Here is a 144,179-nt window from a genome sequence, read left to right as displayed (position 1 = left end):
TGTTGTGTGTCTAGAGGGTTGCTATGCAGTGTGTATATAAGTAGGTTTTTGTACTTACCAACAAGTAGTCCATTGCCATACCGTCCATCCTGGAAGTGTTCATTGATGGTGCAGTGACGGAAGATGTGTGAGTCATGGACACTCCCAGGATATTTAGCCACGATGTTGGTGATCAATCCCTGGTGATCGACTATGGCCTGCACATTGATGGAATGTGTGTGCTTCCTGTGCGGTAGAGGTGTTCAGTTGCAGCAGGTGGCACAAGGCGTACATGTGTGCAGTCAATTGCACCAAGGACGTGTGGGAAGCCACTGATGAGGTAGAACCCCTGTTTTGTTTCCTGCTGCTTCTGCAGTGTGTTATGGAAGCAGATGTGGCGGGGTGTCAGTCGAATGATGGCATCCAGTACTTGGGCAAAAAGGCAGAGAATGATGGTTGTGATATTCCGCCAACCAGGGCACCAGTTGTTTGGAAAGAGCCACTTGCCAGCATATGAAGTATGGCAAGCAGCTTGGTTTCTGTTGGGATGGTGCGGGGTGTTACCGAAGTGGGGGCCAACTGCTGTTCAATGTTGCGCAGCAGCTGCTGAATGGCCTGCCAGTTCAACCGGTACCTCTGTATGATGTTGTGTTCCCTGAGGCCCCGAAGGGTGGTTCTTGGGTGGAATATCCTCTCCTGCCTTCTGCGCTGCCTTTGGGGTCCCTGCTGGTGTTGTTTAGCTGCTGTTGTTGCTGCTGGGCTCTGCGTCTGCGTGCACGCTGGATTAGTATCACCTCCATGGCTCCCTGTTGCTGCTCTGCTGCTTTGCTGTTTGTTCGGTGTGTTCTGATTAAATACAGGTGTGTTTGCCCCATTTTAACGCCTGCCCTGACCTTAATTTTTGCCGCAAATCAGGCTGTGCGACATTTTTGGCTCCGCCTCCCAGCCGTGCGTCATTTTTGCCCAAAAGCATAAATACGACGCACAGCCCTTTAAGCCATTTTTTGGACGGGAACGCCTACCTTGCATAAAATTAACGCAAGGCGGGTTGCCGCATCCAAAAAATGACGCACACGGCAGAATTTTGTCGTCCGCGGGCTCCGGCGTCAAAGTTTAAATACGGGGCAACGTTTGCACTGATTGTACATCAACATTTTTGACACACAATCGGCGCAGACGGAGTATAAATATGCCCCATAATGTGTACACATGTGTGGAAACCAGGGGGGGACCATGTAACCCTTTTGTCATTAGCAGCTGTGATGTGTACTGTTTGCCATGTCCATCTCATTCAAATTGTCTTGTTGCACGTTAACGTTGACATGCATCATGTATGTTGCTGTGGACACAATGATTCATTTCAGAAATTATTTCCTATCAAATATAGGTGCCAAGAGAGAGGGAGGATGCGACTACCACTGGTCTAACGTCCACTGCCAGACCTTCATACCATGGAAGAAAGACAAATCATCCTCCTGTATCATCTGAATTGGAAAATAATGATGAATTTATGTCATCAGTTGGAGCCAGGACTGCTGCCGGCCAAACAGCCTACCACCCATTATACAAGTCATGCCAGTTTTGCACTTCCTAACCAGAAGGTCCTTCCAACATACAGTGGCCCAAGCTAGTGGTGTGTCCCAACCTATGATCAGTCTGGTGTTGAAGGATGTCCTCTCAGAAATGTTGAAACATGTGGACAGCTCAATCTAGTTTCCCCTATGTGGGGATTTAGCCCATGTGAAGGCTGACTTTTCTGGTTTTGCATGCATCACACATGTGGTGGGAGCTATTGATGGCACACATGTTGGCTTGGTCCTACCGCATGCCAATGAACAAGTATACCGCAACAGAAATAACTTCTATTCCATCAACATCCAAGTTGTATGTTTGGCGGACCTATACATTTCACGTCTGTGCCTGTTTTCTGGGTTCAGTTCATGATGTCTTCCTTATGCAGAACAGCATGATCTAGCAGCTGATGTCACAACTGTACCCAGAGAGGGCCTGGCTGGTTGGTAAGTCACATCTGTCCTGTTTGTGTGTGTGCAATGTCTGGTGAGGATTTTCTTATAAGAGGGATTCATTGTTGCACATATGCCCTATTCATTAACAGGAGACTCAGCATATCCAAACTATCTGTGGTTGTGGACACCGCTGAGGAATTCTACTACGCCAGGGGAAATCCACTTCAATGAGGCCCATGTACGAACAAGGTAGGTACTGAAGTTGGCTTTTGGGCCTCTGAAGGCCAGATTTAAGTGTCTGGACCGGACTGGTGGAACACTCTTCTACTCACCCTGGAAAGTGTGTAGGATCATTGTGGCCTGCTGCATGCTCCACAACATTGCCCTGAAGAGGAACATCCCATATATCTCAGAGGAGTTGCAGCCTGCACTGCCACAGGTGAGAATACTGAAATGCCAAGTGAGGATGAAAGTGGTGAAGAGGAAGGAGCTGACATGTGGGAAGATCTCATCAATAACTACTTTTCTTGAGTGTAAGTATGTGATGTCCGTGTATGAAGGACTATATTTGCTAGAATGTGTGGAGTAGATGGTTTTGGCATAACACTGGTGAGCTAATGCTCGGCAATATCCAATCAAAGGGTGCATGAAGAGTTAGCCTCTGAATATCCCCACCTTGATGTAGTTGTTTTGTTTCTATCAGTCTCATTGCAATGTAACTTCATTTACTGATGCTTGCAATGTGATGTGTGAAATAGATCTGTTTTCAAATCTCTGCTTCTTGTTTTGTCTCTCTACAGGTAACATCACCCTGACATCCTCATGTGGGCATTTCAGAGTTATGACATTGGCAGGTATCTGATGCTGTTTCGACATAAGAAGTGGACATGGATTGTTCCAAGTAATGTGGGTCACAGATTTGGTGTGAATGAGACCTGTTCCATGCCAGCTTTGACAGTGTGTGGGTGGATGGACTGAAGTGCACACTGTACTTATTGAGTGTGCTGGGTGGGCCCATTGCTTCAAGCGTGTGATCATGTGGCCATGTAATATGATGTCATCAAGTGCAAGCAAGGCATTCATCCTTCACATAGGCTAAACACTCTTCTTGTATGACCTGCATTTAACTGTAGCCGAGTGCAGTTACTAAGTGGCCCATCAGCTCGGCCTGTTGAAAGATGCAATGTTGCTGGTGGTATTGTGACCCATGGTATTGGTTATATTCAGCTGGCATTTGTGAAGCGGCCAATTCCATTAAAGTTCAGCAGCTGCTGAATTTAGAAGTTCATGTGCACTTGTGAGGATGGGCAGATATTTCCATCTCGCTAGTAGTGCAGGCAAAACAATGGTTGGGCATAAAGTGGCTTTGACCATTTTGAGGCTTTGTTGAATATTATGCAGGTCGACCTAGGATTTTATTGTATATGTGATTGGAGTCATCATGTGGTCTGCGCATTTGTGAATATGTCTTCAGCCAATACCATTCTGGTGATGCATCTTGAGGCCTTCTTGATCATTTATGTTGCACACTGGGTGAGCTGCCCTTCCTGTCCTCAATGGTTTCATCTTGGCTTAGCAGTTCAATATGGAGCTAAGTGGCCAGCCACGTCTCTGACTTGAGCATGATCTGTATCTTGGTCCCTCCCAGGTGAGTGAACAGGATTTGAGAGTGATCTGGCTAGGATTTTTGGACAAGTGACCAGGAGCGGCTTGCAGCGCTTTGAAGGGGCAGGGCAGCATGTGTGGGGGGGATGGAATTGATAAAAAAAAAACACTTACCTTAACTCGCCGCCTCCACCATGGTGCTGCTCCTCTGCTGCAGCTGCAGGCACTGGCTCCTAGCCTGCCCTGCAGCTAATTCAAATTCTGCTGTCATGCAGATCAGATTGGATGGAGCGCCCAGCCATGGCACTCTGAAGCAGAGTGGAAGTCTCTGACTGCTCTCTCCAAACCGGCAACATAAGGCCGGGCTGGAGAGAGCCCAATGTGCATGTGTGTTTGGCTGTCCCGAGAGGGCCTCCATCCCCGTCATAGCCCGTGGCCCCGCCCCTTTTATTAAAAAATTATAATAATCATAGGGCCTGATTTATAACTTTTTTAGCGCCGCATTTTTGTCAATTTTTGATGCAAAAGTGGTGCAAACTTACAAAATGTAATGTAATTTTGTAAGTTTGTGCCGCTTTTGCTTAAAAAAATGACGCAAATGCGGCACTAAAAAAGTATCAATCAGGCCCATAGTTTATTACTGATTTATCATAAATGGTTTACAGCTGCTGGCAAGGAAGGGGGGGTGATGCTCCTCCACCCTAGCCGAGGAGCCATGCCTGCAATTGACCACTGTTCTGCAATTTGTAGTCACTTGAACATTGCCTCCTAGAGTTGCATTCAGGTCACTCCCCTAACTCCTGACACTAGACAAATGTGATTCTCCCAGGTAAGTAAACGTCCTTTGAGAGTTCACTAACAGATGCATTGGGGCAAATGTACTCGGGGTGGTGATTGTAGCTAGCAAAACAGGTCCATTCAGGTCACTCCAACTAGTTCCCAACCCTAGGGTATCTGGACAGGTGTACACAGGGCTTGTGTTTGGAGTGCTTAGCTGTCATGTCACTCCCTCTACATTCGTACTCTTGAGAAATGTCATCCCCCAAGTGAGTACACTTTTTTGTGATTTCCCAAACAAGAGAAGAGGACCCAGACTGGTGGTTGGAGTGACAGTTTGAGAGGCTTTTGTGAGCTGCTGTCATTTAACTCCCTGTCCTACACACACTGAACAAATGGTATTCTCCAGATCAGTACACTTCATTTGAGAATTAAGACACAAGGGTCCCTGGACAAGAGAACACTGTGTTGGTTTTTAATTTTCTACGAAAAGGGCCTCCTGGCATTGGCAGTCATGTTACTCCCTCTACTACACCCACTGTACAAATACTTTCCTCCCGGGTGAGTACCCTTCAATAGGGAGTTGTGACACAGGTGTCCTTTAAGGGGAGAACACTGGTCTGGTGTTTGTAGTTTGAGGAGCAATGCATGCTGTGAGTATCCCCCCAGATGAGCAAGATTCATTTTATAATTGTCAAACAGTGGTCTTTGGAGAAGAGAGCATTGTGTTGGTGCATGTAGCTACAGATAGAGGGCCTTCAGTGAGTTGCAGTCATGTCACTCACTCTGGTACACACTCTTGACCAATGTTGTCCCCCGAGCTTGCACACTCCACTTGAGAGTTCAGTAACAGATGTATTTGAGTAAGTGAGCACTGTTCTGGTGTTTGGAGTTATAGAAACAATGCATACTGGGAATTGTAGTCATGTCAATTCCTGTACTACACAGACTTAATTATCCCTTGGAACTACATTTCAATTGGGAGTTGACAAACAAGGGTATTTGGAGCAGAGGACACTTTTTTGTTTGGCGGTCCTGCCTGTGTAACTCATAATAGGGCAGTCTTTTCCAGCCCATCAACATGACGGTCCGGTGATCTGACTGCCAGACTCATAATGAGGGTTTTAATGTGCAATTCTCAACAAAGGCTGTGGCCGTATTTAACATGTGTCTCCATTTGGTTTCTTGACATGTTTCATTATGAAATTGTTGACTCCAACAAGTGTGCATAGTGCAAGTGCAGGTTCTTCATGACCTTAGCCAAACTGATCAGTGTTTGGTATCCCCAGACTAGTGCTTGAAATATGGGACATTTTACTGAGTCTTTCTATTGACGGTCCGTTCCTGCAGGTACCCTTTTAAGAGATGGGTCCTCTTGCCATCCTACAAGACTATCGCATTTTAAATACTTCTCCACAAAAATGTCATAGCTACAGTATCAAGTACTACAGTATCTTGAAGGTAAATATATAAAAAGAAATATACACCGGTAAATACAGTTTTGTTATGGTTTCAAAACCATTATGTAAAAATGGCATGGTATATCATTCATGGCCCTTTGACAAGTGTAAGTGTTGGCCAACTTACCAATTCTGAGCTTAAGAAACGTACATGTTAAATACCTACACATTTCCTTCAACCAACTTAGACAGAATTCATATTGGGCCTGAAATAACAGCATAGAATGTCAAGTATATTTATGCATTATTGTTGTGAGCTTTGACAACCTTTTTGCCACAAGTGCAGACTAATTAGAAATACACATTGTTATTTTTACTGGCTTTATTGTAAATCCAATTTTAGTGTAGAATAAATTAAACAAAGTAAGAGCCTGAGCTGTTGCAAATGACATATTACCTAAGCAAATGATCAAATGCATAATGAGGGGGCCCTAATTCATAGAGACAGCAACATTTACACCATCCTTGGAAAGATGGTTAGGTTCTCTATGCAATACATGGATCATGTCACTATGCATATTGACAAATGATCAAGCAAGGCAATAGCCTCATGACTAATTTAATTATGCAGTAGGTTGAAAAAATCCAATACAAATATCAGGTGCAAACCCTGAAAAAAGAAAGGTACACGGGGAACAGTAGCAACTATTGAACAACTCTTGGGTTTAAATTGAGATCTCAGGGTGATGCCTGCAAAATCCAAATCTGAAGTAGAAAATGTTGAAATAACAAGGCAATGGTGAGAAGCATTTCATTGAAAGCATCAAAGAAACTGTAGATGCTTTAGATCTAACAATCAGCATTGGTGTCATAATGTTATGTGTTGTGTGGCACTTGCAACTAAAGATGAACCAGGTGAATAAGGTATCAAATTAGGTCCAGGTGCACATGTCCTTGTTGATCTTGGCATAGAAAAAACAAGAGAAGAAGAACCAGAAACAATTGAATATGATAGAGATATCAAAGAAAAGCCATATGTTGGTGGCAAGTGATGCAGAAGCAAAGGTGCACCATAGGAAACAGATGCGATGATGGACAGTTGCAAAGCTCTGCAGAATGAATGATGAATAACCTGTGGCTGGATCAGCTTCATTCAATCCACATGACTCCCAGCAGTATATTTAGAACAATCATATGAAATTGATGTGGCACTGAAAGAAAGGTTTTGCAAAAGGGGGAAGAAGCTAATGAAAACCCTAAGACAGTGGATGCTCCTTCAAGCTTGAAAGTGGCCATACTCCCAAGTAAAAAGCCACTGCATGACAACAGTGGCACGCTAATGGATACAGCAAATATATTGGGTTGGTAGAGTGATTAAGATTACCATGCCTACAAGGAACAGACATGTTGTAAATCTTAAAAACACTACAAGAATACTGGAACCAAAAATGCAGGTTTAACTTCAATATACTTTAGAAGACAGTCAATAGTTCTGAGTCTATGTTCTTTGAATCAGTAGAAATGAAAGCGGTGTTGGAGGCATGTGAGACAGTACCCAGCATGCCTGAAAAATGGGGCCCTGATTCATGAACTGTATTTTATAGTATGTAAAGTGGTACTACAGTGGTACTACTTACTACAAAATGCAGATCATAAACCTATGAGTGCAAATATCCACTTCCACCTCTCCTGTACGGCAAATACTTAGTATTACATGAGAGGAGTTTAGGTAGGAAGACAGATGGGCTTAGGGAGGTCTAAGGAGGGTGTTAGGGAGATGTAGACACCTACTCACAAAAGAGTAAGGCCATTGCCATTCACAAACTGCAATTCTAAAATTACGACAGAAAAGTAGTAAATGCACTCCAGCTCAGACATGGAGTAAGTCCAGCACCACACTTAACCAACCAGTGGAACTGCAACACCCTCCTAAAAAATGGAGAAAGGGGTCTAAAATTGAAACACACAGGAAATGATGTTGAAATAAATTAATGTATTTAGATTTTTTTCAAAAGATATAAGAATGTAATTTTATGTTTAAAAACATTAGATATAAATAAACAAGAAACACTATTATATGGACAAATATTTTAATGACTTAATTTTGAAAAATAAGTGCTACTTTTTTTTAAATAATAATTACATTGTTTTAAAATAATTCTGTTCACAATGGTTTGTAACTTGTTAATTATATGATAAACACATTTCAATGTGTTATATTTTAGGTGGGAGTTATCAATAAATATTTAAAACAACATAATTTTAATGTAATATTCATTTAAAATTAGGTTACTAGTAGGTTTTTTTCATTCTACATTTATTTACAAGAAATATATACAATTATTTTATATTAACATTTAGGATGAAAAGAATCCTTTAATTTTTTTTAAGGATAATGTGCTTTTTGCATTTTGCCTATACTTTACCATAGAAAACTCATCTATGTTTAAAAAGGTACTTATAGTAACCTTATATACATGAATTTGGCTCCATCTAATTTGGGGGTGAACACATGCAAGCCTACAGTTTATAGTAATTGTGAATATTCAAAATATAAAATAACATCCTATTTTGTTAGTATTGCTAGAAGCACATTCACCTTATCATGGTGCATAGGATTTAACTTAATCCTGAGGCCAAAGAATATTAGAACCTTTTGCTGGAGGAAAATATAATATTACACACAACATTTTACAATACTTTGCACAGTAAGCAAAGTATCCGGTGGCCAGAACAAGACCACAACATTTGACATAGGTTCTGGAAATCATAGCTACCATTGTCAATGGGAGGATAGAAGAAAGAATGAATAAGAAAGGATAACAGATAAAGGTGCAGCAGGACATTTGCTAGCAAGGTTTCTGAAAGTCACAAGGGCTTTGCACTATGATAGTGTCACATAGCAATGAGTATCCTAAATGGGTAGTGCATAGACATGCACTAATAAGGACAGGAGAATCATTCCCTAAGGAATTAAATCAAAATGGAAGTTTCCTGAGAGGTTTGCGTTGAGCGTGAGCCAATACCACCCCACAGAAGTTTGTCATTTACAGCCATAGAAAGAGAAGTAGTGATAGGCAAATAAATTGTCCCAAGTATCAATAACAGTAGGCTAGACTCCCTAACAGAAGTAAATGTTAGCCTTTCAATTTGTTGGACAGGTAAGACATTTTAAAATCCTTCCTTTTTGGCAATCTAGCGCCTACATGAAGTGAGACTGTGAGGCGTAAGGGGTTCAGTTCCAGTAAGAAGAGAACCCTATGTGACACAAATGTAGTATATAGTACACCATCAGTGCCATGCGTTTCTCCCTCACCTATTTCTCCTCATGCATGTTTTGAATAGGTGTGGACACTAAATATCGACCCAGATTTTCGATCGTACACAATATCAAAGACAAAATATTGAAAAGAAATTTCAACAGATATGTCGAGATTTTCTATCCTTAACTCCCCATCTATGTACCTACCCTGTAGATATATCTTCAAGGCATGTTTATGTGAAGTTAGGAATAGAAAATCTACACTTCCATATTGTGAGAAATTGGGTTGTTAGATGAATGGTTGGTGACTCCTGTCCAAGCAGCCGCCACAATCCCTGTTAGGATGAACCCCAAACTTCAATTAAATAGTCTATGCTTAGCCCTCTGGTAGCTTGGCACAAAAGCAGCCGGACTTAACTTAAAGGCAATATGTAAAGGATTTAGGTGGCACACAAACAGTAATAAAGTAAACACACAGCACAAGAAGAATCCCACACCAATTTAGAAAAATAGAGTCAAATTCTTTAAAATATTGGACATAAAAACAACAAAAATCCAATCAGTAGAAATTGAGTATGAACTTTTAAAGTTTAAAGTAAAAATGAGCAACTAAAAGATCAAAGTGCCAACCACAGACATCAAGTTCGTTTTCATAGCAGATTTTAACCAAACCTGTTCTAAGTCACAAGATTTGGATTTTGGCTATCTGGGCACCTTTAACACCACCACCAAGGGTCTGGTACTGAAACTGTTAGAAATTGAGTCTCTAGTGGGCAGTCAGTGTGCACTCTGTCCAAGCAGGGACCCTCACTCTTGTCAGTGCAAGGGAGATACACACTTAGGATAACCCCTGCTCACTCCCTTGGTAGGTTGGCACAAGCAGTAAGGCTTATCACAAAGGCAATGCGTAGAGCATTTGTACCAACACACACAGTAACACAGTGAAAAACAGCACAAAATCACTCAACCTTAGTTTAGAAAAATAACCAATATTTATCTGAGTAAAAAAAGACCAGAAGTACAAGAATCCAACATACTCAGGCAAAGATACAAAATTTCCAAGTTTAAACTTCACTATAGCACTCAGAAACACAATAGCTCCAACTTGGGCTATCACGACGTTGTTGAAGGAGTCATTCTCAACTATCCAACACAATTCAGGAAGAGGGAAACATAGTCACGGAGTTGCACAAAACCCCAGGGACAGTACCTTTAGTAACGAGGAAACAAGCTGGTGCACGGAGTCGGGGAGGTGAGGCGTTGCTGGATCTGGTGCGATTTTGGTTCCTTACTGCAGAGCAGGGGAGTTGATATGACATTGGTGCGAGGCATCAGTTCCTGACAATCCGGCGGGTTTGATGAATCCGGTGGGTCAAGATGCATTGGGTGACCTCTCAGGGTCATGGTCACACCACGGGGCTATAGGCGCCATGGCGGAGTTGGTGTCACAGATGTCAGTGACAAGGCACTCAGAACTCACTGGGTGGGGCAGCAGAGGGCTGCTATGTCAATCGTGGTCATCGCACTTGAGCGGGGACCAATGCTTTGGGCGCAGGTGGTGTTGCAGAGTCAGGCAGCGGCATCAGTCCAGGAGTCGTCTAGAGTCAAAGCACCTGGTTCTACTTGTTTTTAGGTGAGCTTTCACTCCCAAGGCCCCAGAAACTGGAATAGGCACCACCTGGTGAGTTAGGGTCCACAGCGAATAAACCAAGAGGCTGGTAGGTGAAGTCATTTGATGTGCCTGAGACTTCTTAACAGGAGGCAACCTCAGTCCAAGCCCTTGGAGAAACTTCACAAGCAGGATACACAACAAAGTCCAGTCTTTGTCTTCTTTGAGGCAGAAGCAGCAACTGCAGGCCACCCCAGCAAAGCACACACAGCAAAGGGGCAGTACTCCTCCTCCAGCTTTTTTTCTTGGCAGAGATTCCTCCTGAAGTGTTCTTGGGTCCACTACTTATACTCCTTTCTGCAATTGAAGTAAGCAAAGTTCAAAGAAAAATCTCTTTTGTTCACAAGATCGTGCCTTGCCCAGGCCTGGCTTCAGACACACCAGGGGGCTGGATATTGCATTGTGTTTGGTCATATCAGCTCCATTGTCTAGACGAAATTCACAGTCCAACTGTCAGTCTGACCCAGACGTGGATTCCATTACACTTAAAAGATATTTAAAGCAGTCCCTACGTGAATCTATGGGAGAGATAGGCCTTGCAATAGTGAAAATCAAATTAGGCAGTATTTCACTATCAGGACATGTAAAATACGCCAGTGCATGTTCTACCTTTTAAATACACTGCACCCTGCCCATGGGGCTGCCTTAGGCTTACTATAGGGGTGACCTCTATGTTGTAAAAGGGAAGGTTTGGGCCTAGTAAATGGGTACACTTGCTAGGTCGAATTGGCTATTTAAAACTGCACACACAAATACTGCAGTGGCAGATCTGAGACATGTTTACGGGGCTACGCAAGTGGGTGGCACAATCATTGCTGCAGGCCCACTAGTAGCATTTTATTTATAGGCCCCGGGCACCTCTAGTGCACTTTACTAGGGACTTACTAGTAAATCAAATATGCCAATCAGGGATAACCAATCATAATCACAATTTACACAGGGAGCACTTGCACTTTGCCACTGGTCAGCAGTGGCAAAGTACCCAGAGTACAAAAAAACAGCAAAAATGAGGTCCAGCACACAGAAATACAGGAAGCAGAGGCAAAAACACAGGGGAAACCACACCAAGGAGGCCAGGTCTAACACTGTCCTACATGGGGGCGGGGCAAATCAAGACTCATTAGAGCCTTTTTTGTCTTTGAGCCTCTGATCAGAAGGCCAGCCAACTAGCCCTTGGAGTCACTCAGAGAGTCTTGGGTTCAACAAAAGAAAAAGGGCTCATATAGCAGGGCAGGCGTGTGAGGGTCCAGGGTAGGCTCTAGGCAGCAACTCAGTTCTTCCATGTGCAGGAGAGCAGTCTTGTGGAGTACAGAGCAGGCTACATCAGCAGGCAGTTCTTTGAGCATCCTTCTGCAGGTCCAGAAAGAGTGGGTCTGTTGATTCTACTTTTATATCTGGTGCCTTCTTTGAAGTAGGAGAAGTTGCTAGAGAATTCGCTTTAAAGTGCATCCACTGCCCTGGCCCCAAGCTGGCTGCATGAACATTGCAGTGGTGACAGGTCCTTTGTGTGAAGGCGGGGACCGACCTATTTAGTTGAAGTGGGGCTTGCCCAGCTCCGCCCCCCCAGCCTGTGAGTTGTTGGTCCATGCATGCACACCTAATACCTCTATTGTGTAGCTGTCTGGGAGGAATGAAGAATGTCCAACTGCAACTACAACTCAGTCATGTGATCCGGGATTGTTCAGGCACCAAATAGGGCAGGAAAATGCCATCTTTGTAAAAGTGGCATTTTTGAAATTGTAACCTAAATTCCTACTTTACAGTTAAAGAGGATTTTTAATTACAATGTTTCAAACACTAAACATGAAATTTCTAGCTGTTCACAATTAAAAGTTAGCACTTACTAAATGTAATAAGGCACCAATGTTATCCTATGGAAGAGGTAGACCTACCAGTAGTGAATCACTAATATAGGAGTTTTTCTCTACAAAGACTTGTAAAACTTAAAGGTATACGTTCAACCTTTTAATAACAATGCACCCTGCCCTGTGGGATACCTCGGGCCTACCTCGGGGGTAAAGTTTTCAACAAAAGTGGTGTTTATGTCTTTGCAAGGAAGTTATATTGCCAAGACAGATTGGCAGTTTAAAACTGCATTCAGGCTCTAATGGCAGACATAGGACATGTTTTCAGGATACCTAACTCGGTGGCAGAATAAGTGCTGTAGCCCACCAGTAGCATTTAATTTACAGGTGGTGGGTATATGGTATACCACTTTACTAGGGACTTATAAAGAAATGTAATATGCCAAATAGGAGAAACGTCAAGGGAGAGAGCACAACCACTTTATCACTAGTTAGGAGCTTTCAGGTGGTATCATTCAATTTACAGATATTTTGGAGCCTACAGATACTTTTCCTCATTTTCTGTGTTTGTCTACGTTTTCTGTTTTGTGGGCTGGATGTAATCTGTGAGCCACTGTCATTATTTTTACTTACTTTAATTAAATTTTGACAGACTTCCCTTGCTTTCAATGGGACCCATCAGGTTAGTAGGGGCACTAGATGTTAATTCTCATTTACAAAGGTTTTTTTAATTGTCATAACTTTTATTTGTAAATAATGAAATCGATTGTTGCCAGTCAGCCTTCTTCTCTGATATGGGTTTTATGGGTTCGAAAATCACAGATGCTATCTGATATTTCATATATTTTCTTCAACATTTTCTTCCATGGTGATTGGGTTTGGTAGGCATTTTAAAAAAAATATTAATGCTAATGTTTTATCAAACTATCAGACAAGTTATACTCTTTTAAAAAGACATTTGCAGTTTGTGTTACAGATTTTTTTGTATTTGTGCAATATTAGCTTTTCTGTGGATTTTTTTGTATACTTAATGCTCAGTCTACAAATTAATATACACATAGGCCCTGATCCCGCCGGTTTTCCGCTGCCCTTGAGAATCCTCCATGGCGGCGGAGCGCGGGGATTCTGACACCCCCTACCGCCATCCTGTTCCTGGCGGGTCTCCATGGCCAATGGCATGGGCACTGCAGAGGCCCCACTCTGTATTTCAGTGTCTGCTTTGCAGACACTGAAATACGCAATGGGTGCCACTGCACCCGTCGCACCTTCCCACTCCACCGGCTCAATTCTGAGCCGGCGTCCTCGTGGGAAGGTGGATTTGCCTTGGGCTGGTGGGCGGTCGCCCGCCAGCCCAGGGCAAATCCCAGAATACCCTCAGCGGTCTTTCGACCGCGGAGCGGTATTTTGGTGGGGGAAGTCTGGCGGGCGGCGGAGACTTAGAATGACCCCCATAGTATTGTTGTTGTGGTATTGTTATATGTTGTGAGTACCGAGTTCACTAGAAGGGGAAAGTCTGGTATTCTTTCTTCTCTTAATTTTTACTGCCTGATAGTAGACACGATTGAGATTGACACAAGTGTGTAAATGTACATTACAATGTACTAACATTGGAGAAAAAAGACATCTCTGCTAAGTGCTTGCAAAATAGAAGTCAAGGATAATGCATTGAGGAAACTAGTTCTTTGCAATGAAGCAGCCTAAGTGGACTGCCTGTCACCATGGGAAACAGAAATAGCATTAAACCATGTAAAAGTGTCTGCTACATCTTATTTTACTGAGGTTGGAGAAGAACCGTAAATTTTCTTGCTGCACAGCAGAATGTTTCTCTTGATGCACCACAGATATTGTTCCTTCTCTTTCATCATACGCATCAACTTCAGATTCTCCTCCTCCAATAACATGAAAGTCAACTACCCCAAACTTCTCAAAGTTCCTCTTGAGGTGAAGTTGACATGGAGTGGACGGTGGAAACCTGCTGCATGAGACAAGGCAAAATGAAGTTTCCAGTAAGCACAGGTGGCAATGACGAAGATTAACCAGTCATTGTTTATGTTGAGAGTAGCTTTGAGGAAGTGTAAACCACCTCCATTTCCAGGCTAGTGTAACAACACCACACCCGTCCATTTTTTTCTAAATTCCAAAAAACAGCACCAACTACCCCTTCTGTTATCCAAACCCACCCTAAGAAAAGGCAAAACCAGTCTAGCTCCACCAAATATTTGGGTTTGACTCTATAAATAATGTTTTCACCCCCCATTTTAGACTTCCTAGCAAATCAATCCAAACTGCTCAAATTGCTGCAGACCAATATGCCATTAGAAGCCAGACAAACATTTTGGGACACATGATGGGGCCCACAGGTGATATATATAAAACAAACATGGAATCATATTGGACTGAGGAGGATGAAGGAGATTTCATTGTGAGCACTACAAGCCCTGTTATCCATAGTGTGTTTTCAGCACCAGCATAAACGTCTTTGTGACATCTGAAAAAAGGGAATATCATGGTCACTCAAAAGAGTTCAAGCAGCATAGCACCACACAATTCACAAGAAAAGTTGAAGGAAAACCTATATCAAGGCTATGTGCAGCAATGGTCCACCGTATCAGCATCTTCTTTATTTATACAATGGGAAACTGGCCAAATATTGGTATGTAACCTGCTACCTATTCTCTGGTGGAAGGAGAGGGATTACTGGAATTTGTGAGTGTGAAGATCCTTCAGAGTAAGCCACTGAATATGGAGATGAAATGTAAATGGTGGCCTAACAACACAAGCTATGCTATAAAACAAGACTAACCCAGCAGAACAGAACTCTTTTCTTTGCCAAGAGATGTAAGAAAAAAATAGAACAATAGGCCCAGTCTGCATGGCACAGACTGATAATCAAAATACAATCATTTTGGTCTGGTAGCAAGCAAAGACAGTTAATTCGACTTGGAAAAGAGAGGCATCAATACCACTCAGGAATGAAAAGAGTTGATATGGAATAATGAACCAGTCCTGATTAACCCCTTCTGTGCCGCGGACGTAATGGTTACGTCCTGCGGCACAGTGCTGCCATGCCCAGGACGTAACAATTACGTCCTGGGCAAACAGCCCAGAGGGAGCGCTAGCGCTCCCTTTTTGGGGTTCCCCCCACCCTCCCAAGTCAGGGATGGAAAGGGAAGCCCTTCCCCTTCCACCCCTGAACCCCCACCCCCCTGTGACGTCAACGCGCGAGCCTCCCCCATCGTGCTGGAAGATCAGCTTCCAGCGCGATCGGAAGAGAAATGCTTTGCATTTCTCTTCCGATGACGTGGGGGAGGCCGAGAGAGGTTTCAAAGGGAAGGAAATGTATTTCCTTCCCTTTGAAGTCTCTCTCTGCATTTTGGCAGCCGGATTGAAAGCAATCCGGCTGTCAAAACGCCCACTAGACACAAGGGATGTCTTTTGTAAAAAGGAAATTGGCATGAGGGAGCAACGCCTTGGGCAAGGGTCGCTCCCAGAAGAGGCATTTTTTTAAGGCCTTTTCTGCCCCCCCGGGGGCAGATCGGCCTCTTATTAGGCCGATCCACCCCCATGGGGGCAGAAACCTCTAGGCACCAGGGATAATTTTTTAATTTTTTTTGTAGGTGTGGGGAGCGACCCCTTAGGCAAGGGTCACTCCCATGGGGGGCAAATTATATTTAGGCCATTTCTGCCCCCTTTGGGGGCAGATTGGCCTATTTTTATGAGGCCAATCTGCCCCCAAGGGGGGCAGAAACCACTAGACACCAGGGAGTTTTTTTGTTTGTTCAGGAAGTTCACGTAAGGGGAGCGACCCCTTAGGCAAGGGTCATTCCCCTGGGGGGCAAATTTATTTTAGGCCATTTCTGCCCCCCAGGGGGGCAGATCAACCTATTTTAATTAGGCCGATCTGCCCCCAAGGGTGGCAGAAACGACTAGGCACCGTTTTTTTTTTTTTGTTGTTGTTTTACAGATGGGGAGAGACCACTTAGGCAAGGGTTGCTCCCCTGGGGGGGGGGCAAATTGTATTTAGGCCATTTCTGCCCGCTTTGGGGGCAGATCAGCCGATTTTAGGTCAATCTGCCCCCAAGGGGGGCAGAAACCACTAGGCACCAGGGATCTTTTTTTTTGCGTGTCACGCAAGGGGAGCAACCTTGTAGGCAAGGGTCGCTCCTCAGGGGGAGCTGGGGGGGCAAATTTATTTTAGGCAATTTCTGCCCCCCCGGGGGCAAATCGGCCTATTGGTATTAGGCCGATCTGCCCCCGGGGGGACAGAAACCTCTAGGCGCCAGGGCAATTGTTTTGTAATTTTTTTTTAATGTTTGTTTGTTTTTTTAGAGATGGGGAGCGACCCCTTAGGCAAGGGTCGCTCCCCTGGAGGTGCAAATTGTATTTAGGCCATTTCTGCCCGCTTTGGGGGTAGATCGGACGATTTTAGGTCAATCTGCCCCCAAGGGGGGCAGAAACCACTAGGCACTGAGGATCTTTTTTTGCGCCGTCACGCAAGGGGAGCGACCCCGTAGGCAAGGGTCGCTCCCTGGGGGGGCAAATTTATTTTAGGCCATTTCTGCCGCCCCTGGGGCCGGCTGAGCTAGAGGCCAAAATCCACAGGTAGGCACTTTGCAAAAAACACCTCTGTTTTCTGTGAAAAAATGTGATGTGTCCACGTTGTGTTTTGGGCCATTTCTTTTCGTGGGCGCTAGGCCCACCCACACAAGTGAGGTACCATTTTTATTGGGAGACTTGGGGGAACGCTGGGTGGAAGGAAATTTGTGACTCCTCTCACATTCCAGAACTTTCTGTCACCGAAATGAGTGGAAAAAGTGTTTTTTTGGCCAAATTTTGAGGTTTGCAAAGGATTCTGGGTAACAGAACCTGGTCAGAGCCCCACAAGTCACCCCATCTTAGATTCCCCTAGGTCTCTAGTTTTCAAAAATGTGTTGGTTTGGTAGGTTTCCCTAGGTGCCGGCTGAGCTAGGGGCCAAAATCTACAAGTAAGCACTTTGCAAAAAACACCTCTGTTTTCTGTAAAAAAATGGGATGTGTCCACGTTGTGTTTTGGGGCATTTCCTGTCGCGGGCACTAGGCCTACCCACACAAGTGAGGTATAATTTTTATCGGGAGACTTGGGGGAACATAGAATAGAAAAACAAGTGTTATTGCCATTTTACTTTCTCTACATTTTTTCCTTCCAAATATAAGAGAGTGTGTAAAAAAGACGTCTATTTGAGAAATGCCCTGTAATTCACATGCTAGTATGGGCACCCCGGAATTCAGAGATGTGCAAATAACCACTGCTCCACAACACCTTATCTTGTGCCCATTTTGGAAATACAAAGGATTTCTTGATAGCTATTTTTAACTCTTTATATTTAAGCAAATGAATTGCTGTATACCCGGTATAGAATGAAATCCCAAGGCGGGTGCAGGTCATTTATTGGCTCTGTGTACCTAGAGTTCTTGATGAACCTACAAGCCCTATATATCCCCACAACCAGAAGAGTCCAGCAGACGTAACGGTATACTGCTTTCAAAAGTCTGACATTGCAGGAAAAAGTTACAGAGTAAAACGTAGACAAAAATTGCAGATTATTTCACCTCAATTTCAATATTTTTTTTTCAGTTGTTATTTTCTGTAGGAAACCCTTGTAGGATCTACACAAATTACCCCTTGCTGAATTCAGAATTTTGTCTACTTTTCAGAAATGTTTCGGTTTCTGGGACCCAGTATTGGTTTCATGCCCATTTCAGTCACTGACTGGAAGGAGGCTGAAAGCACAAAAAATCATAAAAATGGGGTATGTCCCAGTAAAGTGGCAAATTTGTGTTGAAAAATTGGGTTTTCTGATTCAAGTCTGCCTGTTCCTGAAAGCTGGGAAGGTGGTGATTTCAGCACCGCAAACCCTTTGTTGATGCCATTTTCAGGGAAAAAAACACAAGCCTTCTTCTGCAGCCACTTTTTCCCATTTAAAAAAAAAAAAAAAACTTTTCACTGTATTTTGGCTAATTTCTTGGCCTCCTTCTGGGGAACCCACAAAGTCTGGGTACCTCTAGAATTCTTAGGATGTCGGAAAAAAAGGACGCAAATTTGGCGTGGGTAGCTTATGTGAACAAAAAGTTATGAGGGCCTAAGCGCAAACTGCCCCAAATAGCCAAAAAAAGGCTCGGCACAGGAGGGGGAAAAGGCCTGGCAGTGAAGGGGTTATTAACTGTTGCACACACATAGTGAAGCCACATTTGTTTTTAATAATTGGGTGATCATTCTAGGCACATATTTCTGGATGTCCTTGAGAGTGGTAACTAACTTTACCACTTTTAGTTGAATGCACACCAGTGATTGTTCCTCAATATGCAATCTCTTGTCCCTTCTGGTACGGCTCAGTTTAAAAAAAATTCTTAGTCTTAAACTTTGATCTTCTCTCATTCATACCCATGATAAGGACCCATCTGTACTTCTATAAATAATTAGAGGCATGCTCCTCTATACTGAATATGGGTGATTTTTTTCTACAAAAAGATGATTGGAGGTTTGAGTGGCAAATGCAATGTGAATAATATGGCACACATGCGAGCCTTAGCTAAACTTTCTCTTTTAATGTTTGTATGAGTAAGCATTTGGGGTACATACTGCTACGTGTCTGGGAGTGGGACTAGAGTAGCCTTTAGTTAACAACATTTTTGCAAGTGTATGCTCCTAGGTCTGTCTCTGTGATTCTTCCAAGACTGCACAGATCATGATTACTGTGACTCTCACATGTTGTCCTTTCCTTTTCTTATTCTTATGTCCCCTTAGAAAGAAAATTTCATGGTGCTTATACTCTTTGGTTTAGCCATGCTCTGAAGATGCACAATGCCACAATACTATTACACCATTCCTCATGCACTATTTCTTATCCTTATTTTAGATTGTTTTGAAGTGTAGATGTCTTCCCCAGTTCCCATGCTAGTTAACCTATATTTGAAGCTTTGGTTTGCTAATGAATGTTTGAATTGTGATAACATAACTGTCATGTTTCCTCCTTGAAAGATGTGCTATGCCTATGGGAATTAATTATAGATGTGTCTATCACTAAACTTTTCTAAAATTACTCCTTCTTCTCCACTGATTGGTTCCATAACAATATTCCCCTAAATAATGAAACCTATTGTACTGTAATTTATTTCCTCCATTGACTTAACTCAAGTGCAAACTGTGATGTAAGCAAGACTAAGGACCTGATTTCGAATTTGGCAGCCTTATGACCACCAAACTCGTGGTGGCAGTTGGACCCCTTGATTGCAATCCTGGTGGTTGGACCGTCAGGGGACAGCCACCACTGCCGGGATCATGGGTCCACTTTCCACCAGCCTTTTCATGACAGTTTACTGCCATGGAAAGGCTGGCAGAAAGTCAGTACTGGGGGCTGCAGGGGCACCCATGCCAGCACCCTGAGAATGCTCACTTTCTGCTCTGCAGACAGAGCACATTCTGAGGGTGCTGTTGTGCAATGGTATTGGCCTGGGCTTCCTTAAGGGAGTCGAGGCCCATCTTGTGGCAGTGTTTCCACCAGGCTTACTGGTGGAAACTTGATGTTAAGCCCAATACCTCACATTCAACAAACAGGACATCACAGACATCATCGACATGTGGTAGCATTCCAACATGATTTGCATGGACAAAGCATAATTAGTGGTGTGTTCTCTCCCTGTCTCACACGCTCCCCTTCCAGAATGGTGGAAGTCACAAGTAAGTGAAGTTATGGTGGATCCATGGCACTTCTACATGAACAAAAGGTGGCACCATACAGGTGAATGCATGTCTTTTCCCTGACAGATATACACCCCCCTCTTATAAGACGGACAGCATAATCTGGCATGTTATTCCAATATCCAATAATAGGATTAGTGTTCTATAAGTAGTTGTTCATTCCAGTATCAAAGGGGCAATGACCTTCATGACTTAATATAGTTAATAAAGTTAGTAAATGCTGAGTGCAGGTTCTGTTTCAAGAGCTGCAAACAAGAGCATGTGCTCACCATCCCATGGTAGTAGAAACCATCCTTACTAATTTTAAAGTGGAAACTTCGTAAGGGTCCAATATTCCATGTCTAAATTTTAAACAAGGTAGTCCGGTCCTAATTGGACATGTACCTGGAATGTAACTTACTGTACCTGAGTTTATACTCAACTCTTGTCTTGTCGAACCATGAATCGCCATATATTGTAAACATGATCCAAGTAGAGGGAGAAACCATTATCTTTTTTGAAATCCCACATAAAAATCACTCACTAGTGGGTTAGCTCTAATCCAGCAGATCAGGTGCTAGATAGACAATGCAAAAAGTTAGGACAAAGATGGTAGCTCTGTGTGGTTACTCTACTGAGCTGGGGTGATACCATTGATACCACTGACACACAGTAGTGTAGCATGGTCCGCATACAGAAACACTACTTAGGACCAGATCTCCGAGCCACAACTTATTTTCTGAAGTACTTTGAGGAGAAAGCAAAACTCAGAGGTTCTGTCAACACCAGGACAGTGCGCGCTCTACGGGCAACATAATGCAAAATTACAAACCTTATGCAATGTAATAATTCATGCATTGTGTGCTGATATTGCATATTAACTTTTTGCATTGCAGGTATTTATCTTGAACTGTCATTAATGCTGTTTGTAATGTATTGTTCATTTTCAAGCTTGTTCATTTTCAAGCCTTTCCTGCAACCTGGCTGGGTGTGGCATGTGGGCGGGCATGGGTCAATTTAAGGAACGCAGCCCAGCTCCACGTGCTCACTATTCAGAGGTCCCTGTGCAGAGCAGCAGCATTTTCCTTGGCTCTAGTTCCAGAGGCCTACTTGGACATTTCCTGGCCCTGTCCTCATTATCTTACTGATCTACAAGCAGGGCGGTAAGGTGGAGTTCAGGGAAGTTTCCTTGACTCCGTATTCTAGAAACATTTGAGTTTTGGCTTTGTGATTTACAGTGTGTGCGATTTATTCTTGGCACTTAACCCTTGTAGTTCGGATCAGCAGAGTGCACGATCATTTCAAGGCATTTGAATCTTGATGGTTGAATCAGCGTGTGCGATTCATTCTTGGCAATTAACCCTTGCAGTTCTGATCGGCAAAGTCCCCGATCATTTCAAGGCATTTGAATCTTGATGGTTGAATCGGCAACAGTGTGCGCAATTCATTCTTGGCAATTAACCCTTGCAGTTCAGAACAGCAGAGTGTGCGATCATTTCAAGGCATTTGAATCTTGATGGTTGAATCGGCAACAGTGTGCGTGATTCATTCTTGGCAATTAACCCTTGCAGTTCGGATCGGCAGAGTGCGCAATCATTTCAAGGCATTTGAATCTTGATGGTTAAATCGGCAACAGTGTGCGCAATTCATTCTTGGCAATTAACCTTTGTAATTCAGATCGACAGAGCACCCGATCATTCCAGGTACTTGAATCTTGGTGCGTAGTCTGGCAATAAGGTGCGCAATAACTTCTGGCCAATTGAATCTTGAAATTTAGAACAAACATTGGCCCTGATTCTGACCCCGGCGGTCTGAGACCGCCGGGGCCAGGGTCGGCGGGAGCACCGCCGACAGGCCGGCGGTGCCCCGCAGGGCATTCTGACCGCGGCGGTTTGGCCGCGGTCAGATTCGGAAAACCGGCGGTCTCCTGCCGGTTTTCCGCTGCCCTTGAGAATCCTCCATGGCGGCGGAGCGCGCTACGCCGCCATGGGGATTCTGACACCCCCTACCGCCATCCTGTTCCTGGTGGGTCTCCCGCCAGGAACAGGATGGCGGTAGGGGGTGCCGCGGGGCCCCTGGGGGCCCCTGCAGTGCCCATGCCAATGGCATGGGCACTGCAGGGGCCCCCGTAAGAGGGCCCCACTCTGTATTTCAGTGTCTGCTTTGCAGACACTGAAATACGCGACGGGTGCCACTGCACCCGTCGCACCTTCCCACTCCGCCGGCTCAATTCTGAGCCGGCGTCCTCGTGGGAAGGTTGATTTGCCCTGGGCTGGCGGGGATTCTGACCCCCATACCGCCATCCTGTTCCTGGCGGTTTCGGCCGCCAGGAACAGGATGGCGGTATGGGGTGTCGTGGGGCCCCTGGGGGCCCCTGCAGTGCCCATGCCAATGGCATGGGCACTGGAGGGGCCCCCGTAAGAGAGCCCCACTTTGAATTTCAGTGTCTGCTTAACAGACACTGAAATTCGCGACGGGTGCTACTGCACCCGTCGCACCCCTTCCACTCCGCCGGCTCCATTCGGAGCCGGCTTCCTCGTGGAAGGGTGTTTCCCGCTGGGCTGGCGGGCGGTCTTTTGGCGGTCGCCCGCCAGCCCAGCGGGAAACCCAGAAAAACCGTGGCGGTCTTTTGACCGCGCAGCGGTATCCTGGCGGTCCCAGCCAGGCCGGCGGCGTCCTCCGCCGGCCGGGGTCAGAATGACCCCCATAATATTTTTATTTTACTTCTCCCTTATATTACACTTTTACTAATTATGTCTACCAGTGTAGCTTGACTCCTTTAGTTAAAACTTGCAATCTCACCTGTCAAAGTAGACTCCCTTTAAAATGCTAACATGTAACCCCCCAAGTAGGTCTTATGTAGGGTGCATGGTACTTAAAAGTAAGACTTGTGGGACATTTAGAAATGTAATGTTACAATGCACCTGTAATGACAAGGCTAATAAAAGCAATTTTCACTGTGTCAGTCTCTGGTTGTCCTATAAGGAAAACTAGAGTACTGATTAAAATACGAAGGGGGTCATTCTGACTCCCGCCGGGCGCGGTCACCGCGCGCCCGGCGGGAGCCGCCAAAATACCGTACCGCGGTCGGAAGACCGCGGCGGGTATTTTGAGTTTTCCCCTGGGCTGGCGGGCGGCCTCCAAAAGGCCGCCCGCCAGCCCAGGGGAAAACGACCTTCCCACCATGAAGCCGGCTCGTAATCGAGCCGGCGGAGTGGGAAGGTGCGACGGGTGCTACTGCACCCGTCGCGTATTTCACTGTCTGCTATGCAGACAGTGAAATACAAGCGGGGCCCACTTACGGGTGCCCCTGCAGTGCCCATGCCATTGGCATGGGCACTGCAGGGGCCCCCAGGGGCCCCGCGACACCCCCTACCGCCATCCTGTTCCTGGCGGGCGAACCGCCAGGAACAGGATGGCGGTAGGGGGTGTCAGAATCCCCAAGGCGGCGCAGCATGCTGCGCCGCCTTGGAGGATTCTGACGGGCAGCGGAAAACCGGCGGGAGACCGCCGGTTTTCCTGCACTGACCGCGGCCAAAGCGCCGCGGTCAGAATGCCCTGCGGGGCACCGCCGGTCTGTCGGCGGTGCTCCCGCCGACCCTGGCCCCGGCGGTCTGAGACCGCCGGGGTCAGAATGACCCCCTAATTCTGCTAATTCTGGTTTGGGACCTACTAAAACAAATAGTCCAACAACTATTTATTATTTATTCAATGGTGAAATTGGATTTGTAATATGTTTTTAGAAAAGTAACATTTAGGAAGTTAACTCTTCTCTGTATGAAGGCTAATTTGCATTAGTTCTCCAGCAGCTGTTCAGCCAGTTCTTGACCTTAATGTGGTACAAAACTCATCCAGGAGTAAAAACAATAGTCCGGGAGTTGTGAAGTGTTTTTGTTCCTCTTGCAGGGAGAGCAGTAAGAGTGGACCCAGGAATTTTATTAACTTGTAAAAGGATCTGTCGTTTCACAAGCAAATGTAAGGTAAGGTTTAGAGGAGACAACTCTTTATTCTCCTTGGCAGAATGACACCAAACCCTGTAGGAGGGGAGCTTCACCCACAACCAGTTTTGGGTAACCACAAAGAAGAGGATTGCTCATTTTTCCAGCCACAACTCTGGATGGGCACAAATGCTCTGTGCAATGGATAAAGATTGCCACCATTTTTGAGTTTGGGAATAAGGTGCACTCAGGGATTGTTCACAGTAGGGCAAACAGGAACTTCTACAAAAGTGGGTAAGGTTGCCCCTGGAATCTTTTACCCCTTTGATTAGGGAGGAGCCAGGACCCCCACCTCACCTACTACCTAGTGCCAATCATAAATGTGGCTCCCTAAGCTACCCTCCTCAGAACACTCTCCAGACTTGTGGAAAACAGAAGAATGCCTGCACCTACTGTTTGAGACCTGTGAGGAGACCTGTAGGGCTAGATTGCTCCCAGTTGTTCCTGAGACAAAGAAGTTGACTCGAAGGATCAGTTGGCTGCCCTGCTGTGTGGCTACAAGAGGTATTTTCTTTGAAGTGCCTAGCTGACCGGTAGCAATTGGACCTGGACTGGATGCTGTTGGTAGCCTCTGTTCAAGTGAGTCTTGATCCCAAGTGCTGTTCCCAAAAACCTGGCACCCATGGCTGTATCTAATTGAACTTCTTCTAACAACTCTGAAAAGTTGAACTTCCAGACGAATGGAGGACCGGGACCAAATAACAGAAGCCAATTTACCTAAGGAGGTACTTCACTGGGCTGGTGAATAGGGTTTCAACCACTTGGAGTTTCTCTAAGTAGTATCAGTGGGCCCTTACAAGAAGGTATCAGGCTTCTTCGAACTCATCATCGGAAACAGCCTACATCAGATATGTCCCCCTGGAGGATTTAGAGCTCCAAAATGGAGATTTAGAGCCTGATTACAGGGCTGGCAGTCAACAGACTGCTAGACTCGGGGTGGCTGTCCTGTCCGCTGCCAGTTTGGAGGTCCACCAAATTAAGAGTTTGATGGTCGGATGGCAAAACCACTGCCGTCTTCACCCGGAACAGTGTTCCTGATGGGCTGACGGAGGTCCAGGTTAGAATCAGCCAGGACGGCGGTAAACTCAGTGTCGGAAGTTCGGCAGATGGATCATCCCGTTCGCTGAACTCACAATGAGGCCCTAAGTGTCCAACTTATCTCTTGCCAGTTTGTCCTTCTTTCCTCTGTGACAGAGTTCAAATCATTTATCATACAGGTAGAGGTTTTTCTGCCGGATTTATATATTTGAAGAAAGAACCTCCATTACCCTAATGGAGGTATATCCATCCAACCTGTGGTTATGCTCCATCCGCGACCTAAATTTGTCTGGCATTGGATAATACTCCATTCACGATGAGATGGCAGTTTCGCAGATTTGAAAGTGATCATCATATTGTTGGGCTTGCAGGGGTGTACTGACTCACAAATTATGTTGCATATTTTTTTTTTCCTTGATGTATTCATCCTTTTTAAAGACGGGTACATATGTCAAACACCTGAGATGAATGTGCAATCACACCTGCACACCACATCATAAAACACACCTCTTTCAAAACTACAATCCTTTAACTTTCTCATTTCGGAGCTGTAACACAGAGGTGGATTTTTGGCCTCATTGTTCTCCATTTTTATCTTTTTTTTATTGTTCGTTTGTTCGTCAGCTTTATTTCGGTAAAAGTAAATACCATAAAAGCACACCACAATTCACAGTTTTACTAAGCAGCAAGTTATAAACAGAAGATTTCGAACATAAGAAGTTGAACTACATAAGAAGATGTTAAACATGGGAGTTTTCCTTCTGGAAGTTCGAGCCATATTATAAAATCATATGATGGTGCAAAGATTTGCATGTTGGGCATCAAGATTCAAATACAAGCCTAACCGAACATGTCACAAAAGGAAACATTTCTATTTAAGAATATAAGAATATCCATACATTAAAAATTATTTTAAATATTAAAAGTGTATATATTAACCATAAAAATTCTTCCTTTAAAAATTTCAAACCATATTAAAAGATCATGTAGGAATACAAATATTTTGCATGATAAATATCGAAAATCAGATCCAGGCTTGGCCGGTCATATTAAATATAATAAGACATTTCTGCTTAAAAGAAAAAAAATATATATAAAAAAAGTCTAGGCATAAAAATACTTTAAGCAGTAAAAGGTAATAGGTGCCTGCATTAAAATTCATTGATGAGTTCATCAACAACCGCTCCCCACATCTATGGTCGAGTTTACCTCTATTTGTTTAAGCATGTTCAATCTACAGTGCCAGATGGAATCTAAGTATTTTGCCAGGCAACAAGCCACTAGAACAGATGGATCAGATTTAAAAATTCTCAAGGCCAGTGGACAGTTCTTAAAACCCATTTCCCTACACAAGGGGATAATCCAACGAGCTCTCTGGTTTTGGTATGCAGGACATTGAAAGAGAATGTGGGTAAAAGATTCTTCCCTAGCACAACCCATTGGGCACATCTTCGAAGTGCAGCTAGTGTTGGCCCATTTATGTGTTAAGATGCGCAAAGGGAGAGAACCTACCCTAAATCTAATGTACAATGCACATGCACGTGGAGAGAGAACTATGTCCATATATTGCGCAGATTCATAATGGCATTTTATTTGTAAGAAACTGCCCGTCATGGATGATGGTGAGACAGCAGACAGTTGTGAAAGAACGCATCCTTCAGTGTCTTTGTTGCGTTTTTTGGAATGGATAGCGGATCCTTCCAGTAATACCCCAAGCCAAGTAGTGTGAAAATCCCTTCTACATACACACACCACTTGATTTTTGGACTAGTATTATTGGCCATCAGGTTGACTAGCCCACATCAATAGGGAATAAGAGAGTCTAATGACCATAGACGGATCCAATACAACAAGGGCCTAAGCGCAGCAATCTGGCAAATGGGAGGCAAGTTTAGGTCCATTCGAATGGGGAGCATTGGGGTGCTAGAAGGAACTCTTAGCAGGGACCTTAAAAAAGAGTTTTCCACTTTTATCAGAACATCTAGATTACAGTGGCCCCACAGCTCGGCTCCATAAAGGGCTCCCCCCCTTGCTTGTGATTTGTAAATTTCAATTGCGGGTGTCACAGCAAAGCTGGGAGATCTAGCTGCAAATCTTATGATACCGCTCGTCCGTTGTTTCAAGCGGACATTTGCTTTCTGAAGATGAGAATACCATTTGTGCGAATCTTCTAGTTTCAGGCCTAGATATTCAAAATCGCCAACTCTTTCCAATGCAGCACCCTCTAAATAAATGGGGCGCCACATCCTACCTTTTTTATCCCCAAACACCATACACTTAGTTTTTGATCGGTTGATTTCCAAGCCGTGGTCATTACAAAAGGTCATAAATCTTGAAAGCAGGATTGTGAGACCTGTGGCTGTTTGGGATATCAACAAGGTGTCATCAGCGAATAGGAGGCAGGGGATCTTCTGCCCTCCTATTTTGAGGTCGTCTTTGGAGAACTCCATAAGATACGGAATGCATGCGTTTATGAAAAGGAGGAATAAGGTAGGGGCGAGTACACAACCTTGCCTCACACCACGAACAGTGGGAAATTTTTCAGTTAGTTCGCCATGCTGGCCCCATCTGATTCTACCATAATTTCCAGTATAGAGATCTCTAATGATATTTAAAATAGGGCAAGGGACTCCCATTTTAAACAAGACCTCCCATAGTTTATTGCGAGGTTCCAAATCGAAAGCTGATTTTAAGTCAACAAAAGCTACAAATAGGTGGCCTGAATTCACATTGACAACTTTCCATTTAATAGAGATAAAGCGAAATATCTGGTCTATTGTGCTGATTTTTTCTCTGAAGCCCGCTTGGAGGTGATTTAAAATTTGGTTATCCACTATCCATTTACTCAGCCTGCTCAACAATTGGTAGCAAAATATTTTTTGGAGATTGTCAAGGAGGCTGATGGGTCTGTAGTTTCCCGGGGAATTCCTCTCTCCTTTCTTATAGATAGGCACGATAATAGCCTCTTTCCATGAGTCAGGATAGGATTTGGTAATCTAAATGGCATTAGAAAGCCTATTAATATACGGGCTTCAGGTATTCAAATCCGCTTTAAACATATCAGAAGCAATCCCATCCGACCCAGGGGCCTTCGCTGCTTTTTAGGCTGTGATGGCCAGGGCGGTTTCGTTCAGTCTAAAGAGGGGCAAAGAGGACGCAGGTGAATAAGATGTTGTCAGCTGTCCCAGATTTGGGGCATCGAGGGCCAATGGATAACCGTACAGTTCTTTAAAATGGGTAAGCCAGGCATCAGGAGTAATATGAGACTCCAAATAAGGGGCTCGGTTCTGATCACTACGAGATACCAAAATCCAAAATCGTTTGGAGTCATGAGCTCTAGCTGCCTCAAGTAGGTCACTCCAGAGATCCTCTTCATGCTCATGTTTGCTCTTATTGCATATAAAAGCATAATTACGTCTAGCATTGATGATACCTAGTCTGTCCTTTGTCCTTAAGACGCTAACCAGGGTATTTTTAGCCTCTCTACACCTCTTGTTGAACCATTTGGAGCAGGGTTGGCGGCAGGAGTTAGTCAGCGGCCTTGGGTGTCTAGAAAACAGCTCTTTCAGGGTAGTGAAGAGGTCCAAATGAAGGCACGTAACTTCAATTGGAGAAAAAGTAAGACTATGGTCAAATAACTGGTGGGAAGAAATTAGATCACACAGTTTTTCTCGGAGCTTGTTCGATTTCTCAAGGGAGTCCCATCTTACTGTGCGCCTATTGCTAGACAACTCCATAACAGCAGGTAAAACAGAAGGAAATACAGCTCCTGCTAGAAGAGGTCTCTTGTACGTGATCTGTAGAGGGGCATGATCGCTAGTGTATGGATTGCCCACTTCCACATCTAGTATGTAGTGCCAAACTCTTAAATAAAAAAAAATGTAATCTAGTTTACTACTATAGGAACCCCTGAAAAAAGTTGGTCTTGCGGGGGTGTCAGCTGGGAAACGGCCATTGCCAAGACAGAGACCATGTGATATCATAAGATCTATTACCTGCATTGCCCTAGCGCAAGGTTTGTATGAGTTTTGCTGAGTGGAATAGGGAGGAATGTTCCAAACACTATCTTCAGGCTGCATGACCTCCATAAGATCTAAATTGATTTCAAGCTGGACATTAAAATCCCCTGCTATTATAATATGATATTTAAGACGAAAGTCTGAAATAAGAGTATTTAAAAGCTCAATGATAGTAGAGCAAGTATTGGAGGGTCCTGGTCTGCTATAAATATTTATACAGAGAACGGGGGAGCCTGAGATTGGTTGGATAGCAATAGCCAAAATGTCATGGGAGTCCACGTATATCTCCTTTATTCCTCCCACCTCTGTCGATTTTACCCAAGTGCATAGGCCCCCTACTGCCCTGCCTTCTAAAGACGGCATAGCCGGTTTAAAAAAGGAACTAAACCCCTGTCTATTTGTGCAGTTTTTGGCCCATGTTTCCTGGAACATACATACATTAAAATTTTCAACAAATACCACCCACTCAATGTCTGCAAGTTTGCCATTGATGCCAGCCACATTCCAGGACAAAAGTTTTGCTGGTGTCTGGGCAATAGAGCAGCTTGGTTTCACAAGAGTGTCATCTGGAAGGTTGCTGTCAATAAACTTCTTCATACGCGGACTTGTAAATTGATTGATATTAACGAGTCGTGAACCCAGAGGGGAAGCAACACCTGGGCTAAGTGGATAGGGTGAAGAACCTGTAGCCCGTTCGTCTAAGCTAGGAATGGGGATGCAGGAATTAGTAGAGTATAGTCAATCGATGTCGGAGATGGCCCCCTGGAGATCGAAATCAGGTGCTAATTGGCCACTAGAAGTAGGGCCGGAGCTGGTGTTTGGGACAGGGTCAGATGGTACACCTTTTGGGGCCTGATGGCCTAATGGCCTGAAATCTCGATGGTCTATAGAACGGCTCGAGACCCAGCTGGCTGTTCTAGTGAGGAGGTTCGGCTTCATATAACCATCGGAGAGTCGATTGGTGCTGAGAGAAATAGCAGATGGCTTCCTATTTATATTGCGTGCTTCCATATCTAGAAGACCTTTTACCAGATGGGAGTTTTTGAAATTGAGTTTTATGAAGTCTCGACAACCTGGAAGGCCATTCGCTCGTTCGGCTGATAAAATGTCGTCGTGGATGACTGAGCCACAGCCTCTATCGTGTCTCAGCCAGTGCGTGGCCTTATTGGCTAGTGAGGCTTTGTCTTCTGGTGTATTTGGGGGCAGAGGTGGAACATTACACATATATATATAATTATTCTTCGTTGGGTCAAAGTTTTGACAGGAAGCTTTAGTAGTGTCCCATTTGAGAGGGACATTAAAGGAAAGAGGAGTGTTACGTTCAAAAGAGGACATATTCTGGTTGTAAGAGTGCTGCCCTTCCATAAAGGCTGCTGTGCTTGATGGCGGTGGCAGGGACTCAGTTGAAGAAACAATTTTTACGTGTGAGTGGTTGGATGTTGTAGAGTTTGGTTTGGGCTCACCAATAGGGAGAAGAATTTTACATTTGAGAAGAGTAGTAATTTAAAACAGTAAGGATTTCAGCTCGCCTATTTCGCTCTTAAGACTAACCACCAATGCTGGCAAGTCATTTAGTGAAGGAACACTCTCCGTATATGGCAAGGTCGTAGAGATTGATATAGGATTTTCCAGAACTTGGGGGGCCAGAGAGGAAAAACGGTTAGAACAAGGAATTGAGAAATGTGTAATATTGTCGTTTGGTACTTCAGGATCGAGATGAAATGCAGATGGGGAAGAAGAACTACCAATATTAGTAGGGCCTTGGGGGACTGATGCCTGATGAAGTGACGTAACAGTTTGTGGTTTGGGGGCAATATGCGAACTTGGAGTCAAGAACGGGATGAGAGTACCAGATTTCGACTCCTTTCGCCTGATCCTCTCCTTATTGTTTAAAATCTGTTCAACTTCTTCAATCAAGTCATCTATTTCCTTGGCAACACAGTTAGTATGTGGTAACGTAACTTTATTGGTTTTAAGTATCTTAGATTTTGCAGGGCTACCTTTCGCCTTACGCTTCCCCATTGAGGATTAAAGTTACAGAAGCAGCGCAAAACGGAGTTTTAAAGTTGCTTCCCAGCACTATATGAACTAGTAGCGTACCTTAGGGCCCAGAGGGGGGGCCCAGCCCGGCCTCCTTCGGTCTCTGACGGGCGCGGACAGGCCCGCCCGTGGCCCGGGCTTTGCCCGGGTGCGTCCCGCGCAGCAGTGTTGTGCGGTGCGCTTTATAGCGCCCGCGATCAGCAGCAAGTGGCCTCAGGTGGAGAGGAGCAGGCAGAGGCAAAAAGGAGCCTGGGACTTGGAGTCCCACCAGGCTCTATGTGGCAGCAACCAAGAGGAGTGTTGCGCGGTGCGCTTTATAGCGCCCGCGATCAGCAGCAAGTGGCCCCAGGTGGAGAGGAGCAGGCAGAGGCAAAAAGGAGCCTGGGACTTGGAGTCCCTCCAGGCTCTATGTGGCAGCAACCAAGAGGAGTGTTGCGCGGTGCGCTTTATAGCGCCCGCGATCAGCAGCAAGTGGCCCCAGGTGGAGAGGAGCAGGCAGAGGCAAAAAGGAGCCTGGGACTTGGAGTCCCACCAGGCTCTATGTGGCAGCAACCAAGAGGAGTTTTGCGCGGTGCGCTTTATAGCGCCCGCGATCAGCAGCAAGTGGCCCCAGGTGGAGAGGAGCAGGCAGAGGCAAAAAGGAGCCTGGGACTTGGAGTCCCACCAGGCTCTATGAGGCAGCAAAACCACATTGTTATTGTTACTTTTCATTTATTATCACCATGGCTGGAAAAAGGAACCCAAGATTTTTGGACACAGTATTGACAATCAGGATTGATGAGATTATGAGGGTAGAGGCACAGTTCAGAATACCACTATTACCCAGCAAACGAATATGTGGGATAGAAATGTCAGAAGAATAAATGCAGTATCTAACAACATGCACTTCTAGGAGGACATTAGAAAGTCATGAATGATCTGTGGGAGAGACTGCACTCCTGGGCTCAGAAGCAAACACCTAGTGGCCCAGCAGACAGATGGTGGTTCTCCCAGGTCCACTAAACTCTTTCCCTGGGAGGAGAAGGTATTTGGAATTCTCCATACTGAAGATTCTGCAGGAATCCCCAGTGGAGTGGAGACTGGTAAGTGAATTCACTGTATGTCATCATGAACGTGTGACTTCGTCAGGTTCTACTCTTGTATGTGTAGATGTTTCATTTCATTAATCCTACAAATATTTGTTTAACCTAAAGTATAAATTGTCTTTTTAACTTTGAAATCTAAATTTTGTGACAATGCAGGTGGTAATTTGAGATATCATCTGTCCATGCTCATGAAATAATTTGTACAGCCATGTATCTTTATTCATTTGTATATGTCGTACTCTGCTAAAAAATATTCACATTATTCATTATTATCGTCATTATTGTTAATCTACCTCCTGTTGTCTGTATGTGTTTTGTCCTTAAATGTACTAATATGTATTATATTTTTACACACAGCTCTTTCTCTATTAGTTGTGATGTTAGAAATGGGGTCTTTGGTTGGCAGTCAGGTTACCCCCGTCCAAGCAAGGACCCTCACTCTAGTCAGTGTAAATCACACACAATCCAAAATATCCTTTGCCCACCCTCTGGTAGCTTGGCACTGAGCAGTCAGGCTTAAGTTAGAAGGCAAAGTATTTGTTCAAAAAATCATACAATAACACCATATAGCACCATAAAAATACACCACACAGTGTTTAGAAAAATATATAATATTTATCTGGATAAATGCAGGTCAAATCGATTAAAGATGCAATAAGTAAATGTTTAGATATCACTGAAAAGTGATATAAAGGCCCTCATTACAACCCTGGCGGTTGGCGGAGAAGCGGCGGTCTTACCGCCAACAGGCTGGCGGTAAACATTTTGGAATTATGACCATGGCGGTTACCGCCATGGTCATCCACCACTTCTCCGATCCGACCGCCAGGGCGGAGACGACCGATGGGCTGGAGACCAGGGTCTCCAGCCCGGCGGTCGTCACAATACCGCCGGCTGTATCATGACCCGGCTGACCGCCATGGATTTCATGGGGTTAGGAACCGCCATGAAATCCATGGCGGTGAGCACTATCAGTGCCAGGGAATTCCTTCCCTGGCACTGATAGGGGTCTCCCCCACCCCCACCCCGAGTCCTTCCCGTACACCCCCACCACCCCTGCCACCCCTAAAGGTGGCAGGACCCCCCTCCCCACCCCTGCCCACAACATTACATTACACATTCACACCCGACACGCATGCTGGCACCACCAACACACATACCCGCACACACACCAACATACATGCCAACAGCCACACACACAGTCATACGCACACACCCACATTCAGACATACACGCACACATCCATACAGACATATATACATACAGACACGCACTCATTTCCAAACACACAACACCCCCGCATGCATACACGCACTCACACACCCCCTCTACATACACACACACACACACCCCCATGCACCCACACATCACAAAACACCCCCCACCCCTCCACCCCTAACGGACGATCAACTTACCTGGTCCGTTGATCCTCCGGGAGGGGATGGGATCCATGGGGGCAGCTCCGCCGAAAGCACCCTGTCAACAGAACACTGCCACACCGAATCACAGGACGTGATTCGGTGGGCGGTGTTCTGTTGACGGGGCGGTGGAGGTGGAGCTACCTCCACTTACCCCCCATCCACCAGTATGGCTGCTGGCAGCTCTCCGTCCAGAAAAAAACGGAGGGCTGCCAGCGGTCATAATGCGCGGAGCGGAAAACCACCTGCACTGGCGGTCTTCAGCACGGCGGTCCCTCAGCGGTTTAGTAAAAAGACCGCCAAGGTTATAATGACCACCAACGTGTCTTAAGTCTTTTAAAAGCTAACAAAGGCCATCATTACAACCCTGGCAGTAAATTCCCCTTACCGCCATGGCGACGGCATCCAACATACCGTGACCGCGGCGGTAATCCACCACTATACAGACACCCACACAAGTCCGCCAGACCAAAAGTCAGTGATAAACTGGCGGTAGCAAAACCCACACCGTCACTCCAACAGGAATACACCCTCAGTATCACGACCCACGAATCAACGCAGCGGTCTTTCAACAACGGAAAACCATTGGCGCTTCACACCGCCGCGCTCAAAATACACACACACTTATAAAACACAACCACATTGGACAATTCATAATACACACACCTGACACACATACACACACCACACCCACACACTCACACCACTATAAAACACACACCCACATTACCCACAACCCCTTACAGCGAACACTTTTGAAGAAGCAGAGAGAGAGAAAAGCAAAGAGCACACCATCATCCAGAGGCACAGAACACCATCACACATACACCATCCACGCACCTCATACCACACACCCCAACACATCACTGCATACATCACCTCATACATCACCTCACACATCACTCACACCACATCATGGCACCTCAAAGACACCCCAGGTTTTCTGAGGAGGAGCGAAGGGTCATGGTGGAGGAAATCATCCGGGTAGAGCCACAGCTATTTCGGATCACAGGTGCAGCACATGTCCATTGCAAGGAAGATGGAGCTACGGCGGAGAATCGTCAACAGGGTCAACGCAGTGGGACAGCATCCAAGAACCAGGGATGACATCAGGAAAAGGTGGAATGACCTACGGGGGAAGGTATGTTCCGTGGTATCAAGACACCAGATTGCTGTACAGAGGACTGGTGGTGGATCCACCCCTCCTCCCCCACAACTAACAACATGGGAGGAGCAAGTCTTGGCGATCATGCATCCTGAGGGCCTCGTGGGAGTAGCAGGAGGGCTGGACTCTGGTAAGTTAACTCTTCACTACTACATCCCCCACCCTACCTGCATGCCATCACTAACTCCTACCCCTACACTACCCCATCACTCCACCAAATCACACATACCCCGCTATCTCAACCCACCCAACCCAATACCAAGCCCTGCATGCAACAACAATGTATGGACACTCATCACAGACCTGCATGGACACCCATCACCACAGCATGCCCCATAGAGAGACTCACCCAGGCCACAAATTCACCACTCACTCATGTCCAAGACGACAGTGCAAGCACAATAATAGAGGGAAATACAACAATTGCACAAGATGGCACACACAGATATAATAACAATGCATTTACATCCCAACAGGACCCCTACCCAATGTCACCGGACAGGAGGTGCCAGCCATATCCAGTCCCCCCACAGAAGAGGCCCACAGTGATGACAGCAGCTCTGCACGCCTGGATCACGATGACCATCTTGGCCCACCTGGGACCTCTGAACAGTCAGTTACCCTGCCACAGTCACAAACCACCACGGATCCTCCCCCCTCAGGAAACATCACCACAGCACCCACCCAGTGGGCGCATGCCACTGTCCCCAGGACACGTCAATTAGCAGTGTGTCCACCACAACAGGGACCCCAGGCAAACCCACTAACCCAGGACGATCAGGGACCTGGGGTCAGTGGCAGTGGGCACACGGTTCAGGGGACAGAGGCACAGGACAACAGGGAAGCTGGGAGGACTGCTGTGCAACAGGGGGAGGACAGGCCCAGGGAACCATCCCTCCACGAGGCACTCTCGAACATCATGGGAGCATACAACCATTCCCGGGAGACCATGGGCACAGTATTGGCCAAGTTTCAGGAGACCCAGCGGCTGCAGGAGGGACAGTACATGGGGATCAGGGATGACCTCACAAAAATCTACACCATCCTGGTCACCATAGCAGGGGTGTTGGCTGATATGGGCAAGACCATGAGGGAGGCAGTGGCACAACAAAGGGACCCTGACATTAGCCAAACCGAGCAACAGCCTTCCAACTCCGCCGGCGGTAGTGGACAGGAGGCACAATCACAGGACCAACAGGCCACCAGGATCCCACCCCCTGCAGAAGGAGAACCACCCCGCAAATAGTCCCTGTGATCCAGGCAGAAGACAGAGAACATTGTCATCACCCCCGGCAGGAAATAAGACTCTTGTGATTGTCACCCTTCTGTCCCACTATGTCATCCTGTCCAAATTGAACTGCAAATACTCGCCTTCCTATGCCCCATTGGACAATGCACCTTTGATACCAAGAGACTGGACTCTACTATGGGCCTTCCTCCACCATCACCCCAGCCCCTTGCACATACCCCTATACTCATTAACCCCTAAATAAACACCCTTTAATCACAAACCAATCTGGAGTCAGTCAGATCTTTCACACATGTATAATGACAACATTAGCAACAAATAGCAATGTAAATGTTCATTTACTCATATAAATGTATGACAGTTGTTGGCCAGCAGTACACATAGCAGAAGGCAGAATGTGGTACCCAGATCTGAAAAATGGAAATCCAAAGTGAACTGTCAGTGTCCATAGACAGAGGTTAAGAGGCTTACTTGTACAATGTCCCACAGTATTCTGAAATGCGAGGAGGAGTTACAGTCTCTTACCTGTGTGTCACTGGAAGTACTGCATGATGATGTTCGTTCTGTTGTCAATATCTTCTTCCTCTGCCTCCTCTTCCTCACTGTCTACAGGTTCCACCACTGCCACAAGACCATCAACAGACTCATCCTCCAGCAGAAAAGGTACCTGGCGTCTCAATGCCAGGTTGTGCAACATGCAGCATGCCACGATTATCTGGCACACCTTCTTCAGTGAATAGTATAGGGATCAACCTGTTAGATGGAGACACTGGAATCTGGCCTTCAGGAGGCCGAACGTCCTCTCAATAATACGCCTAGTTCGACCATGTGCCTCATTGTAGCAGTCCTCTGCCCTGATCCTGGCATTCCTCACTGGGGTCAGTAGCCATGAGAGATTGGGGTAACCAAAGTCACCTGCAAATTCAGAGGACTACCTGTTAGACACACACTAACCCTTAGGGACTACCCCATACCCAGACTCCTACTCATAGTGTGTGGGGACCTTGGGGTCACCTATTAGCCACACCCGGTGCCTCTGGAGTTGGCCCATCACATAAGGGATACTGTTATTCCTCAAAATGTAGGCGTCATGCACAGAGCCAGGATACTTGGCATTTACATGGGAGATGTACTGGTCTGACAAACACACCATTTGCACATTCATCGAATGGCATATTTTTCTATTTCTGTACACTTGTTCATTTCTGCGGGGGGACAAAAGCCACATGTGTCCCATCAATGGCACCAATGATGTTGGGGATATGTCCCAGGGCATAAAAGTCATCCTTTACTGTGGGCAAATCCTCCACCTGGGCGAACACGATGTAGCTGTGCATGTGTTTCAGCAGGGCAGACAACACTCTTGTCAACACGTTAGAAAACATTGGCTGAGACATCCCTTATGCCATGGCCACTGTTGTTTGAAATGTGCCACTTGCCAGGGAATGGAGCACTGACAGGACCTGCACTAGAGTGGGGATTCCTGTGGGCTGGTGGATAGATGACATCAGGCACAAAGGTCTTGGATTGAGGCACGATGAAGTCTGTATGTGATTATGATGTGTCTGTCTTCCATTGTCGACAGGTCCACCAGGGGTCTGTACACTGGAGGATGCACCATCTCATCATCTGCCCCAGCGGTTGGAGGAGAACGGTGAACAGAGGGTCATGTACCACATAGGTTGCACAACTGTGTCTGCAGTAATGTTAGTAAATCTGTGTGTGAAGTAGTTTGTCCGTATATGTGCCAGAATGTGCTGTGACGCAGTGAGGTGCCATGCGATGTGCTCCCCTGAAATGGCACCTGCCTGACTTGTGAGGAGGGACAAAGGAAAATGAGGTAACTGCCCTGGCATTGTGCAGTGTCACGGTAGGCGGTCCAAGACCAAGACCGCCGCGCAACTCAGCATTGGTTATCATGGGGTCTTATGGGTTCCAGGAGCCAATGGCCTTGTACGCTGGTGGTGATGGTACCACCGCCGCAGACGTGACCGCCATTTTCTATTTGTTCACTCACTTGATACCTGACCTTCAACAGCAGAGGACCTACACTGCAAGTGCTGCTGTGACCTCAGTCTGCAAGCGACAATGGCTCGAGTGTCTGGGGAAAGGGCTCCTGCCTTCACTGCAGAGGAGTTGGACAAACTGGTGGATGGGGTCCTCCCCAGTACACGCTAGTCTACGGTCCTCCAGACAAACAGGTGAGTACACTGTAAGCATGATGCATGGGCAATGCCTGTTTGGAGTGGTATGGATGGAAGACACATGTTGGGGGGGATGAGGGCGCATGTGAGGCTGGTCAGTATATGTGCATCAAGGCATGGGTGGGAACTGGTTGCCAATGAGTATGACGGTCCATACGGGTGAATCATTTCCTCTGCTCCTGTTCCTTTCCTCTAGGTCAGCGCTCACCATAAAAAAGGCATTTGGGCCCTGATTCTGACCAGGGTCGGCGGGAGCACCGCCGACAGGCCGGCGGTGCCCCGCAGGGCATTCTGACCGTGGCGGTTTGGCCGCGGTCAGATTCGGAAAACCGGCGGTCTCCCGCCGGTTTTCCGCTGCCCTTGAGAATCCTCCATGGCGGCGGAGAGCGCTCCGCCGCCATGGGGATTCTGACACCCCCTACCGCCATCCTGTTCCTGGCGGGTCTCCCGCCAGGAACAGGATGGCGGTAGGGGGTGCCACGGGGCCCCGTAAGAGGGCCCCACTCTGTATTTCAGTGTCTGCTTTGCAGACACTGAAATATGCGACGGGTGCCACTGCACCCGTCGCACCTTCCCACTCCGCCGGCTCAATTCTGAGCCGGCGTCCTCGTGGGAAGGTTGATTTGCCCTGGGCTGGCGGGCGGCCTTTTGGCAGTCACCCGCCAGCCCAGGGCAAATCCCAAAATACCCTCAGCGGTCTTTCGACCGCGGAGCGGTATTTTGGTGGGGGAAGTCTGGCGGGCGGCCTCCGCCGCCCGCCAGACTTAGAATGACCCCCTTGGTGTGCCATTGCCAAGGAAGTGCGGACCCTGGTGGTCTCTCATAGACGGAGCAGCCACTGCCGCAAGAGATGGGAGGACCTGCGCCGCTGGAGCTAGAAGATGGTGGAGGCCCAGCTGGGGCTGGCCTCCCAACGTGGAAGGGGTGCCCGTAGCACCATGTTCCGCATCCTGGCGGTGGCCTATCCGGAGTTGGATGGGCAATTGAGGGCATCACAGTAGCCACAAGGGGGTGAGTACAGTTTCAGAAAGCTGACTCTGTGCAGTTTAGGAACTAGCTGGGTGAGGGGTGTGGGCTGTGGGTGCCCCTAGGCCAGGGCGATCATGCCAGGGTAGCTCCCTTGTTTGCAGGCTCCGAAGCACCCCTACCCCAATGGTACAATTGAACAGCTACTAGTGTGAAGGTTCCTGTGGGTGTCAGGTGTGCATATGTTGGTGTTAGGCATTGTACCTCACGGGGTGGTGACTACCATTTTGACTGGTTGGGCAAGGCCTAGTGCACAGGGCAGCTCTGTGTATGTTGTGTCCGCCAACGGTAGTAGTGTTGCTGGAATTGACCATGTGTGTCCTCTGTCTTTCCATCCTTCTTGTTTTTTTACCCTCTCCTTGTGTGCATTAGCATCATCTGGCGGAGGAGCAGAGGCACTGGCGATGGAGGGAGCTGCATCCCACATGGCCCAGGATGGTGAATCCACAGAGGGTGAAGTCACCAGTGGGATAGGGCGAGGGGAGCTCCACAACGGATACAGGAGGGGATACCAGCAACAGCGACTCCTCCTCTGATGGAAGCTCCCTGGCGGTGGCGGACACCTCTGTGCCCACCCCAACAACAGGTACAGCCACCAACCCCCCTACCAGCACCGCCTTTCCAGCAGCCCCTCAGTGAGTTTCCTGTGCCCGCTCACCCAGGAGGGAGGGCATCTCCTTCGCCCCAGGCACCTCAGGCCCTGCCCCAGTCAGCGCTGCTGCCCTCAGTGAGGAGGCTATTGACCTCCTGAGATCCCTCACTGTTGGGCAGTCAACCATTCTGAATGCCATCCAGGGTGTCGAAAGGCATTTGCAGCAAACAAATGCATACCTGAAGGGCATTCATTCTGGTGTGGCAGCCCAACAGAGAGCATTTCAGGTTCTGGCCTCAGCACTGATGGCAGCCACTGTCCCTGTGTCCAGCCTCCCCCCTCCAACTTCCATAACCCAGACCCAATCCCCTCTGCCTCAGCCTATCCCAAGCACACCATCAGACCAACATGCACACACATCAACACACAAAGTTGGCTCAGGAAAACATAAGCACCAAACATCCCACAGGCACTCACAGAAGCACCATACCCATGCACACATACCAACATCTAGTTCCTCCACTGTGTACCCCTCCTCGACGTCCTCCAACTCCCTCCAGTATCGTCTCCACTCACACCTGCATGCACTACATCATCAGCCACTGCCTCCATAACCAACACGCCAATCACAACACACCGCTCACGTGTAATCACCACCCCCACTACCATTCACACGCCACCTGTGTCCTCTCAAAGTGTGTCTGTGAGGCCTCCTCCCAAAGTACACAAACACAGGCACATACCCACCCAACAGCCATCCACCTCACAACAGCCTCCAGCCCATGCACCTTCACCCAAACTCAGGAGACGTACACCTCCTACAACCACTACCTCTTCCTCCACTCCCACACTCTCTCCATCTACCCATCCCAGTGTGTCTAAAAAACATTTCCTAGCTAACATTAACCTCTTCCCTACACCTCCCCCCCGTCCTTGCCATAGGGCCAGGCTGTCTAGATTCCAGCCCAGCACCTCATCCACCAAATCTGCATCCGCTGTGGTCACTGCAAGTCCAGGAGGCTCGAAGGGGGCACCCATCAGAGCTGCCAGTGTGCCACCTACAGTTATGAAGGACCGCCCTATCCCGCCACCTGCAAAGGTTAAGAAGGGCCCGGCTTCCAGCAGGGGAAAGTCACACCACCCACCCAGCAAGGCCTCACCCAAACACAGAGAGGACCGTGCCAAGGCCCCTGCAGTGACTGTCAAGGTGGGGAAGGGCCACAAGACAAAAGGCAAGTCACCTCAGTGCACAATGCCTCCTGGTGAGGGGCTGGTGACCACCATTTTGTCAGGGATGGCAGCGACCTGCACCACAGTCACCATCGCTGCTTTGACTGCCACCTGCACCACCACCTGCACCGCCGCTGCCACAACGTCAGTCTGTAGTATCCTCCCTAAGGATCAGCCATCCAAGGCTTCCAGAGACGGTATGGTGTCTCCCTCCACCACAGCAGACACTTGCACGACGGCCAGCACCAGCAGCATCTCTGCCGCTGCCACTGCCACCTGCACCACCATCTGCACTGCCAATTGCCCAGCCAGTACCACTCTATCCGACGTCAACAGCATCCCCAGTGGGCAGCCATCAGAGTCTGCAGGTGAGGTCCTGGACCCTAGACACGCCACTTGAGGCACCACCTCCAGCACTGGTACAACCAGCAGTTGGCAGCGTAAGTTGCCACAGGATGGAGTGTGGCTCTGCTTCCATGGAGTATCATGCTACCTGTTCCAGTTACATCGTGTGGCTCAGACACCCAGGTGAGAGGATGTGAACTGTCACACCCCAGGTGCAGCATCACTGGGCAAAACTCCCCCTCCAGAACCAGTGGAGAAATGCATCCACTCACCCAGTCCTTGGCAGGATGAAGCACTTTGGGCACAGAGCCCCCTTCAGAACCAGTGGAGAAATACATCAACTTACCCAGTCCTTGGCAAGATGAAGCACTCTGGGCACAAAGCCCCCTCCAGAACCAGTGGAGAAATGCATCCACTCACTCAGGCCTTGGCAGGATCAAGCACTCTGGGCACAAAGCCCCCTCCAGAACCAGTGGCACATGTCACCCACTAGTGAGACTGTGGCTTTGCACTCCCCAGGACCAAGTAGTGGACAAACCACCCACTAGAGAGACTGTGGCCTTGCACTCCCCAGGACCAAGCAGTGGGCAACCCATCCACTTGAGAGACTGTGGCATTGTACTCCCCAGGACCAGAAAGTGGGCAACCCGCCCACTTGAGAGACTTGAGAGACTGTGGCCTTGCACTCCCCAGGACCAAGCATTGGGAAACCCACCCACTTGAGAAACTTGAGAGACTGTGGCTTTGCACTCCCCAGGACCAAGCAGTGGGCAAACCACCCACTAGAGAGACTGTGGCCTTGCACTCCCCAGGACCAGGCAGTGGGCAACCCACCCACTTGAGAGACTTGAGAGACTGTGGCTTTGCACTCCCCAGGACCAGGCAGTGGGCATGGAGCCCCCTCGAGGAACAGTGGCGTCGTACCACATTCCGGTTGAGGTGCCCCCTCCTCCCCTTCCCCTGAGGTGCCTGTGTTTTTTTTTACCTGATGCCCCTGCAGTGTTCTCTCCGTTTTGAGGCAGGTGTCATGTGTGGGCTTCGCCCATGCTTTTTGGGACCACTGGTCCATGGACATTTACAAGGGACAGTGTACGACTGGGTGTACATAATGTAAGTGTTTGTATATACTGATTATTTGTTTTTCTCTTGATATATCTGATTGTTCCAATATAACACTGGTTAGACTCATTTCCTTTTGTCCTTGCGTTCTTCCAGGGGGTGACAGGGTGTATCTGTAATGTTGTTGGATATGTTTGTGTGTATGGTGTTGTGGGTGGGGGTGAGGGTGTTGTGTGCCACTTATGTATGTCACTCTCTTTTCCCTCCTCCCCTTCCCTGTGTGCTAGGTATAGTACTCACTGTTGTCGCCGCTGCCACTGTCTTCTTTCTACTTTGTGGTGTATTAATAGATACACCAACATGGGTAGGATCTGCAATTCGGGCTCCATGGCATCCTGGTTCTTCGTGGAGTGTCGAAAGGTGAGTGGTTCCCCTTCATTGTTCTGTTTCCACCGTGCTTTTGATGTCATGGGTACCGCCCCGTAAAAGCTGGTGGATTGGGGCCTTGTAATAGTGTGGGCGGTCCATTGTCTTCCACCTGTCTGTTGGCAGTGACAGCCGCAGTGTTTGTTGCTACCGCCGTGGTGGTCGGAATGTTAAAGTGGCTGTCTATGTTGATGGTTTCTGCCGTGGTCATGATCCCATTTTTTTTACCGCTGGCCTGTTGGCGGTATTACCGCCGCTTTAACACCGACCGCCAGGGTTGTAATGAGGGCCAAAGTCTCTTTCAAGCACAAAGTACCTGGTTCACGTGAAAACTCTCTGCAAAGACCTGCTTAAAAGGAGATTCGTGGAAACAAAGGGGTGTGTGTCGATTTCTCGGGCCGCACACGGCAATGCATCATTTAGTTTTCCTGCAGGGGCAGCTGTGTGTCGATTTACGGTGCTCGGTCGTGGATCCCCTTCAGGTTGTGAGGTTTTCAGATGCCCCGGGGATGATGCGAGGATTTCCTGCACTGGCAGGACGAAGTCATAGGAGCTGTGTCAATCCGGTGGGCGTTGCGACTAATTTTCTACCACAAGGCAGGCGCTGTGTTGATTCCTCTCTGGAAGTCGGGCTGCGTCGTTCCGGCTTGGCTCTGCATTGATCCAGAGGATGTGCGTCGAATTGCCTGTCACTACGCTGGCACTGCGTCAATCTTCTCATTGCAAAGTCGGGCTGAGTCCTTCCGCTTTGGCGTGCGGTGAAATTTTCACCATGGTGCAGGCTGTGCGTCGTTTCTAGCAGGCTATGCATCAAATTTCGCCACACAATGAGTCCTTCTTGTAGAGATGAAGTCCTTTTGGTCCTGAGCCTTCAGGGAACAGAAAGCAAGCTCCATCCAAGCCCTTGGAGAGCACTTCCTCACTACAGCCAGAGAGCAGCAAAGCAGCAGGGCAATAGCAAAGCAGCAGTCCTTCACAGAAAGCAGTCAGGTGAGTCCTTTGGGCAGCCAGGCAGTTCTTCTGGGAAGGTTGCAGATTCTGGTTCAGATTCTCTTTTCCAGGAAGTGTCTGAGTTGGTAGTGGCAGAGGCCCTGTTTAAATACCCAAATGTGCCTTTGAAGTAGGGGAGGCTTCAAAGAGTAGCTTAGAAGTGTACAAGGTCTCCTTTCAGTTCAATCATGTCTGCCAGTGTCCCAGTAGGGGGTGTGGCAGTCCTTTATGTGAGGGCAGGCTACTGTCCTTTGACATGCAAGTGTCAGGCCCTCCGCCCTCACAGCCCAGGAAAACCAATTCAAAATGCAGATGTATGCAAGTGAGGCCGAGTATCCTGTGTTTGGGGCATGTCTGAGTGAATGCACAAGGGAGCTGTCAACTGAACCCAGCCAGACATGGATTGTAAGGCACAGAAGGGTTTAAGTGCAGAGAAATGCTCACTTTCTAAAAGTGGCATTTCTAAAATAGTAATATTAAATCCAACTTCACCAGTCAGCTGGATTTTGTATCACCATTCTGGCCATACTACATATGACCTTCCTACTCCTCTCAGATCAGCAGCAATCCTTCAAACAGTATATGAGGGTAGCCCCAATGTTAGCCTATGAAGGGAGCAGGCCTCACAGCAGTGTAAAAACGAATGTAGGAGTTTTACACTACCAGGACATGTAAACTACATAAGTACATGTCCTGCCTTTTGCCTACACAGCACCCTGCCCTATGGGTTACCTAGGGCCTACCTTAGGGGTGACTTACATGTAGAAAAGGGGGAGTTTTAGGCTTGGCAAGCAATTTTGAATGCCAAGTCGAATTGACAGTGAAACTGCACACACAGGCCTGCAAGGTTAAGGAGCCACTAAAGTGGGTGGCACAATCAGTGCTGCTGGCCTACTAGTAGCATTTAATCTACAGGCCCGGGCACATATAGTGCAATTTACTAGGGACTTATAGATATATTAAATAAATAATCCAATTCGGTATCATCCAATGTTATCATGTTTAAAAGGAGAGAGCGAATGCACTTTAGCACTGGTTAGCAGTGGTAAAGTGCACAGAGTCTTAAAACCAGCAAAAACAGTCTCTAAAAAATGGAGGGAGGCAGGCAAAAAGTTAGGGGTGACCACCCTAAGGCTGTCAGGTTTACACTTATTTTCCATAAAAAGGAGCTAAATATGGCATGTTTGTACCGAATTAAAAGTTATAATAAATCCAACAACTTGCCACTGTTGAATTTAATAAAACTTGCACCTAGGAGGACTGTTAGAACTCTTCAAAGAAGTTACCGGTTTCAGCTCTGAAGTTTCCTTTTCTGATTGGCCAGTCTCTGGAAGCCTAGCCAGATTGTCTTGGTGAGGTATGAAGTGGCCTGGGCTGACACAAAGGAAGCAGCATCTGCTGGGAGAAGATCTGCCTCAGCAGATGGTAGAACAGGATGGGAGAAGAACAGCCAAACTGGTCTTCAAAGGAGGGAAGGACATTGGGGACAGCAACTGTACCTCCCCCATTTCATGCAAACCCAGACAGCCAGGTGTCCCCTAATTAGATTAAGACAACTTGGACACACTAGTGGGTGGGCTCAGCCAGACCTAACCTCTGAGATGGAATTTTTGCCTTCTTGGATTTTTGGAGAATTATGCTCTCTGAGATAGATTTTTGCCACACGTCCCAGGGAGTGGTAACTCAAGAGGGTGGTGGCCTGCACTTGACTGGACAGAGGCCCTCCCTGCTTTCCATCCTCGTGAGCAAGGATAGAACTGTCAGAGCGCCTGTAGGAAAGTACCATCTTGCCTCGCATGTTATCCCCATTTTTACTTGTGTGTCAGTTTGTTTTTGCCTGTGCCACTGGGATCCTGCTAGCCAGGACCCCAGTGCTCATAGTTTGTGGCCTATATGTGCTCCCTGTGTGGTGCCTAACTGTATCACTGAGGCTCTGCTAACCAGAACATCAGTGTTTATGCTCTCTCTGCTTTTAACATTGTCACTGCAGGCTAGTGAACATTTTAACCAATTCTGATTGGCACACCGGAACACCCTTATAATTCCCTAGTATATGGTACCTAGGTACCCAGGGCATTGGACCCTGGGTACTGCCAAACCAGCTCTCTGGGGTTTTCTCTGCAGCTACCGCTGCTGCCACCCCACAGACAGGGGTCTGCCCTCCTGGAGTCTGGGAGACCAGTCCCAGGAAGGCAGAACAAAGCTTTTCCTCTGAGAGCAGGGTGTTACACCCTCTCTCTTTGGAAATAGGTCTTAAAGGCTGGGGAGGGGTAGCCTCTCCCAGCCTCTGGAAATGCTTTGAAGGCACAGATGGTGCCCTCCTTGCATACGCCAGTCTACACCTGTTTGGGGAACCCCCAGTCCCACAAGAGCTGGATCCAAGTGATCCCAACAGTTTAATGGTCCTTCTGTACAAATTTGGTAGAGGTAAGTCCTTGCCTCCCCACGCCAGACAGTAATCCTGTGTATTGCGTGATCTGCAGCTGCTAGGGCCTATGTGCACTTTTGCAAGGATTCCTTTGTGCACAGCACAGCCCAGTCCCCAGCACTCCGTCCTGCATTGCTGAACTCGCAGAGCTGACCAGCAGCTTTGTGGGACCCTCTTTTGTTGTGTTGAGACAACCGCTGTGCTCATATTTCTTGAACGCCAGTTCAAGTGCTTATGCGGGTGCTGCTAGCTTCTGCATGGGCTCTCTCTGTTGCTGAGCACCACCCTCTGTCTCCTCCTCCTGGTCCTTCCCGGGCCTGGACAGCACCCATTATCTTCAAACGTGACTCTTGCATCTAGCACGGTTTGTTTGTGGTCTTTCTGCGAGGAAACAGCTCTGCATCCTCCAGCATGCCGTAGGACATCAACTGACCAAAGGACAAGTTCCTGGCACCTTCTGCTGTTGCAGAATCTTTGGCTTCTTCCACCCGGAGGCAGCACTTTTGCACCTTCATCCGGGGTTTAGTGGGCTCCTGCCCCCACTGGACACTTGCGTGACTCTTGGACTTGGTCGCCTTCCTTTGCAGGTCCTCAGGTCCAGGAATCCGTCTTCAGTGCTTTGCAGTCAGTTGTTGCCTTTGCAGAATCCCCTATCTCGACTTTACTGTCTTTCTGGGGTAGTAGGGTAACTTTACTCCTACTTTTCAGGGTCTTGGGGCGCGGTATCTTGGACACCCTTAGTGTTTTCTTACACTACCAGTGACCCTCTACACACTACACTAGGCCTGGGGTCCATTCGTGGCTCGCATTCCAGTTTTGGAGTATATGGTTTGTGTTGCACCTAGGCCTATTGTGTCCTATTGCATTCTATTGTATTCTACAGTGTTTGCACTACTTTTCTAACAGTTTACTTACCTGATTTTGGTTTGTGTGTATATTTTGTGTATTTTACTTACCTCCTAAAGGAGTATATCCTCTGAGATACTTTTGGCATATTGTCAATAAAATAAAGTACCTTTATTTTTAGTAACTCTGAGTATTGTGTTTCTTATGAGATAGTGCTATATGATATAAGTGGTATAGTAGGAGCTTTGCATGTCTCCTAGTTCAGCCTAAGCTGCTCTGCTATAGCTACCTCTATCAGCCTAAGCTGCTAGAACACTACTAATCTACTAATAAGGGATAACTGGACCTGGCACAAAGTGTAAGTACCAACAGTTACCCACTATAAGCCAGGCCAGCCTCCTAAAGCTGCACCCCACCTTAGATCCCTACAAGAAACATGACAATAAGGACTGCCCAGCTGGACCCCTGACCTGCACCTGGACACTGCACTCTGAAGAACTGCACCATCTGCATACTTGGGCTTTACCACTAAAAGGACTTTGCCTGTCTTCAACTGCGTCAAGAAAGAACTCCCTGTTTGCTACAGGTAGAAAATAGCTGACCAGAGTCCCCTGCATAATGCCCTGAAGATATGGACCAGTGACCAGTGGTAATTTTTGGATTTGAGCCAGGTACATTATGGGAATTGGAGTCCTAACGCTCAAGGTGCAAAACAGAGCTTCTGGAACCTTGGGGTGAGTTGTGGACTCCTAACGAACCTTCAAAGACCATCTGGAAGAAGACTTGGAAGTTTGGAGAAAATTGGAGCAACTTTGGAATAAAGGTCGATAAGTGGACCGACCCAACGTTGTGAGTCAAGCTGGCTTATGTCGACTGCGACCTGCCCTGACTTTCAGGTCCATCCCAATGAAAAGTTACAGAGCCCTAGACTTCCAGGACTTCACCGGGGGCTCGTAGAAAGGCAATCCAACAATGTTGACTCGACATCGGCTTGCTGTGGAGGGTAGTCTGACATCGAAGGGAAAAAACTCCAAAAAAGTTTGTAAGTCCGAACATAAAAAGTTGACCAAGGCTTCCAGTGTATTTTATCTGGAAAGAGCTCCAGAGAGGGTGGCTTCAATTTTAAGTTTGTCCCAAATTAAGATTTCCACCACAAAAAATTATCTAAGTCCAAACGTAGAATCCTTCACCGAGGTCTCCTGCAATGAGTATCTGAAGAGGGCTTCAGGGAGTTCTTATCCTCTAACCCCTAGCACCATTTTAGCACAGCTATAGTTTCATTTTTTAAATGCTAAACAGCACTAAATTGGCATTTTCCCACGCCATGTTTACAAAGCAGGCATAATGTATGCAAAGGGCGTGTACCCCCATTAGGAGGGCCGTTATAATGGCACAAATCTAAGATATTTCATTATGTCATTCTTTTTGGCACTTTTAATCCCTGCTCAGAGCAGGCGTTAAAAAAGAGCACGTCAGCAAGAGAGGGTCCAAAAAACAAAATAACTTGCTGTATAAAATGTCAATTCCTATTACAGTTGTGGGAGCTTAAAACCGGAGGACATGGACCCTAGTCCTCCATTTGAAATGAACATTGCTGGGTTGCGGCAAGGTCCCACTTTGAAAATAAATCTTTTCCAGCATCCAATTGCAATTTGTGAGAGTATTCATGAAAGAAGACTGCGGAAAGGAATGTTAAAGTTCTCCATTCAAGATTTATTGTTGAATGCTCAGCAGTTTCAAATAAAAGTCCACAAAACTGGATCACAAAATAAAGCAAAGGCTCAGACAACACGTGTTTCGACCCTCATGGCGTGTATGCCAGGGCTTTCTCAAGACACATTATTTCAAGTATATTTCTTCAGGCAGATTGACATGATTTAGGTAGGAAATCTGGGATTCTAAAGTCAAGAGCTTTGCGCTGCGTTCGTGTCCATCGCTTCTGTTTCGGGGAAATGCCATTAAAGGCACTTTTCCACATACTGCCTCTCTTTTTCCCAACATTTGTTAATGGCAGAATTGGAAGGGTCAAGTGAATGCTGTCCACAAATAGACAAATGCAGGAAGCATGTTAATAAAACTGTTTCTGCATTCCTTAGAGACACAACATCAGCTCTATACACCACAATAATGTACTGTTTGATATGGATGGTATGTACAGAAATGATGGAGTTCACCCAACAGACAAAGGCAACAGGGTGTTCCTGCAGAACCTGAAAGATTGCATTCTGTTTCATGTGTAGTAATTACCTACACGTCATAAACACAAAGGCTCTTTTCAGAGCCAATGTATTACCATTCACATAATAACTTATGTCTAAACACTTAGGTGGTCATTACAACCCTGGCGGTCGATGTTAAAGTGGCGGTAAACCCGCCAACAGGCCGGTGGCGAAAAAAATTGAATTACGACCGTGGTGGAAACCGCCAACATAGACAGCCAGTTCAACACTCCGACCGCCAAAGCAGTACAAACAAACACCGCGACGGTAACCGCCAACAGACAGGCGGAGGACAATGTACCGCCCACAGAATTACAACAGTCCAATCCACCACCTTTTCTGGGGTGGATTCACCGTGAACAAAAACACAGCGGAAACAGGACTTGGAAGGGGAAACGCTCACCTCTACACATCCCACGAGGAACCAGGACGACATGGAACTGGAACTTCAGATTCTTCCAGCCTTTATCTTCCTGCTCCTCTACCAGGAGCACAAACGCCGGCGGCTAAGACCGCAGTGAGTACTGCACCTACGACACAGGGGAGGGAAAAAACAGTGACACACACACGCAATACGCAAAACCCCCACCCCCACCCTCACCCACGACAACACACACACTAATACATCATGATACCTTACAGTTAAACCCAACAACCCCCCCGGAAGAATGCAAGGACAAAAGGAAATGAGTCGAATGATTGTAATATATTCAAATACAGTTATCAAAAATATATACATATATAAAGATATTCACACTATAAACAAATATATACACCAAGAATTCAAGTCCAAGGTATTCCACTATGATAGTCCGTGGACCACTGGGCCCAAAAGGCATGGGCGAGGCCCACACTCAATACCCGATACAAGACGGAGAGAACACTGCTGGGGCATCAGATAGAAATAAAACAGGTACCTCAGGGGGAAGGGAAGGGGGGGGCTCCTCATCCGGATGAGTGCACGACGCCAGATCCACGAGGGGGCTCCATGCCCACTGTTCAATCCTGGGGAGTGCAAAGCCACAGTCACTCAAGTCTCTACAGTGGGTGGTTTGCCCACTGTTCAATGCTGGGGAGTGCAAAGTCACAGTCTCTCAAGTGAATAACAGTCTCCACTGGTTTCTGGAGGGGGCTTTGTGCCCAGAGTGCTTCATCCTGCCAAGGACTGAGGTAGTGGATGTCTTTCTCCACTGGTTCTGGAGGGGGCTTTGTGCCCAGAGTGCTTCATCCTGCCAAGGACTGAGGAAGTGGATGAGATACTCCACTGGTTCTGGAGGGGGCTTTGTGCCCAGAGTTCTTCATCCTGCCAAGGACTGAGGTAGTGGATGTCTTTCTCCACTGGTTCTGGAGGGGGCTTTGTGCCCAGTGTGCTTTATCCTGCCAAGGACAGAGGTAGTGGATGTCTTTCTCCACTGGTTCTGGAGGAGGCTCTGTGCCCAGAGTGCTTCATCCTGCCCCTGGCGGCTTCAGTAGCGTCGGAATCATTGGCGCTCACTGGCCTGCTGTGCTGCTTGCGGCGGTGTCCTGGGCAGCGGTGCAGATTGTGGCGGTGTCCTGGGCAGCGGTGCTGCTGGCGGCGGTGTCCTGGGCAGCGGTTCTGCTGGCAGCGGTGTCCTGGGCAGCGGGGCTAGTGGCGGCGGTGTCCTGGGCAGCAGGGCTGCTGTCGGTGGTGTCCTGGGCAGCGGTTCTGCTGGCAGCTGTGTCCTGGGCAGCGGTTCTGCTGGCGGCGGTGTCCTGGGCAATGGGGCTGGTGGCGGTTTTGTCCGCCGTGCAGATCTTCCCAGACTTGCCAGTTTTACTGTGCCCCTTCCCCACCTTGGATGGTGGCGCAGCTGTCTCCACACTCCCAACTGTACCCCTGGGAGCGGCTTTGGTGGCTGATTTCTTTACCCTCTCAGGCTGGGCACTGGCCAACTTTTTATGCTTTACAGGTGGGGGACTGTCTGTGCTCTGGCTCCTTGACACACTGGCTGCCCTGCTGCCTGGTGCACTCCAGAAGCCGGTGATTACTGGCACCACTGGTCCCACCGATGTTGTGGCTGAGGTGCTGGGTTGGGACCTGGAGAGTCGGGTCCTAGGAGACTGAAGGGGTGGGTGAGGTGAGGGAAAGAGGTCAAGGTTGGACAGGAAAAGTTTCTTAGGAACACTGGGACGGGTAGCTGGAGGGGGTTTGGGAGTGGAGGAAGAAGTAGTGGTTGTAGGAGGTGTACGTTTGGTGACATTGGGTGAAGGTGCATGGGCTGGAGGCTGTCGTGAGATGGATGGCTGTTGGGTGGGTGTGTGGCTGCGTTTGTGTACCTTGGGAGGTGGCCTCACAGACACACTGGGAGAGGACACAGGGGACGTGTGAATGGTAGTGGGGGTGGTGACTGCACGTGAGCGGGGTGTGGTTGTGGGTGTTCTGGTGATGGACGTAGTGGCTGAGGATGTAGTGCATGCAGGTGTGAGTGGAGACGAGACAGGGAGAGAGGAGGGAGACAAGGAGGAGGGGGACACAGTGGAGGCAGTGGATGTTGGTGTGTCTGCATGTGTCTGATGCTTGCGTGAGTGCCTGTGGGGTGTGTGGTGCTTATGTTTGCCAGAGCTTCCCGTGTGTGTTGAGGTGTGTGCATGCTGGTCTGATGGTGTGCTTGGGATAGGCTGAGGTACAGGGGTTTGGGTCTGGGTGAAGGAAGTTGGAGGGGGGAGGCTAGAGACAGGGAAAATGGCTGCCATCAGTGCTGAGGCTAGAGTCTGAAAAGCTCGCTGATTGGCTGCCTGACCAGAGTGAATGCCCTCCAGGTATGTATTGGTTTGTTGCAACTGCCTCGCTACACCCTGGATGGCATTCAAAATGGTAGACTGCCCAACAGTGAGGGACCTGGGGAGGTCAATGGCCTCCTCACTGAGGGAAGCAGGGGTGACAGGGGCAGGGGCTGAGGTGCCTGGGGCGAAGGAGATGCCCACCCTCCTGGGTGAGCGGGCACGGGACACACGCTGAGGGGCTGCTGGAAGGGCGGTGCTGGTAGGGGGGGTGGCGGCTGTACATGTAGATGCGGGGGGCACAGATGGGTGCGTCACCGCAAGGGAACCCCTCATCAGAGGAGGAGACGGTATCGCTGGTGTCAGCTCCTGTCCCTGCCATGGAGCTCCCCTCGCCCTCCGTCCCACTGGTGAATTCAAACTCCGTAGTGTCGCCCTCCAGGGCCATGTGGGATGCAGCTCCCTCCTGCTCCGGTGCACCTGCTCCTCCGCCTGATGATGCTAATGCACACAAGAACAGGGAGACCACAAAAAGGGGGGGAAGACAGAAGAAAGACATGTTGAGTGCATGCAATACTGCTACTGTTGGCGGACACTACATACACAGAAGCCCCTGCACTACGCCGCGCACTTGGAGTTCCCTATTCAATCCCAGGGACATGGGTTACAAGGCTATGCCTGATTTCTGCACACATGGATGTCACAGGAGCCTGACTTGGTGTAGTTGGCACTGTACACAGGTGGGGTGCCATAGGGCCTGCCTTAAGAAGGGTCCTTGCCTAGTAAACGCGCCCTGGCCTAGGGGAACCCACAGCCCACCTCCCCCACCAAGACACCTACAATGCGTGCTGAATCAGCAGAATGAGAGTGTACTCACCCCATTGTGGCTGCTGTGATGCCCTCAAGCGCTGATCCAACTCCGGGTACGCCACTGCCAGGATCCTGAACATCAGGGGGGTCATGGTGCGAGGGGCACCCCTCCCACGTTGAGAGGCCATCCCCAGCTGGCCCTCCGCCATCTTCTTGTTCCAGCGGCGAATCTCCTCCCATCTTTTCCGGCAGTGGGTGCTCCATCTGTGTTAGACCCCCAGGGTCCGGACTTCCTTGGCGATGGCACGCCAAATGTCCTTCTTCTGGTGGACGCTGACCTACAGGAATAGTACAGGGGAAAAATAGGAGTTATTACCGTCCGCACCGTCACAGTCATTGGCCCGCATCCCTACCCTTGCCATGACGCACATGCACTCACCGTCGTTTCATGCACGCCTCATTCTCACCTCCCCTAACTTTCATCCACACCACTCCACACAGGCATTGCCCATACAGCATGCTCACAGTGTACTTACCTGTTTGTCTGGAGGACCGTAGAGTAGCATGTACTGGGGGAGGACCCTATCCAGACACACAAGCCGTTGTCTCTTCCAGACTGAGGTCACAGCAGCACTTGCAGTGTAGGTCCTCTCCTGTCGAAGATCAGGTATCAAGTGATTGAACAGAGAGAAAATGGCGGTCACGTCCGCGGTGGTGCGGACTGTCAACACCGGCGTACATCGTCATTGGCTCCTGGGACCCATAGAGTCAAATGTTAACCAATGCAGGATTGTGCCGCGGTCTTTGATCGCCTACCGCGACGGTGTACAACACCAGCGAAGTTACCTTATATCCCCTTGTCCCACATTACAGGTCAGGCAGCCACCATTTCATGGCCCACATGGCATTAATTTGGACTGCATCACACATATCTAGGCCTTGCCTAAACACTCATACAGGCATATGTCGATTTGCTAATATTTTCAGAGTAAGCTGTGTTTACGTACCTCAGAGTTGGTTGACTCTCTGCTCGCTGTTCTCCTCCATAGGCACCATCCACTGGGGCATGTGAGGAGATGGCGGCATCCTCCGGTGTGCAGACTGCTGGTGGACCTGTCGACAATGGAGGAGCGGCATGTGATCATCACCTACAGACTTGATCGTGCCACAATCCAGGAACTGTGTGCCCAGTTTAGGCCAGACCTGATGTCAGCTATCCGCCATCCCACAGGAATCCCCCCTCAAGTGCAGGTGCTGTCTGTACTGTATTTCCTAGCAAGTGGGTTTTTTCAAACTACAGTGGCCATATCATCAGGGATATCCCAGCCTATTTTTTCCAACGTGTTGTCAAGAGTGTTATCTGCCCTGCTGAAACACATGCGGAGCTACATCGTTTTCCCTCAGGTGGAGGATTTGCCTACAGTGAAAGGTGATTTATATGCCCTGGGGCATATCCCCAACATCATAGGTGCCATTGATGGGGCACATGTGGCCTTGGTCCCCCCGCAGGAGTGAACAGGTGTACAGAAACCAGAAGAGTTACCATTCGATGAATGTGCAGATGGTGTGTTTGGCCAACCAGTACATCTTCCATGTGAATGCCAAATTCCCTGGCTCAGTGCATGACGCTTACATTCTGAGGAATAGCAGCATCCCTTATGTGATGGGTCAACTCCAGAGGTACTGTGTGTGGCTATTTGGTGAGGACATTGACCCAATACAGGGTGAATAGTTGTCTGGGTCTGGGGATGTCCCTAAGAGTTAGTGTGTGTCTAACAGTTGTCCCTCGCCATTTGCAGGTGACTCTGGTTACCTCAACCTGTCATGGCTACTGGCCCCAGTGAGGAATCGCAGGACAAGGGCAGAGGTACACTACAATGAGGCCCATGGGCGAACTAGGAGAATTATAGAGCGGACCTTCTGCCTCCTGAAGGCCAGGTTCCCGTGCCTCCATATGACAGGTGGTTCCCTATTCTACTCACCAAAGAAGGTATGCCAGATCATCCTGGCCTGCTGTATGCTTCACAACTTGGCTTTGCGACGACAGTTGCCTTTTCCGCAGGAGGATGGTCCAGGTGGAGGTGTTGTGGCAGCTGTGGAGCCTGTGGACAGTGAAGACGAGGAAGCGGAAGAAAGGACATAGACAACAGGAACATGGTGATCCTGCAATACAGTGAGACACAGGTAAGAAGACAATACTGCCTGCTACATCTTATCTGATTCCACTACCTCTCATCTGTCTGTCATTTTCACCCAGTGTATGGTCACTGAGTTGTCACTTTCCCTTATGATTTCACAGATGTTTGCCCCACTGTGTAACATCTGCTTTGTTTCCTCGTGCACTAGAGCTGTGTGACATAGGTATGTTCACATTATATTTGATATAGCATTTTGCCACTGTAATTGCTAATACACAATTTCGAAATCACAGACAAACTCTTGATTGTTTTGTAATTTAAGGGTGTTTATTTAAGTGCTAAATATTGGAGGGGGTTGTAAAATGGTGAGGGGTGATGGTGGAGGAATGTCCATGGCAGAGTCCAGTCTATGAGTCTCACAGGTGCATTGTCCAAAGGGGCATAGGAAATGGAGCTCGGGCAGTTTAAGGATGGACAGGGTGACAAAGTGAGACAAAAGGATGACAATCAGGGTGGTCTCATTTCTTAGCGGGGGTCTTGGCATTGTTCTCTGTCTTTGTCTTGGATCTCAGGGACCGTTTGCGGGGTGGTTCTCTATCTGCAGGGGGTGGGGTGCTGGTGTGGTGGTCCTGTGGTGGTGCCTCCTGTCCACTAGCGCCGGCGGAGGTGGTGGGCAGTTCATCATCCAGGCTAGTGTCAGGGGCCCCTTGTTGTGCCACAGTGTCCCTCCTGGTGTTCACGAGTTCCTTCTGCACCCCTACTATGGTGCCCAGGGTGGAATTGCTGGATTTGAGTTCCTCCCCAAACCCCAAATACTGTTCCTCCCGCAGCCGCTGGGTCTCCTGAAACTTGGCCAGTACCATTGCCATCGTCTCCTGGGAATGGTGGTAGGCTCCCATGATATTGGAGAGGGCCGCGTGGAGAGTCGGTTCCCTGGGCATGTCTTCCCCCTGTTGCACAGCAGCCCTCCCAGTTCCCTTGTGTTCCTGTGCCTTTGTCCCCTGAACCATGTGCCCACTACCACTGCCCCCAGGTCCCTGGTGTTGTTGGGTTGATGGGTTAGCCTGGGTTCCCTGTAGTGGTGGACACACTGCTGCTTGACGTGTCCTGGGGACAGAGGGATGGGCCCGCTGGGTGGGTGCTGTGCTGGTGTTTCCAGAGGGGGGAAGCTCTGTAGTGGCTTGTGCCAGTGTGAGGGGAACCTACTGTCCTGAGGTCCCAGATGGGCCGTGCTGGTCATCTAGATCCAGTTGGACAGAGCTGCTGTCATCACTGTGGGACTTTGGGTAGGGGTCCTGCAGGGGTGTAAAAGCATAATTATTGCATATGTGTGCCATGGTGTGCAATGGGTGGGTGACAAGTTTAGGGGGTGTATGGGTATGTGCAGTGGCCATGCTTTGGTGATGGGTGTCCATACTTTGGTGTTACATGCAGGTCTTGGGTTTGGGATGTGTGGTTTGTGACATTGGGACATCTGTGAGGAGCTGGAGTGATGGGGGTGAGGATGAGGCTGGGGGTATGTGATGGCATGCAGGTAGGGTGGGGTATGAAGTAGTTAAGATTTGACATATCAGAGTCCATTCCTCCAGCTACTCCTGCGAGGCCCTCTGGATGCAGTATAGCCAAGACTTGCTCCTCCCATGTTGTTAGTTGTGGGGGAGGAGGTGGGGGTCCTCCGCCAGTCCTCTGAACCACGATGTGGTGTCTTGAGACCACAGAACGCACCTTCCTCCGTAGGTCGTTCCTCCTCTTCCTGATGTTATCCCGTGTTCTTGGGTGCTGTCCCACTTCGTTGACCCTGTCCACGATTCTGTGCCGTAGCTCCATCTTCCTAGCTATGGTGGTGTGCTGCACCTGTGATCCGAATAGCTATGGCTCTACCCGGATAATTTCCTCCACCATCACCCTGAGCTCCTCCTCAGAGAACCTGGGGTGTCTTTGCAGGGCCATGGGGTGGTGTGGGTGATGTGTGGGGTGGTGTGTGTTATGATGTGTGGGGTGATATTTAGAGGTGTGTTGTGTGAGGTGCTTGGATGTTGTGTGCGTGATGGTGTTGAGTGCCTGTGAATGCTGGTGTTGTTTCTGGTGGTGCCTCTCTCTGGCCTTCAGTCGCAATTGTGGTCGTAAGGGTTTGTGGGTGATGTGTGTGGGTGTTTTATATTGTATTGGGTGTGTGGGAGTGGTGTGTGTATGTGTATCAGGTGTGTTTATTTTGATTTGTCCAATGTGGCTGTGTTTTGTAAGTGTATGTGTATTTTGAGGGCAGTGTTGTGTACCGCCAATGGAATACCGCGGTTGAAAGACCGCCACGTTGATTCATTGGTCATGATTGTGTGGGCGTATTCCTGTTGGCGTGACTGTGGAGGTATTGTTTTCACCAGTTTATCACTGACCTTTGGTGTGGAGGACTTGTGTGGGTGTCTACATTTTGGCGGATTCCGGGCTGTGGGACATAATGACCGTGGCGGAATTCCGCGGCGTTGTGTTGGCAGTCCTCTGCACGACGGTAAGCGGCTTTTACCGCCAATGTTGTAATGACCCCCTTAATTTAAAAAAAAAAACTCACCTGGATCCGCAATTCATTCACGTATCACAAAAAAAACCACTAATGGCATTCTCTTCCCATTTATTCTTAACATTTATCTCAACCCCTCTGATCAGGGAACTCCTAACCTGACCCCTTCATATGTCTTATGCCCACATTTTTGCCCCTTGGCTTTTACCAGATACAATAACATGGCACCCACAGCTCTGTATCTCAGGTCACAGCCAGCTGACTCTGTATGAATATCTCTCTTAGTGTGACAGTGTGCATGAGAGTGTGTGACTGAATATCAGAGTTGCTATAAGAGTAACATCAGCATACATACACCAGTTTCATGTAAATATGCCACTATTTCTGAGTGAGAGAATGCATGTGACTGGTTGAGTCTAAGCATTAGACAGAATGTGAGAGTGTCTTTCTGGGTCTGAGAGTGGTTGTGAAGCTTTCTGTATGAGTGTGACAGTGGGTGTGAGAGAGTTTGCCTGTGTGTGTGAATCGGTGTGACAGTGGCTATCTGCGTGTGAGAGTGGGTGTGAGAGTGCCTGCCTGGATGTGAGAATGGGTATGACAGTGTCTTTCTGAATGTGAGAGGGGGTCTGAAAGTGTCTATCTGGATGTGAGAGTGGGTGAGAGAGTTTCTATTTTGGCATCAGAGAGGGTGTGAGAGTGTCTGTGTGTGTCTGTGTGTGAGAGTGAGTATGAGAGTGTCTGTCTGAGTGTAAGAGTGGGTGTGAGAAGGTATGTCTTGCTGTGAGAGTGGGTGTGAGAGTGTCTCTGTTGGTGTGAAAGTGGGTGTGGCAGTGTCTGTCTGGATGTGAGTGGGGGTGAGAGGGTCAGAATGGATGTGAGAGTGGGTGTGAGAGGGTTTGTCTTGTGTGAGAGTGTCTATCTGAGTGTGAGACTGGGTGTGATCATGTCTATATGGGTGTGAGAGTGTATGGGTGTGGTAAGAGTGTGACAGTGTCTTTTTATGTGTGAGAGTGGATGTGAAAGTGTCTGCTTTGTTGTGAGAGGGGATGTGAGAATATCTCCTGATCTCAGTCTGGGTGTAACAGTGTCTATGTGTGTGTGAGAGTTGGTCCGAGAGTGTTTGTCTAGATGTGAGAGTGGATTTGAGAGGGTTTGTCTTGCTGTGAGAGTGGGTGTGAGACTGTCTGTGTTGGTGTGAAAGTGGGTGTGAGAGTGTCAGTCTGGATGTGAAAGTGGGTGTGAGAGTGTCAGTATGAATGTGAGAGTGGGTATAAAAGGGTGCGTCTTGGTGTGAGAGTGGGTGTATTAGAATGCCAGACTGGGTGTGAAAGGGTTTGACTGGGTGAGCGACTGGTTATGAAAGTTTGTGTCTGGCTCTGAGGGTGGATGCAAGAGTGATGTGTCTGAATGTTACAGTGGGTGCACAAGTGTCTGTGACTCAGTGTGAGATTGTCTCTATGGATGGCTGGGTGTGTGTGCTAGCATTTATGTATTTTTTTCCAAGATCCACGGATTCACCCACGGATTCACACACGGGGCCACGCAGAGCCCTGCGGTTGGATCTTCACATCCCAGAAAACATCAAAGAAATAGCATCTATGCAACTTCACAACATTCATATCATTCCACTGGGTCAGGAAACCTATACCCTGACCCTTTTAGCTCCATCCCCCCCACATTTCAGCCCTGAGCACCATTCCCAAGTAAACAAAAGGCAGGTGCACTGCTCCCTGGATCTAAAATAAAGGGAGGTTGCAATGAATCTGAAAGGGTCAGGGTAGAGATTCCCTGATCCACAGGGGTTCATATGTGTATAGTGATGTTATATATGATTCATAGAAAATACATAAGTACTTTTAGTTTGACGTTTTCTTAGAGCTGCAGATCCATCCCCGGGGCTCAGCTTGGCACCCTGCGTGAATCCACGGATCTCAGAAAACATTAAAAAAATAAAATGTATGCATTTTTTTCAAATTATCAGGCACATTTACATGATCCCCCTGGGATCAAAGAACTTCTACCTGGACCCCTTCGTTTTTGTTTTGTTGTGTTGTAGTTTTGTATTGCATTTAACAGCAAATAACATGCCAAGCCGATACAAAGTGACATATTACAACCTTACAAGGCGAAAAGAATAGTTAGTCGACATGGATTAGGTTATAAAACAACGATTCAAGAATAACATGTTCTTAGGTGTCATCTAAGATACATCTGTAGATACATGGCACACTTATCAATGATTGTGGATCCTAACATTTATTAGGGGGGAAGAAGAGAGAAAGAAGAGAAAGAAAAGAGGAAAGGGGAGAATAGAAAGATAACAGTAAAAGCCAGCAAGGAAGGGTAGTGATTAATAACAATAATGGTGATGGCAAAAATGATACTCCTAATGACAATAATAACAATAATGACATCAGAGGCAATCATCAAAAATCAACAGATCAGAGGGTACCAACACGTACTATGAGGAGGGGGGTGGGGAGTGGGAAAATGGGGGGATGGGAAGTGATGGGAGGGGGAGTAGAGATGGGCAGGGAATGTAGACCTTCCAAGTGTCTGCTGATAGAAGGGGAAGGGGAAGGGGTAGAGAGAATCAACTGACGGTTTTGGACAATTTTCCGGAGTTTGTTTGTCCGCCCCTTTTGAATCTAGCGTCTCTGTTTTGTTGTCTTCTCCCTGACTTGATTGGATTAGGGAGACAGGTTTGCATCCGTCATAGTCGTAATTTTTCTGGTAGTAGCTGGGGCTATCCGAGGCTGCTTAAGTGGGAATAAAAGAAGATGTTCCCTATTAATCGCCTATTGCAATAGTAAGGGGTGCGGTGGAGAGGATGGAATGAGAGTGGCATGTCCATGTCTTAAAGTGTTAAACAAGGGGTAGGGAGAGAGGGGACGGAGGGGAGAGAATGGAAGAGACGATACAAAGAAAAAGAAGTGAGAAGAGAGGAGAAAGGAGGAAAGGGAGAGGAAAAGAGGAGAAAGAAAAAGGAGAGAGATGAGAGGAAAGAAGACTAGAAGAGAAGAAGAGGGCGAAAAGAGAGAGAGGGAGAAGAAAAAGAAAACAAAAAGAGAGACTGGATGAGTGGGAAAGGGGGGGAACCTGATGTCAGAGAGGGGAGAGAGGGGGGAAGAAGGGACAGCAAAGAAGAGATAGGTAGACAGGAGGGAGGGAGTAGAGAGGGGGTGTGGGAGGTGGTGTGAAATCCAATCAGGTGTATTGATCCCAGGGCTAGGAAAACAAAGGAGGGGGGATATGAGATGATAGAAAATAGAGAATAGAAAGGGGGGGTGGGTGGGAGAAGAAGGAAGGGGAAAGGAGGGGAAGGTAACAGGGGAAAGAGAAGGGGAGCAGAAGGAATGTGCATGGGGTCGGCTGGTAAGCAGCAGCACTGACTATACTGTTGATAAGACATCAGGGAGGAAGGGGGCCCATACCTGAGCAAAGATGGCAGCCTGATCCTAAAGGTTATAGATGACTCTCTCATGCGCGGCAATGTTAAACATAGCCACAGTCCATTCCTCAGGCGTGGGTGGCATTGCAGACCTCCAATGTCACAGGATGCATATTTTCGCAGTTGCCAGGGCTGTGTGTAAGAGTCTTTTTTGTGGTCGTGATAGGGCCGGGAGAGGTGTCATATCATGTAGCATGAGCAACGCAGGGGTTAAGGGGGTTGGGAGCAGCGTAGAGTCTGCCAGGGCATGCTCCACCGCCTTTCGTAAGGGTTGCACCGATGGGCAGCTGCCGAGCACGTGAAGCAGATCACAACGCGGTTCTATACAACGTCAGCACGACGCATGCGGGAGGAGGCCGACCTTATGTAACTTCATCGGACTTCAGTACCAATCATGTAGAATCTTGAAAAGGCAGAACTTTAGGCGAGCCTCGCAGGTCCCTCTGTCCAACGCTTCCACCGTGCTGGCCAGTCCTCCTCCTCAAAAGTCAGCTGGAGACGGGTTTGCCATTGCAGACATAACTTATCCAAGACAGGTCGAGAGAATAGGTGTCTGACAAGGACTTCATACAGGCCAGCCATGACGCCCTTATGTTTCCCCCATGTCTTCAGGTAGGATATTATGGGTGAGGGTTGCAGTCCCCAATGAATAGTGTCAGGATTTTGACGTATATAATTCTGGAGTTGTAAATATTTCCACTTCTGCGTGGGGTGGAGATGGAATTCTTCTACCAGACTAGTGAAGCGTTTGAGACTGCTGGTTTCCAATATCTGGTCTAGGTTAGTTATACCTGCCTCTCTCCAGTGCGACCAATTCAGGGCCGCACCCCCCACGTGTATACTATTGTTATGCCATAGGGGAACCTGTGCGTGGAGGGAGGGGTGAACCCCTAAAAGACGATGGGCCCTCTTCCATGCTACGCCCATTACCTTCAGGATCGGGATCGGGTCGTTGTGGGGGACAGTGGTCCTGCGCTACACTCCATTTAGGCCTCCCCTGCGGGAGAGCAATTCTCTCTCCACTGACACCCATTGGGGCGATTCTGCAGGACTATTCAGAGTGGCAGCCATTGGTGATAGATGTAGGGCTAGAGCGTAGTGTTCCACCAAAGGGAGTCCCATTCCGCCGTGTGACCTGCGTGCTATGAGCCAGGCCGATGCTAAGCGGGGCCGTGTAGCTCCCCATACAAAGGCCCTGATCGCGGTGTCCACCAACCTCGACATGGATAGGGGTATCTGTAGAGGGAGAACACCCATTACGTAAGTGAAACGCAGGACTGTGACCATGCGCGCAGCCTGCCCCACATGGAGAGGCCAAGCTGTGTCCATTTATCAAAGTTGAGTCTCATTCGGGCCATTAGAGGGTCTAGGTTGTACACCGTCATGCGTTCCAGGCTGCGATAGACAAGGATCCCCAGGTATTTAATATGCTTTGGGGTCCAGTGGAAGGGGAAGCCTGAAATCGCTGATTTCGTCATCTCTCGTGACAGCGGGAGGGCTGCACTCTTATCCCATTTTATCCGATATCCGGAGAGGGGAGAAAAGTCCCCTATGATTGCCATAAGGTCAGGCAGTGAGTGATCCAGGTCAGTTAAGGTAAGCAGGATGTCGTCAGCATACAGGTAGAGTTTAGAGATGACGTCGCCCAGCAGTGGGATGCCCGCTATCATAGGGGATTCGCAAATCGTAGCCGCCAGCGGCTCTAGTGCCAGTAGAAACAAAAGAGGGGAGAGCGGGCAGCCTTGGGAAAAGGGAAAAGGGAAAGGGTCTGAGAGGAAGCCTCCACAATTGACCCGTGCAGTGGGTTGGTCGTACAATAGGCATACTCTGGAAATAAATTGATCGCCCAGAACGAATTTTGTTAACGTTGCGAAAAGGTATGGCCATTCTATACGGTCAAACACTTTTTCGGCATCGAGGGACAGTGCTAAGGTGGCCTAAGGCATATTCCGGACCCCCCAGAGGGCATGACACAATGTACAAAGGTGATTCCGTGAGCTGCGGCCCAGCACAAAGCCGACCTGTGACTGATGTATAAGGGACGGAATGACCCTGCGCAAACGGGTCGCTAAGACGCTGGCCAATATTTTTATATCACCGTTCAAGAGGGATATTGGCCGGTAGCTGCCGCAGAGCAGAGGGTCCAGGCCCGGTTTTGGTATAACAGCAAAGACGGTGGAGTTGGATATCGCGCCCAGAGAGTTAGTCTGACAGGCTTCGTCCAGCGCTCCATGCAGAACATCAAGCGTCTCCTCCCCTGCCCATTGATAGAATTCCTCAGGGAATCCATCTTCACCTGGTGATTTGTGGTACAGGAGACCGGAGACAACCTGTAGAATTTCTTGGCAGGTGATGTCCCCCCCTAGCAGTTCTTGACCTTCATCAGAGAGGGAGGGCAAGGTTCCAGTACTGAGAAAAGCCTCTACTTGGGCGGGGGAGGACTGTAATTCTGAGGTATAGAGGTGGCAATAGAAGGTTGCGAATTCGTCCACTATGTTCTGCGGGTGCGTGAGGATCTCTCCCAACTGAGCCCTGATAGCTGGCATGGCAAGGGCCGACGCTCTTTGACGAAGTTGTGCTGCCAGGAGGCGGCCGGCCTTCTCTCCTTGCTCATAATGACGTCCCTGTAGGCGCTGCAGCGCATATTTCGCCTGAGAGGTAAAGAGTTCGTTCATACCCATACGGGCCCTCTCCAGGTCTCTGCGGGTGGAAAGGGAGGGGTGGGTTGTATAGCGTTCCATTATGCATGTAATATCGGTCTCTAAGGACGTTTGTCGCTCCGCCCTTTCTTTATTTGCCAGTGCAGCGTCGCGCATCATCTGACCCCGTATCGTTGCTTTGGCCGCGGCCCAGAGTATCCTTTTGGAGATCACTGACCCCAGATTTATGTGGATGTGTGTGCTTGCAGCTGTGCCTTCCCCTGAGGGGTTCAGTAGCGTTGGATAGCAAAGTGCCACGGTTTGCGGCCTGGAGACACTATGCCCAACTGAAGGGCTAGTAAGATCGGGGAATGGTCTGACAGGCCCCCATTCAGTATGCGAGAATCTTGGGTTTGTGCTACGAGGTTGTGCGAAACAAGAAAAAACTCCATTCGGGACTGGGTGCCATGGACCGGGGATAAAAAGGTATACTCTCTATCACTCGGGTGCATCAGCCTCCACGGTTCCACCATGCCGTTGCATTATGTCGGACTGCAAGGCCCTGTCTTTGTTATTGATAGTGTCCAAAGGCCCTGTCCTGTCTAGTACGGCATCTCAGGTTAGGTTCCAGTCCCCGCCAATGATGTTGATGTACCGGGCTGCTCCGATCTCTGTTAAGAGACGGTTGATGCGGAGGAGAAATTGTCTCTTGGGGCCTATTGGTGCATAGACTGATCTCACGCATGGCGAGGCGCCTCCCAGCTTTAGTTTGGCAAATACGTATCGTCCTCCGGATCGGCCCATGATTTGGTAATTGTGAAGGGCAGGCTTCTTCGCAGTAATATCGTAGTCCCACATTTCCTTGGCACTGTGCTCTGATCCTCCAGCGGGGGGGGGGTTCTACAGCTGGATAGCTTGGTCCCTACCCAGTCCCTTTGTAGTTTATCAGATGTGAGTTTAGTCAGGTGAGTTTCCTGGAGGAGGGCTATGTCCACTCGTTTGGCATTTAATGAAGTGGGTAAAACCATTGACGTTCCAAGAGACAATCTGTAATGAGGCAGGCAAGGTATGCGTACGTCCAGGCATGGGAGGAAGCTATGAGGGGCGGAAGAGCAATATGTGTATAGAGAGAAAGTAGGAGGGCAAGGGGCGAAGTAGGGGAAGCGCAGGATGTTGTAGAAATTAGGGTTACGTGGCGTATAAGTGGGTTGTTGGAATATGGAGGGGGATAGTGGAAGGAGAGAAGGACGAAATAGGGGGAGACACCGGGGAGGGGAGGAGGTGGAACGAGCGGGAGGCAGGAGATAAGGATATTGAAGAAGTGTGTGAAGGGGAGGGAAAAAAAATAAAACATAGGGAATAGGAAATAAAAAATAATAAAAAATAGAAGGGAAGATACAAATAAAAGAGAAAGCAGGATTGAAGGGGGAGGAAGGAGGAGGAGAGTGGAGCAAACCAAAGCCTCAGAAAACCTAAACTTTAATCCGCGGGTCTATACTTGGACCGTACTAGATCTAGCGCGAGGCAAGGCCAGCCGGACAGCGGCCAGGGGCGGAGGCGCAGCACAGGGCCACTTTGTCCATTGGTATCAGTTTCCCATAGTCCCGGCGTCTGGTTCCCCCGGGGGTGGGTGTGTCACAATAAGGTATAGTTTGTCTTGATGTACCCTAACGTGGGGGGAGGAGGGGGTAAGACAACGCAGTGTCGCACCGCCGGAAGATAGGCCCACCGAGGGTGGGAGGGGAGGGGGGGAGTGGCAGGGTGAGACACAAGTGACTATGCCTACATTTAAATGGAGAGAAGAAGTGAAGAACAGCACAGGGGCTGTAAAAACGGAGACATAACCATGGGAAATAATCAATCTGCACTGCACTCTTCACTATATTAACAACTATATCATTAAAACCATTGCAGGGTGATAAGACTTAAAGAGCATGAGTTGTCCCACATGCCATCGAACCCAACATGGCATGAGCAGGCTTCACCAGATTACACAAGTCTATTTTGCTTGACCCTCATTTGGTGAATACAGGAAACTTTGCATGGTAAGAATAACAAGGATATAATAAAAGGAAAAACATTTATCAGTATATAAGAACGAAAAGAGCTGTACTCAGCAAAGTCAAAGGGTCAGTAGAGGGTCCCCTGTGTCCAGGCCAAGTAGGGGTCATGGTTACAATGTTCTCAGTTCCAACTATCCCAGAGGATAGGGCTGGTTCAGTTGGTCTCCGCTAGGAGTTTTAAAGGGGAGCGGGATTTGTCTCTATCCGCCACCTGCGTATGGAGCGCCACCTCATGCAGCACCTGTCCCCTGTTGTCGTGAAGGAGTCTCTCCAGGTCTTGCCCCCTGGGGCAGGGGATAGCAGATTGATGGCCAGACCCTGACCTTCCTGCAGCAAGGTCTTGTGAGGGAGTGTTCTGATCTGTGGCCATCATGCCTCAGTGTGGCGTCAAGGTGGAAGAGTCTGTGAGGGACAAACCATCCAAGAAGCAATGCAAGTCTTCCGGTTCGTAGAAGTCTTTGGATGTGCCGTTTTTAGTTATCCACATTCTCGCCGGGTCGAAAAGGCCATACTTCACTTCCAGCTGGTGCAGTCACGGGTGGAGGGCCAGGAATGCCCTACACTGGTCGCTGGTTTCCTTGGAGAAATCCGCCGATATTCGAATTGTGTGTCCGTCTAGCTGACAAGGTTCTTGGGTACGTGCTTTCTGTATAAGTTGACGGGCCTCTGTATGGTGAAGAAGACAGGCTATGATCGGTCGTGGGCGAGCGTCCGTACCGGTTCTCTGGGGGCCCAGTCTATGGGCTCTTTGAAAATCCAGGGATGGCACGAAGACAGTGTCGGTCAACCTAGGCAGAGTGTCTCGTAGGAATCTGTGAAGGTCCTCCCCCTCAATGTTTTCAGGAAATCCTATGAAGCGAACGTTATCTCTTCGGCTCCTGTCTTCCAAGTCCGTTAACTTGCTACGAAGAAAGAGGAGTTCCTGATCTCTGTCCTGGAAAGAAGAAGCGTGGGCCTCTACTTTCAACACTCATTGTTCCAATCCCAGGACGCGTGTCTGAAAGCTTGCGATTTCTGTACGGATGGATTTCGTTTCCGCCGCCATTGAAACCATTGCGTTATCCATCCCCTCCAATCTACGGCCAACTGCTGAAATTTCCTGAAGGATACTGTCCATTGTGGGCTCCTGGTCTGGGTTCGCCATCTCTTGATGTGTGGTAGAGGGCTGTGTCGCCATCTGCGGGGGGTCCCCTTCACCTGGAGTAAGGCCTCAGAGAAAAGTAACTGTTTCACCGGCTTGTCCATGTTCTCGTGGGACGACCATCCGCCTGGACTTGATGATGACCGCGTAGGTGGGGTGGGGGAGGGGGGACCAGAAGTATCAGAGGCCCCCTTCTGAAGCTGCAGTTGGTCCCACTTCGCATGGACGGGAGATGGTTGGAGGATATAAGGGGGGATAAGCTGGAAGGATCCTCAGCCTCGCCATGGTTTGGCCGGTGAATGGTTCAGTCCCCTCGGGAGCCGTTGCATCACCAGTGCTTCTGCAGTGGGAGAAAGCTGTAGACCGGAGGGGGGGTGGGAGAGGGCACTCCAGAGGGTAAGGGGGTGCCGGGCTCTTTTTTATCATGGTGGGGTCCGTCCCCCGTATGTCTCTGCAGCAAGCGTATCACTGGTGCCCACCTCACTTTGATGCATAGTGAGTTCCCCGGGTCCTCAACCACAGTAGTGGAATAGCAGGATAGTGGGACGGGGGCGAAGTTCAGTTGGTAGCCCAATGAGGGTGTCAGTCAGTTTGTGATGGTAGGCGCCGGCTCTCGTATGCTGGTAGTTTCTCCAGGGCTCTCTTTCTTCTCAGGGCGCATTGTGTGGGGGAGGGGGCAGACAACCAATGTCTAGTAGGTATGACAGTGTGACCAATAATAGAGAGTAAAAAGTAGTAATTAGACTGACCAGTCTCTTCGGTCTCCGTCGTGGCCACAGATATTTCACTGATTCACTGGGTCGCTGTCCCTCCACATGATCAACCAAGTGCATGGGAATTGTGGAGGGTGGGGATGGGGCAGGCGTGTACAGTGGGAAGTAGGGAGTCTCCCAGAGGGAGGGAAAGGCAAAGTCTCATCTTCTCTTTCTCCCATATTCTTCCTTAGGGCCCCCAGCCACTCGCGGGGCTCCTACTGGTGCTCTTTGCCCCCTCCTCTTGTGGGGGTATCTTTGTGTCCTCTTCTTGGGGCAGGCCCTAAGTCTCAGGGTGTCATTGCTCTGGAGCTCCGGCCCCACGGAGCTCTCTCCCTGCCCCCGCCTCGCGCAGCTCCCCAGGGATTAGGTGGAGGGAGGCCGTTTGGCACATTGGTGAGGGTGTCGTTATTAGGGGTTCAGGGAAGAAAGTACTCAGGGATAATACCGCCCCTCCCGGGTCTCGCCGCTGCTCTCAATGGCATCGGGTCTCGGTGCTGCCAGAGGCTGCTGCTCCAAATCCTCACTCGGGCCGCCGTGCCTCTGCACTGATTTCTTTGGAGCCCCTGCTCCGCGACACTCCTCGGAGGTGGCTCTGCCCACCTGGCACCTTCAGATCGGCTCTACACCCTTGGGGGGAGGTGTTCGTGCCCCCCGCAATGCTCCCGCCCATGGCCCAGCCCAGCCGTCTCACAGAATGCAGGAATCAGGTGGCCATCAAGCTCTGTGGCCAGACCACGCCCCACCATGACCCCTTCATATGAATTGAAGCCCACATTTCAGCCCTGGAGAGTTTCCCTGATAAAACAAAATGGCAGCCACAACTTTCCTGTCCGGTTGTGGTCAGCCATTCATAAGCTTCCTGTGGCTCATGGATCCACGGTTTCAATCCAAGGTGGATCTGCAGAGGATCCAAGTCCCTACATATCTATATTATTTGTCCTTAAATATCTCTATAACTGCCGAACAGATTTACAGCAAATCACAAAAAACACTCTTTCTGGCCCAAGAGTTAGCTTTTTGCCAAATTTGGTGTAATTCCGTTCAGTGGTTCAGGCTATAGCCATGTTAAAAAATGTGAACAAATCCATTGACATAGAATGGGGAAAAAGTATTTTGGGATCCCCTCATTTTCCTAGCCCCTGCTTGATGGATCATCCCTTAACTTTCAAAACCGCAGCTGAAATGGCCAAAGTATAAGTTTTGAGAATTTCGTGAAGATTCATCAAGTGGTGCCAAAGTTATGTCTATGGAAATAATTGTCCTAAAAATAACTACCTACTGGCGACCCCAGTAGGTAATATAAGTATATATATATAATATCTCTATCTATATATATCTTCACACAGAATTGAGAGTTTACTCAAAATACGGCTGCACAGAAGCGGAATATTAGCAACTGTTGACCCATATAAAAAGATCTGATTCTCACATTGTTTGATGCCCTTTTATTTATTTGAAATTCCAGTGCCACTAACATACCCCCTCCAAACAAAAAACTGGCTTGTCTATGCGTTTCGGCTGATGCCTTCTACTTGACAATTCAACATCGCACAAAATCCTCCTCAAATACAAACAGTGGTCCCTCATCTATGTTGGTTACATACTGATGTTAATAGAGCAACCATCTTTTAACAAATTGATCTTTTTTGTTATTCATCATCTGCTCTTCGTATTGAATCATTATTGACAATTGGTCACAAGTAAAAACACTGTCCTCAATGTGCTTCATGTCTCACACTTTCCTATCGCAAAAGTAATGCTTGCCTGTAATTATATATATGCATGACAATACTATTTAAACTCCCATATTTGATTGTCTACCATGTCATTCATGATATTTTCATCAAGATATTGTCAACTGAAGCAAACATATCCATAAATATAAATCTCACAATTGCATTATCATAATAAAACCTAATTGTTCAATATAAAGATGTATACCAGTTATAAACCGATATTTTTCTAAAATCGAATTTCACTCTCATGTATCAAATACCAAATAGATGAAAATTAAAGTGACATGTGCATCATATACTTCTGCAACTTAACAATGGACCATATCCATCGATGATCTCTTACATGACCGAATGTGATCAAGAGGAACAGTAATGTTAATAATTAAATCCATATTGAAAATTGTCAATCTAATGTAAAATATCTTCAACAGTCCCCCTATGTCAATAGATGCTGTATCACATTCTCATTTAATTCCTCAATCCCATCAAGTGTTTATTTTGGTACATGTGATCCTTAACCTCTTTAGTGCGGGCATCGGCCACTGGCTGACGCCCACACTACCTCCCTGGTGCGGGTCATGACCAGTGGCCGACACCAGGGATGGGGGTTAATAAATCCTCGGGTGCGTTGCATTTATTATTTTATTTTTTTTATCCCTGGGAGACACGGAAACTCTTCCGCGTCTCCCCCCTCCCCTTTGTGACATCAGCGCGCCGACGTTACAATGTTGATTTCCCCATTGGAGCAGGAAGCAGCCTTGCGGCCGCTTCCTGCTCCAATGGGGAAAACGGCCACAAACGGCCTTCCCCACGTTCGGGAAGGCCTCTTAAGAAAGGGGAGAGTCTCCCCTTTCTTACGAGGCCTTCTGAAAGTGTTTCCTGGCCCCCGATCGCAGCTGTGCATATTTTTTTTTTTTAGAAAGGTAGGTGCCCCCTTGGGGGGGGGGGGAACTCGATGGCGCCCCCCCCCCCCCCCCGGGCAAATGTTTTTTTTTCTCAAAAAAAAAAATTATAAAAATATTAATGGACAGGGGGTTGCCCGTGGGCAGGGTGACCCCCTGTGGGGGCAATATTTTTTTTAGTTGTTGTAGGGTTTCCCTGGGGTACATATATCTATGTACATGGATATATCTATAGATAGATCTATCGATATATATATATATATATATATATATGTGTATATATATATATCTATCTATAGATATATCTATGTAGATAGATATATATATAGAGATAGATCTATATATATATATATATGACTTTTGCCAATATGTGTGTGGTTTCCCTGGGGGCTGCGATCGGCCCCCAGGAAAACCAGACCCACATACAAAAGTGATATATATATATACATATATATATATATATATATTTGCCACCAGTTGTCTTGCAGTTGCAGCTTGCGTCTTCAAAGCAATGCACTTACTTCAACTGATGCTTTTCAACTGTAGCTTTTAGGCAGCAATAAAAAAGTCAAGTAAGTATTGTGATTATGTTTCTGCTACAAAAGGGTCAGACTTGTCTAGTGGCAGTTTTAGTGCCATAAAGAAGCGCAGACGGTTTATATGCCTACTGCAAAGAGCAAATCTGTATTTTATGTAAATAGCTGAGTACATTAGTAAAGTCAGCCATTACCTGAGCTATAATACAAATGAAATGTATGTGCGGGGTGGAGGGCGGCTATGGAGAGATGAAGGGCACTTTTGCTGGGTGGTAATGAGGGAATCCGAAGAGGAGGGAGTGGGAGCACCAATAATGATTGTTGGACTGGGCACGGGAGGTGCTAAAGACTGTGACGAATGGTATGTGACAAGGTGTTTTTTGAGTGTCTTGAAAGAACGTGCTGATTGAGGGAAGAAGCGCAGGTAAGGTGGCCTCTACTGTTGCACGTATCTCTCACACACCATCGATTTTGTGACTGTCTACGTAGTCTAGTGATTTAGAGCAACAGTTTAGCCAATAGCAGAGATGGCATCTTGATGGATGACTGCTGCCGTCACTCGGGTTATAGAGGACAGCTCTGACATAGGATCAGAGACTGAGACATCAGATACTGAGACAGCATCTGAGGGATAGGACAATGGCGCAGACTCTGGGAGTGATTTTTCAGTCGGAGGAGTCCCATTCGATAACTCCTCTTCCAGTACATTATGAGGGAGGTGATGAGGACTGTCCTGCTGTCCCTTCGCAAGCAGTCTGTGCAACTGGGTAATAGTGGGTTAGCCCAATCCATAGAGCAGGTGAATGCGGCGGCAAGCAGAGAGAGAGAGAGTTCTCTCTTGGGAGCTCCCCAATTTAGTTCAGTCCCAAATTCCACCGCCCAAATCGTATTGTTGAGACATCAAAATTAGCTATCGCAAAACAAACTGGTTTTGTAAGGCAGGCACCTATGTTTTTGGTCCTGGGTTCGGCGTCCATATAGAGAAACACACTAAACCCAAACATTTCTGGAAACTAGACATTCGGGGGAGTCCACAGAGGTGTGACTTGTGTGGATTCTCCAAAGTTTTCTTACCCAGAACATCCTGCAAAGCTGAAATGTTGAATAAAAACTCAATTTTTCTCGCATTTCTGTCACACAAACTACAGGAATATGCTGGGATCCACAAAATTCCTACCACCCAGTGATTCCTCACCTGTCCTGATAAAAACACTACCCCACTTGAGTGCCTACACCTAGTGCCTGCGTCAGGAATGGATCACCCCAGGGTCAACAGCTGAGGACCAACATTGACCGTTGTGTGATCTATTCCTGTCGCGGGCACCAGGCCTACCCACACAAGTGAGGTACCATTTTTATCGGGAGACTTGGGGGAGCGCTGGGTGGAAGAAAATTTGTGGCTCCTCTCAGATTCAAGAACTTTCTGTAACCGAAATGAGAGGAAAAAGTGTTTTTTGGGCCAAATTTTGATGTTTGCAAAGGATTCTTGGTAACAGACCCTGATCAGAGCCCCACAAGTCCCCCCATCTTGGATTCCCCTGGGTTTCTAGTTTTCAAAAATGTGCTGGTTTGCTAGGTTTCCCCAGGTGCAGGCTGAGCTAAAGGCCAAAATCCACAGGTAGGCACTGTTTTCTATGAAAAAATATGATGTGTCCACATTGTGTTTTGGGGCATTTCCTGTCGTGAGCGCTAGGCCTACCCACACAAGTGAGGTATCATTTTTATCAGGAGACTTGGGGGAACGCTGGGTGGAACGCAATTTGTGGCTCCTCTCAGATTCCACAACATTCTGTCACCGAAATGTGAGGAAAACTTGTTTTTTTTAGCCACATTTTGAGGTTTGCAAAGGATTCTGGGTAACAGAACCTGGTCAGAGCCCCACAAGTCACCCCATCTTAGATTCATCTAGGTCTCTAGTTTGTAAAAATGCACAGGTTTGGTAGGTTTCCGTAGGTGCCGGCTGAGCTAGAGGCCAAAATCTACAAGTAGGCACTTTGCAAAAAACAGCTCTGTTTTCTGTCAAAAAATGGGATGTGTCCACGTTGTGTTTTGGGGCATTTCCTGTCGCGGGCACTAGGCCTACCCACACAAGTGAGGTATCATTTTTATCGAGAGACTTGGGGGAACGCTGGGTGGAAGGAAATTTGTGGCTCCTCTCAGATTCCAGAACTTTCTGTCACCGAAATGTGAGGAAAACGTGTTTTTTTAGCCACATTTTGAGGTTTGCAAAGGATTCTGGGTAACAGAACCTGGTCAGAGCCCCACAAGTCACCCCATCTTGGATTCCCCTAGGTCTCTAGTTCTCCAAAATGCACAGGTTTGGTAGGTTTCCCTAGGTGCCGGCTGAGCTAGAGGCCAAAATCTACAGGTAGGCACTTTGCAAAAAACAGCTCTGTTTTCTGTCAAAAAATGGGATGTGTCCACATTGTGTTTTGGGGCATTTCCTGTCGTGGGCGCTAGGCCTACCCACACAAGTGAGGTATCATTTTTATCGGGAGACTTGGGGGAATGCTGGGTGGAAGGAAATTTGTGGCTCCTCTCAGATTCCAGAACTTTCTGTCACCGAATTGTGAGGAAAACTAGTTTTTTTAGACACATTTTGAGGTTTGCAAAGGATTCTGGGTAAGAGAACGTGGTCAGAGCCCCACAAGTCACCCCATCTTGGATTCCCCTAGGTCTCTAGTTTTCAAAAATGCACAGGTTTGGTAGGTTTCCCTAGGTGCCGGCTGAGCTGGAGGCCAAAATCTACAGGTAGGCACTTTGCAGAAAACAGCTCTGTATTCTGTCCAAAAATGGGATGTGTCCACGTTGTGTTTTGGGGCATTTCCCGTTGCGGGCGATAGGCCTACCCACACAAGTGAGGTATCATTTTTATCAGGAGACTTGGGGGAACTCTGGGTGGAAGAAAATTTGTGGCTCTTCTCAGATTCCAGAACTTTCTGTCACCGAAATGAAAGGAAAAAGTGTTTTTTGGGCCAAATTTTGATGTTTGCAAAGGATTCTTGGTAACAGAACCTGATCAGAGCCCCACAAGTCACCCCATCTTAGATTCATCTAGGTCTCTAGTTTGTAAAAATGCACAGGTTTGGTAGGTTTCCCTAGGTGCCGGCTGAGCTAGAGGCCAAAATCTACAGGTAGGCACTTTGCAAAAAACAGCTCTGTTTTCTGTCAAAAAATGGGATGTGTCCACGTTGTGTTTTGGGGCATTTCCTGTCGCGGGCACTAGGCCTACCCACACAAGTGAGGTATCATTTTTTAGCGAGAGACTTGGGGGAACGCTGGGTGGAAGGAAATTTGTGGCTCCTCTCAGATTCCAGAACTTTCTGTCACCGAAATGTGAGGAAAACGTGTTTTTTTAGCCACATTTTGAGGTTTGCAAAGGATTCTGGGTAACAGAACCTGGTCAGAGCCCCACAAGTCACCCCATCTTGGATTCCCCTAGGTCTCTAGTTCTCCAAAATGCACAGGTTTGGTAGGTTTCCCTAGGTGCCGGCTGAGCTAGAGGCCAAAATCTACAGGTAGGCACTTTGCAAAGAACAGCTCTGTTTTCTGTCAAAAAATGGGATGTGTCCACATTGTGTTTTGGGGCATTTCCTGTCGCGGGCGCTAGGCCTACCCACACAAGTGAGGTATCATTTTTATCGGGAGACTTGGGGGAATGCTGGGTGGAAGGAAATTTGTGGCTCCTCTCAGATTCCAGAACTTTCTGTCACCGAAATGTGAGGAAAACTTGTTTTTTTAGACACATTTTGAGGTTTGCAAAGGATTCTGGGTAAGAGAACCTGGTCAGAGCCCCACAAGTCACCCCATCTTGCATTCCCCATGGTCTCTAGTTTTCAAAAACCCACAGGTTTGGTAGGTTTGCCTAGGTGCCGGCTGAGCTGGAGGCCAAAATCTACAGGTAGGCACTTTGCAGAAAACAGCTCTGTATTCTGTCCAAAAATGGGATGCGTCCACGTTGTGTTTTGGGGCATTTCCCGTTGCGGGCGATAGGCCTACCCACACAAGTGAGGTATCATTTTTATCAGGAGACTTGGGGGAACGCTGGGTGGAAGAACATTTGTGGCTCCTCTCAGATTCCAGAACTTTCTGTCACTGACATGAGAGGAAAAAGTGTTTTTTTGGCCAAATTTTGATGTTTGCAAAGGATTCTGGGTAACATAACCTGGTCAAAGCCCCATAAGTCACCCCATCTTGGATTCCCCTAGGTCTCTAGTCATCAAAAATTCACAGGTTTGGTAGGTTTCCCTAGGTGCCGGCTGAGCTAGAGGCCAAAATCTACAGGTAGGCACTTTGCAAAAAACCTCTCTGTTTTCTGTCAAAAATTGTGATGTGTCTACGTTGTGTTTTGGGGAATTTCCTGTCGCGGGCACTAGGCCTACCCACACAAGTAAGGTATAATTTTTATCGGGAGACTTGGGGGAATGCTGGGTTGAAGGAAATTTGTGGCTCCTCTCAGATTCCAGAACTTTCTGTCACCAAAATGTGAGGAAAACTAGTTTTTTTAGACACATTTTGAGGTTTGCAAAGGATTCTGGGTAAGAGAACCTGGTCAGAGCCCCACAAGTCACCCCATCTTGGATTCCCCTAGGTCTCTAGTTTTCAAAAATGCACAGGTTTGGTAGGTTTCCCTAGGTGCCAGCTGAGTTAGAGGCCAAAATCTACAGTTAGGCACTTTGCAAAAAACAGCTCTGTTTTCTGTAAAAAAATGTGATGTGTCCACGTTGTGTTTTGGGGCATTTCCTGTCGCGGGCACTAGGCCTGCCCACACAAGTGAGGTATCATTTTTATCGGGAGACTTGAGGGAACATAGAATAGCAAAACAAGTGTTATTGCTCCTTATCTTTCTCTACATTTTTTCCTTCCAAATATAAGAGAGTGTGTAAAAAAGACGTCTATTTGAGAAATGCCCTGTAATTCACATGCTAGTATGGGCACCCCGGAATTCAGAGATGTGCAAATAACCACTGCTCCTCAACACCCTATCTTGTGCCCATTTTGGAAATACAAAGGTTTTCTTGATACCTATTTTTCACTCTTCATATTTCAGCAAATGAATTGATGCATACCCAGTATAGAATTATAGAATGAAAACCAACTGCAGGGTGCAGCTCATTTATTGGCTCTGGGTACCTAGGGTTCTTGATGAACCTACAAGCCCTTTATATCCCCCCAACCAGAAGAGTCCAGTAGACATAACGGTATATTGCCTTCAAAAATCTGACATCGCAGGAAAAAGTTGCAGAGTAAAACATAAAGAAAAATGGCTTTTGTTTTCAGCTCAATTTCATATATTTTTTTTTTATTTCAACTGTTATTTTCTGTAGGAAAACCTTGTAGAGTCTACACAAATGACCCTTTGCTGAATTCAGAATTTTGTCTAGTTTTGAGAAGTGTTTACCTTTCCGGGATCCAGCATTGGTTTCACACCCATTCCTGTCACTAACTGGAAGGAGGCTGAAAGCCCCAAAAATATTAAAAATGGGGTATGTCCCAGTAAAATGCCAAATTTGTGTTGAAAAATGTGGTTTTCTGATTCAAGTCTGCCCGTTCCTGAAAGGTGGGAAGATGGTGATTTTAGCACCAGAAACCCTTTGTTGATGCCATTTTCAGGGAAAAAAACACAAGCCTTCTTCGGCAGCCCTTTTTTCCCATTTTTTTGGAAAAAATGAAATTTTCTCAGTATTTTGGCTAATTTCTTGGTCTCCTCCAGGGGAAACCACAAACTCTGGGTACCATTAGAATCCATAGGATTTTGGAAAAAAAGGACGCAAATTTTGTGTGTGGATAGCTTATGTGGACAAAAAGTTATGAAGGCCTAAGCTCGAACTACCCCAAATAGCCAAAAAAGGACTCAGCACTGGGGGGGAACGGCCCAGCAGCTAAGGGGTTAATTCTAGCTGCCATGTGACTCATAGTCCCCTCCTATGTTCTCCTCTCATAATTTTGATTGACTACATCAAAGCTGATTCGTACCAAAACATCTATGTAACCATATCTTGAAATATCATTTGAATATCCATTAAAAAATGCACATATAATTCTGCATCCAAATTATATCCCCAACAATTCTCTGAACCAATAGATAAAATCATTTTACATTTAATTTGTCTCAATTCCAATGTTCTATCACCCATTCTCGGACCCATTTTGATCGATCTAATACCATAAAAGATCAAAGATCTGCAATCTCCTCCATGTATGTCCCAAAAGTGTTTGGCCAGAGTATACGTTCTATCTTGATTTTTAATGGCTCTAAGATGTTGCAAAAAACAGATTTTTAATTTGTGAATGGTATTTCCTACATGTTTTTTTCTAGCAACCACATTCTATGACATACATATATATATATGTAAATAACTTTTTTAAACAAAGTTTAGAGGGACAGTATAGTCAGAGTCACTTTTGTTTCATATAAAACCATAGACATTCAGCAGTTATAGTTACATGAGCTAACTAGAACTTACATCCCCGCAATGCAATGCTTATGACCTCACATATTACATCACCCATGGCATTATCAGTGACATCACTGATGTCATCATCTTCTGAGTGTAAGCAGTTCTATGGATGTGTGACTGAGTGTGTGAGCAGATTTTTGCGTGAGCATGTGATTGAGTCAGTTTTCTTTATGGGAGATTGAGTGGATGTGTAAGGATCTGGATTGGTGAATATGTGAGCTTGTGAGTTTCTGCATTGATTGAGTCACTAATGGTGTAAGTGGTTGTACAAGTGAGTGGGTGTGTAAGTGCTTGTATAGAGGAGTGACAGTGTGTGTTTCTGACTGTATTATCAAAAAAGTGGGCTATTCAGCAAGTGTATGTATGTGTGAATAGGTGTTCCAGTATCTTGATGCAGAAGTCTGTTGACTTTATGGAAGAGTGAATGGCTCTGTCTGTAGCTGTATCAGTGGTTCAGTGGGTGAGTGAGTGGGTGTTTGGGTGAGTGAGTGGGAGTAGGAGTCCCTTCATGGGTGAGGGAGTGGCAGTGTGAGAGGTTGTATGGGTGAGTAAGTGGGCATGATAGAGACTGTACTGGTGAGTGAGTGAATCACTGTATGGCTACATGAGTGGGTGTTTGAGTGAATGAATACACAAGTTGGAGACTGTGGGGGTCATTACGACCGCCAGGGGTAATGTAGCGTCCGTACCGCCAACAGGCTGGCGGTACGGAGGCCCTTATTACGACCGCGGCGGTAGCGCCGCGGTCGCACCGCCGGGGCCGGCGGTTTCCCGCCGTTTTAGCCCCGGCGGTGATAATCCAGCAAGCAGCGCTGCCCTGGGGATAATGACACCCCTACCGCCAGCCTGTTTCTGGCGGTTTGCACCGCCAGGAAGAGGCTGGCGGTAAGGGGTGTCCTGGGGCCCCTGGCATGGGCAGTGCAGGGCCCCCCTAACAGGGCCCCGGCCAGCTTTTCACTGTCTGCATAGCAGACAGTGAAAAGCGCGACGGGTGCTACTGCACCCGTCGCACGGCCGCAACACCACCGGCTCCATTAAGAGCCGGCTCCTATGTTGCGGCCTCATCCCCTCTGAGCTGGCGGGCGCAAACTTCATTTGCACCCGCCGGCCCAGCGGGGATGTCGTAATGAGTGCTCCCGCATTGGCGGCCGGCGGTAGCCGCCCGCCAAGGTCGTAATGACCCCCTGTGTCTGTTACTGTATAGGGGAATGAGTAGATGTCTGTGTAAGTGTATGAGGAAGTGACTTGGTGTGTTAGGGGGTCATTACGACCCTGGCGGTCGGTAATGTAGCGTCCATACTGCCAACAGGCTGGCGGTACGGAGGCCCTTATTACGACCGTGGCGGTAGCGGCGCGGTCGCACCACCGGGGCCGGCGGTTTCCCGCCGTTTTAGCCCCGGTGCTAATAATCCGCCAGGGCAGCGCTGCTCTAGGGATTATGACACCCCTACCGTCAGCCTGTTTCTGGCGGTAAGGGGTGTCCGGGGGCCCCTAGGGGCCCCTGCACTGCCCATGCCACTGGCATGGGCAGTGCAGGGGCCCCCTAACAGGGCCCCGGCCAGCTTTTCACTGTCTGCATAGCAGACAGTGAAAAGCGCGACGGGTGCTTCTGTACCCGTCGCACGGCCGCAACACAGCCGGCTCCATTAGGAGCCGGCTCCTATGTTGCGGCCTCATCCCCGCTGGGCCGGCAGGCGCAAACTTGGTTTGCGCACGCCCGCCCAGCGGGGATGTCGTAATGGGGGCCGCGGGAGTGCGGGGTAGCCGCCCGCCAAGGTCGTAATGACCCCCTAAGTGTCTGAATGGGTGAGTGAGTGGGTGTCTGAGTAGTTGTACAAGTGAGTGACTTGGTGTGTTAGTTTTTCTATGGCTGATTGACTTAACGTGCAAATGACTTGGTGATTAGGTAGTTGTGTCTGAGACTACATAGCTGAGTGTGTGGGTCTGTGACTGCTTAGATGGGTGAGTGAGTGGGTATGTTAATAATTGAGTGGGATTGGTATACGTTTATGCGATGTTTGTCAAACAGATGAGTTAGAGTGTGATTGGCTTTATGGCTGAGTGAGTGAGTAGCTGTGTAAGTGTGTGAATAGATGAGTCAGTCATGCATGGGTGAGTGAGTTGTTGTATTAGTGGTTGTGTGAATGAGTGAGTGGTATTGTGTCAGTAGTCTTGTTGGTCTGTGAATGAGAATGTTGGTACTTCAGTGCGTGGATGTAAGATTGTTTATATGGCGGTGTTAGTGGGTATGTTAACATTTTTTGTGGATCATGTCATCAGTGAGGTAATCAGTAATGTCATTTGAGATGTCATCAGTGACGTCACTGACGATGGCATGAGTGATGTAATATGTGAGGTCATAATCAATGTGAGTGTTATAGTTAGCTCACATAAGTGTAACAACTGAATTTCCATGGTCTTATATGAAAAAAAAGTGACTATAAATATAACATGCCTGTAACCTTTGGCTTTTTAAGTGAATTTCCAAGGATTTTTGAATTCTATTTCCAAACTTTAATGTCCCTGTAACCTTAGTTTTTTTCAGTAAATTTCCAAGTTTTTCCTCAAACACCACAAAAGCATGCATAGTGCTCTCTTTGCAAGAGCTCAGAGACAAAGAGAACTTGCCCTTGGCACTCGTACAAACCAGGATCCACAATCAGGGACATCATCTGGATCTCCGTTGACTACTTCACCGCCATTACTGTATCTAAGTTTGCTGGAGTTGAACAACATTGCATCAAATGCAAGACTACATTGTGTGTGGTTGAACAAGCTATAGGAACCATAATCAAAGCCATCAATGCTACTGAGTGCTAGTTTTTCCTGTTTGCAAAAGAAGCAAAAGGATTTTGTTCTACTTGTTATATAGCACAATGTTTTAGTGTTTTTCCCCAAAAATACAAAAAAAAAAATACCAATTTTATTTCAAAACAATACTTTTTTTTTAGAAGATTTAAAAATGAAAAAGGGTTATTTTTAGAACCACTATGCTGGTAAAAAAAGAATACTTTTATGATATATGTTTGACATTTGTGTATGTGGGTGTATGAGTGAATATATGGTTAATTGACTAGGTGCATGTCTAGCTATATGTGTGAGTGAGTGGGAGTGTGAATGGTTATACAACTGGGTGAAAGGCATCAAAAGTGACTTTAATGGTGAGTGGCAGGGTGCAGGAGTGACTTTATGGGTGAGTGGGTGCATGAATGGAAGTATATGTGAGAGAATGGATGTGTGAGTGTATGTATGGTGAGTTATTGGTTATCTGAGTGGGTGTATGCATGAGTGACTGGGTGGGTGAGTAACCAGGTGCATGAGTAGTTGGATGGGTGAATGACTTGGTGTGTGAGTTGCGGCATGGGTGAGTGAATGGCTGCATGGCTGTCTCTATGGATGAGTGAATGTATGCATGAGTGAGTGTGTCAGTGAGTGAGTGGGTGCATGCATGGCTGTATGGGCGAGTGAGTGGGTGAGAGAGTTGTAAGATGGGCCAATGACTAAGTACCTGAGTTACTCTCTGGGTGAGTGACTATCTGTATGAATTATAGGCAAGTGATTGTGGGCATGAGTAGGCTTATCAACAAATGACTGTGTATATGTCTGACTGTATGAATGAGTGACTGGGTGCATGAGTGGTTGCATAGGTGAGTGAATGAGTACGTGAGTGGCTATATGGGTAAGTGATTCTGTGCATGAGTGGCTGTATGGGTGAGTGAATGGTTGTGCCAGTGCCTCAATGGGTGATTCTCTGGGTGTATGAGTGCCTGTATGAATTAGTGGTAGGGTTCACCACTGGCTGTATGGGTGAATAACTGCGCGTGTGAATGCCTGAAAGCGTGATTGTCTGGGTGGTTGAGTGGCTGTATGGATGAGTTATAGGGGTCCAAAAGTGGATGTATGGGTGAGTCACTGGGTACACAAGTGGCTCTATGGGTGAGTAAATGACTGCAATACTGAGTCTGTGGATGAGTGACTGTGTGCCTGAGTGGCTGTATAGGTGAGTGAATGTGTGCCTTAGTAGCTGCATGGGTAAGTGGTTGTGCATGAGTGACTGTAGGTAGGAGTGACTAGCTGTGTGAGTGCCTGTATCGGTGGTTGATAGGGTGCATCAGTGGGTTTATCCATAAATAACTGGCTACATGAGTGACTGGTTTGGTGTTTGAGTGGATATATGAGTAATCTTTAAGGTGATGCAGAGGATGTATTTGTCATTGTAGGAGGTTAGCTTTCTGTATAGTGTCCAAAAATGATGTGCACTGTCATTAGAGTCCTAGCAAACCCACCTTGGTTTCCAGAGGTATTAAGTAGACCACATAATGCTATCTTTTTCATGGTAGATTGGTCGAGCAGTTAGGCATATCTTGGAGAAGTGTTTAGCATTTGTTGTACTCACAGTATCAATAAAAATGGTCACACATTCAAAAGAATAACTCAAGACCAATTTACAAAAATACTTCAGAATTTATAAACATTTTAAGACCAAGATCATAAAAATCAGCTAAGTACTTTTTAAGTTATGATTTAGGTTTAGCAAAAATAAGCTTTTTGTGCATAATTACGTACAATAGGAAGCAATGGGAGAAACATTTAAAAATTCATATAAAATCAGGCAAAGCTCTCACATGTGTCACCTTCTGTTTTTAGGTCGAGGTCATTGAGATGCCCTGGGGGAAGGCTAGAGAAGTTTGGGTGATTCCCAGTTCAAGCGGAAGCAGCGGCTGAAAGCCTAGGAGATGTTGCAGAACAGAGAAGGGGACCACTTGGAAACACACTGCACAGGAGGACTTCAAGGTAAGTCTGGTGGGTCCCATTGAAGTGTAGAGGTCACAATGGGTTGGGGACCCATGGAGCACAGCTGATTTTCTGATGCAGGGACCAGGGTGGCTGGGTGCAGTGGAGATAAGTCTGCCAAGGGCTGTGCATAATGGAGCCTTTGGAGCCAGGTGAAGGTCATTTGGAGGGTAGATTGAAGGTCAGCAGGGCCACTCTGTGGGGTAGTTTTTGGGTGCCCTCAAGTCCCTTGACTGGTGCTTACTTCTGTTCCTCAGAGAGTCCAGAGTGGACTATTCTTCTAAGTGTCTGACATTGGAGGCCCAGTACCCTGGACTACACCACGTCTCAGCCACTGGATATGACAGTGCCAGCAAACTTGGCATACTGGCAGGGTTTGTCCTCTGGATCATTTGAAAATAATTTGGTGTGGCTGCTGTGTCCAGTTCGTTGATCAGTGGCAGGTCAGTGAACTGGATTTCACTGGATCTTGCTTTCTGGCTGCAGTGAGTGATGCCTTCACTCTGGAGTTCTTGGCAATTTTTAGAAGATTGGAGGTACTCTGGGGTTTCTTAGAGTCTGCCCGATGTCCAGTCGACCCATCAGCAGCGATTGCAGAATCCTGGGTGAAGCAGGCAGGTTTTGGCACCTGTTCTTTCCTGCAACAGGACTTCTGTTCTTGAGCCTTTGATCTTCTTTGTTACTGGCCTTCTTGTGTCAGTCGAATCTGACCTGCAGGTCTAGGGATCCACACTAAAGACTGCATTTAGTGAGCATTTAGGGAGTACCTGGTAGTTGCCAATTGGCCACTTACCTTACACGGCGGCTACACCCATTATGTGACCACATTCTGTGGGAAGAGGTCACATCCCTAACCCTGATAGGCTATTTTCCTGTATGCGAGATGAAGGAAAATGAAATGGAGTGGTGACCTCGCCTGCCATACCTGGGGGTGGTGCAGGGTGAGGGGGGCTACTCCTCCTATTCTAACTCAATTTTCCTTCTGTTTTTCCTGCTCAAAGAGGGGGAAAAACCATTGGGCATCTATCTGCTGCTTGCAGCCGAGTCATATTTCAAAGGAGATAAAGCATTTGAAAACAACCACTGGGCCTGTGTGCCTGTCTGGGGAAGGAGGTGTAACACCTCCACCCAGGAAAGGCTTTGTGTTCTGGCTCCTGAGAAAAGAGGGTCTTACCCCATGAGCCCAGATCTATGTCTGGCGGTGGCAGGCTGATGAAAACCAGTTCAACACCATGCCAGTGTTGGTAGGTTTTGCAGGGGACACCTCTAAGGTGCCCTCTGTGTACATGTATAATAAATCAAACTCTGGCATCAGTGTCAGTTTATTATTCTGTGTGGTTTCATAACAAGCAACCCAGTACTCAGAGATTCTATCATGTAGCTGGGGAATTCGTAGTGACCAATGTCGAGCACATGTACTTGCTATGGCTTCCTTGTACACTTACTATGTCTTAAGGGTTTGCAAAGACACAGTATAGGTACATCTGTTCATGCAAATATACGCTCTCATATGCATTACAGTGCACTCTGCCTTATGGATATTAGGCCTGTCAGAGGGGTGCATGGAATGCACCTGCAATGCACTTGCAATGGCAGTCCGCATGAGGTTGGTGTGGGGCCTCTCGGAGTGGCACAATAAGTGCTGCAACTCTTGGTGGGCCATCTTCAGGGCCCATGTCCTAGGTACCAGGGGTACCATTTACTAGAGATTCACAAGGGTAGCTGAGTGATATATGTGTAAGTAGGTGCAGCAGTAATCTATTGACAGGGTCACTGGAATTATGTGGTTGTGGGGGACCAAATTATGGGGGAGGGTTCAGTAAAACATGCAGCAAGAAAATAAAAATTATGTGCTATAATGCAGCACATTTTGTAATAGATTTGCTTCATTATTTTGTCATTTTTAAAATTGGTAGCACTGTTTTGGCATTGGCTACACTTCAATGGTACTATTTTAACACCCACAAATAGCAGTAAGCTAGCAGAAAGGTGACCATTCTCTCTGTCCGAAGGGTCTTCCACAGTGCCGTTGCTACCTTTTTAGTAACTATTGAGCGGTTTGAGCTAGAAACATTTTTTTTGTTAAAAAATTGCAGATTATGTGGTAGATGAGGGATTATGTGGCAAATGCAGCAAACCTATAACTATGCAAAAATCACTGCAGCGGCACAATCACTTAGGCCCTCATTATGAACACGGCGTTCAAAACCGCCGTGTTCATGCTGGCAGTCAAACTACTGACCACCAGCACTCCCGGATCCCCGCCGGCCGCATAAAGAACATTCCTGTGGGCCAGCGGGCGGACACTTTGTTTCCGCCTGCCGGCCCACAGGAATGCCTGGCCAGGACATTGACGGTCACTCCACATGGAGCCTCCGCCAATGCCTCAGTGCGGCGGTGCAGCTGCACCTGTCGTGCAGATCACTGCCCGAAAATGGGGCAGTGACCTGCACGATGGGGCACTGCACCCATCGTGCATGGGCAGTGCATGGGCATGGGCATGGGCAGTGCACAGGCCACCGGGGATGTCCCGGTGCACCCCTTCCGCCAGCCTTTTCCTGCCAGAAACCCGCCAGGGAAAGGCTGGTGGCTGAGGAATCATTATCCGTGGGGCATCACTGCTGCCCTGTCGGATAATGATTCCGACTGCGGCCAGGCTGCCTGACGGAGGCAGCCTGGCGGTGAGTGAGGGCTGCCGATGGCAGCCCTCATGGGGTTCTTTGTGTGGCCCGCCATGCCGGCTGGCGGTTTTACCCACCACCGGCGGCATGGCGGCCCACACCGCCAACATCATAATGACCACCTTAATTTCAGTGGGCCTGTGTATGGATGTCCTAGTGACTATATGAGTGGTATATATATTAGTGAGTGTAGTGTATCTGCCAGAATGAGTGAGTGAATATGTGCATGTTGAAGTGATATATATATATATATATATATATATATATGTATATATATATATATATATATATATATATATATATATATATATATATATATATACAGTTACATAAGTATTTACAAGACACATTAACTGTCTGTGTATATCATATACTGTATTGCTCAATTTACAGATAACCCCCTTAAGGCAGCTCTTAAACAATACCGTGTAAGGATAAACACTGTGGGCTTGATTACGAGTCTGGCAGGATCAAGACCATCAGACTCGCAGTGAGGGTCAGACCACACAGCTGTAGGGGTCCGACTGCCACATTATGACCTTGGCAGTCCAACCGTCAGGGGACCGCCATCTTGGCCAGGATCCCTGATCTCGATGGGATGACGGTGGTCTTGGTTATGATTAGCCAGGGTGAGGCTGAAATCAGCATCGCCTTGCTATTTACAACCTAGTTCTCTGCCAACCTTTTCATGGCGGTTTGACCGCCATGAAAAAACTGAAGAACAAGTGGAGGGGGTCATGGGGAGCCCCTGCACTGCCCATGCCAATGACATGGAGAGTGCAGGGTTTCCCCTGCCCAGCACCCTTGAAATGGCACTATCTGCTGTGCAGACTGTGCGCATTTCAAGAGTGCTGGAGCACCCTGCAGGCGGCAGCATTGCCACTGCCTCAATTATTAGCCGGGAAATATGCTGCTGCACCTTTCCCACTGGGCTGAGGGTTCACACCCTTCAGCCCTGTGGGAAAGTTATAATGGGGCCAGTGTGGGTGACTGCCAGACCTGTGGTGGATGGATATTTCCGATCGCCAAACTCCTTATGACCCCCTATTTCCAAAGTTTCTGAAATAGCTATTTTTCTCTCACTCCTACTGTCTTCAAAATCTTGTTGACATATGTCTCAAAGTACTGTTAAAAAAAGAAGAATATAAATATGTTAGTACCATACGTTTAAGACAAAGGTTTTTTAACGTTATTATATGACAATTTACTAAAACATTTTATTTTTCCTATTTCCAGTTTCTTTCTAGTAATACCTATAAACACTACACTGTATTATCATCATTGATCAGTAGGAGAAAACATTCCACAGTATTTCACTACAAATGATAAATGCTGTGAATGGCACTCACTACATTTTTTTTACATTATTTGATGAAGTCACACTTACTAGAAAAGATTGTATGTTAAAAGCAATTTGGTTAATATTATAGCTGGTATAAAACTACAAACAAATATAATCCACTGCTGAATTTTTCACTTCCTTTTGTAGAACTCACCACTGATAGGCTGAATGATTTTTTAAAGAATGCTAATCCACACTGTGAGAAGACCTATATTAATTTTCTTCTTTAAATCCTTTTAACCCCTTAGCTTCTGGGCCTCCTCCCCCCAGTGTTGAGGCCTTTTTTGGCTATTTGGGATAGTTTGTGCTTAAGGCTCCATACATCTTTTGCCACATAAGCTTTCCACAACAAATATGGGTATGTTTTTCCAACATCCTCAGGATTCTAAAGGTACCCCGGGTTTGCAGATTCCCTCGGTGGGGACCGAGAAGATAGGCAAGATACAGCTAAAATTGGGTTTTTTGGGGAAAAATGGGAAAAAGGGCTGCAGAAGAAAGCATCTGGCTCATTTTTCCTACAAATGGCAGCAACAAAGGGTTTATGGTGCTACAGTCACCATCTTCCCAACTTTCAGGAACAGGCAGGTGTGAATCATAAAACCTAATTTTTCAACACAGTGTTGGCATTTGACCGGGACATACCCCATTTTTTATATTTTTGGTGCTCTCAGCCTCCTTCCAGTTAGTGACAGTAATGGGTGTAAAGCCAATAGTGGCTCCCGGACAGCTGAACACTTCTGAAAAGTAGACAAAATTCTTGACTCAACAAGGGGTCATTTGTGAAGATCTATCAAAGTTTTTCTATAGAAAGTAACAGCTGAAATAAAAACATATTGAAAATAAGTTGATAAAAACAGCCATTTCTGTCTCTGTTTTCATCTGTAACCTTTTCCATCTATAGCAGATTTCCAAAAGCAATATACTCTTAAGCCCACTGGACACTTCAGGTTGTGGGTATATATAGGGCTTCTAGGTTCACGAAGAACCCAAGTTACCCAGAGCCAATAAATGAGCTGCACCTTGCATTGGGTTTTCATTGTATACCAGGTATGCAGCAATTAATTTGGTAAAATATAAAGAGTGAAAAATAGGTATCAAGTAAACCTATACATTTCCAAAATGGGCACAAGATATGGAATTTAGAAGCAGTGGTTATTTGCACATCTCTGAATTTGGGGGTCCCCATACTAGCGTGTGCATTACAGGGATTTCTCAAAATGACTTCTTTCTTACACCCTGCCTAATATATGAAAGGCAAAAAAGCAGAGAAGAACAATTGATAATAACACTTGTTCTGCTATTCTGTGTTTCCCCAAGTCTCCCAATAAAAATGGTACCTCACCTGTGTGGGTAGGCCTAGTGCCCGTGAGAGGAAATAACCCAAAACCCAATGTGGACACATCACATTTTCCCACTGAAAATGGATGCATTTTTTTGCAGAGTGCTTAGCTGTGGAATTTCCACTCTAGCTCAGCTAGCACTTAGAGAAACCAAGCAAACCTGTATGTTTTTAAAAAGCTAGCTGCTTAGGGGAATCCATGGTGGGGTAACTTGTGGGGATCTCATCAGGTTCTGTTACCCAGAATCCTTTGCAACCTTCAAATGTGGTCTAAAAAACACATTTCCCTCACATTTCGGTGCTGCAAAGTTATGGAATCTCAGGGGAGCTCAAACTTACTTCCATCTAGCATTTCCCAAAAACTCCCAGTTAAAGTTGTACCTCACTTGTGTGGGTAGGCCTAGTGCCCCACGACAGGAAACACCCCATAATTCAACGTCAACACATCACATTTTTACACTGAAAACAGACACAATTTTTGCAAAGAACCTAGCTGTGGATTTTGAGCTGTAGCTCAGCTGGCCTCTATGGAAACTTAGCAAACCTGTACATTTCTTTAAACTAGATCAGTAGGGGAATCAAGGATGGAGTGACTTGTGGGGTTCTCACCAGGTTCTGCAGAATCCTTTAGAAACTTCAAAATTTGGCTAAAAATATTTTTTTCTGCAGATTTTGGTGATGGAAAGTTCTGGAATCTGAGAGGAGCCTCAAACTTCCTTCAACCCAGCATTCTCCCAGGTCCCCCAATAAGAATATATCCTCACTTGTGTGGGTAGGCCAAGTGCCTACCCCATGGAAGGCCCCAAAATGCACTGTGTCGATAATGATAACTGATGTGAGTGTACTACTTAGTCCTGGGATCGGGAACCATTTAGAAAAACCTATCAAACACAAATATTTCTGAAAAATAGACATCAAGGGGAGTCCAAGGAGGCATCGCTTGTGAGGATTCCCCATTTTTCTCCAAAATGCCCTGCAAATGTAAAACTTTGAATAAAAGCACTATTTTTCCTTGCATTTCCGTGACATAATCTACAGGAATATCTACAGGAATATGTAGGGATCCACAAACTGTTTACCACCCAGAGTTCCCCAAAATAAAACCACTATCCCACTGGTGTTTCTGGGCTTAGTGCCCGTGACAGGAATGGATCACACAACGGTGTGGGAGATCCATTCTTGACACAGGCATGAGGCACAGGCACCCAAGTGGGGTAACATTTTGATCAGGAAAAGTGGGGAAACGCTGGGTGGTATTCCTGTAGTTAGCTTGACAGAAATGTAAGGAAAAATAGAGGACCAGATTTAAGAGGGCCTACCATCATTCTAAGGCCACATTAGTGTCATTTTTATGCTAATGTGGCATTAGAAGGCCAAAATTGCTGTGCCATATTTACAAAGTGGTGCAATGAATGCATTGCGCCACTTTGTAAACCCTTGCGGCACATTATGCCTGTGCCAGGCATAATGTATGTAAGGGGGTGTGTTACTCTGTTAGGGGGCCTGAAATAATGGTGCAAAGAAATAAAACAGATTTCTTTGTGTCATTTTTGGGCAATTTTGAACTTTAACACCTGCTCAGAGAAGGCGTTAAAAGGAGGCTCCCATTCGTTTCAATGGGCCTCTTGGTGCCTTGCAATATTAGACTCAACATTTTTTACACTAGTCCTGTAAAGTGCCAAACTAGCGTAAACAATTATGATGGTAGTTCCCTAACTACAGCCATGGGGCACCGTATTTGAAATATGGCATACACATGGTGGTGTTATTGGGGCACTAAGGGGCGCAAGAAAAGTGGCGCTGCATTAGATGTGGCATTACTTTTCATAAATCTGCCCCTCAGTTTTTATTCAACGTTTCACATTTGCAGTGTATTCTCGGTAAGAAAATTTTTGAGAATTCACACAAGCCACACCTTTGTGGACTCCCCTGGTTGCATAGTTTTCAGAAATGTCTAGGTTTGGTGGGTGTCCCTGTATGACCGCCAAACCCAGGACAAAAAATGCAGATGCCCGCCTTACAAAACCAGGTTGTTTTATGATAGATAATATGATTTGGGCCCCTCCTTGTCGCAACCCTGTACAAAGATGGGGGTTACTACAACCGTGCAAGTGATCCAGTAGGACAGCAAGGTGGGTTTCTGCACTTACCCCATTTTGAGTGTAAGGCCCCAAAATATCTTCAACTCTTCAGAATGTGAGTCCACTGGCATGCCCTAGATTGGGGCCCTGGAGTGCCTCCATGATCACTCAGAAATTGTTTGGTACATAAATGTGTTTGCTGCACAATTTGCTGAAGGAAGTCAACATCCAAAAAGAGATTAACTTAGTAAATTGGCAAAAATTGGACGTATCTACTTTACATCCCTCGTCACCACTAAAAGGTGGAATTTGAGGCTGAACTAAATTGGGGGGCTGCCAAGTGAGCACTCTCTCTACACTCTGGGTTGGGTTAACCCACTGTTGCCCCTCTGCACAGACTGTGCTTGCGAGGGGACAGCACAACTGTCCTCTTTGACTCCCTCAGAATCATTGGAAGAGGAGTCTTCGGATAGGACTCAGCCGACTGAAAAATTACTTCCAGATTATGCTCCATTGTCCTCTCACTCAGATGCTGTCTCAGTATCTACTGTCTCAGTCTCTCATTCTGCCAGAGCTGTCCTCCATAACCAGAGTTAGGGCTTGAGCAGCAGTCATCCAACGAGACACCATCTCTGCTACTGAAAATTTTCTGAAACACTGGCCTACATAGAAGGGAGATATAGTCACAAAATTGCTGGTGGGTATGTGATGTGTGCAACAGTAAATGTCAAGCACCTTACCTTTGATTCTTCGCTCAATCAGCAGATTCTCTGAAGACAGTGAAAAAACAAAAAAGACACAATATTACTTCAACTTGCCACCTACCCATCATCACAGCCTTTAGCGCTGATGGTGTCCAGTCTGACAATCATTTTTGGTGCTCCCACTCTCATGACCTCCGCCTCAGATTCCCTCGCTACCACCCAGCAAAAGTGCCCTTCATCTCACCATAGGCCCCCTCACACATACATTTATCTATCTATCTAATTATCTATCTATCTATCTATCTATCTATCTATCTATCTATCTATCTATCTATCTATCTATCTATCTATCTATCTATCTATCTATGTATAAAAGCTATACATGTATGTAGGGAGAGAGTCTCTCTCTCTCTCTCTCTCTCTCTCTCTCTCTCTCTCTCTCTCTCTCTTCATGTGTAAGTGTAGAGGGGCCGAATTCAGCCCCCAGGGAAACTGCACATGCATTCACGAAAATGATCCGTCTAAGTGTCACCTCCTGCTCCATAAGGGGCCACAGATACAAATATTCTTATGTGCATTAGGTATCCATTACTTGATAGTCCACTTGCTTTTACAGTTGCTGCCCAGCATGATAACAGCAATACAGGGAATACATGAAAAGTAAGAGGAGAGGCACACTGCCTCCCTCCTATCCCTTGCTCACCTCCATCACAATATATTTCTCAGATAAATGCCTTGTTTGCATGAAGATGAGCGGGTCGGGCCCCTTCCATAAAACTATCATTGTCACCTCCTGCTCTGTAAGGGGGCCACAGACCCTGCAGGGCGGCCTGGGTTACTGGGGCGAATCATCCCACAGAAAATATCTCCCAAACACGAAAAGCCCAGGCACCAGTCCATGTTAAAATCCAAGCATTTATTAGCAATTCTGAGCAGCAAGACAAAAAATCCTGACGCGTTTCGGCAACAGCATGCCTTGTTCACAGGTGAGTAAGAGCAGGTGTGAATGAGCCAGTGCTTTTTAAATACACAGTCATGTGACTTCAATAACCAAACTCCAACTCCCATAATGCACAGTTCCATATAAATAACTTCCTGAGCTGGAGCGCTTAATTTCCATATAGCTGCAATAGCGTCACATGCACTTCAGTTCACCATACAAATATTCTTATGTGCATTAGGTATCCATTACATGATAGTCCACTTGCTTTTACAGTTGCTACCCAGCATGATAACAGCAATACAGGGAATACCTAAAAAGTAAGAGGAGAGGCACACTGCCTCCCTCCTATCCCTTGCTCACCTCCATCACAATATATTTCTTGGATAAATGCCTTGTTTGCATGAAGATGAGCGGGTCGGGCCCCTTCCATAAAACTATCATTGTCACCTCCTGGTCCGTAAGGGGCCACAGACCCTGCAGGGCGGCCTGGGTTACTGGGGTAAAGCATCCCACAGAAAATATCTCCCAAACACGAAAAGCCCAGACACCAGTCCATGTTAAAATCCAAGCATTTAATAGCATTTCTGAGCAGCAAGACAAAAAATCCTGACGCTTTTCGGCAACAGCATGCCTTGTTCACAGGTGAGAAAGAGCAGGTGTGAATGAGCCAGTGCTTTTTAAATACACAGTCATGTGACTACAATAACCAAACTCAACTCCCATAATGCACAGTTCCATATAAATAACTTCCTTAGCTGGAGCGCTTAATTTCCATATAGCTGCAATAGCGTCACAGGCACTTCAGTTCACCATATAAATATTCTTATGTGCATTAGGTATCCATTACTTGATAGTCCACTTGCTTTTACAGTTGCTGCCCAGCATGATAACAGCAATACAGGGAATACATGAAAAGTAAGAGGAGAAGCACACTGCCTCCCTCCTTTCCCTTGCTCACCTCCATCACAATATATTTCTCGGATAAATGCCTTCTTTGCATGAAGATGAGCGGGTCGGGCCCCTTCCATAAAACTATCATTGTCACCTCCTACTCCGTAAGGGGCCACAGACCCTGCAGGGCGGCCTGGGTTACTGGGGCAAAGTATCCCACAGAAAATATCTCCCAAACACGAAAAGCCCAGGCACCAGTCCATGTTAAAATCCAAGCATTTAATAGCATTTCTGAGCAGCAAGACAAAAAATCCTGACACGTTTCGGCAACAGCATGCCTTGTTCCCAGGTAAGTAAGAGCAGGTGTGAGTGAGCCAGTGCTTTTTAAATACACAGTCATGTGACTTCAATAACCAAACTCCAACTCCCATAATGCACAGTTCCATATAAATAACTTCCTGAGCTGGAGCGCTTAATTTCCATATAGTTGCAATAGTGTCACAGGCACTTCAGTTCACCATACAAATATTCTTATGTGCATTAGGTATCCATTACTTGATAGTCCACTTGCTTTTACAGTTGCTGCCCAGCATGATAACAGCAATACAGGGAATACATGAAAAGTAAGAGGAGAGGCACACTGCCTCCCTCCTATCCCTTGCTCACCGCCATCACAATATATTTCTCGGATAAATGCCTTGTTTGCATGAAGATGAGCGGGTCGGGCCCCTTCCATAAAAATATCATTTTCACCTCCTGCTCCGAAAGGGGTCACAGACTACATATATATAGTATATATATATATATAAATATATATACACACACACACACACACATGTATATAAAAATTATATATATGAGAGAGATTTCTTTCCCTCTATAGAGAGTCTCTCTCTCTCTCTCTCTCTCTCTCTCTCTCTCTCTCTCTCTCTCTGAAACTGCAACCTGTCAAGAGGAACTGCCTGGCTGCCCAAAGATCTCATCTGCACTGCTTTTCTGAGAAGGACTGTTGCTCTGCTGTTGCCCTGCTGCCTTGCTGCCCTCTCACTTTGCTGAGAAGTGCTCTCCAATGGCTTTGATTGAGCTTGCCTATTGTTTTCTGAAGTCTCTGGGCCAAAAAGAGGAAACTCCTTGTGTGCGAAAAATCGATGCACAGCCTGCCGGGAAAAATGCACAGCCTGCCTTTGGACAAGAAAATCGCCGCACAGCCAAACTGGAACGGCTCATCCCGACTACCCAAGTGAAGATTTGATGCAGCGCCTGATTTACAACTGGAAATTCAACGCACACCCTTACAGGATCGACGCACAGCCGAACCCAAAAGACGCAGCCTGACTGCCCAAGTGAAGAATCAATGCAGTGCCCACCATGCAACAGAAAATGTGATGCATCACCTACCGGATCAATGCAATGCCTGTGAGTTCTTCCCACACATCCAGGATTTTCCATGAATCGCCCTAGGCGTCGAAAAGATCCCCGCACTGCAGTAAGGAACCAAGACTGCCTGCCGGAAATCGACACAAAGCCCCTTGCAGTGTGGCATCAGCTGTCCAAAAAGGCATCTCGGGGGACACCTACAAAGGTGGTCAGTGTTCCCACCAGAAGAAAGAGGGGAGAGAAAAACTTAAAAATAAGGAGTTCTCAAAAGGCCCCCAAAATAATTTCCAAAAGGATAGTGGTAACCAGTCCCAACCTGATTCTAAAAAGAAACCAGGTTTTTTTGATAATAAGAAAGGGAGTTTTGTACCCCATTGCATACAGTGCACTAGGCATGGTCACTCTATGGGTGACCCCAAGTGGGATACAGAGATGGTACCAAAAGCCCACATTACTGCCAATACTTCCAAGTATAGGCAGTGGGTCACCATGAATGGGCAACAGGTGGAGGCACTGCGTGACGCAGGAGACCGCATGACTACTGTCAGGGGTCAGCTGGTGTTAGCAGAGCAGGTCCTCCCAATTACATTCCATCAAGTCATGGTCACTGACAATCGCAAGAGCCACATACCGATAGCTCTGGTTCCCTTTGAGTGGGGCGGGTTTCTGATACTCTAAAAGTAGCTGTGAGTCCTGCCATGCCTGTGGATTGGAACAACCTTGAGCACACTATATGGAAGGATGTAGAGCTAATATCTCACTTGGAAATGATGGGATTGCCTGAGTGGGTCTGCATGAGGAAAAGGTCCATGGTTGCCTGGGACGGGAGTCAAATGTGTCTTGTTTCTGAAAGAATGGCCCAGACAGCTGCCGAGGAAAGAGGCAAGGGCCATGGGAAACGGGTCCCAGAATTTTCTGGGGTGGTTGACTGGGCTCCTGAGGAGGAGGACCCGGAGCCAACTGGGGAGGACATTGCTGCCCTAGGTGACCTGCCTGAACTTGCTGGCAAGTTGAGGGTGGGCACACCAGGGAAGAATTATGCAAAGCGCAGAAAGAGTGCCCCACTCTGTAGAGTTTGAGGGAACAGGTCTCATCTCAAGCAGCAAGTGAATCCTCTGGTGATTACCTTATATATTGGGTGAATGATCTCCTTTAGAGTGAGCCTAAGGTACCGGAGGCTGAGGCAGCACATGTGCTGGTGATCCCCCAGTGTCACCGGGCCTTCCTACTGGGCCAGGCTAACAACATTCCCCTGGCAGGACACTTAGGGCAAGACAAGACATTTGCCAGACTTGTCACCCACTTTTATTGGCTCTGAATGCAGACAGCCTCAGATACATTCTGTAGTTCCTGTCCTACCTGCCCTACCTGCCAGGCCAGTGGGAAGATAAGGAAAAGGCTTAATGCCATGCTTATCCCACTCCCCATCGTTGGCACCTCCTTTGTAAGGATGGGCATCAATGTCATTGTTCCATTGGACCCCAAAAAAGCCCTAGGCAAAAGGTTTATTCTGGATTTGGTGAACCATGCCACCTGCTACCCAGAGACAATCCCTCTGAGGATGGTGACTGCAACGGAGGTGACCGGAACTTTGATAGGGATATTTACCCATGTGGAATTCCCAAAAGAGATTGTGTCTGACAGAGGCACATACTTCATGTCTGCATACATGAAGTCCATGTGGGATGTGTGTGGGGTGACCTACAAGTCAACCACACCCTATCATCCTCAATCCAATGGTCTTGTGGAGAGATTCAACAAGACCCTGAACGGCATGATTACAGGCTTACCTGAGGCCATGAGGCATAAGTGGGATTTTGTTTGTCGTGCCTTCTCTTCGCTTACAGAGAGATACCCAGAAGTGGGTAGGGTTCAGTCCCTTTGAACTTCTCTATGGGTACCCTGTCAGGGGACCTTTATGCATTATAAAAGAGAGGTGGGTGAAAGCTCCCAAGGCCCTCAACAGTCAGATGCAATGCTTCTGGTAGAAGGCCAAGACCAACCTCAAGGCCAGTCAAGAGGTCATGAAACGCTGGTATGACCAGAAGGCCACCCTGGTGGAGTTTCAGCCTGGTGACAAAGTGTGGATAATGGAGCCAGTAAAGCATAGGGCTCTCCAGGACTGCTGGACTTGCCCATTTGAGAAAAAGGAGTGCAAGGGGGAGGCCACCTATTTAGTGGACCGCCAGTCCCCTACTAACCCCATAAGGGTGCTCCATGTAAACCCACTAAAGCCTCATTTTGAGAGGACTGAGGTCAACATGCTTCTGGGGACAGATGAGGGTGTGGAGGAGGAGAGTGAACATCTCCCTGACCTCCGCTCTGCCAAGGAAGGTGATGGGTCAGTGGAGGGTGTCAATCTCTCTGACCCCCTGACCTGGATCAGCGAGAAGACTGCTACCAGTCACTGGAGCAGTGCTCCTCCCTGTTTTCCCCCACCCCTGGACTCACACACTTGAGTGTCCATGATAGTTACACGTGAGACAATCCCCCTGTAAAGAACACAATTTACAGGTTGTCAGACAGGGTGAAGGTCAGCATAAAAGAGGAAGTTACCAAGATGCTGGCTCTTGGTGTGATTGAGAAGTCCAGCAGTCCCTGGTCCAGCCCTGTGGTGCTGGTTCCAAAGGCTGCTGCACCCGGTGCTAAACCAGACCTTAGGTTCTGCATGGAGTACCGGGGTCTCATTTCTGTCACAAAGACAGATTACCACCCCGTACCCCAACCTGATGAGCTTGTAGACAGGCTAGGCACTGCCAAATACCTACGTACTTTGGATCTCACATGAGGGTACTGGCAGATCGCCTTGGCTGAGGGGGCTAACGAGAGATCCGCTTTTTCTGCTCCTGAGGGCCATTACCAGTTCAGACTGATGCCCTTTGGATTGAATAATGCCCTGCTACCTTCCAATGGATTGTTAACGGGGTCCTAGCTGGAAAGGATGTGGTCAGCACAGCCTACTTAGACAACATTGTTGTCTACAGTTCCAGCTGGGAGAAACACCTTCTCCACCTGCGAGAGATGTTCCAGGCCCTGCAACAGACAGGCCTGACAATCAAGGTCAGGAAGTGCCAGATTGGGCAGAGTTCTGTGGTGTTCTTGGGACACTTAGTAAGTGGTGGCAAAGTGCAGCTCCTCCAGGCCAAGATGGAGACAATCATGTCCTGGCAACCACCTACAGAAGTGAAAGCTTTTTTAGGCCTCACTGGGTACTACCGTAGTTTTGTGAAGGGTTATGGCTCAATAGTAAACCCCTTGACAGAACTAACATCCAAAAAATAACATAGGTTCATGAATTGGACAGGTGCTTGTCAGAAAGCCTTTCACTAAAGGAAGCCATGTCTAATGCACCCATGCTCAGGGCCCCTGACTACTGACTACTTCGAGGAGCTCATTGTGAAGACAGACGCTTCAGGCCATGGCATAGCAGTGGTTCTAGCACAGCTGAATGAGGAGAGCCTAAACCAACCAGTATTCTTTATTAGCAGAAGACTATTACCACAGGAACAGAGATGGAGTGCCATAGAAAGAGAAGCATTTGCTGTGATCTGGACACTGAAGAAGCTGAGACCCTACCTGTTTGGGACTCACTTCTGGGTTCAGACAGACCAGACGCCCATCAGATGTCTCATTCAGATGAGGGGTGAAAATTCTAAACTCTTAAGGTGGTACCGTTCCCTACAGGGGATGGACTTTACGGTGGAGCATCACCAGGGGACTGACCATGCCAATGCTGAAGGTCTCTCAAGATACTTCTGCCTTAGCGATGAAAGCTCCTAAGGGGTTAGGTAGCTCTCACTACTTTCAGCTGAGGGGGACACACGTTAAACCTTGCAGCCTTAGGGTGGCCATCCCCCAACTTTTTGCCTGCCTGACACTGTGTTTGCTGGTTTTAGAACTCCAGTGCTAAAGTGCATATGCTCTCTCCCTACAAACATGGTAACATTGGTTCATACACAATTGGCTTATTTGATTTACTTGTTAGTCCATAGTAAAGTGCACTACATGTGCCCGTGGCCAGTACATTGAATGCTACTAGTGGGCCTGGAGCACTGGTTGTGCCAACCGCTTAAGCAGCCCCTTAACCATGCCTCAAGTCTGCCATTGCAAGACCTGTGTGTGCAGTTTCACTGCCACTTCGGCTTGGCATTTAAATGTACTTACCAAGCCCTGAACTCCTCTTTTTCTATTTATAAGTCACCTCTTAGGTGGGCCCTAGGTAACCCATAGGGCAGGGTGATATGTAGTTAAAAGGAAGGACATGTACATGCGTGGTTTAAATGTCCTGGTAATCGAAAACTCCTAAATTGGTTTTCCACTAACGTAAGGCCTGTTCCTTCCATAGAATAGCATTAGGGCAAACCTCCTATACTGTTTGAGTGGTAGATTCTGATAAGAAAGAGGTAACCAGGTCATATTTAGTATGACCAGAATAGTAATACAAAATCCTGTTTATTGGTGAGGTTTAATTTTATATTACTATTTTAGAAATGCCACATTTAGAAGGTGAGCATTTCTCTGCACTTTAAATCCATCTGTGCCTTACAGCCTGTCTCCAATCCACGTCTGGGCTAGGCTGATTGACAGCTCCCTTGTGCATTTCACCCAGACAACCACAAACACAGGATACTCAGTCACACCTGCACTCATCTGCATACTGAATGGGTCCTCCTGGGCTGGGAGGGTGAGGCCCTTACATTACAAAGGCTAGTGGCCTGCCCTCACACAATGGACTGCCAAACCCCCTACTAGGACCCTGGCATACAGACCTGAACTGAAAGGGGACCTTGTGCACTTCAAGACCACTCTTTGAAGTCTCCCCAATTCAAAGGCATTTTTTAGTATATAAATTGGTCTCTGACCCCACCAAATCAGACACTTCTAGACCTGAACCTGCATCCTGTCAAGAGGAATTGCCTGGCTGCCCAAAGGAATCATCTAGACTGTTTTGCTCAGAAGGACTGCTGCGCTGCTGTTGCTCTGCTGCCTTGCTGCCCTCTGTCTTTGCTGAGAAGTGCTCTGCAAAGGCTTGGATTGAGCTTGCCTTCTGTTTTCTGAAGTCTCAGGGTCAAAAAGACCATCTCTTGAAGAAACTCCTTTTTGTGCCGAAACCCGACTCACAGGCAGCAAGAAACAATGCACAGCCTGCCTTGCGGTGAGAAAATTGCTGCACAGCCGAAACAGAATGACGCAGCCCGAATTCCCGAGTGAAGATTCAATGGAGCACATGTCTTGCAACTAGAAATTCAACACACATCCCTACCGGATCGACGCACAGCCGAACCAGAATGACGTAGCCTGACTTCCTGAGTGAAGAATCGATGGAGCACCTGTTGTGCAACAGAAAATTTGACACATCCACTACCAGATCGACTCAACACCTGTGACTTTTTCCCGCATGCCCAGGATTTTCCCTGAATAATCTCTGGGCCTCAAAAACATCCCCGCATCGCAGTGAGGAACCAAGACTGCGTGCTGGAAATCGATGCAAAGCCCCTTGACGTGTGGAAAAAATTCTGCATCGTCTCTGTCGCATCAGAAAATCCAAAGCACACCCTATTTTTCCACTCATCTCCAACTCTGCAGTCTTCATGCATGTTATTTTTCATGCAAACGAGGTACTTTGTTCAAACAAGAGACAACAGTTGATTTCTAAGATTTAAGACTCTTTTTACCCTGCAAAAGGGATATCTCAACTTGTGCTTATAGAATCTTTATTGTTTTGACCTTAATTTGACCTTTGTATTTTGTAAGTTTGCGCCGCTTTTGCGTCAAACAGCGGCGCAAATGCGGTGCTAATAAAGTATAAATATGGGCCTGTATATCAATTTATTTCCAGAAATCTTACTCAGAACTTTGGCTGAAGAAATAGTGGGTAAGAATTAGGAAGTTTGAAAGGTACTTTGCAGAGTGCTGGCATTGCACTCCGTCCATCCACTTTAAGTCTTTGAATATACAGTTCAATGTCCAGATGTAATACTATGGCCTTTATAGAAGATGATAGCCAAAGTACAGTATGTTCTCCCACAAACTGACATCTGTCCAATTTTAAAGTTTGTAATCTCGGTTTCCAGTTTAATTCCATCTGCTCTGCATCGTTGAAACATAGCTATAATGTATTTATCACTCCTCTGTATAAGCAATGTAGAGAATACATTTGATTTACAGATTGGTCAGGTCATTTTTTGGTCACTCGTATTTATTGACATATCAAAGGCCACACATTTAGAATATGGCAAAGTGAAGTACAGAAATTACTCAGATTGGATTTTAGTGGTAGATGAGAAAGAGCAATGTTCACACTCATTGTTTTTAATGCATAACTCAGTTTAAATATGTCATCAATATTTACAATTTCTTCTTCTAAAACTCCAAGGATCACCATAATAAATTTCTGTGTATCTTGTTAAGCATTTAGAGTAAATTGTTTAGATCCATTATATTTGTCTAATAGTTCTCGAATGCCTTAAGCAGAATGTATTAAACTTCTGTCATGAGATAAGCATTGAAGGCAATGAAATAGTGCTGTGCACAATGTGTTCAGTGATTTTTCTTGGACTGCATTTATAACATGTGGTAGATGGAAGAGAACATTGAGAAGAACATTAGCATAGCAGTTAAAACCACTAGTGTTATCCAACTGGTAACCTACAATATCGCCATCCTTTTCTACTTTTCTTTTTTTTTCATTGCAATTTTTTATTATAAGGCGGAAACAGTACAAAGGAAGGCTAAACAGCCTGTAGTAGAGGTTGAGATGCACCACAATGGTTGTAGCTGTGATTGGTACAAATTAAGGCTTATAACTTTTCAAAGTATTGGGGAAAAACAGTGCTTGGAAGAGGAAAGAAAAGAAGGGGAGAGGGGGATTGGGAGCAGTATGACATAGTATTATAGTAGTCAGAGGGGGCTGGTATGTGAAGATACATAATCGTGGGCTGCTGAAAGTGGGCATCATTGTGTGATGTATTATGTCCTGGAGACTATCACGTGTGAGTGGTATGGTTGGTCCTGACATGTTGTTTTCCATCATGGAAGGAAGAAAAATAATAATGGCAAGTGGTTATGTATCCACCTACTAGTTGGCAGTATGTGGGTCGGTTGGCCTATCCACCATCGCAAATGCTAAATGCTGGCTATCAAGTAGAGATGTAAGGGAGGCCAGAGGGCGTTGGGAGTAATAGTCCGCGTCAGAGTGTGCCAGCACGACATGCCTTCTGGCTTGCCGGACAGGGAGTCCGTAACAGGGTTTATGAAGAGCCCTTAGTAGGTTGAGGAAGGGTGGGGAAGGGGAAAGAATAAAGGGAAGAAAAGAAGGAAGAGAATAGAGAGATGGACAGTAGGTGGGTAGGCAAATAAGAAGGTGGACGCGTTCGAAAGTTAGAGGGCATTGGTTGTAATGAGGGTGTGGCTAGAATTCTGTAGTTCTGTAGCTCGTTGCATGGAATGTGGGTGGGGGAGAGGGGCTTAGTGGCTATAGGATAGTATTGTTTTGTTAGGTTCTCAGGAGGATATGAAAGGGTATAGGCTAGAGGATGAGGGGGAGAAGAGGGGAGTGTGCTGATGTCCTACCAGTAGTGGCAGTGGCTAGGAAGGATGAAGAGTAAAGACAGTCAATAATAAGAGAGTTATGGTGTTCCTGTAAGAAAGGAGGTCCAAACCTGATTAAATAGGGCCACCTGGTCCTGTAGGTTATAAATGACTCATTCATGTGCGGCTATTTGGATCATCGCCGTCATCCACTCTGCTGAGGAAGGGCCAACACTTGACCTCCAGTGTCTAAGAATAGAGATCTTTGCCTTTGCAAGCGCCGTATGTAACAATCTCTGTTGAGGTCGCGATAAGGTGGGGAGAGGCCCTGTGTCATGTTTGAGGATGAGTGAGGGGGTAATCGGGGAATGGAGCGGCAAAGAACCTTTCAGAGTGTAGTACACTGCTTCCCATAGGGGCTGGATTGGTGGACATTCACATAGGATGTGGAGTAGGTCGCATCGGGTCTCCGAACACCGCCAGCAGTCTGTGTGCAGTAGAAGTCCTGCTCTATGCAATTTCAGTGGGGTCCAATACCAGTCATGGATGATCTTAAAGAGACAAAATTTCAATAAGACTTCTTTAGTGCCTCTATCTAGGGTGTCTAGGATATCTGACCAATCTTCCGCGGTATAATCAGTCCGTAGTCCAGTCTGCCATTTACAGCGTAGATTTTCAAGGAGGGGTTGTGAATAGGGATGGCACGTTGATACATCATAAAAGCCTGCCATTACACCTTTGTGGTGGCCCCAGGTTGGTAGACAGGCAACCACAGGTGAGGTCTTGAGCCCCCATAGATCATTGTAGGCAGTGTTTGAGTTGCAGGTAACGCCATTCGTCCCTGAGAAGGAGATTATACTCCTCTCGTAGTTTGTAAAATGATTTGGGTATCCCCTCATCTATGACCTGGGCTATGCAATCAATACCAGCCATGCTCCACTGTGGCAAAATAAGGGCAGTTCCCCCTATCCATTGACTGTTATTACCACATATGGGGGCCTGGTCGTGTAGAGAAGTGTGTATTCTTAGTAAGCGGTGAGCCCTACACCATGCTGTGTGCATTGCTGTTAGGATCGGGTTAGCTGGGTTGATCTGTGAGGGACCTGCACAATACAGGCCACCAAGACCACCACGGTGGGCGAGCAACAGTTTTTTTGTGGTCACCTATTGCGGCTGTTCCAGAGATCCGGGTAGCATGTATGTCAGTTGGGATAGCTGGAGAGCAAGGGAGTAAGTTCCACCGAGGGGAGTTCTAGACCCCCCGCAGGAGGGGCGTGCTGCTATTTTTGCCGGCATCAAACGGGGGCATGTGGAACCCCACAAGAAGGCCCTCAGCACTGCATGTATCAGCTGAAGGGTTGAAAGGGGCACCAGGAGGGGAAGCATACCAAGGACCATTCTCACCGCCTCTACCCTACCCCACAAGGACAGGCCCAGAAGTGACCACTTTGCCATGTCCATTTTCATTCAATCCACAAGAGGGTCCATGAGTTCTAAACCCCCACTGATGAGTATTTGAGATGATTCGGGGTCCAGCAGAACGGTAGTCCATGGATCGCGGCGCTCGTCTTCATCAGCGAGAGTGGCGGTGCCTCGCTCTTGTCCCAGTTCACCCGGTATCCAGACAGAATCGTGAAACCGTCTATGGTCTCCAGTAAAGCCGGCAAGAATCTCGTTAAATTGGTTAGGGTAAGTAACGAGTTATCGGCATGGAGATGGATTTTCGAGGTCCCTTCTGCAAGGGGTATTCCTGTAATCTGCTGTGAGTGGCAGATAGTGGCCGCGAGGAGTTCCATTGCTAACAGAAACAAAAGCAGCGACAGAGGGCAACCCTGCTGCATTCCCCTGTTAATTGGGAAGGGGTCTGATAAAAAGCCTCCACAATTGACCTGCGCCATGGGGTGGTCATAGAGCAGACGTACTTTGGAAATGAATTGTTCTCCCTGTCCGAAGTTTGTCAGAGTGGCGAACAGATAGGGCCATTCAATACGGTCAAACTCCTTCTCAGCATTTAGGGACAAGGCCAGAAACACTTCCAGTATATTCTTGGCCTCCCACAGAGCATGGCAAAGAGTGCGCAAATGATTCCTAGAAGTATGTCCCTGTACAAACCCCACTTGAGTGTGGTGGATCAGGGACGGTATGACTTTACGCAAGCGGGCTGCCAGGACGCTCACCAGTATTTTGATATCCCCATTCACGAGAGATATGGCCGATAGCTGCCACAGAGTAGAGGGTTCCTTCCTGGTTTTGGTATGACAGCTATTGTTTCTCTATTAGATATTGCACCTAGAGAGCCCTCAGGACACGCCTCGCCGAGTGCCTGGTGTATAGCGCTGATTGCTTTTTCACTGGCCTATTTATAAAATTCTGCAGGGACACCATCTTCACCCGGTGATTTATGGTAGGGTTGATCAGAAATGGCTTGCACTATTTCTGCCCTGCTTAACTCTCCGTCAAGGAGAGCACGGCCTTCAGCCGAGAGGTGGGTTAGTTCAGCATCAGTGAGTCAGACACCGATTCCGAGGTATAGAGATGTTGGTAAAAGGTCACAAATTTGTTAACAATGTCCTGTGGGCGTATAAGTTTCTCCCCGTTGGAGGACATTATGGCCTGGATGGCTAGGACAGCTTCTCTCTGACTGAGCTGCGCCACTAATAGTTGTCCAGCCTTCTCACCTTGCTCATAGTACCGTCCTTGCAAGCATTGCAACGCATATTCGGGCTGGGATGTGTGGAGCTCATTGTGTCATACTGAGTAGTGTACTGCCATGTAAGACATTGTGGGGGTCATTCCTACCCTGGCGGTCCGAGACCGCCAGGGTAGGGGACGGAGGAAGCACCGCCAACAGGCTGGCGGTGCTTCTGGGGCTATTCTGACCGCGGCGGTAAAGCCGCGGTCAGAAAAGGGAAGCCGGCGGTTTCCCGCCGGCTTCCTGCTGCCCCTGTGAATCCTCCACGGCGGCGCTGCAAGCAGTACCAACATTGTCACACATGTAAGTAGACATGTGGGTCTGCAATTGTACCTTACCCTGGGGGGATTGGTAATGTTGGACAGTGAAGCGCCAGGGTTTATGGCCAGGGGACATTAGGCCCGTTTGGAACGATAGCTGGATTGGAGAGTGGTCAGAAAGACCACTGTCCATTATGTGAGCATCTTGTATTTGGGCCACTATAGTATGTGACACCAGGAAATAGTGAAACCGAGATTGGGTTCTGTGAACAGGTGGTAGGAAAGTGTATTCCTTGTCGGTGGGGTGAGTGAGCCTCCAATAGTCCACTAGTCCAGTATCTGCCAGCACATCAGTTAAAAGCGCTCTGTCATGATTATTACCCACATCGAGGGGGCCCGTCCTATCCAATACTGCATCGCGGGCCAGATTCCAGTCTTTCGCTATTATATAGCGGTCATTCCTATTTCGGTCAGTAGATAGTTTAGTTGCAGGAAGAATAGTCGTTTAGGACCGGTTGGTGAATACACAGAACCCACTCATATTAAGGAGTCTACCACCTTTAATTTGGAAAAAACGTACCTCCCTCCGGGTCATCCCATGATTTAATTACAGTTACGGGCAGGGGTTTGCGGAGCAATATCGCTACCCCGCAGTTTCGTGAGCCACCGCCTCTCAGTTCTTGTTGTTTAGGGCAGCTGCTGAAAAGTACCTTTCCCACTCAGTCTTGTTGTAGTTTACTGGCTTCTACACTGTCAAGATGTGTCTCCTAAAGAAGACCTATGTCAGACCGTTTGTATTGGAGGTAGGACAGTATTTGTTTTTATTTTCCAAAGATTGTCAGGCTATTTATATTCCAAGAGACTATCTATAATGGGTGGGTCGCGTGGGGGACAGATCCTGACATGCTGGTGCAGGAAGTAAGGGAGGGGAGGGTAATTGTACCGATATAAACTATGCAGATAGAGGGGAGGGAGGTGCTGTGCAGGGCAGTGCAGACTATAGCTAGGTGGACTAGGGGAAGGGAAACTGGTAGACGCCAGACAGCCCCCTGTCTGAGGGGAGTGGGGGCGGTAAGAGTAGAAGGGAGGGAGGAGGGGGGAATGGTGAAATGGGTGGGATAGGGAGTGAGGGAGGAGAAAAGAAGAAAGAGAAAGAAAAGAGAGATTGGAGGAGAGGAGGAGAAGTAGCAGTGTATCGGTGAAGGGATCGAAGGAGCAAAGCCCCAAGGGGTCAGATCTGTGGACTGCGGGTCCAAACCTGTGGGGCCCACACATTCAGCTAAATTGGCCATGGTCGGGGGTGGAGTACACGCCGCCCGCTGTTGTGTAAAAAGCACGCAAGTATTGCCTTCAGAGTTAAACGTGTCATTGAAGGCAGAGAGAGAGGGGCGGGTTATCTAGAAATAAGGGGCAAACTGCCGCTATGTTCAGTCACCCCATAGCGGGAATAGGGGTAGGGGAAAAAGGAGAAAGGGGGAGGAGGGGGGAGAGAAATGGCAGCAGTCCTATTTACATGGGGACACCAGTTGGTCATGATCAACAGCAGTGTCTTTGCATCATGTGACTGTTGAGACTGGGACATGACTCGGGGGTGGGGGATTTCGGTCTTCATGGGACTGTCAGAAGTGTGAGCTATCGGTATTTCAGTGGAGGTGTGTTGCTGCATCATATTGTGCTCCTCTTAAGGCCCTGGGTAGTGGCTTTCGGTGTGTCCATAGTCCTTGTGTCATGCCTAGGGGTCTGCCAGTCACACATGTCACTATACCGTATCTGGGCCGTAGTGCTCCTCCTACGCTTCTGCAGTGGGGCTTCACACACCGTTTGAACAGAGAACTCCTCCGCGGAGGCTTGGGGGATAGAGGGTGGGCTTTTCTAGTTTTCTTTTCATCATACCTTCTTCTTTATGTTTGCTTTCTGTCTTTTCTATAATCTTTTTAGATTGTTTTGACCGATTCAGCTTAGGACATAATACCCATTTTTCATAAACAGGACACTCTCCTAAATGAGGAGCATATTTGCTTTTTAAGCTGTTGTACTCTCTCACTCAATTTGCAAATGCACTAAGTTTCTTCTCATCAAAATCAACCAGAAACAAAACAGATAATATTTGAACTCATGACAATGATACAAATGACATTCCTTCTCTAAAAACGACACTTCTGATATAAATAACTGCAGCATCAACAATTAAGGCTTGAGACTTGTAGATCATTACAGCTCATTCAAGACAATCTGGAAACTGTTTTTATCAGACATGCAAATCTTTCACAAGCAAATAATGACAGCACATTGTCCAATTTCTTTCACACAATCATCCTGATCAAACTTTATAGCTAAAAATTCAACTTCATCACAGTTAGGAAAATTAATTAAATCAAAAACTTTACCCATGGCACCATTTAACAATCCTTCTTCTATATTTAAATTATGTCTTAGAATTACTCACTGTTTTTGCAGACACATAAACACTTCTCTAGTCCAGCAGTTCTGGACACAGATTTCTCTAAAGAGCTTAATTTACCTTGTAATTTTTCATTCAGCAGTACAGTTACTCCTTGATGTTCCATTTTGTCAATAGCAGTAATTTCCAAAATGTTTTCATTCTTCAGGTTTATTAATTCTTCAATAAATACTGCACACTCTTGAAGTGTAGACATCAAAGAAACTATGGGGCATATTTACAAGCTTCTTCAGCCCCTTAGCACAGCTGTAGTATAATTGTTTTGCTACAGTGGTACTAAACTGGCCCTCACCCTGTGTAGTATTTACAAAGTGGGATAATGATACCATTGTGCCACTTTGTAAACCATTGCGCCACATTATAACTGTACACAGGTATAATGTACGGAAGGGTGGAATTCCCCTATAGGGAGGCCAAACAAAATGACCCAGTGAAATCTACAATATTTTACTACATCATTCTAGTGTTACTTTGTAATGGATGCAGAGCCTAATACACCCAAGGTCACACTTATGAATAGAGTAATGCACTCAGGCACACAGTGATGCATCTGATAAAATACCAAGACAGACACTGACCCATGCACTTACACACTGGAGTACATATTGATGTATGCAGTAAAATACTGACAGAGTGAGACTCCGAGGCTCAAACTAATGCATACAATTAGAAACCTATGCCTACACTAATGCAGACACTAACACACTCATTCACACACTAACCCATACTATAAAACACAGAGATAAACACACCTATATACCACAAACTGACACACCAAGGAGAATGTCATATATGCAGTAGCACACATAGTGACAGATAAATACATATACTGATACAATCAGTCACATGGAGATCTATACAGTAACACACTTGCATACTCACATATGCTTCAGCTGACACGCCCAAGGATAGATGGATGCATATAGTGAAGTACTGAGAGTCACAGTTGTGTATACACTAATGTACCTATAGACAAAGTCATGCATGTCATAACATTTAGAAACACACACAGATAGATACAGTGAGATACCCAAGCACAAACTGATATATATATGAAACAGTGAATTATACACTGATGCCTATAAGAGCAGAGACTAGCATAGTCTGTTTTAAACATGAAAAGTAAGATACATAAAGTGTCTACCAGATAGTAAAGTGAATGTTTCTATTACAATTACATTTTTACGATATATTATTCAACAGCATTTCATTCAAATGTAAATATGTGATTTCAAATATCTATATGAATTAAAAACATACATCTACCATGCTGAGAAAAAAAGAGAGACATAAGAAAATGAGGAAAGCATACCATCTACTTTCAACAAAGAAACAAAAGGCATAACATGTGGATACTGTTGTTAAAGAGAACAGAGCCACTGGTAAGAAAAGAAAACAAAAAAAATCAAAAATTAGTTTGTGGAAAATTGCCAAATCTAAATAAGTAGGTGCATAAAAAGAAAGGTTTTCAAACAAGCAAAGATGGACAGAAATCATGCCAAATGAAGAGTAATGACACATTGAAGAAAGAAGATAGCATAACCAGAAGACAGCAACAGTTCAAATAAAGTACAGCTAAAATGGTCTGTGCAAGGGTAATCCAGAACTTACTGAAAAATATAGAGAAGTATCAAAAGAGAAAAGTAGTGAAACAAAAGAAATGTGTTGGGGGTGTAGGTGATAGGACATTATCATTAAAGAGGAAGCTTTTTGTTTGATACTCAAAAGAATGAAAACACCAGACAAAACAGTGTCATGTATGAAGTAATGCAGCCATATGAAAAGATGTATTATTAAAAGTAATTTTTGCAAAGTGTTTAGTGGTGCATGGAAGTGTACCTCTAGTACAGAACCTTACTTTAATGAAGCAGGCTATCAGCAGAAGAAGACATTAGTACATGCATGTGATTCAACTGGTTGATGTTATGAGATGCAGAGTGGATGTCCCATTGAAAAAGTGGAGATTGTTCCTAGAAATATGGAAGAGGTGATAGCTGAAGAGGTTCAGGGAAGGCGTACACAGGGCCCTATCTACTAATGGAACTGTAGCAATATTTCTAGCATTGAGCAACAATCTATAGATTTATTACAATTTTTTAATGTGACTTTCCTTGCAGAAGTCTCAAGCAAAAGATTAACATTTTGCAAGGATTAGATCCATGCAAAGTAAGAAAGCATACCAATTTACAAGGACATTCATTAGCATGTTTAGCACCTTTCATCACTTTAGGATGTTGGCAGTTCACCATTTCAAAATGTGAAGTTCGGTTAGGAGACTTTACTTCGTGAAGAGGGCTTTTGCATGGTACCGTACAAGAGGTAGTAAAAGTTTGTGAGAATGTGCAGTTTCAGTTCTTTGGTCCTGAAGATAAACCTAGGGAGAATGAAGAATTCCTAGGTGCAGGTATTGAGAAAGAGAACACAGATATTGCTACTGACAATTTCGAACAACAGAGTATAAAGTTTAAAACAATTTGTTCTGAAAAACCAAGCTATTCTTGCATTTGCTGTAGACACAATCACTACAAAAGACAAACACGAACTGTAGACATAGGGGGTTATTCTAACTTTGGAGGAGGTGTTAATCCGTCCCAAAAGTGACGGAAAAGTGACGGATTTACCACCAGCCGTATTACGAGTCCATTATATCCTATGGAACTCGTAATACGGCTGGTGGTATATCCGTCACTTTACTGTCACTTTTGGGACGGATTAACACTCCTCCAAAGTTAGAATAACCCCCATAGTTTCTAAAACTAAAGTGGAAAACAGAGAAAAGTGACAAGAATTTTCTGCTTATTTATTTGCAGAGGAGCAGTTTGACTTGTCCACTCAGCAAGTTATATGTAAGTACTGCTATGATAAGTTAGAGGCCCAGAAAACACCAGCTAGAGCAGTGTATAACAGCTTAGAACTTGTGACTATTCTGAAACAACTGCGAGACTTAAATGTACATGAAACTATCCTTATATAATCTGTATATCCATTTCATGCAATTATATGATTGGAACTACAAACAAGTAGAGTGCATCCAACTGAGTTAACGAAAGGCCTTAAAGAAGGAGTAGTGTATTTGTCAATAAATATTTTTTTTAAAGTTGAAACTGTAGGAATAGAGAAACACAATGAAGAGCCACCTATTATCTTGGTAAATGGTGTACCAACTAAGAATAAAACAATTTGGCAAGAGTTAGTTGAGGTTAATAAAGTTAAACAAGCAACATTAGAACTGGTACAAAATAATGTTTATTATAAAAATATAGATGTGGATCCTGATGTACCAAATGTTGGTGATGACAGTTTCACAGGAAGTGGACAAATAGAACAAGTAGATCCATCCTGTTCAGAGCAAATGTATGAGAACTACAGCATATATCTGTGAGATTCCAAAGAAGTAATTGGTGATGATATTGAACTTTTCCAAATTAATCGATCAACATGATGATATTCAGAGGATTTAAGATTCAGACAGTGTTTCCCATACATATTATAGCTTCTATTTGAGAGTGACTTATCTGGACTTTAGTATGCAATAAATCACATCCTAAAAACAGAAGTTAATCTTTCAAACATGTCTGCCAGAGATTTTGTTAACAAAGTACAAGTAAATAATGAAAACTTAGAATACAACTTGATTCATTTAATGGCACACCAGTGTGGCACCAACGAATATTGGTTCTGTTGTCATGAAGAACTAAAGTGTATGCTAAGTAACTTGGGACCACCAACCTGTTTTTTTAAACTGAGTTGCACAGAGTATGCAAGAGATGACCTGATCCAGTTCTTAAGAGAGGCAAACTCTAACCTGAAAGATATCAATTTAAAGACAGCTGGAGAATTTTGTTCATTATACCTTGCAAATACTTGGAGATATTTCAACCAGAGGTTCCAAACTATGCTTGCTTTTATCTGCAACACAATTAATCCTCATATTGGAGAAGTAAGTGATTTATTTTGATGGAAAGAGTACCAGGCAAGAGGTGCTCCTCACATTCACATGCTACTATGGATAAAAGATGCAACCAAATTTGGAGTACAATGTGATGAGTCTGTGTTATCCTTTATAGAACAGTATGTCACATGAAGCATACCAAAGCACAGTGGTAAAAAAGTTCTCAGACACCAAGTTTTGCATTTCCAAAGACATAGATGTATGAAGTACTGTTGTCGTACATGCAGGTCCAAAGGAAATCTTACACAAGATGTTAATTTGGATTTCCATGACCTGTCATTTCAAAAGGAATAGTGAACATCTTTTTGTCTTCAGTCAGGCACACTCTGACATGGAAATCACCAAAAAACACACATAACTTAAAGAGAACTGAAGACTCCAAATATATTAATGACTACAATCCTGTGACTTTTGAACTGTGGAATGCTAACATGGACATACTGTACAATGTGTTGCAGACAACTCCATCACTGTGGCTTGTTATGTCACATTGTACATCACAAAGTTTGACAAAACAGAGATGAAGGAGATGTGGGAGGAGATTTCTGCAGTGAAGACACTTAGCAAGAAATTGCATTCCTTCAGCTTGAAAATGCTTTCCCATAGGGAAATTGGGTCTTATGAAGCCTGTGGCAAATTGAGTTTGGCAAGTTTGTTCTCAAAATCAAAAGGAATTGTCTGGGTAACTCTTGGTCTATCTACTACAATAAACAGAAATAATAAGTCTTTCCCTGAGATTCAGTACCTCGAAGAGTTTCAACCAGAAAGTACAGACAATGTAAAATCAAATATGTTAGGTGCATACTATCCAAGAAGAAGCCGGCATCTAGAAGACAGCTTCCTTCATGAAAATCTTCAAAGTTATAGACATAGAAGTAATGTAAGTGAAAACATAGAAGAATAGAAATATGCAGGACGTGGATGTGACAGATGTTTAGTGAAACATGGAAAAGAAAACCTAATGAATTCCCCAAAAACATCTTCAACTATTCAAACCTTGGCATAGTGAATTTGAATTACTTGGGGATTATGACTGCCATGAAGATTGGTTTAATGCTGTCAAAGTTAGTATTCAGTGTCTCATGTTTAAAAATGACTTACAAATGTTAAATGACTAGATGCAACAGGAAGAAATTATTGTTGCACAGGTAGCTAAGGAGAGTTCTTAAGGCAGCCAACGTTCTGCACTTTTGAGTCAGGATCCTCTTAGAAAACCTTTTATAGAAAATGAAGCTGCAGAAGCTAAGACTTAAGTGGAAACTACCATGGAACAGGCTAGACAGGAATCTGTAGATCTGGAACATTAGTTAGACAACTCAACAATAAGCAGAAAGAGATTTATATTGAACTAAAAGAGAAAATAGAACATGGATTGTGGCATGAGGACAAGCTATGCATTCAAGCCAACACTTCTATGTATTAGTGGTCAGACTGGTACCGGAAAAATCATTTTAATCAAAGTTATCTCTATTTACCAGAAAACTGTGGAATCAAACTTATCATGGGTAGTAACAACACCTACTGGATTAGCAGCACACAATGTTAAAGAAATAACTTTACAAAGACTGCGTATGCTACCAGCTGAACACAACAATAATCTGGAATACCAGAAGTTATCTGGTGAAGGTTGTCACAAGGTGGCAAGAGTATTGACAAAAATGAAGCTTTTAATTATTGATGAGGTGAGCATGGTCTCCAATCTCTTGCTTGTCTTTGTTCACATGAGAATGCAACAGATACTCAAAATGAAATACAATGTCTTCTTTGGAGGAAAGAATTTGATTGTTTTTGGAGACCTACCACAAATTACTCCTGTTAAAGAACAGCCTGTTTTTAAAACTCTTTTACATAGAGAGACTTGAAACTCATTGAGAAGAATTGGCAATGTAAACATTTGGCAATAGTTTTAATACAAGGAACCTGTTAAAAATATGTGTCAAGCCTCTGACAGGAAGTACAGAAACATTCTAAAGGACATTAGAGTGGAAGTTCTGACAGAGGAGGGACGAATGATGTTTGAAAGTCGACTCATTAAGAAACTATTTTCCTTTAAGGAGGCGGCAGCAGAGGTAATGTATAACTTTTGTTGAGGGGGAAACATATAGAGGCATTATTACAAGGAAATGGGTCATTGGCTCGATGAGCCAGTTTCCTTGTGCTGTCCTACGCTCCCTTACAACACCATGGTAGCACTTTTTTTATAATACAGTGCACCATGGCACTCATCAGCACAAAACACCAACATTTTTGGAACACTTGTGGCCCTTTCCTGGGCTATCACCGAAAACTTTGGCGCTTGTCTGGCAAAGCTCATGAGGGCCCATAGGATTTAGCACTAGTGTCACTATAAAAAATTCATATACAATCAGGCAATGTTCTCACAAGTGTCACCTTCTGTTTTAAGGTCAAGTTTATTGAGATGTCCTGTGGGCTAGCCAGAGAAGTTTGGGCAGTTCCTGGTTCAAACGGGAGCAGTAGCTGAAAGCCTAGTAGCTGGTGCAGAACAGAGAAGGGGACCACTTGGAAACACACTGCACCAGAAGACTTCAAGGTGAGGTCCCTTGGAGTATAGAGGTTGCAATGGGTTAGGGACCCCTGGAGCACAGCTGGTTTTCTGATGCAGGGACACAGGAGGCTGGGTGTAGTGCAGATAGGTCCACCAAGGGCGTGCGTAATGGGGTCCTTGGAGCCAGGTGCAGGTCATTTGGAGGATGGATTGCAGGTCAGCAGGGCCACTATGGAAGCTAGTTCTTAGGTGTCTTGAAGACCTTTGACTGGTGCTTACTTCTGGTCCTCAGAGATTCGCGAATGGACTTTCCTTCTGGGTGTCTGACATTGGGGGTCAAATACCCTGGGCTATGGCACATCCCAGCTACTAGAGGTCACAGTGCCACCAATCTTGGCACACTGGCAGGTTTTTGCCCTCTGGGTCTTTTGGATAGAATTTGGTGTGGTTGCTGTATCCGGTTCATTGATTAGTGGCTAGCCAGTGAACTGGATTTCACTGGATCTTGCATGCTGGGTGCAGTGTGGGATGCCTTCACTCTGGAGGTAGGTTTTTGGCAATGTTTAGAAGATTGGAGGTCCTGTGGGGGGAGTCTATCCAATCTCCAGTTGACCCCTCGGCAGCTATTTTCGAGTCCTAGGTGCAGCAGGCAAGGTTTGGCACCTTTTCTTTCCTGCAACAGGACTTCTGTTCTCGAGCCTTTGATGTTCTTTGTCACTGGCCATCATGTGTCAGTTGAATCTGATTTGACGGTCAATAGGCCACTTACCTTATGGTGGCCACACCCATTGTGTGACCTTTCTGTGGGAAGAGGTCACATCCCTAACCATTATAGGCTATTTCCCTACAGCCTGAAATGGAGTGGTCACCTCACCGTCCACACCTGGAGGGTGGTGCAGGCTGAGGGAGGCCACCCCTCCTACTCTTAGTATGGGAAAAAAACACTGGGCAGCTAACTGCCGCTAGCAGCTGAGTCAGGGGTCATATTTCAAAGGAGGTAAAGCATTTGAAGCTGACCACTGGGCATGTGTGCCTGCCTGGGGGAGGAGGTGTAACACCTCCACTCAGGAAAGGCTTTGTGTTCTGTATCCTGAGAGCAAAGGCTCTCACCCCAGGAGTCCAGATCTATGTCTGCTGGTGGCAGGCTGATAAAAAACATTTCAGCAACTACGCCAGTGCTGGTGGGTTTTGCAGGTGGCACCTAAAAGGTGCCCTCTGGGTATATGTATAAGAAATCCAACTCTGGCATCAGTGTGGGTTTATTATTCTGAGTTGTTTCATACCAAACAACCCAGTATTCAGAGAGTCTATCACATAGCTCGGGAACTTTTAAAGACCAGTGTCGAGTACATGTACTTGTTCTGGCTTCCCTGTACACTTAATATGTCTTTAGGGTTTGTAAAGACACTGTAGGGGCATATCTGTTCATGCCTTAGGGCTATAAGGCCTGCCAGAGGAGTGACTTACCTGTAGTGCATGCAGTGTTAGTGGACAGGGCACACTTGGTGAGTATCATGTCAAGTTTGCAACTTTTAAATACAACTTGTCATGCACTTGCCAAGGCAGTCTGTATGAGGTTGGTGTGGGGCCTCTCTGTATGGCACAATTAGTGCTGCAACTCTGGGGACCATCTTCAGTACCCAAGCCCTGAGTACTAGAGGTACCATTTGCTAGAGACTAACAAAGGTAGCTGAAGTTCCACTACCTGGTACAGTTTGGGGGAAAGAGATCCGGCCCTGGGAACCTGTTTAGCAGGGCACTTACAATTTTGAAACCACATAATTTTCCAGGCAAAAAGTGGGGGTCTAACCATCCAAAATAAGGTCCTTTCTCACAGTTGGTGCATGGAGATGTAAATTGGTGCATGAGTTGTTGTACTTATAAGTTACTGAATGTATGAGTGTTAAATGTGTAAGTAGTTGGCTGTAGAGGACCAAATTATGCAGCAGGGTTGAGTAAATTATGCAGCAAGAAAATACAAATTATGTGACATAATGAAGCAATTTTTTTTATAGTTTTACTTCATTATTTTACCATTTTTAAAATTGATAACACTGTTTAGGCATTGGCCACACTTCAATAGTACCATTTAACACTCAAAAATAGCAGTAAGCAACAGAAAGAAACTCATTCCAACTGTTTAAGGGGCCTTCCACTGTGCAGCAGCATGTGTTGCTGCATTTTGTATTAACCTTTGAACAGTTTACGCTAGAAACACATTTTTTTGTTAAAATCTGCAGATTATGCAGTAGAAGAGGGGTTATGTGGCAAATGCGGCAAACCTATAATTATGTGAAAATTGCTGCAGCCTCACAATCACATAATTTCAAATGGCCTGTGTATGGATGAACTAGTGACTATATGAGTGGTGTATATATTAGTCAGTGTAGTGTATCTGGCAGAGTAAGTGAGTGAATATGTGCATTTTGAATTGATATATACAGTTACATGAGTACTTACAAGACACATTAACTGTCCATGTATATAAAAAACTGTATTGCTCAATTTACAGATAACACACTGAAGGCAGCTCTTAAATAATACTGTGTAAGGATAGACACTATCGGCCTGATTACGAGTCTGGCAGTCTCAAGACCATCAGGCTTGCGGTGGAGGTCAGATCGCCGTGGCTTTAGTAGTCTGACCTCCACATTATGACCCTGGTGGTCCTACTGTCAGGGGACTGCCATCTCTGGATCTCTGATCCTGACAGGATGACAGCAGACTAGGATGTGATTAACCAGGGCAGCGCTGAAGTTGATTACAACCTTGTTCTCTGCCAACCTTTTCTGGATGAGAACAAGTGCAGGGAGGCATGGGGTGCCCCTGCACTGCCCATGCCAATGACTTGGGCAGTGCAGGGGTCCCCCTGCCCAGCACCCTTGAAATGCACACTGTCTGTTGTGTGCTGGAGCACCTTGCAAGCGTCAGCATTGCCACAGGCTCACCGACCCATCAGCCAAGTGAGAAAGTTGTAATGGAGCCAGTGTGGGAGACTGCCAGCACTGTGGAGGTCTCCTCGTCGAAAGTTTGGTGGATGTTTCTGACAGCGAAATTCGTAATGCCCCCCTATTTCCGACCCTCAAACTCATAATGACCCCCCATTTCAGAAGAGTCTGAAATAACTATTTTTCTGTCACTCCTACTATCTTCAAAGTTATTGACATATGTCTCAAAAAACTGTTGAAAATAGAAGAATATAAATATGTTAGTACAATACTTTTAAGACATGTAAAACAAATGAGTATACAATAATAATTCAACATTAGTATATGACAATTTACTAAAACATTTTGTTATCCGTATTTCCTTTTCTCAGTTTGTTTATACTAGTACCTATAAACACTGTACTGTATAATCATCATTGAACAGTGGGAGAAAAAGATCATTTAGATTGTGAAGAAAACATATTTCCACAGTATTTCACTACAAATAAGTGATGCTGTAAATGGCACTCACTACATTTTAGTACGTTATTTGATGAAGCTACACTTACAACATTATTGATAAGATTTTATGGTAAAAGCAATTTGGTTATCTTATGGCTGGTACAAAAGTACAAACAAATATAATCCACTGCTGAATTTTCTACTTCCTTTTGTAGATATCACCCCTGATAGGCCGAATGATGTCTTAAGAAATGATAATCCACACAGTTAGAAGACCTATGTTAATTTTCTTCCTGAAATCCTTTCAACCCATTAGCTGCTGAGTCTTTTTCCCCCCCGTGTTGACACCTTTTTTGGGTATTTGGGGTAGTTTGTGCTTACGGCTCCATAACTTTTTTTCCCACATAAGCTATCCACGACTAACTTCATCCTTTTTTCCCGCATCCTAGGGATTCTAAAGGTACCCAGGGTTTGTGGATTCCCCTGGTTAGGACTAAGAAAAAAGGCAAGATACAGCTAAATTTGGGGGTTTTGGGACAAATGGGAAAAAGTGCTGCAGAAGAAAGCATCTGTGTTTTTTCCCTGCAAATGGCATCAACAAAGGGTTTATGGTGCTAAAATTACCATTGTCCCAGCTATCAGTAACAGGCGGACTTGAATTATAAAACCAAACCTTTCAACACAGTTTCAGCATTTGACCAGGACAGCCTCCTTCCATTAAGTGACAGAAATGGGTGTAAAACTAATAGTAGATCCCGGACAGCTAAACATTTCTGAAACATAGACGAAATTCTGTATTCAGCAATGGGTCACTGGTGTAGATCCTTCGAGCTTTATAGAAAGTAACAGTTGAAAAAAAATATATTGAAATTGAGTTTAAAAAAAAGCCATTTCAGTCCATGTATTTGTAATTTCTTCCAGCTATGACAGATTTTCAAAAGCAATATACCATTATGCCATTACTTCTGGTTATGTGGGAATATATAGGGCTTTTAGGTTCACGAAGAACCCAAAGTACCCAGAGCCAATAAATGAGCTCCACCTTGCAATGGGTTTTCATTATGTACTGGGTACACAGCAATTAATCTGGTAAAATATAAAGAGTGAAAAATAGGTATCAATGAAACCTATACATTTCCAAAACGGGCACAAGATATGGAGTTTAGAAGTAGTGTTTATTTGCACATCTCTGAATTTGGGGATCCCCATATTAGCACATGTATTACAGGGCATTTCTCAAAATGAATTCTTTCTTACCAATGTCTGACTTATGGAAGGCAAAAATGCAGAGAAGAACAATTAGTAATAACATTTGGTCTGCTATTCTGTATTTCCCCAAGTCTCCCAACAAAAATGGTACCTCACTTGTTTGGGTAGGTCGAGTTCCAGCAACAGGAAATGACCCAAAACCCAACGTAAACACATCACATTTTCCCACTGAAAACAGATGTGTTTTTTGCAAAGTACCTAGCTGTGGATTTTGGGCTCTAGCTCAGCCGGCATATAGGGAAACCTAGCAAATCTGTACATTTTTTAAAACTAGACAGCTAGGGAAATATTGGGTGTGGTGAGTTGTGGTGTTCTCACTAGGTTCTCTTACCCCGAATCATTTGCAAACTTCAAATTTTGTCTAAAAAAACACATTTTCCTCACATTTCAGTGCTGCAAAGATATGGATTCTGAGGGGAGCCCAAACTTCCTTCCATCTAACATTTCCCCACATCTCTCAATTAAAATGGTACCTCACTTGTGTGGGTAGGCCTAGTGCCTGCAACAGGAAACGCCCTAAAACACAACGTGTACAAATCATATTTTTATACTGAAAACGTCCGTGTTTTTTGCAAAGTACCTAACTGTGGGTTCTAGGCTGTAATTCAACCGGCAGTTAGGGAAACCAATTAAATCTGTACATTTTTTTTAAACTAGACACCTAGGGCAATCCAGTATCGGGTGACTTTTGGGGCTCTCACAATTTTCTGTTACCCAGAATCTTTTGCAAACACTTACATTTTGTCTTATAAAACACATTTTCCTCACATTTCGGTGCTGCAAAGTTATGGAATCTGGGGGGAGCCCAAACTTCCTTCCATCGAGAATTTCCCCAACTCTCCCAATTTAAAATGGTAAAATGGTACCTCACTTGTGTAGGTAGGCCTAGTGCCCATTACAAGAAATGCCCCAAAATGCAATGTGGACACATCACATTTCTACACTGAAAACAGACACATTTTCTGCAAAGTGCCTAGCTGTGGATTGTGGACTCTAGCTCACCTGGCACTTAGGGAAATCTAGCAAATCACATTTGCAGGGTATTCCGGCTAAGAAAACTTAGGAGAATCCACACAATCCACACCTCCATGGACTCCCCTGAGTGCACAGTCTTCAGAATGTCTGGTTATATAGGTTTACCTATATGGTCGCCAAGCCCAGGACCAAACATGCATGTTTTGTGATAGATATTATGATTTGGGCCCTTCCCTGTCATGGCCCTGTGAGAAGATAGGGGCTACCCAAATAGTGCAAGTCATCCAGTAGGGCTGCAAGGTGGGTATATGCACTAAACAAATTTTGAGCATAACGCCCACAAATAGCTTCAACTCTGACAGCGAAATGGGAGTCCTCTGGTGTGCCCTAGATCGGGCCCTAGAGTGCCTCCATGCTCCCTCAGAAATTGTTTAGCCCGCACATTTGTTTGCTGCACAATTTGCTGAAGGAAGTCAACATCCAAAAAGAGTTGGACTTAGTCAATTGGCAGAGTTGGCCATACGTACTTTATATCCAGTGTCACAAGTAAAAGGTGGAATTTGGGGCTGAACTAAATTGGGAGCCTGCCAAGTGAGCACTCTGTCTGTGGTTACCGCTGCTCACACCTGCTCTCTGGGTAGGAATAACCCACTGTTTTCCCACTGTACAGACTGTGCTTGCCAAGGGACAGCACGACTCTCCTCATCATCTCTTTCAGAATCACTGGAAGAGGAGTCATCTGATGGGACTCCATCGACTGGAAAGTCACTCCCAGATTGCGTTCCATTGTCCTCTCCCTCATATGCTGTCTCAGTATCTGCTGTCTCAGTCTTTCATCATTCCTCAAAGCTGTCCTCCATATACCGAGTTAGAGCTTGAGCAGCAGTCACACAACGAGACACCAACTCTGCTACTCTCTAAACTGTCCCTCTAAAACACGAGCCTACATAGAAGGAAGATATGTTCACACATTTTCTGGTGGGTATGTAATGTGTGTCAGCAATCTTACCTTTGTTTCTTCCCTCAATCATCTGGTTCTCTGTAGATACTGAAAAAACAAAAAAGACACACTATTACTTCAACCTGTCACATAACCATTATCACAGCATTTAGCGCTGATGGTGTCCAGTCCAACAGTTATTTTTGGTGCTTCCACTCCCATGACCTCCTCCTCAGATTCCCTCACTACCCCCCAGCAAAAGTGCCCTTCATCTCTCCATAGCCCCTCACTCATACACTTAATTTCTTTTAAAGTGAATGTAACTTCTGACTTAACTAATCCACTCAGCTATTCACATAAAATACAGATCTGTACTTTGCAGCAGGCATATAAACCTTCTGTGCTACTTCATGGCATCAAAACTGCTACTAGACATTAGTCTGATCTCTTTTCTAGAAGCAACATAATCACAACAGCTGTCTTGTTTATTGCTGCTTAAAAGATATATATATATATATATATATATATATATATAAATATATATATATATAAATAAATATATATATGGAAGATATAGCCAAAGTACAGTATGTTCTCCCAGAAACTGATATCTGTTCAGCTTTAAAGTTTGTAATCTCGGATTCCAATTTTGTTCCATCGGCTCTGCATCATTGCAACAATGCTATAATGTATTTACCACTCCTCTGTATAAGCAATGTAGAGAATACATTTGATTTACAGTTTGAACATGTCATATTTTGGTCACTCATTTTTATTAACTTATCAAAGGACATGTGTTTAGAATCCGGCGGAGTTAAGTACAGAAATCACCCAGATTCGATTTTAGTGGTAGACGAGAAAAAACAATCTTCACACTCATGGTTCCATGTATAACTCAATCCAAATATGTCATTAAAATTTACATCTTCTTCTTCTAAAGCTTCAAGGATCACCATAATAAATGTCTGTGCATCGTGTTGAGCATTTAGAGTAAATACTACAGATCCAATTATATTTGTTAGTAGTTCTGGAATGCCTGAAGTATAATGTATTAAACTTTTGTCGTGAGATAAGCGTTGAAGGCAATGAAATAGTGCTGTGCACAATGCGTTCTGTGTTTTTTCTTGCATTGCATTTATAACATGTGGTAGATGGAAGAGAACATTGAGAACAACATTAGCATAGCAGTTAACACCACTAGTGTTATCCAACTGGTAATCTGCAATATTGTCATTCTTTTCTAGTTTTCTTTTCATCATACCTCCTCCTTTAGGTTTGCTTTCTATCTATTCTATAATCTCTTTAGACTGTTTTGTCAGTTTCTGCTGAGGACATAGTATCCATTTTTCATAAACAAGATACTGTCCTAAATGAGGACCATATTTACTTCTTAATCTGTTGTACCCTCTCACACAATTTGCATCTGCACTAAAATTGTTCTCATCAACCAGAAACAAACAAAATAATGTTTGAACTCATGACAATGATACATATGACATTCCTTCTTTAAAAACTGTACTTCAGATAATAATAAATGCAGTGAAGTGAGTCCTGTCTTGTTTTAATGGGAAACAGGAGTTATCTTAGCCTTTGGCTTGCAGACTTGTGCCCCTGTCACCCAGTGATTTTACCCTATTTTTGCACTTTTATTTAATTAGATGTTTCCAAGATGGCTGCCTTGTTTCTAGTTAAGCCAATGTTTTAGTTTCATTTTATCAGTGGCACTGTGCTAAGGCGTCAATATCAAGCGACAAAGATAAACAAACTGTAGGTGTTCACTTAGGTACTTTCCCTCTTCACGCCTTCGAGGGAATTGTTTACATAAATTGCCGTCCCAAGCATGTCTTCTTATCTATTGTTTGGAAACAGACCTACGTTAGGGGTCCGAGCAGATCTGTAGAAATGCACCTGACTTAGACAGATAGTCAGAGTGATTCCGACAAGATGCCATTGCTGCTATCAATGCCACACGTCGCCTTGACGCTGAGCCATTCTGCATATCCCTACAGAGTGTGAGCTAGAGACCTCTTTCCAAGTTAACAAGGGTTGGGGGGCTCTTCTCTTCTCATGGACATGGCATTGGCATATTAGGTTTAACACACCTAGCTCTCTTTTAGGTTAGAGATTAGGGGCCATATGTATGAAAACTGGAGCTTGCGAATCGCAATTAGCGATTTTTAAGAAATCGCTATTTCTGAGTCGCAATTGGCCATGTAACAATATTGCGACTCTGAAATAGCGATTTCTTAAAAATCGCTATTTGTGATTTGCGGGGCCCATTTACCGAATCACAATTTGCATTATCGCAAATTGCGATTTTTTTGCGATTCAGTAAAAAATCGCAAAATGTGAGAAAGTTTGAGAATGCACACCTGGAGGAGCCTGATGACATCACCAGCAGGAAATGAGTCATCCCAGGCAGTTTCAGGTGCCACACCCAAACCAGCATCCTGAGAGAGAGAGTAGCCCAGCCACACAGAGCAGCACTCAGAAGGAGCAAGAACACCTGAGCCAGGATGGATACCCCAGGCCAACCACAGGAGAAGGGTGAAAGGAAGCACAAGCTGAAATTCAGTGAGCAGGAGCTTGAGGTACTAACTGAGGAGGTGGTGAGGAGCCATGACCGCCTGTTTGGAAAAAGCTCTCTCCAGGTGCCTGAGAGTGAAAAGAGGAGACTATGGCTGGACATATAGTCCAAAATCTGCGCTATTGGAGTGGCACATTGCTCCATTGAAGAGATAAAAAAAGGTGGTATGACCTGCAGTCCCGTGCAAAGGAGAGGGTGGCAAGGAGACTTGCGGAGGCCAGGAGTACAGGAGGCAGTCCACCCACAGAGGCACCATCAACACCATTGGAGGACCTAGTGGAGTCCACACTCCTCCCTGAAGCTGTGACTGGGGATCACAGAGATCGACACCTCCGGCACACTGAGTACCAGCCAAGGTAAGTGCAAGATTGTTTTGTAACCCTATATGTGTATGCACAAAAGCCCCTTAGGAATTAGCAAGTAATGTGAAACAGTGTGAGAAGTAGTCCAGTCCACATCTTAGAAGCAGCACTACAATGCATTATGGGAGTGGCAGTCCACAACCTAGAACTGAAAGTAGCACAACAATGTATTTAAGAATAGTGACACCCAGAGTAGCACAACACACACAACACCGTGTAGAGCAGTACCTGTCCCTTTATTGCCATTGTCTGACAGAAAATGTAACATACAGAACTGACATGCTGCATATTGTTGTTGCAGGCGGGCCAGGCCCAGCAGCCACAGCATCTGCATGTGTAGGACAGACAGACACCCATCTGCCCTCAGATTCGAACACCAGTGGGTCCCTCCACATGTCGACTGGACAACGCAGGCCCAGGGCACTGCCACTGCCAGAGCTCAGCAATGACTCTGATGAGCAGCAGGAAGGGCCAAGCACATCATCAGCAGCAGACAGGCGCAGCCAGATTCCGGAGGGCAGGTGTCATCCAACCACAGCACCACGCAGGATTGCGACAGAGTCCTGGGCACAGCAGCATGAGTCAGGTGAGGGTCCCTCCTTATTCGGTGGCCTGGAAGCTGCTATGTTACAGCAGCAGCGTCTGCAAAATAAGCAGATCCTTGCATTAGACAGAAACCTGCGCAAACATAACCGCAACATGATGGGCCTGCATCGCCAACTTGACTCACTCAATAGTAATATTGTACAGCTGCATGAGGGACAGGTGCAGGCATCACAGGACACCAGGGACCTTACAAGTGCTGTCCGGGAACTCTGCCAGGAGCTGCGCCATGAGAGGGTGCGCCAGCGCAGACAGGAGCGCAGATTTCGTACCATGTTTGGCAGCTTCTGCCGTTCCTCTAACAGGATGGCAAATTCAACAGCATTGATTGCCCGTCGTGCAGTGGCTGCACAAGTGGAGGCAGCAGCAGGGACGTTGTCAATGGACTTGTGCATTGAAAACATTATGGGACCAAGATCAGCCACTCTGAGTGAGCTAGCACTGGGGGATACTGAAGACAGTTCCAGCCTCAGCAGTGTTGCTGTACCAGCAGCGGACACCAGACGGCGCAGTGCCAGGCACAGCACTGCCAGGCACAGCACTGCCACTGAGGGTGACAATAGAGGTGCCAGTGACGTAACTGGGCACCCGAGTGGTGTGCGTGGTAGAAAGAAATGACTCTTGCTGCCATTGGACTGCTGTTGACACTATGAAGAAATAGTGCATAACTCTGGTTAATCGTTGGTTTGCGTTTGTCACATCACATGTTTTTTTTCTTACTCACACGTACATTACCTGACGTAAGGTAATACATTTTTTTCACTACAGGTACAGTTGTCAGAGGATTTGTGTCATTAATATTCACGTCTGAAATGGTTGTGTGTGATGTTGTCACGCCTTTGCCTTCCCTCTGCTGCACTGTTCCTGTCTGCTGGCTGTAGAGGTGGTATGGGATTGTCATCCTCATCTTATTCAGTGTCACTGATTTCTACAGGTATGCCCCTAGTTGTAGCTATTTTGTGCAGGATTGCACAAGTAGCCACTATTCTACATGTTGTCTCTGGACTGTACTGTAGTGCCCCTCCACTTTTGAGGAGGCACCAGAAGCGACTCTTCAGCAGTCCAAATGTGCGCTCCACCACGTTGCGGGTTGCCCTGTGTGCTGCATTGTATCTCGGTTCAGTTGCTGTTGTAGGATTGAGGTAGGGCATCATCATGTAGTTGCGCACTGCGTAAGCACTGTCTCCTGGAAGGGACAGAGGGTGTGATGAGTAACTGAGCCATCTGACATGGGTACACCATCTATGCACCAGTGTACAGAGGGACATTACCTAGTAGATATCCTTCACCAAACTCCCCAGCTAGCAGTCTTGTGTGAATCCCGCTGTGGCGAAAGATGTAAGAATCATGTGTGCTTCCTGGGTACCTGGCCACGAGATCAGTAATGATGTAGGAGGCATTGCATTTCACCTGTATGTTCAAGGAATGTTGGTATTTCCTGTTGCGGTACACATACTCTGTGGCTGATGGTGGACAGATTGCTACATGTGTGCCATCTATGGCACCTAGGATGTGGGGGAACTGTGCTATCTGGTAAAACTCTATTTTTGTCTGCTGTAATTCCTGTGGGGTGTGGGGGAATCTGATGTACTGGTTTAGTTTACTCAGCATGGCGTTGATGAATGCATTGAAAAATCTGGAGAGGGTACTCTGTGTGACCCCTCCAGCTGCTGCTATGACCCCTTGATAGCTCCCTAAGGCGAGTAGGTGGAGGGAGCATAATACCTGCACATGGGTGGGTATGCTGTGAGTCCTTAGTGTTCTGCACTGCAGTATGGGTTGTAGCTCAGCTATCAGATGAAGTATCATGGCTGAGTTCAACCTATACCTCTCATATATTTCCTCCTCTGTCAGGTCAAAAAGTGTAATGCACACTCTGAAAATGCGCTCCTGTCTCCTCCTCCCTCTCCTCCAACCTGCCAAGATCCTCATCCTCCTCGCCATGACCCTACAGTGCAGCCATTGTGGAAAAGAGTCTGAGGCCTCTTTATATAGGTTGCACCTAGTTACCACCTGGTTTCAGTTCATGGTATTTTGCATGTGCAAAATGCCATTCTGCGAAAAATCGCAGTTTGCGATTTTTTTGAAGCATCTCTTTGTGACTTTGATTTTGCAAATCGCAATTTGCGCCTCGCAATTTCCTACTGGAAATACTGAATCACAAAATGCTACTCGCAAAACCAGGTCGCAACGCAAAAAATCGCAGTTTTTGCGATTTCTTATTTTTGGTCCGCGAATGCCTTTCAGGCATCGCAGACCACGTTTTTGCACTTGCAAATTGACGATTTTTGTGATTCGAACTGTTTGCGAGTGCAAAAATGTTTCATACATCTGGCCCCAAGTACATGACATTAGGGTATTAGGAAATATTTCATATCTCATGTCATTTTATGTCAGTGCAAGATGGTGGTTGTCTTTGTATTAAGGACTCTTGTCTTTACCATTCTGTTTCTTGCATTATTCATTATCCTAATCATTGCAGTCCATGCAACTTATCGTAGATTGCAGGTTTGTTAAATAAAACCAATTGAAACACTACTGCATCTTCTTCATTGCCTGTGTTTGATTGAGACATGTTGTTCATGTGAGAAAGATGTAGTCTCCGTTTAACCATGAGACTCCCTGAGATATCACACTCTTGAGTCCATTCGTAAAGGCTTCCACAAATAATCTTTTACTGTTTGGGTTTTTGGTGAGGTACTACTTGTGAGCCAAGAAGATTGGGATGACAGTTGCGACTTGTTGTAGGACTGGCATAGTTGTCTACAAACAAGTACTGTCATCTTTAAACCAGCAGTCTTGCCTAAAGCAAGAGGCAAACTATGAAAAGGCATCACTGACGAAGGTGTTTAGGTACTAATTTATGATTACCCTGATTATCACTGTCTCACATACTACAGGTACCCTAAGTACCATTATAGGGAGACATCCATGGTCTTGGGAAGATCCTCCATAGCTGAACAGGGAGCATCTAATTACGCTGTAGGTTGTTCAACTCGAACCATTAAAAGGACATTTCTCCACATTTGGTGTTCCATTATACAATATGGCTAATGCCATAGACATTCATGGGAATGCTAGGCAAGCATTAACATTACATCTATCAATCAATCAATCAGGAATTTGTAAAGAGCACTATTCACCTGTGAGGGTCTCAAGGCGTTGGATCTAGCAGTGCATGGCTTAACAGACGAGGATGGGGATGTCACATTCATAGTAGAAGCTAGTGAAGCTTACCAAACAGAAACATTCTACTCTTTGGTCACCTTTCCTGAGGAAGACCAAAGATTATTCACATTCTACACATACAGAATTGCAAACGTACCTCAAAGATACCAAGCATACCAGTATCTTGAAATCCCGATTACTTATGAAGAACATCAGAACTAGTTTAATGGCGCCCTGACACATGTAATGCAACCCGTGAGATTAGCTCCCTTAGGTAAAGACGGACCAACATGGCTATGTTTGCCACATATACACCTCACCCAGGTATACAAAATATGCAGGCAGCAGATTTCACAATTTATGCATTGAAATAAAAAGACTGTATAGACGACTTGTTCAGTTTCCAGTGCAAACTCAGAACACTACAACAGCGCGTCCAGCACCACCAGCACCTGTTGGATACTAATTGGCTACTGGGATTAATCCACAAACAGTACATACTATCATGGGTAAGGTACCAATAGATCGAGAGAAAATCCCATTCTGGATAGCCTAGAAAACAAATCAGCTGGAAGCTGTGTTTCCCCAAACGGGACCACAGGAAAAACAGACGCCCTCATTACAACCCTGGCGGTTAGTGTTAAAGTGGCGGTAATACTGCCAACAGGACAGCGGTAAAAAAAATGGGATCACGACCATGGGAGAAACCGCCAACACAGACAGCCACTTTAACACTCCGACCACCACGGCGATAGCAACAAACACCGAGGCGGTAACTGCCAACAGCCAGGCGGAAGACAATGTACCGCCCACACTATTACAAGGCACAATCTGCCAGCTTTTCCCAGGAGGTACGAACGCCATCAAAAGCACGTCCGAAACAGTACACAGAAGGGAAACCACTCACCTTTCGACACCCAAGGAAGAATTAGGACGCCATGGAGCCCGAACTGCAGATCCTACCCATGTTGCTGTATCTATTAATACACCACGAAGTGGAAAGATGGCGGCGAGGACGGTGAGTACTGCACCTAGCACATAGGGGAGGGGAGGAGGGAAAAGAGAGTGACACACACACGCAGCACGCAACACCCCCACTCCCCACCCACAACAACATACACACACACATATCCAATAACATCACAGATACACTCCGTCAACCTCTAGCAGAACACAAGGACCAAACAAAATGAGTTTAACTTGTGTAATACTGGAACAATCAGATAGATCAAGAGAACAGCAAATAATCAGTATACACAAATATTTACAGCAAGTACACAAGTCTATACACTGTCCCATGAAATGTCCATGGACCAGTGGTCACAAAAAGCATGGGCGAAGCCCACACATGACACCTGCCTCAAAATGGAGAGAACACTACAGAGGCATCAGGTCGAAAAAAATCAGAGGTACCTCAGGGAGAAAGGGAGGGGGGACACCTCAGCCGGATGATGGTACGACGCCACTGCCCCTCGAGGGGGCTCCATGCCCACTGCTTGGTCCTGGGGAGTGCAAAGCCACAGTCTCTCAAGTCTCTCAAGTGGGTGGTTTGCCCACTGCGTGGTCCTAGGGAGAGCAAAGCCACAGTCTCTCAAGTCTCTCAACTGTGTTCACTGCCCACTGCTTGGTCCTGGGGAGTGCAAAGCCACAGTCTCTCAACTCTCAAGTGGGTGGTTTGCCCACTGCTTTGTCCTAGGGAGTGCAAAGCCACAGTCTCTCAAGTCTCTCAAGTGGGTGGTTTGCCCACTGCTTGGTCCTGGGGAGTGCAAAGCCACAGTCTCTCAAGTCTCTCAAGTGGGTTCACTGCCCACTGCTTGGTCCTGGGGAGTGCAAAGCCACAGTCTCTCAAGTCTCTTAAGTGGGTTCACTGCCCACTGCTTGGTCCTGGGGAGTGCAAAACCACAGTCTCTCAAGTCCCTCAAGTGGGTTCACTGCCCACTGCTTGGTCCTGGGGAGTGCAAAGCCACAGTCTCTCAAGTGGGTGGTTTGACCACATGCTCTGGAGGGGGCTTTGTGCCCAGAGTGCTTCATCCTGCCATGGACTGGGTGAGTGGATGCATTTCTGCACTGGTTCTGGAGGGGGCTTTGTGCCCAGAGTGCTTCGTCCTGCAAAGGACTGGGTGAGTGGATGCATTTCTCCACTGGTTCTGGAGGGGGCTTTGTGCCCAGTGATGCTGCACTTGGGGTGTGGCAGTTGACATCCTCTCACCTGGGTGTCTTTGCCACGTGATGTACCTGGAACAGGTAGCATGATACTCCATGGAGGCAGAGCCACACTCCATCCTGCAGCGACTTAGGCTGCAAATTGCTTGTTCATGTCAGTGCTGGAGGTGGTATCTCAAGTGGCGTGTCCAGGACGTGCTGTGGTGCAAGTGACTGTTGTGGTGGATGGAGACACCATCCCATCTCCGGCAGCCTCGGATGGCTGATCCTTGGGGAGGATGCTGCAGACTGACGTTGTGGCATCGGCGGTGCAGGTGGCAGTGCAGGTGGCGTCAGATCGGCGGTGGTGACTGTGGTGCATGTGGCTGCCATCCCTCGACGCCTTGCTGGGTGGGTGGTGTGACTGTCCCCTGCTGGAAGCTGGCCCCTTTTTGACCTTTGCAGGTGGTGGAATTGGGTGGTCCTTCTTTTCTGTCAGTGGCACACTGGCAGCTCTGACGGGTGCCCCCTTAGATCGTACCGGACTAACAGGGACCACAGCGGATGCAGATTTGGTGGCTGAGGTGCTGGGCTGGGATCTAGACATCCTGGCCCTAGGGGAAGGATGGGGGGAGGTGTAGGGAAGAGGTCAAAGTTAGCTACGAAAAGTTTTTTAAACTCACTGGGACGGGAAGATGGAGGGGGTGTGGGAGTGGAAGAAGAGGTAGTGGTTGTAGGAGGTGTACGTCTGCTGAGCTTGGGTGAAGGTGCATGGGTGGAGGCTGTTGTGAGGTGGATGGCTGTTAAGTGGGTGTGTGCCTGTGTTTGTGTACTCCGGGAGGAGGGCTCACAGACACACTGGGAGAGGACACAGGGGACGTGTGAGGTGGTGATTGCACGTGAGCGGTGTGTATTGATGGGGGTGCTGGTGATGGAGGCAGTGGCTGATGATGTAGTGTATACATGTGTGAGTGCAGACACGACTGGGAGGGAGGTGGAGGATGTGTAAGAGGGGGACACAGTGGAGGAAGTGAATGTTGGTATGTGTGCATGCGTATGGTGCTTATGTGAGTTCCTGTGGGATGTGTGGTGTTTATGTTTTCCTCAGCCACTTTTGTGTGTTGATATGTGTGCATGCTGGTCTGATGGTGTGCTTGGGATAGGCTGAGGTAGAGGGGATTGGATCTTGATAGTGGAAGTTGGAGGGGGGAGGCTGGACACAAGGACAATGGCTGCCATCAGTGCTGAAGCCAGAGCCTGAAATGCTCTCTGTTGGGCCACCACGCCAAAATGAATGCCCTCCAGGTATGCATTTGTTTGCTGCAAATGCCTCTCGACACCCTGGATGGAATTCAGAATGGTTGACTGCCCAACAGTGAGGGATCTCAGGAGGTCAATAGCTTCCTCACTGAGGGCAGCAGGGCTGACTGGGGCAGGGCCTGAGGTGCCTAGGGCGAAGGAGATGCCCACCCTCCAGGGTGAGCAGGCACAGGAAACACGCTGAGGGGCTGCTGGGAGGGCGGTGCTGGTAGGGGGGGTGGCAGCTGTAGCTGTTGTTGGGGTGGGCACAGAGGTGTCCACCACCGCCAGGGAGCTTCCATTGAAGAAGGAGTCACTGTCGCCGGTATCCCCTCCTGTCCCCGTCGTGGAGCTCCCCTCGCCCTCCGTCCCACTGGTGCCTTCACCCTCCGTGGATTCACCTTCCAGGGCCATGTGGGATGCAGCTCCCTCCGTCACTGGTGTCTCTGCTCCTCCACCAGATGATTCTAATGCACACAAGGACAAATCAAGAAGGGGGGAAGACAGAGAACACACATGGTCAATGCCTGCAACACCACTACAGTTGGTGGACACAACACACTGGGAGCAGCCCTATGCACTAGGCCATGCACTAACAGTTTGTTGGAAATTCACCAGGCCATGGGGTACAATGCCTAACACCATTTGCTGCACACCTGGAACCCACAGGAGCCTGCCCAGTTGTAGATGCCCACTAAAAATATGGGGTTGGAGTGCCTCAGAGCCTGCCCAACATGGGACCTACCCTGTCATGTTCCCCCTGGCCTAAGGGAACCCACAGCCCTCATCCCCTACCCAGACACATCGTAAAGCGCGCAGAGTCAGCCTTATGACACTGTACTCACCCCCTTGTGGCTGCTGTGATGGCCTCAATCGCTCATCCAACTCAGAAAATGCCACCGACAAGATCCGGAACATCAGGGGGGTCATGGTGCGACGGGCACCCCTTCCCCAGCTGGGCCTCCGCTGTCTTCTTGCTCCAGCGACGCAGGTCCTCCAATCCCTTGCGGCAGAGGGTGCTCTGTCTATGATAGACCGCCAGGGTCTGCACTTCCTTGGTGATGGCACGCCAATACACTTCTTCTGGTGTGCGCTGACCTAGAGGAAAGGTACAGGTGGAAAGGACATTACTCACCCGTCCGAACCGTCACACTGATTGCCCACCAGTTCCCACCCATGCCTTGACGCACATACACTCATCATCCTCACATGCAGCCCTCATCCCCCCACATGTATCTTCCATCCACACCACTCCAAACAGTCATTGCCCACACATCATGCTCACAGTGTCCTCACCTGTTTGTCTGGAGTACCATAGAATAGAGTGTACTTGGGGAGGACCCTCTCCACCAGTTTGGCCAACTCCTCCGCGGTGAAGGCATGGGCCCTTTCCCGAGTCACTCGAGCCAGTGTTGCTTCCAAACTGAGGTCACAGCGGCACTTCCTAGGTCCTCTCCTGTTGAAGGTTAGGTATCAAGTGAGTGAACAGATAGAAAGTGGCGGTCACGTCCACGGTGGTGCGTACCATCACCACCGGTGTACATCCCCATTGGCTCATGGAACCCATAGGGCCCAATGATAACAAATGCTGAATTGTGCGGCGGTCTTCGACCGCCTACTGCGACGCTGCACAATGCCAGCGTAGTTACCTCATTTCCCCTTGTTCCTCCTCACAAGACAGGCAGCCGCAATTTCAGGGGGCACATGGCATGGCATCTAACTGCGTGACAGCACAATTTGGCAGATACACGGACTAACTACACCACACACAGATTTACTCATATTACTGCAAACACACTTGTGCAACCTATGTGGGTACATGACCCTCTGCTCACCGTTCTCCTCCATTGGCCATATCCGCTGGGGCAGATGATGAGATGGCTTCATCCTCCAGTGTACAGACCCCTGGTGGACCTGTCAACAATGGAAGACAGATACATCATTATCACCTACAGACTTGATCGTGCCACAATCCAAGACCAGTGTGCCCAGTTGGAGCCAGACCTGATGTCAGTTATCCACCATCCCACAGGAATCCCCCTCTAGTGCAGGTCCTGTCAGTGCTCCATTTCCTGGCAAGTGGCTCCTTTCAAACAACAGTGGCCATGGCATCAGGGATGTCTCAGCCAATGTTCTCCAACGTGCTGACCAGAGTGTTATCTGCCCTGCTGAAACACATGCGCAGCTACATCGTGTTCCCCCAGGTGGAGGATTTGCCCACAGTGAAGGCTGATTTTTATGCCCTGGGACATATCCCCAACATCATTGGTGCAATTGATGGTACACATGTGGCATTTGTCCCCCCCCCCACAGAAATGAACAAGTGTACAGAAATAGAAAAGGCTACCATTCAATGAATGTGCAGCTGGTGCGTTTGGCGGACCAGTACATTTCTCATGAGAATGCCAAGTATCCTGGCTCTGTGCATGACACCTACATTTTGAGGAATAGCAGTATCCCTTATGTGATGGGCCAACTCAAGAGGCACCGTGTGTGGCTAATAGGTGAGCCCAAGGTACCCACACAGTATGAGTAGGTGTCTGGGGTAGTCCCTAAGGATTAGTGTGTGTCTAACAGTTATCCGTCGACATTTGCAGGTGACTCTGGTTACCCCAACCTCTCATGGCTACTGACCACAATGAGGAATGCCAGGACAAGGACAGAGGAACACTACAATGAGGCACATGGGTGAACTAGGCGTATTATTGAGAGGACGTTCGGCCTCCTGAAGGCCAGATCCTAGTGCCTCCCTCTAACAGGTGGCTCCCTATACTACTCACCGAAGAGGGTGTGCCAGATAATCGTGCAACGGTGCATGTTGCACAACTTGGCATTGCGACGCCAGGTGCCTTTTCTGCAAGAGGATGAGCCTGGTGATGGTGTTGTGCCAGCGGTGGAGCCTGTGGACAGTGAGGAAGGGAGGCAGAGGAAGAAGATATTGACAACCGAATGAACATCATCATGCAGTACTTCCAGTGACACACAGGTAAGAGACTGTAACTGCTCCTCACATTTCTGAATACTGTAATACATTGTATAAGTCTGCCTCTTAACCTCTGTCTAGGGACACTGACAGTTCACTTTGGATTTCAATTTTTCAGATCTGGGTCCCTCATTCTGCCTTCTGCTATATGTACTGCTGCCCAATAACTGTCAAACATTGGTATGAGCAAATGAACATTTACATTGCTATTTGTTGCTGATGTTGTAATAATACATTTGTGAAAGATCAGACTGACTACAGAATGGTTTATGACTAAAGGGTATTTATTTGGGGGCTAATGAGTATAGGGGTACATGCAAGGGGCTGGGGTGACGGTGGAGGAAGGTCCATAGTAGAGTCCAGTCTCTTGGTATCACAGGTGCATTGTCCAATGGGGCATAGGAAGGGGAGTAATGGCAGTTCAAGGTGGACAGGGTAACTGAGTGGGACAGAAGGGTGACAATCAGGAGGGTCCTATTTCCTGGCAGGGTCTTGGCAATGTTCTCTGTCTTCTGCCTGGATCGCAGGGACCGTTTGCGGGGTGGTTCTCCTTCTGCAGGGGGTGGGGTGCTGGTGGCCTGTTGTTCCTGTGGCAGGGCCTCCTGTCCACTAGAGCCGGCAGAGGTAGAGGGCTGTTCCTCAATTTGGCTAGTGTCAGGGGCACTTTGTTGTGCCACTGCCTCCCTCATGGTCTTGCCTATGTCAGCCAGCACCCCTGCTATGATGACCAGGATGGTGTAGATGTTGGTGAGGTCCTCCCTGATCCCCATGTATTGTCCCTCCTGCAGCTGCTGGGTCTCCTGAAACTTGGCCAGTACTGTGCCCATGGTCTCCTGGGAATGGTGATATGCTTCCATGATGTTTGACAGTGCCTCGTGGAGGGTCTGTTCCCCCTGTGGCACAGCAGCCCACCCAGCTTCCCTGTTGTCCTGTGCCTCTGTCCCCTGAACCGTGTGCCCACTGCCACTGACCCCAGGTCTATGATCGTCCTGGGTTAGTGGGTTGCCTGGGGTCCCTGAAGGGGTGGACACACTGCTGATTGACGTGTCCTGGCAACAGTGGCATGAGCCCGCTGGGTGGGTGCTGTGGTGGTGTTTCCTGAGGGAGGAGGTTCTGTGGTGGCTTGGGACTGTGGCAGGGAAACCGACTGTCCAGAGGTCCCTGATGAGCAAGGCTGGTCATCTTGATCAGGCGTGCAGAGATGCTGTTGTCACTGAGGGCCTCTTCTGTGGGGGGACTGGATATGGCCGGCACCTCCTGTCCAGTGGTGTTGAGAAGGGGTCCTGTTGGGGTGTAAATGCATTGTTATTTTATCTGTGTGTGCCATCTTGTGCAATGGGTGTGTTTCCCTCTATTACTGTGCTTGCACTATCGCCTTGGCCCTTGTGTGAGTGGTGATTGTGTGCCCTGGGGGAGTCTCTCTACTGGACATGCTTTGGTGATGGGTGTCCATGCATGTCTGTGATGGTTGTCCATGCATCGTTGTTGCATGCAGGACTTGGTTGTGGGAGTGGTGGGTCGTGATGGTGGGGTGTGTGGGAGATGGTGGATTCATGGGAGTGAGGGTGAGGGTTGGAGTATGTGATGGCATGCAGGTAGGGTGAGAGGGATATAATATTAAAGATATGACTTACCACAGTCAGTCCTCCTGCTACTCCTGCGAGGCTCTCAGGATGCATGATCACCAAGACTTGCTCCACCCATGTTGTTAGTTGTGGGGGTCCACTGCCAGTCCTCTGTATGGCTACCTGGTGTCTGGATACCACGGAACGCACCTTCTCCCGTAGGTAGTTCCACCTCTTCCTGATGTCGTCCCGTGTTCTTGGATGCTGTCCCACTGTGTTGACCTTGTCGACAATTCTCCACCATGGCTCCATCTTCCTTACAATGGAGGTCTGCTGCACCTGTGATTCAAATAGCTGTGGATCTACCCGGATGATTTCCTACACCATGACCCTGAGCGCCTCCTCTGAGAACATGGGGTGTCTTTGAGGTGCCATGATGTGGTGTGAGTGATGTGTGAGGTGATGGCTGATGTGATGTGTGGTGTGATGTGTTGGGGTGTGTGGTGTGATGAGAGTGGATGTGTATGAGTGATGGTGTTGTGTGCCTCTGGTTGATGGTGTGGTCTTTGGTTTTTTCTCTCTCTGCTTCTTCCAATTTTTTTCAGTTTAAGGGGTTGTTGGTAATGTGAGTGTGTGTCTTATATTGGATTGGGTGTTTGGGTATAGTGTGTGTATGTGTGTCAGGTGTGTATAGTTTGAATTGCCCAATGTGGTGTAGTTTTGTAAATGTGTGTGTATTTTGAGTGTGGCGGTGTGTACTGCCAATGGTTTACCGCGGTTGAAAGACCGCCGCGTTGATTCGTGGGCCGTGATACTGTGGACGTATTCCTGTTGGCGTAACAGTGTGGGTTTTGCTATCGCCACTTTATCACTGACCTTTGATGTGGCATACTTGTGTGGGTGTCTGTATAGTGGCGGAATTCTCAGTGTGGGTCATAATACCCGTTGCGGATTTCCGCCGCGGACATGGTGTGTTGGCGGCCGTCGGCATAGCGGTAAGTGGGATTTACCACCAGGGTTGTAATAAGGGCCAGAATTCTCAAAATGTGCTTGTCCTTCAGGATGGTTCCCTTGGTGGATGACTGAGCCACATGGGGTACAGTCTTCGCTGCAATTTATTCTACCACACATGATACCCCGAAACTTGCCAATTTGTCAAAATGTTAAAACAAATTCAGAATGAGCACAGTGCTGCACCAGCTCTAGATTTGGGGATAAAATTAATGCCTAACTTTGATGAAGTCTCTTCAATCATACTTGATAACATTGAAGGGGAAGCTGTAGCACTGCCTATATGCCAGCAGCTCCAAGAGATTCCAAACTTGGAGGAGGAGGAACAGCTACCAAAAAGTATTTCCAACACCTATACCAGTATAGGGCGGGATAGTTTGGGAGCCACGCCGAAGAAGCTTGAACTACAGAGTACCACACCTAACAAAGGTAATAAACAAGCAGAGAAAGGTTCTAAGAAGCGCTGGGCTAAAGAAAAACAATTTAAAGATAGACAAAGTCAGGGAGCAGATTCTCCACACCCGGAGAACTCCAAGAGAAGTCTCCGAAATAGAGAATATATGAAAGCTCCTGACAGATATAATGATTAACGTCCCTCTCGTTACTTTCCGGACACACCAGATAGACATAGTGAGAGAAGGGGCTGTTGTGATCGACGTCCTAAATACATGAAACAGAAGAAATACTCACCACAGTCTTCAGACAAAAAAAAAGATAAGTCCCAACAGCAAAAGCCAAAGTTTAAAAAGAAAAAGGTGGCAGCACTGTCACTTAAAAATGCCAGTATACTTGAGAACATTGCTAAAGAACAAGATGTGGGCAGTGGCTTTGTTAGACAGCACAGCAGAGGTCACGATATGTTGCCAACGTCTGAAAGACCATCTGGATGTGACAGCAACAAGAAATTTCATTGCAGTTAAGACTGTGGACGGGTACGTTCTCCCACCCAACAGGGTTTATGATTTAAATATCCAAATTGAGGGAGATGTAGAGTGCACCATTGGTGTGATATTATGGGATGAACTTAGTTGTGATATCCTACTGGCCGAAAGGGACTGGCCACCCGAGCATGTCCATAAGCTCCCACATGGGGAAGATGTCATTTTGCCTTCTTTCTCTGATCTTGTTCAAGAGGCAGTAAAACAAGCCTACGCTGTCAATCATGTAGGTTGGAACAAGGACTCACCTTGTCATGTGATACCTATCAGGTCTACACTTCAACCTTAGCCACAATATCCTGTTAAACATGAAGCAAAAACTCCAGTGAGGGAGATCCTCACTCAGCTCGAGGACCAGGGAGTAATTGAGCCCTGTGTCTCTGCAATGAATAACCCGTTATTCCCAGTGGCAAAACCAGACCATTCATACAGAATAGTCTTAGATTACAGACACTTAAACAGTCATTCACATACATACACTATACAAAACTCACATAGCACAGCACTAATTAATAACATAGGGCCAGAGTTATACTTTTTGTTTCAAACCTGCACTTACACAGTTTTGCATCAAATATTTTAATGCTGGCAAATGTATACTTTGACGCATGGTGGCGCTAAGAACAGGTTAGAGTCATTTTTTCTGACGCTAACCATTGCTCCTTGTCATAAGGCAAAATGACGTTAACATAGGAAAAATTACTCTAATCCGGTTTGTGACATGGAAAAATGTTGCAAACGGATATGCGCCATTTTTCACTGCAATAGCGTAAAAAAATTAAGCAAATGCAGCAAACAGTGCTAAGGAGCCCCAAAATGAATCCCAGAAGTCAGGAGAGACCCCAGGGAGGCCTCAATCAACCAGGAACCAGCCAGGAGGACACAGACAAGACCAAGGGGAGAGACAAGAAGAAGAGGAAGTTTCACTTCAGCGCAGGGAAGCATGAAATTCTGGTTAGAGAGGTAACGGAGGACCATCATCAATTATTCATCACCTCTAAATTGCCAATTGAGAGGAGAGAGGCAATTTGGCAACAAATTGTGGACAAGATTAACAGTGTGGCAGAGGTCAGGAGAACTGTCATCGAGTGTAAGAAACGCTGGCATGACTGCAAGCACAGGACAAAGGAAAAAATGGCAAGGAACAGAAAGGCAGCACTGCAGACCGGAGGTGGGAGTCCAGCACCGCAAGAGGACCTGGACGAAATGGAGGAGATGGTTGCAGCCGTCATCTTGGAGGAGATCGTCACAGGAATCACAGGACAGGACAGTGCAGACTACCAGGAAACAACACATATGCAGGGTAAGTTGCATGGGGGACCAAAATGCTTAAATGTCAAATGCAATAAGGGGGTGCACACACCTACTACACAATGCATGTCAGCCCTGAAAATCAGGCAGTGCAAAGGGCAAAGGGGCATGGCATGGGACCCCCTGCACTGTCCATGGGCTGTGCAGGGGCATCCAGGGGCACAGCACAACACAACACCAACAACTTTTACATGGGGGTAAACCGCCATGCCAAGGCTGCTGGAAATGCAGAAGCAGACCAGGAGGGAAGGGAAGAATGTAAAACTGGACTGCTGTCACAGGACTGCTGGTATTGTCAGAATGTAAGCTAGGGGACAATGCCCAGTCTCAGGCCATTGGCTCAAGCCGCATTTACCATTGACAACACTTGCCACTACTACCTGTGCTTTGTGTGCTGGTCAAATAGGAAATGGCAGTTAGATGCCCGTGGCACAAACACACCAAAAATGAGGGTTCAGTATGACTATGTGATCAATCCATATCCAAGTGCAACTCCTCTCAACTGCTCATGTCCATACACTCAATAAACATCAGGCACTGTTACATACATAATGAAGTACACAGCAGTATTCTCATACCTGTGCTGCCCATTCCAGGGTCTACCCCTGTGTCACAGTAGCTACAATGCCACCACGCAACATCTCAGGTGTCATAGTGCTTCGACAACTGCATTGAAGTGGAGGACATACGTGTGTAGCTAGGAAAACATACCCAATCAGTCATAAGAGGAAATAGAACTCTGCCAATGCCCATCAGTGCAATGCAACGTAGCACACATATGCAAACATCAACATGAGAAACTACCAATGGTGACACCTGTATTGTTTCATGAAAATGCAATACATGGTATGGTGCTAGGTCTCAGCACCGTATACGTTTTATGTGAAAAATGATAGACTGGGGCAGGGCCAAATTTTTATGTGTGGTGCATGTGACATCAACACACCAACAAGCATTGTAAGGCCTCACCATGCTAACGGACGCAGAGGAAGGGTTGATTAGGACAGGAAGGTGGCAAGCCACATTTGGACAGAAACCACACCTAGAAGATGTGACGCAGACAAATCCCCCAACTGCACACACTACATGTGACATGCAGGTTGGGCACAGGCCTGACAGACTGCAAACATTAATGACAGTAACAATGCATGGGAACCCAGCTTACAACGTACCACCAATAGGAAGTCAGTGACATCACATCACAACTGCCACAACACAGACACACTAATTGTACATTATATAATTACAGAAGACGATGGCTCTCCTGTGGATCTGTCTGTCCTGGACTACCCTGATGACATGGATCACCAGCTGACAACCATCAGCCAGGAAACCTTCCAAGATGTCCTGGGAGCCCTCCTGACACCACCTCCAGTCGCAAGGAGCACACATTTAGCAGCCATCCCAGAAGACCCACCCACCACCCCAATTGTACGACCTGCCAGCTCAAACACAGCTGAGGACTCTGATGACACTGGAACCACCTTTGAGAGGACAGTTGTGGGAGTGAAGTGGGAGTAAAGTGGGAGCTGGCCAAAGAGGTGCAGGTGGCAAACTATGGCAGCCAGCCTTGAGGTGATGCGCAAGTGCATGATGACATCCACAGAACAGTCAGCAGCCATACAATTCACCCAGTCACAACTACAAGGAGTCCAACAGTGTGTGATGTACCTCACCACTGATGTGAGGGAGTTGCAACAAAACCTGACCTCCCAATCTTGCAGCTTCATGCATGACAACAACTGGACTCCCTCAGGGCTGACATGGCTGCCTACCACATGGATGTTGCTGCCATACTCAGTAATCAGAAGCTCCTCCTTGCTGCAGTTATGCCATATCTAGTTCCACAGATGACAGCTGTTGGGAATTTGGAGTCCACTTCTCCAACCACTGAAGTGTGTTCTGCCCCTCAAACCCACCACCACCACCATCAAGGGCAGAGGAGACGACACACACTTCAGAGGATGAAGATGTGGAACAGATCAACTTTCTCACAGGAGTACCCGGTAGCACCAGCCCATGTCACATGGGCACTGTTTTTTCTTTGTCCTGTGCTTGACAACATGCCAGTGTTGCTACAGTTGGTGACATGCACTCTTCACTCACACACTGTTAACCTTACCACTATGGACTGCAATTGTCTTTCACTACCCAATTGGCAATTCATGTTCCTCTGCACTGATGGACACTTCATATCAGCATGTCCAATAACATGTCCCTCAACCTTGCACTTGTATTGCATCACAATAGAATGCTTTGCACTAATGGGCTCACAAATCTGGACTATGTAAATATTGCACTACAGCACTTTAAAATAAACATCACCTACACAACCACTTTGTCTCTGTGTATTGTGACACATCTACTTTGCTGGAGATTTGTGATGCATGTAACATTTCAATGGTCACAGAGTGTCAATACCAGAGTGCAGAAAAAATGTGGGCAGATATTTACGCACAAGGGCCAGGACCTTTAAATCTTCTGTGCTGCCTGTGCCTCATTTCTGAAGCAAAAGCAGCACAAACGTACAAAATATCATTGTCATATGTAATTTTGCAATGCTGTTGCATTAAAAAATGAGGCAAATGCAGTGTAAAAATAGTATATGTAAGGCCCAAGGTATCTACAAGATGAAACTTAATGCTGGCCACATTCCCTACAAGACAGTCATTGTGTATGTGACATTTGCCTCAAAACATACATGCCACACCCACAACATACAGCAGGAATGGCTGTGTAAGAGTGTTTTGCCAATAATGTCAGCTCGGAGTTCAATCAAAACACCTTGTAGTGAATCCTAGTTAGTTTTAATGGGATAACAGGAGTTCGCTTAGCCTCTGGCTTGCAGACTCGTGCCCCAGTCACCTAGTGACTTTTAACCTACTTAGCTTGTCCTGTCTTAGCCCATTTAATTATTTAATTCTTCTAAGATGGCTGCCTTGTTTATAGTTAGGCCACTTGTTATGTTTTGCATTATCAGTATCACCGTGCTAAGACGTCATGATCAAGCAACAAAGACAAACAAACAGTAGGTGTTCACACTTCGGGGCTTTCCCTCTCTATACTTTCGAGGGATTGTTTATATTAATTGCCATCCCAAGCATGTCTGTTATCTATTGTTTGGGAACACACCTACGTCAGGGGTCCTGGTAGATCTGTATAAATACATCGCACTTTAGACAGATAATCAGAGGGATTCCGACCAGAGGGCATCGCCATCATCGCTGATATCGATGCTGCACATCGTCTTGACACTGACACAGTCTTCGTGTCCCTGCGGAGTATGAGATAGAGACCTCATTCCAAGGTAACAAGGGTTGGGAGCTCCTCTCATGGACATGGCATTGGCAGATTAGGTTTAGCAAACCCAGCTCTCCTCTAGGTAGGAGGTTAGGCTTTTCACATTAGGGTATATTATATCTCGTATGTTTTTTCTATGCATTGCAAGAGGCGGGGTCTTTGTAATAATGACTCTCGTCTTCACAATTCTGTTTCTTGGATTATTCATTATCCTAATCATTGCAGCCCACGCAACTTATCGCAAATTGCAGTTGTGTTAAAGAAAAACTATTGAAACTTTACTGCATCTTTGTCATTGCCTGTGTTTGTGTGAGACATGACATATCTGTGAGAAAGGGGTAATCTCCGTTTAACCACAACACTCCCTGAGATGTCTTATTCTCGAGTCCATGCGTAAACGCTGCCACAAATCACCTTTTAATATTATGTTTCTGGTGAGGTGCTGCTAGTGATCTGGTAAGGCTGGGACAACAGGTGCGACTTGTTGTAGGAAAGGCATAGTCGCCTACAAGCAAATGTACTGTCATCCTTAAACCAGCAGTCTTGCCTAGAGCAAGAGTCCAAACTACGACATGGCACCACCAATGATGGTGTTTAGGCACTAATTTATGGATACCCCGACTATCTCTGTCTTACAGACAACAGGTACCCTAAGTACCATTATACGGAGACGTCCGTGGTCTTTGGGGAAATCCTCCTCAGCTGAAAAGGTAACACCTGATTAAATTGTAGGTTGTTTGAGCTCGAACTCATAAAAGGATTTATACTCCCCATTTTGGTGTTCCGTTTCTCTATACAAAAATGGCTACTGCAATAGACATTCCTAAAAACGCTAGACATGCACTAACACAAAAAAAATTTACGCACAACATTACAGATGAGGGTGGGGAAGTCACTCTTATAATAGACGCTAACAAGGCATACCAAACCTAAACATTTTACTGCTGGGTAACCTTTCCTGAGGTAGACCAAAGAACACATACATTCCACACATATGAAATTGCAAACGTACCTTTACGGTACCGAGCATACCAGTATCATGAAATATCACTCATATACCAAGAGCATCAGAACTGGTTTGAAAGGCGTCCTACCACGTACTACAAAGAGTGAGGTTAGGTCCCTTAAGTAATGACGGACCTACATGACCTATGTTTGCCACATACACACCTCACCCAGGCATACAGAATATAGGTCCCTTAAGTAATGACGGACCTACATGGCCTATGTTTGCCACATACACACCTCACCCAGGCATACAGAATATGACAAAAGCAGATCTGCGAGATTTATATAATTAATTGGTGACATTATATAGACAATTAGTTCAGTTCGTAATACGAACATTGACCACAACACCAGCACGTCCAGCACGTCCAGCACCTGGTGGTTATCAATTGGCTACTGGTATTAATCCACAGACAGTGCATACTATTATGGGTAATGTGCCCGCGGAACGGGAAAAAATACCGTTCTGGATTGCCCAGAGAACTAATCAGCTGGAAGTTGTGTTTCCCCATACGGGACCACAGGAAAAATATAGACTGCTCACTATTTGCTTGCCCTTTGGAATGGTTCCCTCGGTGGATGACTGTGCCACATGGGGTACAGTCTTCGCTGCCATATATACTACCACACATGGTACCCCGACGCTAGCCAATTTACCGGAAGTGTTAAAGCAAATACAAAATGAGCACAGGGCTGCACCAGCCTTGGATTTGGGGATGAAATGAATGCATAACTTTGACGCGGTTCAATAATACTCAGTAACATTAAAGGGGAAGTGGTAGCACTGGCAATACGCCAGCGTCTCCTGGAAACTCCACACCAGGAACAAGAGAGACAGCTGCTGAAAATTATTTCAGATACCTATACTAGTAGAGGGCGGGATAGTTTAGGAGCCAAACCAAAGAAATTGGAGTTACAAGGTAACACTCATAAAGAGGGTACAAAGCAGGCACAATAGGGCTCTAAGTAGCGCTGGGACAAACAAAAAGATTTCAAAGATAGAAGAAATAAGAGAGCTGATTCTCCACACCCAGAGAACTACGAAAGGAGATACAATCTTAGAAATAGGGAGAACATTGAAACTCCAGACAGATATACTGATTCACGTCCCTCTCATTCCTTTCAGGACGCACTGGATAGACGTAACGAAAGAGGGGGCAGTCCAGATCGACGTCCTGAATACGTGAAAGAAAAGAAAGACTTGCAGAAGTCTACCATTAAAAAAGAAGAAAAGACTCCTCAGCAAAAGCCACAGTTTAAAAAGAAAAAGGTGGCAGCTCTGACAGCTAAAAATACCAGTATACTTGAGAACACTGTTGAGGAACAAGACATGGGCAGTGACTCTGTTAGACAGCGCAGCTGAGGTCACGATATGTCGCCGGAGTGTGAAAGATCATCTGGATGCAACAGCAACTAACAATTTCATCGCAGTTGAAACAGCGGATGGCCGCGTTCTCCCCCCTGATAGGGTTTATAATTTAAAAATTCAGATAGAAAGAGACGTGGAGCGCACTATTAGTGTGATATTTTGGGATGAACTTACTAGTGATATCCTATTGGCCTAAAGAGACTGGCCACATGAACCCGTCTGCAAGCCCCGCATGGGGAAGGTATAATTTTGCCTTCTTCCCCCTGATCTTGTTCGGGGAGCAGAAAAAGAAGCCTATGCCGCTGAATGGGCTTTAGCGCAGCCACCTGCGTTGTATCGCAATCATGTAGTTTGGGACAAGGAGTCTCCTTGTCATGTTATTCCCAATAGGTCTACACCCCAACCGCAGCCACAATATCCTGTCAAACATGAAGTGAAAGCTCCAGTGAGGGAAATCCTCACCCAGCTTGAGTACCAGGGAGTGATTGAGCCCTGTACATCTGCAATGAATAATCTGTTATTCCCTGTTGCAAAGCCAGACCATTCAGACAGAATAGTCATTGATTAAAGAAATTTAAATAGTCATACACGCACATATGCTATACAAAATTCACATAGCACAGCACTAATAAACAATATAGTGCTTAAAAAATATAAAACAACATTAGACATATCTAATGGCTTTTTCTACCAGAACTTAGCACACGAAAGTCGGGACCTGAGTGAATTCTCATATGGCTCTCAGAAACGCTTTTGTCGTTTATCTCAAGGCTATAAAAACAACCCGGGCTATTTTCAGCCCGTGTAACATCAATATTACATATTGATTCCGAGGCGTTATCCTACGTGGATGACATATATCTCACAGACGATATCTTCGACATTCATCTTGAAAGGGTCGATCGGATCATTTTGGGATTTTCAGACCTCAGTTACAAATTCAATTTTAAGAAAAGCAAG

The sequence above is a fragment of the Pleurodeles waltl genome, chromosome 2_1, assembly GCF_031143425.1.
Source record: "Pleurodeles waltl isolate 20211129_DDA chromosome 2_1, aPleWal1.hap1.20221129, whole genome shotgun sequence".
Taxonomy (NCBI): Eukaryota; Metazoa; Chordata; class Amphibia; order Caudata; family Salamandridae; genus Pleurodeles; species Pleurodeles waltl.
The sequence above is the reverse complement of the archived record's forward strand: the minus strand, read 5'-3'. Positions refer to the sequence as shown.